This window comes from Solanum dulcamara, chromosome 1 (genome assembly GCF_947179165.1).
Source record: "Solanum dulcamara chromosome 1, daSolDulc1.2, whole genome shotgun sequence".
Lineage (NCBI taxonomy): Eukaryota > Viridiplantae > Streptophyta > Magnoliopsida > Solanales > Solanaceae > Solanum > Solanum dulcamara.
The window spans coordinates 63,655,410-63,799,588 of NC_077237.1; the positions used below are offsets into that span (position 1 = coordinate 63,655,410).

The window sequence follows — 144,179 nt, forward strand, 5'->3', positions numbered from 1 at the left end:
GACATAAACCATGTGAGCTATAACATGGAGTCCTGATGTTACCCCTACATCGGAGGAAAAGAGGGATACTACTTGTCAAGGTAGAATACGTCATGCCTAAGTGGATCCACTAAGCTATTGTGAGAACTGGATACTCACCCCTAGTTCTTAGACTCGAGTACTCACCTCCAAGCCTTGATATTTCGGGTACTCACCTCTTTGAGATTTGGGTATTCGCCTCTATCTCTTTTATACCTACGATGACACGTAGTTCCGGGATATAGGTATTCACCCCTAGTCCAACTCGGTGCTAGGTAAACTTTCAAAAGAATAACATTTAAATATCACAATAATATAAGCATTTATTTAATTTTAACAAAAAATTATCATTCGGTGGAATAGCTCATTAAAAGCTTCTATTTGATTCAATGCAAGAATTTTCCTTTCACATTGAAACCTTACTTTGGTTAAGAAGCCCTTTCATCATTCAATCATTCATAAGACTCCCACTTCATAAATACATGCTTCATATCATTTATTTTGGAGTCTAATCTTTCATTTCAAACTTCATCCAAACATAGTAAAACTAGGTGGGGACACTTTTCACAACCATTCATTCTTTCATTGAAAAGACTCCCATGACCATAGTCATCATCTTTCTTAAATATTTAATTGGAGTCCATAAACTTCAAGTCATGCTTTAGTGAAAATAGAGTCAAAACTAGGTGGGTTCCAAAAAATCAACTTTCAAGTTATTTAAATCACTTCTAGAATGCATGAGAGTAAAGGAATACATCATCTAAACATCTTAAAACAACCCACCAATATACTTTTAAAAAAACTCTTTTCATACCTTCATATAAGTACCTTTAATAACACCATTACTTCATGAAATCAAGATTCAATATCCATCAATATATCTAAATAAACTTAAAATATATCAAAATCTATGCATTTAGAGTCATCATGTAAAAACCTATAAGATTTCATCATCAAAGATTGAAATGCTAGGTTGAGAAAATATATGGTATCCATGGGTGAAATGACCCATGTATGAAAACCCACATACCTTGGGAGAAAAAAAATCCCTAATGAAAGCTTGAGAAGGAGAGAAGACTTGAAGATGCCTTGAGATGAACTCTCGCTTGGCTTAAAACTCTCGGGAGAGTTTGAGAAGAGAGAATTTGTGTTTGGAAAGTTGGAGTGAAAGAAAAAAAGGGCTTTGAAGGGTCTAGGGTCTTTAGATAGGTGAATATTTCCCTCAAAATGACACCACTTTGGGTTAAAATAAAGTAAAAGAATAAACTGTCCCTTTAAAGATCTGACTGGAAAAGACTACACGGGGACCCTTCACTGTCCGTGGTGCTTATCACGGTCTGTTGTGGGGTCCCATGATAAGGGACTTAGAGAAATTCAGAAAAGGGATTTGCAGGGTAGTATCTGAAGTTTCTTCATGGACACCTTGATAGTTCGTGAAACCCACCATGGCTTGTAGTGGTCGTCCGTGGACCCTGCCTTTGGGGAAATTCCTAAGGACTTTGGGGAGGTCTCACTATGGAGGGATTCACAGCCTGTGGTGCTCATCATAGTTCGTGGTACTCTATCATGGTACATCCTCTATATATTGAGCCTTTGAATCTCTACCATGGTTGCACACCATGGTCTGTGGTGCTTACCACGGTCCGTGAAGGCTTCCATGGTCAGCTTTTGGGGCTAGTTTTCTACAACTTCTGAGAATTCATCCTTGATTCCATGGTTTAGGACCTTTCACATATCTGGGGTCTTATAGTTTCATGGTTGTAAGGTGTATGAGGATCTATAAAAGTTCATGAAGGGTATTGATGAGTAAGAAATTTGGACTCATTTATTGCTCAAAATGCAAGAAATTAGTGCCCTCTTTTTCTTTGTTATGTCCAAAACTAACTTTAAAGTGATCATTTGCAGATGCAAGGAGTTGAGGATCAATCGTGAGCTAAACATTGAAGAAAAAAGCTAAAAAGGACAAAATTAAGCAAAATGGAAGCTGAAGCTTGCAAAGCGCTATTTACGAGATGCCAAAGGCGTCAATATCTCGCCAATCAAATCAGAACTCAAGGACAACAACTTGAGCAGTTTGGCGAGGCAAACAAAATTCGATGATTTGTCAAGTTGATATGGATGAGTTGCACCGTGATCGCCTAAATACCATTGGAAGAAAAGCATCTAAGGAACACCAGAAAAGTGAGCAGATGATACACTCAGTGATTCATGGAAAAGTAAGGCGAGCTTGTCTGGGCTCGCCTAAAAGATCAGAACTTCAGGGAAAGAAAGTGACTGAAGAACCATGCAAAAGGCAAAAAGGGAGACTCATCAAACCTATTGGTGAGAGGGATCTAGCTCGCCAAATTAGTGATCATGAACTGAAGGAGAAATGTTCCAGAAGGCAAAAAAAAGAGCAGAATGGCGATTCTCCGACCACTTCGGTGGGCGCGACTAACATCGTCGATATGTCCCAGGTAGAAATTTTGCCTAAAGTTGTGCACATGTATAAATTGATTTTTCAATGGAAAATAAGAAACATTTTTCATTTCTAAGACTCAGAGACAAGAACCTTGAAGCTACCTTGGGGTTTTCATTTTGTTTTTGATATTTTGGCTTTGGGCTTTGGATTTTGGATTTCAAACTTTTCTGAATCAAATGGAGGATAATTACTTTGGTATAATTCCTTTAATTTCTATAATGTATGGCTAAACCCCCTACTTTTAGAGGGGGGTGCTATTGAGTTAAATTGTTGTTCTAGATTTGGGTTTTTGTGACAACTCATAAATTGTTAATTTGAATGGGTTTTGTTAATTTGGTGTGGAATCAATTATGAATTATGATCGCAAATATATTTTCATGTTAGATATTCATTATTAGTTTGAAATGGTGATGTGAAGTGACCAAATTATCAAATAGCCGTTGATTCTTGTTTATCAATTGTAATCTCTCTCGTGAGAGGAGGTTTTGCTAAAGATCAGGTTAGTTTTGTTAGATCGCATGTTTAGGTTCGAAAGTGCTTATATGTAGAGATGAATAGAAATCCATAGATGCTATCTTATACGATTGATTAGCCTTTTCCTATCCATTGAGGATTAATGATGTTGAGCTGCACATTTACCCTTATTAGAACATTGATTTTAACTTGCACCTCCCTTAGAAGCCTTTTTTATCTTTTTACAACTCAAATTTGTGTAATCGTATTAGTATCGAATCTTTCTAACTCTCAAAACTTTGATAATAAAATTTATATATTTAATTTATGTTACAATTTTCTTGTTTTTATACTATAAAAGTCTAGAACACGTTCTTACTTCGTAATTGAAGTCTATTGTTAACCGTTCCTTGTGGGATTCAACCCCGACTTAGCACATTGGGTTTATATTTCTAACGACTGCCTATACTTTGAATCGTAAGAAGTGTACTTTGAGCGTTATCAGGTATTCATAAGATTGTTGACATCATGGTTATTAGCTAGTGGAAAAAACTAGACTTGGCTGCATATCAACTAAAATGGGTTCTCAAGTATTGTATGATCAATTAAAAAGTGAGAGGGGTGGAGACGATGGCCCCGTTGATTGGGAGGAATTCAAGGATGCTTTTCTTGATCAGTTATTTCCTTTGGAGTTGAGGGAGGTTATGGTGCAACAGTTCATCAATTTTCGCCAAGGTAACATGAGTTTGAGGGAGTATGCCCTTAAGTTCACTAAGTTGTCATAATATTCTCCTTTCATAATCGTCGATCCTAGGGATTGTATGAGCAAGTTTGTTTTGGGTGTATCCGATTTGGTGGTCAAAGCGCGTAAAACGTTGATGCTTATAAAGAAATGGATATTTCGAGACTTATGAACATGTCGAGCAAATTGAGGAGGTAAAGGTGAAGGAGAGATCTAGAATGGAGTCCAAGATGGCTCAAACTGATATATAGTGGTAATTTCTCTTATGATAATTCCGGAAATGGTGGTCGTTCTAAGTTTTGTCAAAGGTATTCTTTCCAATCTTCCTCAAACACACCGGCTCCAAAGTTTGATAAAGATAAGGTGACTAATCCTAAGAAACAAGGAGGAGCTCCGAGTGGCTAATTCATCCCTCCATGCAAGAAGTGTGAGAGAAATCCCAAGGGTGAATGCTTAGTAGGATCGGATGTATGCTAATGGTGCCGAAAGCCAAGTCATCAGGCAAATGAGTGTAGGAATGGCACTAGACCTTACCCTCAGACTCAGGATATAGGTCATTTGGATATTTGTGGTATTACTTCTAGTAGAGGTTAGTACCAAAATAGATTTTATGCCCTCCAAACTCGTCAGAAGTTATAGGATTCCCCCAATGTGGTGATTGGTATGTTGAAAGTCTTTAACTTTGATGTTTATTAATTTTTAGATTTGGGGGCTATCTTATTATTTGCTACCCCTTATCTTGCTATGAAATTCATCATTAGCCCCGAGATCTTGTTATAACCTTTTTTGATCTATACTCCTGCTGGTGATTCAGTTGTGGATAAAAACGACTACCGAAATTATCCAATCTTAGTCTTCCATAAAGTCACATCATTTGATCTTGTAAAGATTGATATGATCGATTTTGATGTTATTCTCCGTATTGTTGACACCCAATTTTGACCGACCGATAATTACTTTTCGGATTGCTATCTTAATAAATAAATATTTTTCAAAATTATTTCTTTATCAAATAAATAAATTTATATTTAGTTTTGTCCAATAAATTATATGTTCTGACATTCATAACTTATAATATATATATATATATATATATTTTGATATTTATTAATATTATTACTTTTATCTTTATCAGTTTTATTCTTAATTTAAAAAAAATGAGTTTCGTACGTTCGAATATTTTTACATATATTTTATATGTGTGCATTTTCTTTATATTAAAAAAAAGTTATATATTACTTAACTAAATTTATTTTACGATTTACTTATTCATATTAATGTGTACATATTTCATATCTATTTTAATATATCTTATATACATGTGTTTAAAAGTTATTACTTAATTAAATTTATTATATATTTTAGTTAACTATATTAATTATACGTCTATTTAGTACGTATTATATACATACATACGTCATATATGAATATGCATATATTTACATAGTATATACATAAGTAGCTACTTTAATGTTAATTAATTTAGATGAAATTTTACTTGACAATTAATTGTAATTATTGCTTAATTAAATTTAATGTAGTCTATTTTTGATCTCAATTTCTTCAATCTCAACCGTAGATTGCATTTGATCGGACGGCTCCCATTCGTTCTTATCTCTTCCACACCCCAAAAACCCTAAACTATCTTATCATTCTTCTTTCTAAAAAAAAAGATTCTCTCTCTCTAACTCTCAACCTAACTCTTTCTCTCCACCCTTCATCTTCTCCAAAGAGACGAGAAGACAACAACAACGCCGCACCTCCACCCTCATCACCACCGCGCCTTCTCTCCTCCTCACTGAGCCACCATCGCACCTCACCATTAACGCCGCCAGCTGCTCAACGCAGCAGCCATGACGTCGCTATTTTTCCTCCTACATCTTCGATGAGCTGCTGTCTTCACCTCCACGCACGGAGGCTCTTCAACACCAACAGCTGCAGCAGCCCGCAACAGCTTCTCCAGCAGCCGCAGCAGCCTCCGGCAGCAACAACGACGGACAACAGCAGCAGTAGCAACCAACTGCACCACCTGAAACAACACGAACAACCAGCACCTCCAGCGGCGGCTCCAACGGCTGCATCAGCTCCTCGATCTTCCGACGAAACCAGCAGCAACAGCTGCAACAGCCTCTCCATCGCTGCAACAGCAACTTGAAGGAGACAGCAGCCACGTCGGTGAGCAACAACCAACGCCGCCGTCTCCCTCGCTGGCCAGCAGTCAAAAGACCCTTCCAAACTCGAGATTTCGGTGATTTAAGAGGCGGATTTGCAAGATCCGTCTCAGGTATGTTCCGATTTCATTTTTTTCTTTAGTTCTTTGTGATTTGTTAAATTTGAGATTCATGGATGTCTAGTTCATTTAAAAGTACAGATTATTAAGCTTGTTTATGTCGTTGTCTCTGTTTGTATTCATGTTTACGTGCTCGACTTACATACATGTATAATATGGGGTCTGGCAATAACTTTATTATCAATTGCTAGATTTATGATTTCCAGGTTTGTTCAATCACTCATAGCTTAACATTTCATATTTTATTATATGTCTGGGCTGCTACTTTTGTATATATTTTATTTGACCATATATATGTTGATTTTGACATATGATCTCTTTCCACTTTAAATTAGATCAGATAGAATATTGTTCTCCAATTTAATGTGTTAATCATGTTATTGTAAAATCTTCATGTCTGTCTAAATTAGCTTTAAATCAACATGTTAGTATTTGATCGTTTTATTAATTTTGGTAGGCAATTCATCATTTCTAGCACATGTCATTTTTTTAACTGATTTTTGCAGCTCATTGAAATCAGAATAATTTGTGCATCTTGCTTAGTCTAATTTGTTAATTAATTGTTGATTCTAGAATTAATTATGGTAAAGTGTAATCTTGCACTTTTGATATCTAAATATGTACTCTTTCATTTTGGCTAACGTTTGTTACTTGTTACTATATATACAGTAAGGTATAATTCCTTTTTGCTTTCCTCCCTTATTAAAATAGATCTTTATATTATCTTGTCATTGTAAGCTTTACTGAATTGATTTAGTTGTCATTCCTAATTGATTTTCCTACCTTATTTAGTACAAACAATTTTTTATTTTTTATTTTTTATATCTGTTAATATGATTTTGTAATCAAGGAGGTTCATACTCTTAAAGAAATGTCTCTTGATTTATTCTGACTTTCTTCCTTGATTTGTGGGTTTGAATATTGGTCTACCATGTGATATTAATATTTAGTCCAGATTCCTGTATTACATGGATACATTTTTCTCACTTTTTGAATAATTTTTACACTCTATAGGCCCTAAACACTAGGAAAATAAAAACTTACATTTTTATTACTTGAATACTTTTCATGCATTTGAACATCAATATCTAGAACACCTTGACTTACTTTAAGTTCTTCCTATTATTTTCTCTAAATTGAATTACGTAATTTTTCTACAATTTATTGATAGTGGACCCCTCTAAGTATGAGTTTTGGACTTTTAGGATCTTTTAAGCTTGACTTTTTTCATCAGTGATTTGAATTGATTTGGTGTTTGAAAAATTTAATTGATAGTGCTGTCAAGAATCTTGGTTGATTTTGTTGTTGAAAAGTTGGTCATTTTGTTTTGAAATATGCATTTCTTCCTATGACTTATTGGAAAAAAGTTGGACTAAATTGGGCTGAGATTTCTTTCTTGATTGTCTTCTGATCACTATAAAAAGAGACTTCATATTTATCTAAGAAGGAAGACAAAAAGGGACACGAACAGAGAGAAAGAGAACAACACAAAAACAAAAAACACAAAGAGTAGAGAAAGGAAAAGAACAAAAAATATATTCTACTTTATATTTCTTACACACCTAAAACGAAAACAAAAGATAATAAGAAAATTTCTTACATACTTTATTATTGTTTTGCTTGTTCTCAACATCACAAGTTAGATTCTATTTGCCTATTCTTCCTAACTAAAGTATCCAGGTTAGTTCCAATCTTTCTTTATATGTTAGTTTATTATTTTAAAAATGATCTTGCTTTGTTTGTTTACTTTATCGGAGTAAAATCATATGATCATGTTATACCTCTATATTATTTGTATATTGCTTGTATTTTCTTTATGGTTTAGAAGGATTTGAATTTCAAAGTTCAATACATGAAGAGTTCATTTGGAACAGGATTCAAATAGTTTTAGTTCCCTGTTTTATTATTTCTATTTGAAAATTATTTCTCTCTTAATTATTTTGGCAAGTAATAATAAACTCTGTATATAATAAAAAGGGAAAAATATATGGGGAGGGGATATACTTGCTACTTGCTTTATTTATTTATTTTTTAGTTTATCATAAATTTATGTGTGCTTGAATGCATGTGATCTAGTTATACTGCTCATTTCCACATGCTTAGGTCCATTTACTCAATATATAAAATTTTTATATTTTTTACAAGATGTTTACTTTATATATTAAATGATAATAATAAAAAAATGATCTAAGAATAGTTCGTTAAATATCGTTTATCATATACATTTAAAAAAATAATTTGTTTATTTTATGTCTTATCTTTGTTTATGACAAATCTCATTAAATAATTACTTTTGATGATATTTCTACATTATAACTTGTATTTTAAGCCTAAAACCATGAATATAGTTTCAAATGATAGCTTTATAATATTAACTATTTAGACATTATATATGTAGGATCTACTAAATAATTTTGAATGTGGTGATAATCATATTTAGATTTAAATGCCATTTTGTGTAGACATCATGTTCATATGATTTACAATTTTAACTATATCATGTCTATATATATTTTAATTAATATTTTAACATGCTTCATTTAGAAATCATGTGCATATGATTTTATGTCAAACATCATATGGCAAATCATGTATGTAGGACTTAATGAACATTTAAGTATTTGTAGTGTTATGGGCCTTATTGAATATTTTTAAAACTCATTATGTAGATATGATAAATATTGGCAAAATATTATTAGGTAGTTTCAATATAAAATAACTCCTAGCTTGAAAGCATGCCATTGGGGTATAGAAATTGTAAGTAGGTTTTTTTTTTTAATAAATATTTTGGTATGTCATATAGAAATCATGTCTATAGGGTTAAAAGATCTCTCTTTGATATTTTATTTAAAAATTACACCAACATAATTCTAATGATTATTTATCATATTTTTTTATATCGAAACATAATAGAATTTTAATAAATATTTATTATATAGAAACCATGCCGATAAGATTCTAACAAATATTTATTGTATTATTCCATTTTGAAATCATGTCTATATTTTAATAAATTTTTATTTAGAAACCATATATATAGTATTTTAATAAATCTTTAGCATGTTATTAACTAAAATCATATTAATAGGATTTATAAACATTATTAGTTAATCACTAAATTATCAAGCATGTCTTCTTTTATTACAATCGCCTTTGTAATTAACATTGTTGGCGATGTATTTAATTAGGATGACTATATTTTCTTTAGTCTAAAACCTACCCTAATAGCACGTCCAATGCCTCTTGGATATTAAGTTGGGACGTTAGACACCTTTTAGGACGTTAGTTTTTTATTATTTCTTTTAGATAGCTTTAGGATTATAATAATAAATAAATTTAGGAAGGGTAGGGGTAGATAGGCCCTTCGGAAATGATGGAAATCGACCCGAGCAGAAAAATGACAAACTTTTTATGTTTTTGTCTTTCGATTAATAAGCCGGCGCTGATCCGAAGATGATAAGAATGTAGATATTTTTATGTCCTTTCAACTTTTAAATATTTTTGTTTGTATATATTTGGGGGGTAGTTTAATATTTTTAAAATTTTAATGATTTTTTAGGCATCACCAAGCTTATTAGAAGTTTTCACCCAAATTATATTTATGACACATTACTTATTCATACATCTACACTTATTTATTATCTTATTTATTTTTTATTTATTATCTTCTTATCGTGTCTACAAATAAAGTAACTAGTTCTAATACTCGACATTCATATTAGTTACCACAAATTCAGGTAAGCTTATTCATCCATATGATTTTAAACATACATCTATATTTCAATACATAAAATTTTCATACGTTCAAGTGTATTATTTTTACCATATAAATAAATATATATTATTATTAAATTTTCTCCTTTCATATTATAGACATATATATAACATACCTTCTATTTGCACGATTTTCTCAAAATTAAATAAAACTCTTCTGTTTAATATTTTCTAAAGTGAACAAATGAATAAAAATCCCTAATCATTTTTTTAAAACTAAGTTTAAGGACTATCTTCAGATAGGCTCTGAGGGATGTCTAATACATTTCCTTCGGAATAACTTGAACCCCCTTAATTAAGATTTATTGGTTTTGTAAATATTTTTTAATAATTAATTGTTTTCTAATAATTCTAAAATTATGGTGACTCCTTAAATTAAACTATTTTCTTTTAAAATCTCTTTTGAACAATTGAATTGATTTTTTTTATGAATCACCATGACGTTCTAATAGGAATGTAACACTTATTACAGTTACGCCTCTGAGCTTACTATAAAATAGAATTCTATTTTTTGTAGTATATAAAAACATGCCGTATAAGCACAGTCGAAACAAACTTATAAACAACCCATATATATATATATCTACTAACCTCTAAGAATAGTAACAACAACATATGGCAGGACACGGCCCCTACCGTACCCCTGGACAATTAAATACATATATATTACATGACTAGTATCAATAAGTAGGCTCTGGAATAGTGGAGCACTTCCAACATCGCTGAGTGGAAACCCTAAGCTGACGGATCTCCAAAATGAACATTTGTACCTGCAGGCATGAAATGCAGCCCCTTGGAGAATGGGGGGTCAATACGATATATGTACTGAGTATATAAAGCATAACAACACATAATTGAGCTAACAACTGAAGTAGGGATGCAGGAAATAAATATAACAGTTAACGAATTTCTCTACCTGCATCTTATGAAATGAGGGCATGTATACGTTCCTTACATACCATACCTGGCCCGCTACGGGACTTGGTACTACAAGTGTGTCACTATATTTCCACATGTATGCCTACAGACTGTATATGGCCCTTCAGTGAGGGACTCAGTGAAGCTGTCATTTCATTTTGTATCATGCCCGACCCTTCATGGGATGCGGTTAATAATCATTTCATCATATATCATGCCCGGCCTTTCATGGGACGTGGTGAATAATCATTTCATCATATATTATTCCCGACCCTTCAAGGGATGTAGTGAACCAGCATTTTATCATTTATCATGCCCGGCCCTTCATGGGATGCAGTGAATTTATCATGCCCGACCCTTTATGAGATGCGGTGAATTTATTATGCTCGACCCTTCATGGGACGCGGTGAGTTTATCATGCCCGACCCTTCATGGGATGCAGTGAGTTTATCCTGCCCGGCCCTTTATGGGACACGGTGAGTTTATCCTGCCCGACCTTTCATGGGATGTGGTGAGTGACATATTAACAGCCTACACGAGTAGAGTAACGAGGAACCATATGCAATTATCTCATCATCTGAGACTCGGTATAACAATCATCATGGACTATCATTTTTGGATCAAAATTATCATCATCTCAAGTATCCTCTAAATGCCATTAGGGGCCATATCGACGAAGTCTAGAGAGTCCTAGCCTTTTATTGAGGTAATGCCAAAAGGCTTATGCAATAAGAGACACTTTTCATTAGAGAGTCCTTAGGCATGGGATCTCATACATTCAATTAGTATTCATCATATAGGGACTCGAGGGTAGCAGTTCAACTACTTCAAGAACTTTGATATTAAGAAATAAATAAGAGTTATAGTTCATGCTTCCCATGCATCTGGTTACTATTTCATGTATAGAAGGCTCAGGGATGAAAACTCATCTACCTTAAGAGCCTTAGCATTTAGAAGTGAACACGAGTCAATAGGCTCTACATATATTACCTTTTATCCTATAGAAGCCTTAAAAAGGCAATAGCTCAACTATTACAGGAGTTCTACCATCACGAAGTGGATAAGAATTATGAACTGTACTCGGAGCTTTACGAATGGAATTATTCCCATGTTTCATATACAAACCATTCATAACGTATTTCTAAGACATGCCAGAACAAAAGAGAGACAGGCTTTACATACTTATGCCATGAACATGCCAATAGAAAGCTTCACATACCTCTTACGGGTTACTCTTTATCTCATTCGTCTCGTCGTCCTCTGAACCTAAGTAATATAAAAGAAACACGAATATTAATAACCCTTGGCTTTCCATCATCTTAGGTTACAAATGATTATTCATAGAACTCAACCCCTCGCTCGTCTTCCCGACTAGTTCTTTAGCTAGTTAAGGCGTTAATAAAAATCGGGCAGCACCTCCTCTATAATGTTTCCTATCCGAATTCCCAATTACATCCATAATACCTAAATCCAACCAAAAACATAAACATCAACTCATATATATATAAAACATGGCAACATTATACATTACAACCTCCGAACGACTCGCTTGAAATTACGATATCCAAAATAGGGTTTCTAGTTTTTATTTTGCGAAACCTTTAACCGTATGAAGCAGGGGGGTCATGTGGCTACAAACAGAAACTCATCCACCTATTTTAGGACACATTTAGGCCCTGAAACACACACCACACAACCACCATCAGCCTCCACACACACAATGCCTCATTTCGACTACAATTTAACTATGACTACTTCAATTTCGATTGTTTCTATCATTGAGCATTCCCACGACTTTATTTATACTTACAGCAGTATAAAAGGTATATAATACACTACATAACAGACCCATAAACTTCAAATGATAAGGGAAGACCTTACCTTTCCCGAAATTGGCCAAAACTCGCCAAAATTGCGCTTCGGAACTTCTTTAGTCGCGCTGAGCTGCGTGGACTGCTTGCTGTCCGTTTTGGCTGCCCCAAGCCATGATTTTATACTTATAATACCTCCATACCATCTTGGTGTATTCTATATAATTAATTTACAGAACGAAATTGGGACTTACCTTATTTTTTCTCCTAGGCCTTCACCCTTTTCTCTCTTAGGTTAGGGTTTTCTTTTCTTTGTGTTGCTGAAGTTTTTGGTGTTTTGCTGCAGGTTTTGGATAATTTAACTGAATCTAAGATTCATTTTAACATGTATATATGGGCTTCCTTGGAGGTGACATGTGTCAAGCCATGATTGGCCACTGTATCATGCTGCCAACTAGGGGCTGCCACATGGCAGTGGGGTCCACCCCCAAGCAGGTGGGTCACCTACTTGACCCCAAGTAGGTGGATCACCTGCTGCCATGTGTCATCTCCCTATGTTGCCATGTGTAATTCTCCCCTTTACCTCGTGGATTCGTAATCTCATTTTATTTTATTTACCTATATAATCTATGCTACGTAAGCTTGGTACGTACTCACATAACTTAAGTATGTAAGGCTTCTAAATTACTAGCTTACGTAGGTAAATTGTGTCCTATGACTCTTTACTTGGCCTCCAACTCCTTCCGACTTCTCATGACCTTATTTCCAACCTTCCCTCCTTTGGGGTATCGTATCACATTCTCTCTTCCTTAGAGTCATTTGATAGTGTCGTAGCTTATCCGGATCACATGATAATGTCTAAGGAACTTAAGAAGACATTCCGAGCTCAAGAGTTTGGGGTGTAACATCCTTCCCCCTTTAGAACATTCATCCCCGAATGTTGAATAAAACTTCCCTTAAGACTTTATACAAACTGTAGGGAGATTCCTTTCTATTGTGATAACATACATTTTCATCCAAGTAATTAATACACGAATTCCAGGATTGGGGGTTACCTGTAGACATCGAGAATAGGTACGGATACCTATTTTTCTTGTCCTTTTCAGCTTCCCAGGTCATTTCTTCACGATTCTTATTCCACCACAACACCTTGACAGAAGCTACGTCCTTTGTTCGCAACCTTTTAATCTGCTGATCCAAGATAGCAATAGGTTTCCCTTCGTAGGATAACTTTCCTTTCATGTGGACCTCACCCACAAAGAATATTCTGGGAGGGTTGCTTATATATTCACGGAGCATTGATCTGTGAAAACTGAATATATTACTTCAAATCGGATGGTAGGTCCAACTCATAGGCATCTTTATCTATTCTACAAATGACCTGAGAAGGACCAATGTATCCCCTTCTTGCCGACTCTAGGCTACTAATCGATATCTTGTCCCTGAATAAGCTTTACTTCATCAATAATTTCCTGGATCCCCTCTGGGCCTATCCATTAATCGAAGGGCGAAGTGTCGTACTAAGATTCACCTGTGTTCCCAATCCCTACCGGAATGATCTCCAGCGGTTAGCTGTAAATTGAGCTTCCCTATCAGAAATAATAGATGTGGGAATCCCATGAAATCTTATTCTTTCCTTGCTATGTCATCTCGCATAACCCTTAGTTGAATATACCTTCCAAACTGGATGAAAATGGGTTGATTCTGTCAGCTTATCTACCATAACCCATATGAACTTATACTTTCGTAGAGTGCAAAGTCAGCCTACACTATAACCTATATTAATTGCCTTCCATTTCTGAGTCGGGATTCCCATCCCTTGTAATAGGCTATCAAGCCTCTGATGCTCCACTTCGTTTAAGCTATTATACAACTCCTCTTAATCCAATTTGTAACACTTTAGGTATGTTATCCTGCGCTTTTACTCAAATCTTCTTTCCAGTTTTATTACCATACATTATCTTATAATTCTTACATAAACATGTGTAGGTACTTAGAGCAATTCAGAAAATACCATAGCATCTCTATACTAGCGGCTTACCTCCTTCAGTCGAGGTCAGGGCTCTGCTATGGCTGTTTTCCTTAATACCAATTATATCTTAATAGTTCTGCCTCGAACCATCTTACACTTTTCTTTAATAGATTCTAAATATGGCAATCACATTGCTATTACTGATTTCTTTTTATCGAGTAATCACTTGCTCTTACTCTGAGTATGCCAATGCTCGTAGGATGCACAATTTTTTTGTGCCATTTGCACGAGGTGCGTTCTAATTTAGTCATAATATTTTCTGCTCTTGACTTACTCTTTCCTAGATGTGTCATTGTACTAACACGCATTTACAATATCTTTTGTCATACTTGTTTCGTTTCCTTTTTCAGTTCCTTGGGGGTCATCCATCTCAGTGCTACTCTCACCCAAGCACACTTAACTTAGAAGTTTTGATGGAATCCGGTGCATTAGTGTGGGTATGATCACGTCCATCTCTTATGGGGTCTCGTTTGAAGTTTAAGAATTCTCATTTACATACGATAGCGTTAGTTGATTTTTTCCTACGCTTGTACTTCTCTTGTCTACTTCCCCCCTTTTAGGGTGTACCCATGTCATCCTCTATTTATTTTCAGCTATTCACATGCGAATAATTCTACTCCAACATATTTAACGTACTGCACCATATCTACATTTTTTGTTAAATCATCCATATGTTAGGTTGCCTTTATAGGAAACCCTAGCACAACCATAGGGTGCTTTAGTATTCACAATATATCGTATAAAATCTCATCTAATGGTTGATACTCGAGTAATATCTGTAATGTAGCATGCATTCAAAGCCACATTCCATTCATCCCAATAGAAATTAGCTCATGCTCATAATTGATTCCAATTCTCCACTCGGGAGTACTTATACTTTGATGATTCGTGTTTCAAGCTCTATCATTATACTAACCTTATTCCAGTGGATACCACTTATTCTTCTAATAACCTCGTAATACAGCAGTTGTTCTATATATGGACATTTCCTCTCCTTGCAGGATTTCACTAATCATCAAGGTGAAGTCACATATACATAATATTTCTTTATGCCTCCTGAGCTTTCACCTTTGTCGTGTGCTTAAGGCTCACTTCTAATCCTGTATAAAACCATATCAACTTCGTTATAGTAGTGCCTTGTCTTATCACCTTTTTATCATACTATACCTTCAGTTCACAACCGTCTATTTCCCTTTTTATTCGATACTCATACTTAATTAATCACAGCTATCTTGAGTGCCTCTATTAGAACTTCTCTATTATTCCTCCAGCTCATATCCATTTTTGATTGTGCGCAAGGAATTCCATATTACTCTTTATTTCCTTGCACTAGCTATCCTTTTCATCATCACATAACCTTTATTCGAAACCGTTTTCATGATTCTTACTATGGGATACTTATCCTTCCTAGTTAGTCTTATCCTTAGTGTCTCATAAGCTATCTTATTACTACTTTATATCCGTCACAATTCTCTTCCCTTTGTACTCTTATCTTAACCATACTGTTACTTCTTTCAACTATAACTCGTTATAGTTTATTCCTGTGTATCAATTTAGTCGGTGCCTTAATATATCATTCTATCCAGACCTATCTGTTTTCTCTGAATCATCTTCCTTGGATTATAAGTCTTTACGAACTTCGTTCTACCATACCCGTATCGACCTCCTAGTCTTTATTGCCATAAATTCAACCATTAATTCATTTCTTGAGGTCAGCCATACTCCTAGTTTAATCGAATCTTATTATTATTGTGGAAACAACCTTTCAAGACATACTACATCCCTATATCTCATTCTCTTCTTATTTTTAAGAAAATTTGGATAGAGTTTCCTTTTTATTTCTTACTATCTCAACACCTGCACACAGAAAATACCAACAATTCCCCACAGGGAACACATATATATTCATATCATATCATATCGCAGCCACACAGGGTGCCCATAATTAACAGTATGGAAAGAGACTTACCTCGTATGTCCACTCGAACTGCACCTATTACACTTTTCTGTATACTTTTCCTTTCACTCTTCAACTTTATATGTCAATCGCATTTCAATACCTTACCTGATATTTGTCTTTTGTGCCTTTGCTTACCTGCGTGCTTTGTAACTTCTAGTATTGTCAGTTACTTTCTTCTATCGATATTGTCCTTCTACTGAAATCACAAGTTAGTATGAGGGATTTCATTCCTTATGACTCAGCTCTATCGCACGATCTTACATATGAAAGAAAGTAACATCCTAAATGTCCTGTAGCCTCCTATCTATAGATATGGTGCACAATACACCGATAAACAAGACTCTACTAGACATAGTTTGTAGACATTCCAAGGACAAACTGCTCTGATACTACTTTTGTCACGACCCAACCCTGTAGGCCGCAACTAGGGTTCGACCTGGACCCCCTTATGCGTATCTACCAGCTACACTTAATTTGAACCGTGTGTGATGTGATACTATACATAAAGACCTTAATAGCTTAAAACTTGTTCATGTACATATAGCCTCTTTCATTCGTATCATATCATGAAAGGACACGCAAGCCGACGAGGCTGCCATAACATAAAAATAGTTACAACATGCCATTAGGCACAGTCGAAACAAACTTATAAATAACCCACATAGACATATGTCTACAGACCTCTAAGAATAGTAATAATAACATATGGCGGGACAGGGCCCCCGCCGTACCCTTGTATAATTAAATACATACATATTACATGACTAGTATCAAAAGGTAGGATCCAGAATAGTGAAGCGCTTCCAATATCGCTGAGTGGAAACCCTAAGCTGGCGGATCTCCAAAATGAACATCTGTACCTGTGGGTATGAAACGCAGTCCCCTAGAGAACGGGGGGTCAGTACGATATATGTACTGAGTATATAAAGCATAACAACACATAACTAAGCTAACAACTGAAGTAGGGATGCCCGAAACAAATATAATAGTTAATGAATTTCTCTACCTGCATCTTATGACATGAGGGCATGTATACCTTCCTTACATACCATACCTGGCCCGCTATAGGACTTGGTACTACAAGTGTGTCACTATAATTCCTCATGTATGCCTACAGACTGTATCCGGCCCTTCAGTGAGGGACTCAGTAAAGCTGTCATTTCATTGTGTATCATGCCCGACCCTTCATGGGACGCAGTGAATAATCATTTCATCACATATCATGCCCGGCCCTTCATGGGACACGATGAATAATCATTTCATCATATATCATGCCCGACCCTTCAGGGGACACGGTGAACTAACATTTTATCATTTATCATGCCCGGCCCTTAATGAGACGCGGTGAATTTATCATGCCCGGCCCTTCATGGGACACGGTGAATTTATAATGCTTGGCCCTTCATGGGACGCGGTGAGTTTATCATGCCCGGCCCTTTATAAGACGCGGTGAGTTTATCCTGCCTGGACCTTCATAGGATGCGGTGAGTTTATCCTGCCCGACCCTTTATGAGACGCGGTGAGTGACATATTAACAGCCTGCATGAGTAGAGTAACGGGGAACCATATGCAATTATCTATTCATCTGAGACTCGGTATAACAATCGTCATGGACTATCATTTGAGGATCAAAATGATCATCATCTTAAGTATACTCTAAATGCCATTAGGGGCCATATCGACGGAGTCTCGAGAGTCCTAGACTTTTATTGAGATAATACCAAATGACTTTGCAATAAAAGACACTTGTCATTATAGAGTCCTTAGGCACGGGAGCTCATACATTCAATTAGTATTCATCATATAGGGACTCGAGGGTAGCAGTTCAACTACTTCAATAACTTTGATATTAAGAAATGAATAGGAGTTATAGTTCATGCTTCCCATTCATCCGGTTACTATTTCATGTATAGAAGGCTCGGGGCTGATAGCTCAGCTACCTTAAGAGCCTTAGCATTTAAAAGTGAACACGAGTCAATAGGCTCTACAGATATCACCTTTTATCCTATAGAAGTCTTAAAAAGGTAATAGCTCAACTATTACAGGAGTTCTACCATCACGAAGTGGATAAGAATTATGAACTGTACTCGGAGCTTTACGAATGGAATTATTCCCATGTTTCATATACAAACCATTCATAACGTATTTCTAAGACATGCCAGAACAAAAGAGAGACAAGCTTTACATACTTATGCCATGAACATGCCAATAGAAAGCTTCACATACCTCTTATAGGTTACTCTTTATCTCATTCGTCTCGTCGTCCTCTGAACCTAAGTAATATAAAAGAAACACGAATATTAATAACCCTTAGCTTTCCAGCATCTTAGGTTACATATGAGTATTCATAGAACTCAACCCTTCGCTCGTCTTCCTGACTAGTTCTTTAGCTAGTTAAGACGGGCAGCACCTCCTCTATAATATGCCCTATCCAAATACCCAATTATGTCCCTAATACCTACAGTCAAACAACAACATAACCAGAAGCTCATATATATATAAAACATGGCAACATTATACATTACAACCTCCGAACGACTCGATTGAAATTATGATATCCAAAATAGGATTTCTAGTTTCTATTTTGCGAAACTTTTAACCGTACGAAGAAGGGGGGGTCAGGTGGATACAACCAGAAGCTCCCCCACATATTTTAGGACATATTTAGGACCTGAAACACACACCATACCACCAGCAGCAGCCTCAACATATACAACGCCTCATTTCGACTATAATTTAACTACGGCGACTTCAATTTCGATTATTTCTATCATCGAGCATTCCCACAACTTTATTTATAGTTATAGAAGTATACAAGGTATATAATAAACTATATAAAAACCCCATAAAATTCAAATTAGAAGGGAAGATCTTACCTTTACCGAAATTGGCCAAAACTCGCCAAAATTGCGCCTCGGAACTTCTTTAGTCGCGCTGAACTGCGTGGACTGCTTGCTGTCCATTTTGGCTGCACCAAGCCATGATTTTATACTTATAATACCTCCATACCATCTTGGTATATGATAGATAATTAATTTACAGAATGGAATCGAGACTTACCTTATTTTTCCTCCTAGGCCGTCACCCTTTTCTCTCTTAGCTTAGGGTTTTCTTTTCTTTGTGTTGCTGAAGATTTTGGTGTTTTGCTTCAGGTTTTGGATAATTTAACTGAAGCTAAGATTCATTTTAACATGTATACATGGGCTTCCTTGGAGGTGACACGTGTCATCCCTTTAGGGTGACACATGTCAAGCCATGATTGGCCACCGTAACATTCTGCCAACTAGGGGATGCCATGTGGCAGTGGGGTCCACCCCCCTAAGTAGTTGGGTCACCTACTTGACCCCAAGTAGGTCGGTCACCTGCTGCCACATGTCATCTCCCTATGCTTCTATGTGTCATTCTCCCCTTTATCCTCGTAGGTTCGTAATCTCATCTTATTTTATGTACCTATGTAATCTGTTCTACGTAAGCTTGGTACGTACTCACATAACTTAAGTATGTAAGGCTTCCAAATTGCTAGCTTACATAGGTAAATTGAGTCCTACGACTCTTTAGTTGGCCTCCAACTCCTTCCGACTTCTCATGACCTCATTTCCAACCTTTCCTCCTTTGGGGTATCGTATCACATTCTCCCTTCCTTAGAGTCATTTAATAGTGTCATAGCTTATACGGCTCACATGATAATGTCTAAGGAACTTAAGAAGACATTCCAAGCTCGAGAGTGTGGGATGTAACAAGGATTCCATATGGGTTATTGTGGATAGGTTGACAAAATCAGCCCACTTCCTCCCAGTCAAGACCACATACTCGGCTGAGGACTATGCAAAATTATACATCAAAGAGATAGTACGACTTCACGGAGTTCCCACATTTATTATTTGTAACAGGGGAGCCCAGTTCACAACCTACTTTTGGCGGTCATTCCAAGAAGGCTTAGGAATACAGGTAAGCCTTAGTATGTCATTTCATCCCCAGACTGATGGACAGGCCAAGCGCACTATTCAAATGCTAGAGGACATGCTATGGGCCTGCATAATTGACTTTAAAGGTAGCTGGGATAATCACGTACCACTTATTGAGTTTTCCTATAATAACCGCCATCACTCCAGCATCTAGATGGCACCGTATGAGGCTTTATATGGAAGAAAGTGCAGGTCACCTATTGGTTGGTTTGATGTTGGAAAAATGCAACTAATAGGACCATATATGGTCCAACAGGTGGTGGAAAAGGTAAAGCTTATTCGGGAAAGATTATTAGCTACCTAGAGTCAACAGAAGTCATACACAGACAATCGACGTCGACCTTTGGAATTCCAAATGGGCGAATGGGTGTTCTTAAAAGTGTCTTCTATGAAAGTAGTAATGAGGTTTGATAAGGAAGGGAAGCTGAGTTCGAGATATATTGGTCCTTACTTGATCCTTCGCTGAATAGGCAAGGTTGCCTACGAACTAGACTTACCAACAGACCTGGAAGCAGTATATCCAGTCTTCCATGACTCTAAGAAAAGAAGAATGTGATACCCCATAGCAGGGAAGGTTGGAAATAGAGTCATGAGAAGTTAGAAGGAGTTGGAGGCCAAATAATGAGTCGTAGGACTCAACTTACCTACGGAAGCTATTAATTTAGAAGTCTTACATACTTAAGCCACTTGAGTACATACTAAGCTTACATAGCACGGATTATATAGGTTCTTAAAATAAGATGATATTACGAACCCATGAGGAGGAGGAGAGAATGACATATGGAAGAATAGGGAGGTGACACATGGCAGAAGGTGACCCACCTGCTTGGAGGGGACCCTACTTCCACGTGGCAGTTCATAATTGGCAGCATGTACGTGTTGGCCCAATGGGGGCTAGAAACATATCGCCCTTAGGGGATGACACATGTCGCCCTTAGGGGATGACACATGTCACCCCATAAGGTAACATATATCTACATGGTAAATGACTCTTAGTATCATTTGTATCCAAAAACTTCATCCTAGAAAGAAATAAAAAACCCTAAACTAAGAGAGGAAAAGGTGACGGCATAGGGGAGAAAAAGAGGTAAGTCCCGATTTTATTCCATAAATTAATTATATAGGGTATACCACGATGATATGGAGGTATTAATAGTATAAAATCATGGTTTAGAGCATCACCAAATGGATAGCAAGCAGCCATGACATTTTAAGCGCGTTTAGAGAAGTTCCGAGGTGCAATTTGGCAAGTTTAGGCCAATTTCGGGTAAGGTAAGGTTTAGCCCTTCAATTTAGACTTTATGGGGTGGTTATGGAGTGTATTATGTGCCTTTAAGTATAAAAAATTCATAGGAATGCTTAACGTTTGAAACAAACTAAATTGGAGTCGCTATAGTTAAATTGTAGTCGAAGCAAGGTGTTGTGCTTGTGGTGTGCGGCTGCAGGTGTGTGGTGGTGTGTTGAAGGGATGGAACATGGTATAAATGGGGCGTGTGTGCTTCTGGTTTCAGCCACATGAACCCCCGTCTTCGTGTAGTTAAAGGTTTTATGAAATAAAAATTACAAACCCTCTTTTGGTATAGTAGTTTTGGGTGAATTGTTTGGAACTTATATTGCATCATATTGTGGTATTATTGTGTTGTATAGCCTATGGTTTTTGTGGTTGTTGTGGCTGCTAAGGTTTGGGGGTAAAATGGAATTGTTGATAGGGCAAGTTATAGGGGAGGTGCTGTCCGATTTCCGTTAATCCCTTAACTAATTAAGGAACTAGTCGAGAAGGCGAGTGAGGAAATGAGTTCTATGAATACTCGTAGGTAGTCTAAGATGCTAAAAAGTCTAAGGTTGTTGATACTTGCATTTCTTCCATGTTCAATAGGTTTGGAGGACGACGACGTGAACATGATTAAGAGAAGTCTATAGGAGGTATGTAAAGCCTATTCTTTCTCTTTATTTGGCATGTCTTAGAGTTAAGTAAGGAATGATACCATATTTAAAGTAATTCCATTCCTAAGTGTCTCTTATTCACTTCTGGAGGTTGAACTTTTATAATAGTTGAACTACTTTCATTGAACCATTTATATGCCAAGAACTTAATGAATATACGGGCTCCTAGTTGTAGGACTATATGAAAGAAAGTGCTCTGGAGTCCTTAAGTGGTTAGCATTACTTTAGTACATGTCTAGGGACCCCTGGATTCTAAGTAATATAGCCCCTAATGGCATTTAGAGGGAAGCTAAGATGACTACACTACTACTGGAGTCCTCAGACGATAGCTTAATCCTCTTATACTATCGGGTCTCTGATAATGTTTAAAATTGCATATGGTTACTCACTACTCTATTCATGCATACTGTAATCCTTCTATCATTGAGTCCTAATTCGGGGTATGTAAACGTGTGCAGTTCACTGCATTATCCACTGAGTCCCTCACTAAAGGGCCGGGTACACTATACGAAGACATGACAATGCAGTGACATGAAAAACTCATCGAGTCCCTCACTAAAGGGACGAGTAGGTATGTATATATATGATAATGTGATGTAATAAGGTGGTGATGGCGCCGAGCCTATGATGGTCCTACAGGTATAATTCACTGTATCCCTGAAAAGGCCGGCTATATTGTATAATTTGAGCATGCATGTTTTGACAACTCACAGGTTACATGTACAAGTTTTTTATATGATGTTTTATCTCCTACTACTATTTCAGATATGCTTCTAGTTATGCTATGTTATATTTTACATAGTACATATGTCGTACTGACCTCCTTTTTTGGGGGGGGGGGGGTGGGGACTACATTCATGTTCGCAGGTATAGATACATAATTTGGGGATCCGCCAACGTAGGAGTCCCACTCAGCGGTCCAGAAGTTCTCCCTTGTGCTGGAGCCTAGATTTTGGTACTAAACCCTGATGTATATATTTCTTAGAGGTCTGTGAATATGTACGTGGGTTGTATATGAGTTGTATATATATGTCTGTACAATTGTTCTTATCTGACTTATGATTGGGACATTCTCGGTATCATAACAGCCTTGTCAGCTCATGTGTATACGTATTATGGAACGACCCTAGATGTTACGACAGCCTTATCGGTTGATATATTTTCTTATCTGGTGGTACACTATGAATCAAATAGGAAATGGATTTACTTATAGTTGGCAGGGTTACATTCGTGTGTCCAGCTCGGGCATACCATCAAGGCCTATATGGTTGGGTCATGATAGTATAAATTAAAGGTTGTTTGTCAAGTTTAGTTTGATCAATAAAAAATCGAGAGGCCTAGAGTGGCGACTGAGACTTGGGAGGAGTTCAAAAGAGTGTTTCTTGATTGTTTTTTTCCCATTGGAGTTGAGGGAGGCCAAGATACAAGAATTCATCAACCTTCAACAAGGTGGTATGAGTGTGAGGGAGTATTCCCTCAAGTTCACCCAATTATCAAAATATGCTCCATTCATGGTTGCTCACCCAAAAGCTTGTACGAGCAAGTTTGTTTGAGGTGTGTCAAATATTGTCTCAAAAGAGTGTAAGACATCTATGTTAATCTAAGAAATGGACATCTTTAGACTTATGAACTATACGGAGAAAATAGACAGTGAGAAAATAAGGGAGAAAAATAGGGAGTCCAAGAGGCCAAGGACCGATGGTGGTGATTTTTCTCATGCTAAGTCCAAAGGTGGTGGACATCCTCATTTTCTCCAAAGTTACTCCGATCAAGGTTCTTCAAATGTGACTACTCCAAGATTTGACAAGGATGGGGTGCCCAACCCTAAGCCTCAAGGAGGTTCTCCTATTGGTCAAGTTACCCCCTCATGCAAGACGTGTGGCAAGAACCACAAGGGTGAGTGTTTGAAGGGCTTGAATATGTGCTACATATATGGTAATATAGGTCATCAATATAAAGAATGTAAGGTCAAAGACGGTCGTCCTCATGGCTAAGTTTCATAAGGTGCCCAAGTACAACCAAAGGGTGGTCTACGCAATAATAGGTTTTATGCTCTTCATGGTAGGCAAGAGGTGAAGGAGACTTCTAATGTTGTTACTGATATGTTATGGGTCTTTCAATATGATGTTTATGCCTTACTTGATCCGGGTGCAAATTTATCTTTTCTTACTCCTTTTGTGGCCATGAGATTTGATGTTATCTTTGAAATATTGTTTGAGTCTTTTTTGGTTTATACTCTTGTAGGTGAGTCGATTATGGCTAAAAGAGTCTATAGAAGTTGTTAGTTTTCGATTTACTATAAAGTTATTCTATGTGATCTAGTTAAGCTTAGGATGACCAATTTTGATGTTATCCTTGGTATGTATTGACTATTTTCATGTTATTCTTTTACCAATTAAAGAACCCAAGTGGTTAAGTTTCAATTTCCTAATGAGGTGGTCCTAGAATGGAGGGTGTTAATTTCATATTTAAAGGTCAATTCATTTCATGCCTTAAAGCTTGGAAAATGATTTTCAAGGGTTGTATCTACCATCTTGTAAGGGTTAGGGATGAAAATTCTGAAGCCCCTACTCTAGAGTTAGTGCCCATTGTTAATGAGGTTTCGGATGTGTTTTTTGATGATCTACCCAGTGTTCCTCTCGAAAGGGAAATTGACTTTGGTATAGACCTTCTTCCAGGTACCCAACCTATTTATATCCATCCTTATCAAATGGCTCAGGTGGAATTAAAAGAGTTAAAAGATCAATTGAAAGATTTGTTAGACAAAGATTTCATTAAACCAAGTATATCCCCATAGGGCGCTCCTATTTTATTTGCTATAAAGAAGGATGGTTCGCTTCGTATGTGCATTAACTACCGAAAATTGAACAAAGTAAGCATCAAGAATAAATACCCAATACTGAGGTTAGATGATTTGTTTGACCAATTGCAAGGAGCAAGTTACTTCTCTAAGATTGATCTCTATTCTGGTTATCACCAATTAAGGGTGAGGAAGTGTAATATCCCCAACACAACATTTCAAATAAGGTATGGTCATTTTGAGTTCCTAGTTATGTCGTTTGGTTTGACCAATGCCTCTACGACATTCATGGACTTGATAAATAGAGTGTTCAAACAATATTTGGGCATGTTTGTAATTGTGTGTATTGACGACATATTGCTTTACTCTCAGAATGAAGAGCATGCTAATCACTTGAGAATTGTGTTGCAAACTCTAAGGGATACGCAATTATTTCCCAAGTTTAATAAATTCATGTTTTGGCTAAGGAAAGTGGCTTTTCTTGGTCACATTATGTCCGGTGAAAGGATTATGGTTGATCCTAAGAAAATAGAGGTAGTTAAGAATTAGCCTAGACCATTGTCCCGTTTGGATATTAGAAGTTTTTTTAGCCTAGCCAGATACTATAGGAGATTCATGGAAGGGTTTTCATTGATCTCATCACCTTTGACTAAGTTGACTCAAAAGAAAGTTAAGTTCCAGTGGTAAGAAGCTTGCTAAAAGAGTTTCCAAGAGTTGATGGATCGTCTCACTACCGCTCCTATTTTGACCTTATAGAAAGGATCCGATGGTTTTGTTGTATTTTGTAATGCTTCAAGAGTTGGTATTCGTTGCATTTTGATGCAATATGGTAAGGTGATAGCCTATGATTTTAGGCATCTTAAGCTGCAAGAAAGAAACTATCCAACTCATGACTTGGAGCTAGCAACGGTTGTGTCTGCTTTGAAGATTTGGAGATACTATCTCTATTGTGTCCATATGGATGTGTTCACCGATCATAGAAGTTTACAATATGTGTTTAATCAAAAGGATTTGAACCTTCGGCAAATGAGATGGCTTGAATTGTTGCAAATTATGATATAAGTGTATTGTACCATTCGGTCAAATCTAATGTGGTTGCTAATGCACTAAGTAGATTGTCTATGAGTAGTGTTGCACATGTTGAAGAAGGTAAGAAGGAATTGGTTAAGAATGTTCATATGTTGGCACGTTTAGGTGTGTAGTTGGTTGACTTTGAGAAGGAGGTATTCTTGTTCATAATGGTTCGAAATTGTCTCTTATGTCAGATATGAAGGCCAAACAAGACCATGATCCAATATTAGTTGAATTAAAGAAGTTGGTTTCCAAAAAAGTCATTCAGGCTTTCTCCTAAGGGGGAGATGGTGTACTCCATTATCAAGGTCAGTTGTGTGTGCCTAATGTTTATGGTTTAAGAGAGTTTATATTGAATGAGACTCATAGCACTCTGTATTTGATTCATCCGTGTTCCACCATGATGTATCAAGATTTGAGATAATTGTATTGGTGGAATTACATGAAGAAGGACATAGCAGAGTTTGTGGCTGTGTGTCCAAATCGCCAACAAGTTAAAGTTGAGCATAAAAAATTGGGAGGTCTAGCCCAAGTTATTAAAATTCCTACTTGGAAATGGGAAGATGTAAATATGGACTTTGTAATGCGTTTGCCTTGTACTAAGAAGAAATATGATTCCATTTGGGTTTTTGTGGATCGAATGACTAAGTTGGCTCATTTTCTACCTGTGTAGACTTTTTATGGTGCAGAAGATTATGCTACCTTGTATTTTCGTGAATTGGTAAGACTTTATGGTGTTCCCTTGTCTATTATATTAGATCGAGGTATTCAATTTACTTCACAATTTTGGAAGTCATTTCAAAAGGGTCTTGGTAAAAAGGTTAAGTTAATTACCGCTTTCCATCCTCAAACCGATGGTCAAGTTGAAAGAATAATCCAAAATTTAGAGCACATGTTGAGGGCATGCATCATTTATTTTAAAGGGAGTTGGGATGAGAATTTTCCATTAATCAAATTTGCCTACCATAAAAGTTATCACTCTATCATCTTAATGGCTCATTTTGAAGCATTGTATGGGAGAAGATATAGGTCTCCGGTGGGATAGTTTGAAGTAGGTGAGATAGCATTGATTGGTCCAGATATGGTAATATATGCTATGGAAAAGGTGAGACTCATAAGGGAGAGGTTGAAGGCGGCTCAAAGTCTTCAAAAGTCCTATTCAGATGTTAAGAAGAGAAAGCTTGAATTTGAGGTAGATGACTGAGTCTATTTGAAGGTTTCACCCATGAAGGGTGTAATACAATTTGGTACGAAAGGGAAATTGAGCCCTAGATATATTGGCCTTATAAAATATTGAGACGTGCTGGTAAAGTGGCTTATGAGTGAGAGTTTCCATTTCAATTTGCTATGGTTCATCTAGTATTTTATATGTCAATGTTGAGAAAGTTTGTGGGTTATACGAATTCCATTGTACCATTGTATCATGTAAGTGTTGAAGAGAATTTGACTTATGAGGAGGTTTCGGTGTAAATCTTAGACCGGTAAGTTAAGAAGTTAACAAACAATGATGTTGTGTCCGTCAAATTGTGGACAAATCAACAAGTAGAAAGTGCTACTTGGGAAGCGGAGGCGGATATGATGAAACAATACCCGTACCTTTTTCCCTCTACTCAAGCCTAATGTAGTAAGTTATTCTTATTCAAGTTAGTTGAACTCATATGTATTCAGTTCCTCCTATGTCATTCGTATGCATGCATATTCATGAAAGTTGATTTTAAGCCATGTTTTATATTAAAGTTTGAAGTTTTCATGATCTATACATTTTAAGGTGTCATTATATTCATGTTGGGTTTCTAGTTCTCTTTCCGTGTCTTTCCTATGATAAGTTAATCTCATTAGAGGATGAATGTTCCCAAGGGGGAGATATTGTAAGACTCCAAAATTCAAAAAGTTGGAACCAAAGATAAATTTCAATTTTTGGGATTGAACTCATGTTTACGAGTCACTCTAAGACTCGTAGAGATTTCTAAAATTCGTAAGAGTGAGTCCCAAGAGTTTACCCAGAACTACCCTCAAGAGTGGTTTTACAACTCAACATGATTAGTCGTCATCCTGTTGACGAGTCATAAGAATGACTCGTTTCAAAACTTTTGAGCCCAAACTTGCAAGTGTCTCAGACCTGCAAAATGAGTCCAAAAGATGAATCTAATTTTGGGCTTTCACAGACCTGCAGGATGAGTCTTGTTGATATTTCTTACACTTTTTGGTGAGTCATTAACCTGCCTCATACAAAAACTCCTAAGGCTTGATTTTTAGGTATTCCTTAGGACCTGCACTACAATTCAAGTCTACGAATCGTAGACTTGAGGACGAATCATAAGGATGGATTCATAGGTCCCTAATTCAGTTTTAATGACCGGTAATTATGTCATTTCCCAAGTTTGTTTCAATGAACTTAGACATAATTATGGCTAAGTTCAAGCATATATCTACCCAATCCTTTGAAATTTCTCTCATTCGAAATTATTCCTCTAAATTCTCCTAAGGAAAGAACTCAATTCTTTCAAGGTTTCTCGCCAACTCCAAGCTAGGGATTTCCAGATTTTACCAAGGTTTCTTCTCAATTCTAAGTGATTTCAATCAAGCTATGTGGGGATTAATCCATGGGTTCCTTTCACCCATGGAGTTCCAATGTTTTCTCAAAGTTTCTTTCAAATTTCAATAGTTTATGAACCCTAGTTTTGATGAATTGGATTGGGCTATTTCAATTTTGATTTGAATTCTTATGAATGATTATTCTAAGCATGTGTTTACATGATCTGCATGATTTTTAAGTTGAATTATGAATGAACATGCATAAATCTAATTTCAAGTTATGATTATGAAGTTAAAGACGAGTTTCATGAGTTGATTATGAGTAAAATGATGTTTGAAAAGAAATTTTTATGATTTAAAGTTGAGATTATGATTTAATGATGAAAGTTATGAAGATGATCAATTAATGATCAAGAAAGTTATTGTGGTCTAATAAGTACTATTCTCACATAATCATGTTTAAATATGGTGATAATGACAATTCTTACCAAAGCTATGGATTCTTATGAATCACTAAAGTTAATTAGCTACACTTAATATGTTTTATAAAGATCGATTCATAGATAGTTACTATCTTTCCCTATAATTTTTATGATCATGTTTTAATGAATTCTATTGGGAGCACTGAGAGGACCTATATGTGGGGTTTAGTCTGGTAATATAGTTAGTTACCCAAGAGAATCCTAGTAGAAACCTAAAGTCAAAAACTGCGTTGCCCACGTAGGATTGCCTTTATGGCCTAGCTAGTAGAACCACCTATAGCCCAGTTTAGTTGAGTTGAGTACCATAATGGAGTATACCCTGGCAAGGTACCCTCCTCCTTCTCGATGAGTGTTACATCAGATTCCTATTATAGCTCACATGGTCTTAAGATGTCGGTTAAAGGTCTTATCCCACACAAGTTGAATGTTAAGCTATGAGGCTTACTATGATGTTTTATGATATGCATTGACCATGAATTTTCATATGTTTTCAAATTCTTTTAAGCTTTTCTCATGTTCATTATGTTGGTCATGAATCTTATGTTATATTGCTCATGTTCCATTACTTTTTCATGCATAGCCCACATAGTTAGTACCTTCTATGTACTAACTCATATTTTGCCTACATTGTCTCATAGTGTAGGGGCGGACATCGACAATCCGATTTGTGGCTAGAGTGCTTTAGATATCAAGAAGTTGGTGAGTCCTCATTCTATCTAGGACATGACTTTTATTTCTCATTGTTTTTCCTCATTCTATCTAGGACATGACTTTTCTTTCTTATTGTTTACTTGACTTTCTTCATACAATGAATATAATCACAAACATATCCAAGTATTACTTTAACATCCTGTTCATTAAATCCATAAAAGCATTAGGGGTATCCGTCAGTACAAAAGACATAACCAACAATTCAAAATGACCATATCGAGTTCTAAAGTCCATCTTCGGAATGTCACATTCCCTTACTTGGAATTGATGATAACCCGATCGGAGATCAATCTTTGAGAAGTGGCTTGCTCTTTGAAGTTGATCGAACAAGTCATCAATCTTAGGAATGGGATACTTATTCTTAATTATGACATTGTTCAATTGACGATAGTCAATACATATTTGGAGAGAACTATTCTTCTTTCTGACAAAGTGAACAAGAGCACCCCATGGAGAGATAATAGGTCTAATGAAACCCTTATCTAGAAAATCCTTCAACTGTTCCTTTAACTCTTTCAATTTTGTTAGAGCCATTCGGTAAGGAGGAATAGAGACAGGCTGAGTATCAGAGAGGAGATCAATACCGAAATCTATTTCCCTTTAGGGAGGAATACTTGGAAGGTCATTGGGGAAAAAATTGCAGAAACTCATTAACAAATGGAACTGACTCAAGAGTAGGAGTTTCAGAGTTAGTATCTCTAACCCGAAGTTGATGATAAATGTAACCTTTAGAAATCATTTTCTGAACTTTAAGGCATGAAATGAATTTACCCTTAAACATGTATTTACTACCTTACCACTCTAGGACTGGCTCATTAGGAAATTGAAACTTAATCGCGTGGGTTCTACAATATATAGAGGCATAACATGCATGAACCCCATCCATACCAAGAATAAAATCAAAATTGGTCATATCAAGTTCTATAAGATCGGCTGAGGCGAATTTATGAGAAATTGAAATTAGACTATTTCTATAGAATCTTTTAACCAAAACTGAATCACAAATGGGGGTATAGACCGAAAAAGGCTCTAGCAAGATATCAAGACTAAAAAATAATCTTAAAGCATGATAAGGGGTAATAAATGATAAAGTATCACCCAGATCTAACAATGCATAAATATCAAAGTCAAAGACCTTCAACATAACGGTCACAATATCGGGGGAATCCTCTAACTCTTGGAGAGTCTAAATGGCATAATTTTTTTTTGGCACTGACCGCCACCTGAAGTAGTAGCACACTGATCCAGGCAATCGGTAGCCTAAGTCGGAACTTGGGGCCAACCCCACTCCTACAATCCATTGCATAATGACCGGGCTTTCCACACTTGAAACACATATCGAATTCCGGTAAGCACTCTCCTTTCTATTTTTTCCCACACTTCTTAACATGGAGGGATAACTTGACCACCTGAAAATCCACCTTGTGCCTTCGGAGTTTGCACCTTTTCCTTGTCAAACTTTAGAGTAGGAGAGTCTGAAGAACCTTTGAATTGAAACTTTTAGCCTTTTCAGAAATGACCATTACCACCATCAGATTTGTTGTGAGAAAACCCACCTTCATACCAACCCCTCTTGAACTCCCTTGCATTCCTCTCCTTGAGCTTCTCCCCTTCAATTTTCTCGAAATAAGTCATGAGTCTAGAGATGTACATATCTTTGATAAGCATGGAAGTTTGGCACTCCCTCATAATCATGTCCAACTCTCCTAAAATAAACTTGTTCATTAGGAAACGGAGTCGGTAACCAAAGATGGAGCATATTTAGACAAATTTGTGAACTTGAGGGCATACTCCCTCACACTTATGATTCCTTGTTTAAGATTAATTAGCTCCAACACTTTTGCCTCCCTTCACTCAAGTAGGAAGAAATGATTAAGAAAGGCAACTTTGAAATCTTCCTAACCTATGGGACACTCTTCAATCCTTTCTGTTTTCCATTAATCATACCAAACTTGAGAGATGCCTTTGAGTTGATAGGAAGCCAATTCTGCCTTATCCTACGAATACACTCTCATGATATTAACTATATTGTATAACTCTTCCACAAAGTCTTGGGGATCCTCATCTACCTTAGATCCATGGAACTCAGGAGGGTTCATCCTCATGAATTCTCTCACTCTTGAAGCTGCAGTAATCATATTTTGAGGAGTTACCACCCCTCGATTCACTTGAGTAGTCACAACTTGGGCTATTATCTAAAAAGGCTCTCAAAACTCTGCATTCGACACTTGATCCTTCACGGGGTCTTTTGGAGCATATTTCTCCTCATCAACAATATTTCTTCGAATGGGGGTATCGTCGTGGAGGCATGATTCTGTAATCGCAAAGAGAAAGCATTAGAGGAGGAAATCTTAGAGTTCAACTCTATCGCACGATAAGATCATGAAAGAATTGAAGTGTTTCCTAAGATACCTCATAGCCTCCTATTCATAGATGTGGCTTGCTTTACACTGATGAACAAGACTCTACTTGATGTGGTATATTATACTCCCTAAGACACTTGAACCTTATGCTTTGATACCAAGTTTGTCACGACCCAATCTAGGGCCTAATCATAACATGACAATTAGAATTCTGAAGGACTCCAACCAAGCCTCTCAGTATAACATACATGAGAAAACATAAGGTAAATGAAAATAAAGACTGAATCATAATACAGAAGCAACATCTAAAATAGATAATAAGTCACAAAGGAGAATAAACAACAACATAGACTCTTTTCTATCTAACATGACTCTACTACTAGATGGCGGCGTGATACAGTATCCCAGCTAACCCAATAAACTCATAGAAGTAATATCTCATCCTCGGAACATGAGGACTCACCAACAGTAAAAGCTACTAGCAAGTACTAGCCATGAGCAAAAGAAGGGTGAATGTGATCGTCGGTCCCTACATTATGATACAATATAGGCAAAAGGTATGTATTAGTACATGGAATGCAGTAAGTATGTGAGAAGATGCATTAACAATAAAAATAGGACATAACCGATATGCATCATAGATGCAAGACCAATATATTTAAATCATGAATAAAGTCATAAAAATATTAAAATATTTATCTCATTGGTCAATGCATCAAGGAATCTGATAATCATTATAAGAACTCATAACTCAACTGAAATTATGTGGGATATTACCTTTAATCGACATATAGGACCATGCGAGTTAATACATAGAATTCGATGACTCCTTTATTAAGATAGAGGAAGCTACCTTCTCAGGGTATACTCCATAAGTAACTCTTTTAACTGGGCGATGTGGATCCACTATATTTGTCCTAAAGGCATCTATAAACCTATATGGGTAACGTAGTTTGAGACTAAAGGTTTCTATTAGGATTCTATTAGGTAAGTAACTGCGTTACCCGACGAAACCCCACCTAAAAGTCCTCTTGGTGCTTAGTCAATATCCCAACAGAACTCATTAAAATATGATCATAAACGTCAAAGGGAAATATAATAACTAATATTAATCCATATTTATAAAATATCATAAGAATAGCTCATCTAGCATCATCATAGAAAATTATAGGATTAGCTCATCTATCATATAACTCATATAATATAGTTGTAGGCCTTCCATCATTACATATCTTTGATTATAAACATCTTTAGGGACTTAACTTTCCCTATCATTAACTTTGCTTGAAACATCATAAAATCGCCATTCATAAACTTCTTTGCATAAAGCATATTTAGTTCATTCATAAAGTTTTCATAAATTATAACTTGAAAATCATGATCATATCTCATAAATCATACTTGAAATTAGCATATAGCCTGGTCATTGAAATTCAACTTGAAAGCATGCAACATGATGTGAATTATGCATAAATCAGCTAATAACAGTCTGTGGTTGTAAAAGGACGATGATAGGAGGCCTGCAGGGTTGTTCACCATGGGAGCCATAACAGTCTGTGGTCCGCACCATGACTCATGGTGGCCCCCTCGTGGTCCTCATCTCTGAAATCCAATATATTGGGCATGGACCAAGGTGGACCTTCACAGTCCATAGTCCTATTCACAACCTTTAGTGGGTCTCGTGAAAGCCACTCGGTGCCCAAAAGCTATATTTTCTGGAATTCAGTCTTTAGTTCCTCATTTTTCGTCTTTCCAACTTTCGGGACTTACACCCCTAACCTACGCATGGAGATTCAACAAGTCGGGGTATTCATTTGTCCCCCTTTATCAATTGAAATCCAACATAACTATGATTTTCCCTTAGGAAAGATGTCATATAATCCATCATTGGAAAAATTCAAGTTATTTTCTCAAATTCAGGTTATTCTGCTTCACCCATTCACAACCCAAACATTCAAACCCACAATTTTCAATAGTTTACAAGCATTGACTATGGCTCACTCACTCACCAATCCCAAATATCAGAAACCCAAGAAGTGAATTAATACTCTAAATAAAGATTATCAATATCAAGATTCACGATCATTCACAATGGTAACAACTCTAAGAAAGAATGGAAAGAGCCACTACAATTAGCATTTCAATTTTAAAAAACTTCGAAAGATGTAACCAAATTTTATGAAAACCAACCTCAATTAAAGAGAACTAAGCATAAATGAGTTTCCATAGATTAGGTTTTAATCCCAACAAGATTAGAGAAGATGGAAAAAAATTCAAACAAAAGAGGGAGGTTGAATTTAAAAGGTCAAAAGACTATTGAATTTTTTTAACAAATGAGCAAATCGACGAGAATGAATAATGTCACTGAGTCAGCTCGATTATAAGTTGAGTGGTCCTTAGCTCACTAAATATGATAGGGTTACCATCCCATCAGTGTGCTCAAAAGGTGAGCTCAATCGAGATCGTCAATAAGACTAGGCGATTCGCCGAACAGTACTTTAGCTCAGCAAAAGTTAAGGTTGATTAGATCATCTGTGGCTTCAAAAGGGAAGAGATCGGTCATGCTCACTGATCAGAATAGGTGACACAAAGAGTTTGATTTGAGATTGTAAAAAATTCCAAGACCTTCCTCTATTGTGAACTTCAATGGATGATCCATTTAGGAGATCCTAGAGGCACTTTGGCGACTTGCCGAATAGGATAGTACCACTGTTATTTGGTCCTTCCTCAAAAAGTCAACTCTAATCTACACATACAACAAACGTTATTTAAAACAACACAAAGTAAAGAATGGGTTGTGTCCCAAGAAGCGCCTTAGTTAACGTCGTGGTACTACGTGGATATCCATTCAAGCATCATCCAGATACACTACATAGATCATGTTCACACTTGGCCTCTTCCTTAATTACAACTTAAGTCATTGAACATTCACTTTGAACTTGACTCTCTTTTCATTTTCAACTTCAATAAAACCATTTGGGAAAACATGAACCACTTGAAATGGTCCATACCATTTGTATTTAAGCTTTCCCAAAAACAACTTCAACTTTGAGTTGTAGAGTCACACCGAGTCCCCCACTCTAAACTCCCTTTGCAAGATCATGACATCATTCCACTTCTTCATTCTCTCTTTATATAAATATGAGCTTTCATAATCGCACAAGAAAAATTACTCCATTTCACGCAATTTATTCACCCTCTTATTCAAAGATTTAGCCAAATCAAAATTTAGCTTATTTAATGCCCATAATATTTTGTATTCTAATTATACTGGTAAGTTACAGGCTTTACCAAATAAAAAAATAATATGGGGACATACCAATAGGAGTTTTTAATACGATCTGATAAACCAAAAGAGCATCATCCAACTTATGTGATCAATCCATCTGATTTTCATTCACCATTTTGTACACAATTTTGTTGATCTCCATGTTGGACACTTCGACTTGCCTGCTTGTTTGGGGATGATAGGAGGTAGAAACCTTATTCTTGACTCCATACGCTCAAAAATTATGTGAACATTCGTTTAAAAAAATAAGATCCCCATCATTAATGATTGCACGTGGAGTGACAAAACATTGTGAAAATATACCGCTTGAGGAATCGAACCACGCTTTTCCTTTATTGTTAGACAAGACCACCGCCTCTACCATTTGGATACATAATCAAAAGCAAGTAAGATGTATTTTTCCCCGTAGGAACTCAGAAACAATCCCATGAAATCAACCCCTCATACATCAAACAATTTTACCTGTAGAATAAGAGTTAGAGGTAATTCATGATGTCGAGAAACCCCTCCTTGCCTTTTACATTGAATACACTTTTTGACAAGGGAATTTGAAACTTGATTTATTGATGGCCAATAATAACTGCTTTGGAGAACCTTTGCGGTTGTACACACCCTAATATGATGTCCAAAAATTAACGATACATGACAAACTTCAAGAATAGCACTTCTTCAACTTCAAGAACACAACTTCGAATCATATGATCAACACATTCTTGGAATAAATCCGGTTCATCCCAATAATACCTTTTTACTTCAAAGAGAATTTTTTTTTCTTTGGTATGGATTTAAGCCTTCGGGCATAATCCCACAAATATAAGATAATTTGTATAATCAGCATACTGATAAGAGTCATTAGAAGTCATCATCACACATTCATTGGGAAAGGATTCCTCAATGTCCCTTTCACAAGAAACAATCACATTTGACTTAAGTCTTGACAAATGGTTTGCTACTTGAATCTCACAACCCTTGAATTTTATGTTAAATTCCGGCAATAACAATACCCATTGGATCAACCTCGCCTTTGCATCCTTTTTATCCATCAAATAACAAATTGTAGCATGATCAGTATGCACTACCAACTCAGTGCCCAAAAGGTACGCTTAGAATTTCTCAAACGCATACATAATTATTAAGAGCATTCATTTAGTGATGGTGTAGTTCTTTTGGGTTACATTCAATATCTTTCTTGCATAATAAACTAGGTAAAACAAGTTTTCTTTAGTTAGCCAAGTATAACCTCTAATGATACACCACTTGCATCGCACATTAGTTTAAATGGGAGGCTCCAATCTGGAGCAACAATGATCGAGGTTGAAATGATCTTCTCCTTAAGACACAAAAATGCCTTCAAGCAAGCCTCATCAAAATCGAAAACACTATTTTTCTCAAGTAGCTTGCAAAGGAGATATACTAATTTGCAAAAATCTTTTATGAACCACCGTTAATAATCGCATGACCCAAGAAACTTCTAACACCTTTAATTGAAATAAGGGAGGCAACTTTGTAATTACCTCCATTTTGGCTTGAGCAATTTGTATACCATCTCCCAAAATATTGTGTCCCAAAATATTACCTTATTTCACCATAACATGATAGTTTTCCCAACTGAGAACAAAGTTTGTTTTGATACATATTTACAATACTCTACTAAGGTGCTCAATACATGCTTTAAATGTATCTTCAATAACAGAGAAGTCATCCATAAAGACTTCCATCCTATTCTCCACCATATCAGCAAAAATAGAGAGAATGCATCTTTGAAACATCGATGGTGCATTACACAATCCAAATGACATTCTTTTGAAGGGGAATGTGACATAAGAACATATGAACTTTGTCTTTTCTGGATTCTTTAGTGCTATGGAAATTTGATTATATCCGATGTAACCATCCAAGAAACAATACTGTCTCCAACCTGCAAAACGGTTTAACATCTGATTCATGAAAGGCATGGGGAAATGGTTCTTCTTGGTTCATGAATTAAGTTTGCAGTAATCCATGTAAAACTCTTCAACTGTAACCGGTCGCACTGGCACAAGCTCACACTCTTTATTTGGAACCACAGTAATTCCACCCTTCTTAGGCACATATTAGATGGGGCTCATCCATTTACTATCTTCAATCGGGTAGACCAATTCAGCATCAAGCCACTTAATTATTTATTTCTTGACAACTTTTCGCATCGAAGGGTTCAACCACCTTCGATGCCTAATTCTTATTTTACAATCACTAGACAATTGAATTTTGTGAGTACATATACCTGGAAGAATCCCAACAATATCAAAAATAGTCTAACCAATGCTTTTATGAACTTCTTTAACACACTCAAAAGAGCCTCTACTTTCCATGCCAGAAAATATGTGGCAATGATCACGGGTAAAGTGTTATTATCCCCTAAGAAAGTATAACGAATATGTGAGGAGCACTTTCAATTGAAGCTTCGATGGCTCTTCAATTGGCGGGTTTGCAGAAGAACTTTTTATATTCTTCAAATCGATGTCAAGTTTCATGGGGTTCTTGTGATGAGAACCCAACCCCGTAATAGAAGCTACCACTTTATCATAATCGTATATCTCCTCCCTATCATAATTCAATAGCACCATTGCCAAAGATTCACCAGTACATGAGATTTTGCCAACACTTACAACTGCTTCATCCATCAAATCATGCACCGATACCACTTGAAGATCATTTGGTTTCTTTATTGACTTATATACATTGAAATTCACCTCTTCATTATTCACTCAGAACTTTAATTTTCTGCTTTCCATATCTAGTAATGCTCTCCAAGTAGTAAAGAATGATATACTTAGGATGATTGGAGCCTCACATCGATCTCACAATAAAGAATAACAAAATCAAATAGAAAAAAGAACTTATCTAGATCTACCAAGATATCATAGAGGATGTCGATGGGTCTTTTGATGGAAAATTTAACCATTAGAAGGCTCATAGTAGTTGGTTGAGGAATACCTAACCCAAGTTCTTTAAAGATGGCATAAGGCATCAATTTAATACTTTCTCCCAAGTCACTCACACCTTTGCAAATTTATATATCCCTATAGTGAAAAGGATAGTGAATGCTCCCAAATCATCCTTAATGACAACCATATTGCTAGACATGATTGCACTACAACTATGAGAGATATCCACCATTTCAAATTTCATGCTCCTCTTTTTGGTTACCAACTCCTTCATGAATTTGGCATAGCTCGACATCTCTAGTAATGCTTCTACCAAGGGTATGTTAATTGAGAGAGTTTAAAACATTGATAGGAACTTCTTGAACCTAATATCTCCTCCTTCTTCTTTAGCATTTGAGTAAACAGTGGAGGTATCTTTATCATTCGCTTTGTAGTTGACGGAGTAGGCACGTCCCTTAAGTTTGAATCCTCAGCACTCCTGAAAATAACATTCTCCCATTATCCCTCAACCTTATACGAAGCATCATTATTCATTTATTCGGCAATCTCTTCATCTTGAAATACAATTGCCTTACTTTTTCTTGAACTTGAAAAATCACATTTTGGCACTTCATCACTCCCTACCATTATTCCACTCTGATTTAAGATTTCCATACACTACGTGTTGTCATTCTTTGGGTTGGCCATGGTATCTCTAGGAAGACCTCCTTTAGGTCTAGATTCAAGTGGGATAAGATTTTCCCTATTTGTGCTTCAAGTTGTTTGATAGAAATCAAGTGTGAGGTTACCGTTTGGTTCAAGGATGAAAAGTAAACTTTGATTTCTTTAGGCACCTTATCTGAACCTTTCACTTTTTTAAGGATGTAGACAAGTATGTCTTTCATATGAAAGCTTTCAGGGTCAACATTTTGTTTGATAGGTTTTGGACAGTCACGTGGAGGCACATACCGATCCCTATCAGTACCACGTTCTCCCTAATTTGTACACCTATCATGCAAATTCCAATCTCTCTAATTCCTATCATGATATTTGTTCACATCTTGATTTCCTCCCGGCCTTTGATAGGTTGGACAAGAACCCCCTGCTTGATTTGACAAAACAATGAACTTCTTCATTATACATAGAAGAAAAATTCTCTTGGTTTGACAAGAATTGCACTTCTTCATTATACATAGAATCAAATTTTGCATCATTCAGGCTCAACTCACTACTAGAAGCAACTACATTCACTTTATTTTAAACACCCACATGACATGCTTTGAGAACAAGTGAAGTTGGGTCATTATTTTTTCCATGTTCTCATCACGCTCATGATCTTTTCTATCTTTTCTTTGGTCAAATCCCCATTAAAAGGAGACACTTTATCTTTCCTTGTATGCCATACATGATTAATCTTGGTCATCTCATAAAGAAAACCCACCATAACTCTAAACGGCTGTCGCATGATCCTACCTCCTATAAGTTGGTCTGTTTCCCCCTTGTTCACGGTGTCAATACTCATGTAAAAATAACTTTTGGAACCTCAACCATGTCTCATGGATTGGTTCACCATCAACCCACTTGAAATTTTGAATACTATCTTGCAGCTTTAGCATCTTTGAAGAAGGAAAAAATCTCTCATAAAATGCTTCTGCTAGTTCTTCCCATGAAGTAATAGAGTCCTTTAGTAACCCCTGCCAGCCATTTTGTTTCTTCCCTCGTTAGAGAAAAGGAAAATAATCTCAATTGAATGGACTCTTGAGAGATGTTCTTGAAATTGAATGGACAACATACATCCAAGAAGTTGTGAATATGGTAAAGGGGATCTTCATGAGATAGACCCCTAAGGAATCCTTCATTTGGAGAAGTTAGAGCATGGTCCCAGTCACATTAAAGATAACATTGCATATGGTTGGGGGAAAATGGATAACACCCAAACTACCTAGTTATTCCACATTCATATTGTTCAAGTCTTCTACATCATCATTCTGCCCATGATTACTAGCGGCATTACTCCCAATGAGGCTCATATCATCACCTATTAAGACCAAAACAAAGAAATTAATGGTAAGTGTATTCCACTACAAATAAATTAGTTCACAAAATTACTTTACTAAAGGAATTCTAAGCACCACTCCCTGACAACGACACCATTTTTGATAAATCTCAACTACACATAAAACAATTTGACGTTTAGGAAGTTTCTAGCAACATAAACCCAATGTATGTCGAGGACAAATCCTACAGGAAGCGATCTAGTCAAGAATTCAATTAAGAAGTGAATCATGAGTTAATTTCTTGTAGAGAATTAGTGATCAATGCTTAACATAATATAAAATCAAAACTTTTTAGATTAGCAATATAAGATGATTTAATGACCAATTGTTTATCAAATGCAATGTTCCATGGGGTTTCACAAATAAAAATTTTATCAAGTAATGGAAAAGCCTTAGGAGTGTGAGTAATTGAATGCAACTTTTACGATATGGGTAGTATAGATTTCTAATAATAGTTGATTATCAATAAGTAGGCTAGAAAAATGGTAATGATGAATATCTAAAAATTACCCATCGTATTTCACACGTTTTTTCTCAAGCCTCAATATGTAAAGTAATATAATCAAGGACTGCTAACATACGCTGACGGTTACTTTACTATGCACCAACGACAACACTTTGTTCAGGCAAAATCAATGGCAACAATGATGCCATTAGATATACTGGAGGAAGGGATTAACTGGAAACTACAACTTGTTTAGTTTGAAAGTTTTGACCCAAATCGATTTAGCACAATTGTAGAAGATAAGGAAATGTCTTCCAGCTCAACTTCAATAAAGCTGAAGCCATTTGGGGATAAGGACACTAATACCAGCTAGAAGCTATGCCTTTAATTCTTCGATGCAAAATCACCAATACACCCAATGCTAGTAAAAAGAATAGAGTATGCAAGAAATTGAGATAAAAAAATGGGTACGATACTAGATTATGTTCCTTGTAGCTCAAAAGATGGGATGATAATTATTAATATTAGAAAGGAGGATCTCTTAGAGTAGGAAAAGTATCGGGAGAATTCACTCATAGGCTATGTGATTGCGGATACACCGTATGTAAAAACATTGGAGAATTTTATACAAAATGCTTGGAGATATGTCAAAATGCCCCAAATTCTAATGTATGATGATGGTTACTTTATTTTCAGATTTGAAACAATTGAAGATAGAGATAATGTACAGAAAAACTAAGACTAACATAGGCGGAGGCATAGAACAAGCTACTAGCTTACCTGAAAAAGAAAAGAAATATCTTAAAATACAAAACATTCTAGTGATAGCAAAAAAATATAAGCTTAATTGATAGTCCTCAGAGTATTAGGACATACCAAATCAAGTGAAAAAGTATTCTATCTAGCCATGAGAGTATGTTGGGTGATCTCAAGTCCTACATTATAATACAATGTAGGTAACAAAAAAAGAATGTGCTAGTACTTGGAATGTACAAAGTATGTGAGCATGCAATGCAATATGCCATGATACAATGGAAAATGCTAAAACCATGAAATCATTCAAAGTACCATTTGGAGTCATGAAACTTGGCCAATGCAATATAGAAACTATCATAAAAAATAAAAGAAACTTAAACATTATAATGCAAATCATGCGTCATCATAGAAAACCATATGATTTGAAAGTACAATGAATCATAATGAAACATATTTAAGCAGAGAATCATGTAATAAAACTTAATTCATGAACTTGAAAGAAAAATCATGGAATTCCATAAAATCCTCATACTTGAATTTAATAGAAAAACTTGATAATTGATTGAGCTTCATGGATGAAAGAATCCATCAATCAAACCACACATACCTTGGTAAACAAAGTCTAATGCATCTTATCAGTAGATACTTGATGGACTTGGAAGCTTGAAACCCTAACCTTGCCTCGGAAAAGAAGAAGAATCATTGAGAGAAATTCTAAAGAGAGAATTATTGCTTGGGAGTAAATTAAGAGTAAGGAATTCAACCTTGAAGGGTTGGTATATTTATAGTCTTAGGAAATAGGATCAAAACGATGTAGTTTAGGAGTTAGGAGAATAGGAGACGTCCAAAATTCCCCTTATTAACTCAGGCTGAAACACCCTACGATTGACTTCTATGAATCATTAAAAATATTATGGATCATAGAATTAACTCGTAAATTACAGATACACAACACAATAGCTACTGGAAACTAGCATGGATTCTATGAATCATGTTTATGAGACGTACAAACAACTCGTCATCTTTCACTGGTACTTGGCCCAAAAATCAGGCCTCAGGACTTCTCTTACGAGTCCACTTTATGATTTATCAAAGTCTCTAATGGTCGTAAGACCCATTCGTCTGGCCTATTAGTCATATAAATGACTTTTCAAACCACCTCTGAGACTTGCATAAAAATCAATCCACATTACTTTTCTTATGAGTCTAAATTACAATTTGTTGAAGCTTTCACGGGTCATAAGACCCATTGGTCCTTCATCTCTGAAAACCTGCAAAATCTTGAGTCTTTGAACCTTTCTCTATGATTCCATATATGAAGGATCAAAGAGTTTGTGATTCGTGAGGTAGACTCATAACTCCATCCATACTTAGTCAAATTTCATATCTTAGGGCCTCTTTTACGAATTCGTATTACGAAGAGTCATTCACTCTATGACTCATCTTGTTGAGTCGTAGCAAAGGTTTTGAGGCTCAACACTTTACCAACTTATACAATGCTTCAATGATTCACTCCCATGAATCGTAGGTCGAGTCGTAAACTCTAGGACAGTCCATACACTTAGAATTTTCTTTCGTTTCAACCTTCTAACTTTCAGGGTGTTAAAATATCCCTCCCTTAGGAACATTTGTCCTTAAATGAGATTTAACTAAAATAGAACGGATATGGAAAGGGGATTAGAAACCCAATGTGAATGCAATAACACATCAAAATGCACAGAACTTGGGATTTTCAAACTAGTATAAAATATGACTTTAGGATCAATATCGTGAACATGCATGCATATGAAAAGACATGAGAATAGCTAGAACTCGAGAATTCATAAGGATGGATATGAGAAGCTAACACTTCAACTTGCATGAAAACTTAAACACTCGTATTATCAAGTCAATCATGGTACATTGTATACAAAAAAAATCCATACAAATTATTATTATGACCAAGGGAAACCCATAACATACCATATGAAATAGACCGAGCCACTCCTTTCCTCTTTTAGTAGCCAATGGACAATCCCTCATCTTATGTCCCATATCACCACACTTGTAGCAACCCTACAGACCATTTATGCATTAAGCCTAGATATCGAGGCATTAGAAAATGATGAGCCACTATGGGTTCTAGCCCTCTTGGAGTCCCTAGATTTCTCCCATAGCTTTTTATCTTCTATTTGTTCTGCATATGTCATGAGTAGGAAGATGTCCATATCCTTGACCAACTTGTCCATATTGCATTCTTTGGACACCAAGTACAAAACTCCCAAAATAAACTTACTCATCCGGGCACGGGAGTTGACTACCAAAGAAGAACCATACTCAAAAAACTTTGTGAACTTGAGGGAGTATTCCACACATTCATATTACCTTTATTGAGATTGATGAACTCCAACAACTTTGCCTTCCTCAACTCAAGTAGAAAGAAACGGTCAAGAAAAGCAACTTTAAAATTCTCCTAATTTATTGGACCTTCTCCAACCCTTTTGATCTTCCATTGATTGTATCATACTTGAGCGACACCTTTGATTTGGTAGGCTACCAAATCCTTCTTCTCCTCTGAAGACACCCCCATGATATCAAAAATATTATACATTTCATCAATGAATTCTTAGGGATCTTAATTTACTTTTGAAACATGGAATTTTGGAGGATTCTTCCTTACAAAATCCCTCATTCTAGAAGCCGGAGTTGGAGCATTAGGAAGAGAAACAACTTATTGGTTGGCCACAAATTGGGCTAGTAAGGTGATCGCGGTATGAAACTTAGAATTAATCGCTTGGTTGGGTAGAGGATCATTTGCTTAAGGGACTTTTGTTCTTGGAGGCATCTTCTTAAAAATCGCAGAATAATTATTAGGGAGAGGAAGTCTTAGAGTACACTCTATTACAGGACATAAATCACGAAAGAAGTAAGTATTTCTTAAAATGACTTATAGCCTCCTATTAATAGATGCGGGAAGCATCACACTGATGAAAAAGATTCTACTCGACGCGGCATGTTAGACTCTCTAGAATACTTTAAACCTTGTGCTCTGATACAAAATTTATCATGACTCGTACTACCGCCTAGCAGTGACACGGCGATCAGGAACCCAAAATATCCAAACAAAGACTCTTAGCGTACATATCATTCATAATTTCAAGTAAGACATAAGGAAAAGCAAGAAAAAGAACAATCTCAATCATGAAAGTCTAGGAATGAAAACAAAATCTCAAGTCATATGTCCTAAATGGACTACATCAACTCTATGTCTAAACATGCCTCTATCAAACTAATATAGGTGGGGGTATATAACAATCCACTAGCTCACCCAAATAAGAAATTAAATGTCTCACAATAATAACATAGTATAGACATAGCAAGAAAATATAAGCTCGATAGGTAGTCTCCGAAACATGAGGACTTACCAAATCAAGTGAACCAGTCTTGTATCTAGTCATGAGAGTGTGTAGGGTTATTGTCGAACCCTATATTATAACACAATATAGGAAAACAAAAGAAGTATGCGTTAGTACTTGGAATGTACTAAGTATGTGAGCATGCAATGCAATATGCCATGATACAATAGAGTGATACAATGGACCATGCTAAAACTATAAAATCATTTGAGTACCATTTGGAGTCATGAAACTTGGCTAGTGCAATATAGAAACTATCATAAATTATAAAAAAAACTTAAAAACATTATAATGGAAATCATGAGTCATCATAGGAAACCTTATGCTTTGAAAATAGCATGAATCATAATGAACTATACTTTAAATCTTTTGATAGAAACCTTTAACCTTGTGAGAAATCATACTTTACTTTGTGAGAGATACCGCCAACCGACATAAACTATGTGAGCAATAACATAGAGTACCAATGTTACCCCTACACTGGAAAAAAAGAAGGAGACTACTTGCCAAGGTAGACTTCATTATCCAAAGTTGATCCACTGAGCTACATGAACAATCGAGCCTCAAATATGGGTGACCCTCAAAGGAATCAAGCCTCTTCTATGAGTGATCCTTTATCCTATGGTGGTGCATAGTTATGGTACAATAGGATCTTACTATGAGTCTCTTGCCTAAACTACGAGAGAGAGTGCCTAGCCCAAGGTCCACTCGGTTCTAGGTAAGCTCTCAATGGAATAGACAACTCATAAGTCATAAAGTCAACATCATGTGGGAGGGGCCATATCTACTCTCCGTCCGCCATTCATAAAAACAGAATCATAGAAGAGCTCCTTAGTCTTATCTCATGTAATGTGAGTGTAGTCCTTTCATCATTACATATCTTTATTCATAAAATATATTTAGGGCCTTAACTCACCCTATCATTTATTTTGCTTGAAACATTATAGTATCATCATTCATAAACTACTTTGCATTAAGCATGTTTAAACTCATTCATAAATCTTGTCAAACATTCATAAAGCTTTCATTGAAATAACTTGAAATCCATGATCATCGATTATGCTTGAAATATGTACATGATCATATTACTTGGAAATCATGAGATTGACTTAAAAATATGCATGATCATATACTTTATATAAACCCATATATAATTCATGAAAATAACACCAATAGGAGTATAATTGAAGATACCCTTAATTCACATCATAAATCCTAAAGGTCAATGTAGTAAATTTATATAAAACTCTTCATTTTAATATCATAGCAATCAACTTGTATTAAAAGAGATTCATAAACATGAGTAAATTCCTAACCAATACAATTTAATAATAATTAAACAAGACCCATAGTGAGATCATGAAGCCTAGATATCATGTAAGAATATTTATTGAAAAATAATTGAAATCATGCAACATCTTAGAATTCAAGCATATTTAAGCAGAGAATCATGTAATAAAACTTAATTCATGAACTTGAAAGAAAAATCATGGAATTCTATAAAATCCCCATATTTGAATTTAATAGAAAAACTTGATAATTGATTGGGCTTCATGGATGAAAAAATTCATGAATCAAACACCACATACCATGGTAAACAAATCCTAATACAGCTTATCAATGGAGACTTGGTAGACTTGGAAGCTTTAAACCCTAATCTTGCCTTAGAGAAGAAGAATAGTCATTGAGAGAAATTCTAGAGAGAGAATTATTTCTTGGGAGTAAATTGAGAGTAATGAATTCAACCTTTAAGGGTTGGGAGATTTATAGGCTTAGGAAATAGGATCAAAATGATGAGTTAGGAGAATTGGATATGTCCAAAATTCCCCTCATTAACTTAGGCTGAAAGACCCTACAACAGACTTCTACGAATCATCAACAATATTATGGGTCATAGACCTTGCTCGTAAACCCCAAGTACACAACACAGTAGCTACTGGAAATTGGCTTGGTTTCTATGAATCATATGTACGAGTCATCAACCCTTCTATGTGTTGTAAAAACAACTTGGCATCTTTCACTAGTACTTGGCCTAAAAATTAGGCCTCAGGACTTCTCTTACGAGTCCACTTTATGATTTGTTGTCAACCCACCTCTGAGACTTGCACAAAAATCAGTCCTTAGTAATTTTCTTACGAGTCCGTTCTATCATTCGTTGAAGTTTCCACAGGTCATAAGACCCATTCATCCTACAACTATGAAACCCTATAAAATCCTGAGTCTTTGGACGTTTTTCTATGAGTCCTTCTATGAATCATCAAAGAGTCTATGAGTCATAAAGTCGACTCATCAAGTCCATCCATACTTAGTCAAACTTCATATCTTAGGGCCTCTTCTATGAGTCCTTATTACAAATCGTCATTCACTCTATGACTCGTCTTGTTGAGTCGCAACAAAGGTTCTGAGGCTCATCACTTTACTAATTCAGAAACTACTTCTATGATTCACCCGTACAACTCGTAGGTCAAGTCGTAAACTCTAAGACAATCCATCTTCTTGGTATTTTCTTTTGTTTCAACCCTCCAATTTTTATGGTGTTACAATATCCCTTCCTTGGAAACATTCATCCTCAAATGAGATTCAACAAGAATTAAATGGATATGGAAAGGGGATTAGAATCCCAACTTGAATGCAATAACACATCAAAATGCATACAACTTGGGATTTTCAAACTAGCATATAATATGACTTTAGGATCAACATCGTGAACATGCATGCATATAAAAAGACATGAGAATAAGTAGAAATCGAGAATTTATAAGTATAGACATGAGAATCTAACACTTCAACTAGCACAAAAACTTAAACACTCGGATTATCAAGCTAATCATGCCATCATGAATACAAAAAATATCTGTACAAATTACTATCATGACCAAAGGAAACCCATAACATACCAGATGAAGCAGCTTGAGCCACTCCCTTCCTCTTCTAGTAGCCACCGGACAATCCTTCATCTTATGCCCTATATATCACCACACTTGTAGGAACCCTCCTTACCGGCCATGTGTTCTCCTTGGTGAGTCCTACCACACCTTTCACAAGGGGGAAAGAGACGTCCTTCCTTGTTAAGCCTACACACTGGGGCATTAGCAAATGACAAACCACTATCGGTTCGAGCCTCCTTGGACTCCCTAGATTTGTCCCATAACTTTTCATCTTCTATTTGTTTCGCATACGTCATGAGTAGGGAGATGTCCATCTCTTTGAAAAACTTGTCTATATTGCATTCTTTGGACACCAAGTCCGGAAACTCCAAAATAAACTTACTCATCTGGGCACGGGAGTCGACTACCAAAGAAGGAGAATACTTGGAAAACTTTGTGAACTTGAGAGAGTATTCCACACACTCATATTACCTTGATTGAGATTGATGAACTCCAACACCTTTGCCTCCCTCAACTCAAGTGGAAAGAATCATTCAAGAAAACCAACTTTAAAATTCTACCAATTTATTGGACCTTCTCCAACCCTTTCGACCTTCTATTGATTGTATCATACTTGAGTGATACCTTTGAGTTGGTAGGCTGCCAATTCCGCCTTCTCCTTTGGACACACCCCCATGATATCAACAATCTTCTACACTTCATCAATGAATTCTTAGGGATCTTCATCTACCTTTAAACCATGGAATTTGGGAGGATTCTTTCTTGCAAAATCCCTCACTCTAGAAGCCGAAGTGGGAGCATTAGGAAGAGAAACAATGCGTTAGTTATCCACAACTTGGGCTAACATGGTGATCACAGTCTGGAACTCTAAATTAGTCACTTCATTGGGTAGGGGACCATTTTCTTGAGGGACTTGTGTTTTTGGAGGCATCTTCTTAAAATTTTCAAAGAATAATCATTCTTAAAAATCGCAAAGAACAAATATTAAGGAGAGAAAGTCTTAGAGTACACTCTATCATAGAACTATCATGAAAGAAGTGAGGATTTCTTAAAATGCCTTATAGCCTCCTATTCATAGATGTGGCAAGCTTGACACCGATGAAAAAGACTCTACTTGATGCAGCATGTTAGACACCAAGTTTGTCATGACTAGGAATAGGGCCTAGCCGTGACACGGTGATCAGGAACCCAAAGGATCCAAATAAAGCCTCTTAGCATACATATCATTCTTAAGGTCAAGTAAGACATAAGGAAAATTAAGCAAAAGAACAATCTCGACCATGGAAGTCTGGGAATGAAAACGAAATCTCAAGTCATATGTCCTAAATGGACTACAGCAACTCTATGTCTAAATATGCCTCTATCATACTAAAATAGGTAGGGGTATAGAACAATCCCCTAGCTCACCCGAATAAGAAAATAAATGTCTCAAAATAACAACATAGTCTAGAGGTAGCAAGAAAATATAAGCTCGATAGGTAGTCCCCGAAGCATGAGGACTTACCACATCAAGTGAGCAAGTCTTCTATCTAACCACGAGAGTGTGTAGGGTGATTTTCGAGGCCTATATTATAACACAATGTAGAAAAACAAAAGAAGTATGCGTTAGTACTTGGAATGTACTAAGTATGTGAGCATGCAGTTCAATATGCCATGATACAATAAAGTGATACCATGGACCATGCTAAAACCATAGTTTTATGGGATAATGGGATCATACTACGGGTCTCCTACCTCAACTACGGGAGAAAGTACCTATCTCAAGGTCCACTCGGTAAGAGGTAAGCTCTCAATAGAATAGACAACTGATAAGTCATAAAGTCAACATCATGTAGGAGGAGCCATATATACTAACCTTCCACCATTCATAAAAATAGAATCATAGAATAGCTTCTTAATCTTAACTCATGTAACGTGAGTGTAGGACTTTCATCATTATATATCTTTATTCATAAAACATCTTTAGGGCGTTAACTCACCCTATCATTTATCTTGCTTGAAACATCAGGGTATCAACATTCATAAATTTTTTTGCATAAATCATCTTTAAACTCATTCATAAACCTTGTCAAACATTCATAAATCTTTCATTGAAATCACTTGAAATCCATGATCATAGATTATGCTTGAAATTTGGTGAAAACTTGAATACATGATCAATTGACTTGTAAATCATGAGATTGATTTGAAAACATGCGTGATCATATACTTTATATCAACTCATACATAATTCATGAAAATAACACCAATAGGAGTATAATTGAAGATACCCATAATCCACATCATAAATCCTAACGATTAATGTAGGAAATTTATAGAAAATTCTTTATTTCAATTCCATAGTCATCAAATTATACTAAAATAGATTCATAAAAATGTGTAAAATCATAACCCTTATAATTTAATAAGAATTAAACAAGACCCATAATGAGATCATGAATCCTAGATATCATGTAAGAGGATTTATTAAAAAATTATTGAAATTATGCAAAATCCTAGAATTCATGCATGTTTAATTAGAGAATCATGTAATAAAACTTAATTCATGAATTTGAAAGAAAAATCAAGGAATTCCATAAAATCCCCATACTTTAATTTAATAGAAAAACATGAGAATTGATTGGGATTCATAGATGAAAGACTCTATGAGTCAATAGCCACATACCTTTGTAAATAAAGCCTAATGCAGCTTATCAATAGAGACTTGAAGGACTTGGAAGCTTAAAACCCTAACCTTGCCTTGAAGAAGAAGAAAAATTCATGAGAGAAATTCTAGAGAGAGAATTATTGCTTGGGAGTAAATTGAGAGTAATGAATTTAACCTTGAAGGGTTGGGATATTTATAGGCTTAGGAAATAGGATCAAAATGACGTAGTTTGGGAGTTAGGTGCATAGGAGATGTCCAAAATACCCCTTATTAACTCAGGCTAGAAGACCCATGACTAGGACCCTACCCGTCGTCATCCGGCCCACGAGTCATAAAAATGACTCGTCTACCCACCTCTTATACCATAGAAAATCAGGCCTCAATACTTTTCTTACAAGTCTATCTTACGATTTGTCGAATCTTCTATGGGTCCTAAGACCCATTCGTCCTACAACTCTGAAACTCTGTAGAAATCTTAAGTGTTTAAACCTTTCTCTGCGAGTCCATCTACGACTTGTCAAACAATCTACAAGCCTTAAAGTCGACTTGTCAACTCCATCCATAATTAGTCAATTTTCATATCTCAGGGCTTCTTTTACAAGTCTTTTTTATGAATCATGATTTATTCTACGATTCATCATGTTGAGTTATTGCAAAGGTTCTGAGGATCATCACCTTACCAACACATACACTGCTTCTATAATTCACTCCTACGACTTGTAGGAGTCCCTACGACTCTTAGGTTGAGTCAAAAAATCTAGGATAATCCATCTGCTTGAAATTTTCTTTCGTTTCAACTTTCCAACTTTTGGGGTGATATAAAATTAAGGAAAATATGCCAGCTAATATTTTATAGAAAATTGTGCCTATGTGGATGTATTGTATGAATTATCCTATGGATTATAATGATTGGGTGTGGATGATGTGGTATACTTATATACAAGTGCAGTTCTTTGTTATTCAGGAACAATTTCTTTGCCTATCTTATTGTAGTCTATGCCAGTAATGAAAGTCAACAAAGGAAGATGTTATGGAAGGAGATACTACAACTAGCTAATGGTATCCAAGATGCTTGGATCCTTTGTGCAAACGTCAATAATGTTCTTAATTGTAAGGACATAATTGGATCCCCTGTGTTGTTAAATGAGACTCTGCCATTCAGAGAGTGCATAAAAGAACTACAATTGAGTCTAGTAAAGCAAACATGATGACTACCTTCTACAACAAGCATCAAGATGGTAGTAGAGTGTATTGAAAAATTGACTTGCCTTTTGGTAATCTAAGGTGGATACAAGACTATGGGCATAAAGAGGCAAATTATCTGAATCATGGAATATCTAATCACTCTCAAATACTTATCCAAGTATGTTGCTAAAAGCTACGTAGACCAAGCCCTTTTAGACTCTTTTATACTGTGCTAAACCATCTTGAATTTGAAGGCATTTTGACTACAATGTAGGGTAGGAGTTTTAAAGGGACAAGGATATAACAACTCTAGCTAAATTGAAAGTTTCTAGAGTTGGTTTAAAGGAACTGAATGCTTATATGGCCTCATATAATAAGAATCTACAAAGTGCTAGAGACCACTTAGAAATTGTCCAGCAACAATTGATGTCCAAACCCCAAAATATGGCTCTACTAGCAGAAGAACAACATTAGTTAGTAGAAATTAGAAAATCGAATGAAATTGAGGAGCAAATATTGAAGCAAAAATCTAGAGTTATCTGGATAATAAGAAGTGGATATGCAAACATAAAATACTTTTATGTTTAAATGAAGTTGAGAAGGACCTGAAATGCCATCACATCAATTCAGGATGCAAATAGAAATAAAATTCAAGACCCTGTAATGGTAGACATGGAGTTTATAGCTTTCTTTACTTAGTTAATGGGGACAAAAACTGAACAACTACCCTATCCAAATGAAGAGCTTATCAGGAAAGGACCATGCGTATCTTATGAATACAAGCGCAATATTATTGCACTTATTACTGAGCAAGAAAATAGTTGATGCTTTGACAGGGATGGCTAAAGATAAACCACCTGGTATAGATGGGTTTCCTATAGAGTTCTTTGTGAAATACTAGGACAAAGTCAAAGGGGATGTACCGAATGCTTTTATGGAGCTTTTTTTAACAATGACAAGATGTTTAAGGATGTAAGTTGTACAACTATTACTTTAGTACCTAAAGTAGCCATACCAAATTAGGTAAAGGATTATAGACCTATCACTTGTTGCTCCACACTCTATAAGCTTACTACAAAGGTAATCACTAATAGAATTAACTACTGATCACCAAATCAGGTAAAGAATTATATACCCATTTCTTATTGATCTACCATTTATAAGATTATAATAAAGGTACTCACAAAAAGAATTAAACCAGTGATTGGTGATCTAGTCAGCTCTTTTCAAATTGCTTTTATTGAAGGAAAGAGTATTGTTGATAATATTTTATTCACTCATGAATTGTTGAAATGGTATAATAGGAAAGGTTTATCAGCTAGATATACTATGAGAGTGGATCTAAGGAAGCATATGATTCCGTTGAGTGGGAATTCCTAAGGAAACTACTTGTAGGACTTGGTTTCCTCTTGAAATTTGTGAATTTGATAATAGAATGCATCTCTTCTGTATCATATTCTCTAATTATAAATGGAGGACTAACATAACAGTTTTAGGGTAAAAGTGGGATAAGGCAAGGGAATCCAATGTCTCTATATCTGTTTATCCCATAAATGGAGTACCTTCAAAGAGAACTAGATGTCCTAAAATATGTGGCCCAGTTTCGGTTCCATCCTAGGTCTAAGCAATTTGGTTTGATGCACATATGCTTTGTACATCACCTCTTAATATTCTATAAAGCTGATCTTACCTCTATAAAGTTGCTGCAAGGTGCTTTTTATAAGTTTTTTATGCTATTTGGTTTGCAGGAAAATACTGAGAAAAGTTCCATCCATATTACTGGAGTGAAACATGCTGTGAAAAACATAATAATAACCATAATGGGTTATTCTGTATGTGAGATACCATTCAAATATCTAGTAGTGCCTATATCTTTAAGAGACTCACTATAACTCAATATATGCCTTTGATGGAAAAGATCACTAATAAAATAAGATGTTGGATAGCTAGGCTACTCTCTTATGCAGGGAGGGTGCAATTGATAAAGTTAATAATCCTTTGAATGCAAACTTACTGGGGTACAAATCTTTATACTACAAAGGAGAATACTGAAACTAATTGAAAGGGTCTGCAAATCTCATCTATGGACTAGTTCAACACTTACTCTAGGAAGGCATGGTTTCTTGGGAAAAACTTTGTCTTCTAAAGATAGTGGGAGGCCATAAAATAATTAATCTCAGAGTGTGGAACAGTTCTGCCATTCTGAAACTATTATGGGTAGTATATGAGAAGAAGGACTCTCTATGGATCAAATAGATACATACATACTATACAAAGAGTAAAAATGTCGAATAATGTGCTATCCCAGTTAATGCCACTTGGGTGATAAGGAAGATCCTAGAGACTAGGAAGGTGCTAAGGCAAATTATGGGCATAAGTTACTTTGGAACAAAGTTAAAGGAAGTGGCGGTAGCTGAAAAATTCTCCATTCACCATATGTACATCAATATTCTATCAGTTGATCAAAAAGTGTGTTGGAAGAGCATTGCTTTGCAGCCTAACATCCTTTGAAGAAACTAGTTTATTCTATGGCTGGCAGTATGGAAGAGACTAGCTACAGCTGAAAGACTCCTAAATTTTGGTATACATGTGCCCCCTGAGTGTCGCTACTGTGCAAGTGGCATGAAAACTTTAGATCACCTTTATTTTGGTTGTCCTATAACGAATGCCTTGTGGGATAGATTGCTAGCATGCATGGGCATCAATAGGCATATTGGAAGCTGGCAGGATGATCCTAATAGGCTAACAAATGGGCAAGTAAAAGCAATGGTATTGGAGCAATAATTAGTTATCTTTGCAATGGTGATTTATATTATATGGAGAGAAAGGAATACATATACATCCTACTAATATGAAAAAGTTTGCAAGGAGATTGGCATATACATTCATTTTCAAGGGAGAGACCTGAAAAAGTTAGAGAAGACACTGAAACAACTGAATCGGCTCCCATGAAAAATGCTAAATTTTCTATTTTTAAGTAGTCGAATATAGTTGTTTCATTTTGCTTTGTTTGCTGATGTTGTGTATGTATGAAATCAATTGTTTTGATTAGGGAGATATGGTAGAATTATGAGAAGTAGATGGTGAACACTCACTTGGTTATGTAATTACACCTTTTTATTAATAAAATTGCTATTTCGACCAAAAAAATATTTAACTCAAAACCTTAAATCATCCAAACTCTATCGAGCATTAGCTAGCAAGCACAAAGAAGCTAAGAATTATCAACTATATTTTCCACCCTAAAGATATTTCACAAGCAGCACTAGATCTCAAAATTAAATCATTGTTTGCAAACTCAAATTATGATTAATAAATGAAAATACAACTTAACTCATACCAAATCAACGTTTTATATATAAATCAAGCAATACCCATGTGCTAACTATGCATTCACTTACATTGCACACCCCCTAGAATAGGGGTTTTACCTACTTATACTAAAAACAACATAAAAATTACCATAATTAGCATCCATTGTAGCTAAACATTTGATTTCAACTGAAAATATAATGCCCAAGTCTTCTAAATCTCCACAACCCTAAGTTCCATACAAAGTCACCAAGGTTCCAAGGTTCTTTTGCTCTAGGGAATATTAAGAAAAAGTAGAATATCTTTTATTTCTCTAAAATGACCTATTTATATGGTTCCAAACTTCTTCACAAAAGTGCCCCTCGAAAGTATTTTGTCAAGCTCTATCAAACTCATCGATAGGATCGGGGATGCACTGACGTGACTATTTAATTGCCCAATTAACCTTTATAGTTGAATTATATCCTTGAACTCATGTGACTTTTGGTGAGCTTAGTCGTGCTTTCCTAGTCGATTCAATGTTTTGTTGAATGCTCTTGTAATTATTGAATTCTTTCTCTTAAAATTGATGGTAGTTCCCAGGTGTTCTATGACTTTCGAAAAGCTCCATGTGGCTTGCCAATTGAATTCGGCAATGCAAAGAATGTCCAATATGTCAGTGACGCCTGACACTTGGAGTCAAATTTTTGGTTCAATTCGGCAGGTTGGAGGGTAGTGTGGTGAGATGCCTGAGTTGCATCGATGAACTTTAGTGTCACTATTTCAGTAGTTTTATGCTTTTTGACTTGGTTTTCTTTCTTTTGTCCTTGTTTTATCCTTAAGTTCTATCAACTGCACATCAAACTCATTTTTATTAGAAAATATGACATAAACATGCATTAAGGACATACTTTGATGAACTATAAGCTCATAAAATTCATAGAATAATTTCACTAAGTCTGCACTATTAAGTTTTTCCCATTTATATTTTTATTTCTCATGACAAAATGATATTAGAGAGCTTAATCAATATTTGCAACCACTGATTTTAGATTAAAATTTCAAGAGAACAATATATCCATTTCATACAATCAATCTTGTAACCGATTAATCAATACCCATTGAGATTTTCAACCACATCTTGCACACACACCCCTAACTAAGGATTTAGCTGCTTATCATAGAAGAAACAAAGATAATAGCCATATAGAAAATCTCCATTTCAAGTTAATCTGATTAATAAAATTTGAATTCCAAGCTTAGAGTGATGCAAATATGCGGTTTCTTCCTCTACAAGCAAAAGAAGTTCTTAGCTAATTTATATCATTCTTCAAAAGTGTGTTCTTTTCCTATTTATATTCCCAATTAGAAAGAATATAAATGTATATAATTGCACAAATCCCTATTCTATCATTAGAACTTTCTAAATAAAGCACCTTATTTCCCAAGTACATTTTTGCCTTGTAGGTTCTATTCTTTGTCATGCTCTGGACCGGTGAAACACTGATCTGGAATTGTATCATGCCAATAAGTCAGTAGTACTTAGGCAGGTTTGTTTCACTCAAGCTAGTGTTTAGTCGGTGAGATAACTATTGGTTCTTGTAGGACGTCTGTTCCTTTGCTGGTGTGCTTTAAATCCATCAAACTTAATTTTACAAAGGAATGTCTGCATAAAAGAGAACTAGGGCGTAAAATCCAATTAATTAGATGCTTGGCTGATTTTTGAGATTGGATCCTCTAAGGTTTTTAGGGGTTATAGGTGAGGATGTGCATAAGTTCTTAACCATCTATTATGAGAGGTATTGTATGATGGGTCTAGTTGAGTCCATAGAAATAGACTATGGATATCAGCTAGACAAGCCATCCAGCTAATAGTGGAATTCGTATATAGTTGTAGACTTACTAGGTCACCTCCCCTAACTTGGAAAATATTCTTAGAGTCCTTTTTGGTCATGTTCATCCACCGCAATATCAGAGGCAAAATAAGGGATAAGTTCTCTAGGTTGGAGGAGTACTTATCATTGGTACCGCAGTATGCAACCCATTTCTACAATTTTTCTAGGCATGGCATTATAATTCATTCCCTAAAGAAGAAGAGAGTTTGATGTCTTGTCCGAGGATTGAGACTTCTGTTATGGATTGCTAAAGAGTCCTTGGCATGAATGGATAGGTTCTTTCTTAATGTTGCTAACTATGACTGTACCATAGAGGTGCTTTATCATGTGGCCTATGGGGGCAGAGATAAGAAGCCTCACTTTTAGGGTAGCTACAATAGATCTTAGTCCCATGATAAGGGGTTTTCAGGAAGAGTTCAGCATGGTTATCATCCCTAGGGGTAGCCTACTCAATCAGAGTCCTTGCTTCAGAATTTAGGCCATGGAAACTAGGGTGGATTAGATAGCCTTCCTTCTATACTGGTTGGTGCTTGTGGTTGAGGTTGGTCATTATGTCAGAGATTACCCTTGGTACAGAGCTATGGCACCTCTAAGTAGAGGTATTGCTCAAGGTCATAGAGGTAATACCTAAAGGTGCTCGAGGTGGGGAATAGGTAGGTAGAGTAGGTAGTAGGGATGGAGCCTAGTATAGGGGAGGACAGGGGCATTTCTATGTAATTCCTGCTAAGCCAGAGGTTGAGGCTATAGATTTACTGATTGTAAGTACGATCTCAGCTTGCCATCAGTAGACCTTTGCTTTATTTGATCCAAGCTTTATTTATTCATATGTATCTATTTATTTTGCCTCTCAGTTAGAGTTAAATTTTTAGCTTTTTTGAATATCATTCATGTATCGACTCTGATGGGTAAGTCTTTAGTAGTGGATTAGGTCTGTAAAGACTGTATACTGACTATTTGAGAGTGCGAAAAGCAAGTTGATATTATTTTCTTTAGATATGCTTGATTTTGAAGTTATTCTTGACATGGATAGGTTATCCCCATATCATTCATCCTTGATTGCTTTTCCAAGACCATTACCTTATCTATTCTTAGTATTCCCTGATTATGTGGTAGGGCTCTAGTAGATACACACCGACTGAATGATTTATGTTTAGGCCCAGATATTTAATATGCAGCAAGTTGTTTTGCCTATTTGGATTATGTTTATAATCTTAGTAAGAAGGGTCCTATAGTTGATTTGGTTCCCATCATGCTTTATTTTGCATATGCTTTTCCTACCAACCTACCCGGCTTTCTTTTTGAGCATGATATTGACTTTTCTATTGACCTTGATCGAGGAACTCACCCTATTTCTATTGCACCCAATTATATGGAACCTATTAAGTTTAAAGAGCTGAATGTTTAGATTTAGGATCTTTTAGGTAAGGTCTTTATTAGATCGTGTGTCTTACTTTAGGGTGCCCCTATTTTGTTTGTGAAAAAGAATTATGTGTCTATGCATATCTCTATCAATTATAGGTAACTGAATAAGGATACAATGAGGAATAAGTAACCTATGGCTCATAATGATGATATATTTAATCAGCTTCAGGGTGCCATAGTGTTTTTTAGATCAACTTGAGATCTGGTTACCGTTAGGTGAGGATTAGGGTGGAGGACATCCCTAAGATAACCATTAGGACTCGTTACGACCATTTTGAGTTCCTAGTATGTCTTTTTTTGTTGAAAATTGCCCTGTGACATCCATTGACTTGATGATGCATGGGTTCAAGCTCTATATAGACTCCTTCTTCATCTTGTTAATTAACAATATTATTGTGTATTCGCGGAATAGGGAGGAGCACGAACAATATTTCAAGATTGTACTCTAAACTTTGAGGGATCAGCGGCCTTATACCATATTCTTAAAGTGTGAATTTTGGCATGATTTTATAGCATTCTTGAGGAAGATGGTGTCTAAGGACACAATTATGGTAGATCTAGTGAAGATTGAGGTGGTTTTTGATTGGGCTAGGTCTACCTCAGTGACATATATTTTGAGATTTATTGGGTTGGCTGGCTACTATAGACAGTTTTCAAGGGCTTCTCTTTAATAGCAACTCCTTTTACTAGGCTGGCTATTTTATATGTTCCCTTTGAGTAGTATGATGAGTGTGAGACAAGCTTTCTAAATCTCAAGAAGTTACTTACTATCGCTCATATTCTAACTCTTCCAGTTGAGGGTGAGGGACTTATGGTTTATTGTGATGCATCTGTCATTAGTTTGTGTTTTGTTTTGATGCAGTAGGGTCATGTTATAGCATATAAATTGAGGTAGCTCAAGGTGCACGAGTGTAACTACCTCTCATGATTTGGAGTTTGTAGTGGTAGTTATTGCGCTTAAGATTTAGAAGCATTACTTATATGGAATTCATTTTAATATATTCACTGATCACAAGAGTTTTCAGTATATTTTGAGCTAGAAAGACCTAAATTTGAGGAAGCTTAGGTGGATTGATCTCCTGAAGGAGTATGACTTATTTATTCTATACAATCCATGCCAGGAAAATATGGTGGTGGACGCCTTGAGATGGAAGGCAGTATGTATAGGGAGACTAGCCTTCTTTTTAGTTTTGGAGAGACCTTTGGCCTTAGACATCCGGTCCTTATCCGACAAGCTAGTTAGACTTGACATCTCTGATCCTTGTTGATTTTTGGCTTATGTTGAGTCTTACTCTACCTTATTTAAGCAGATTCACAGTCGGTAAGTCGGGGATGTGAGTTTGGTGTCCATCCATAATTAAGTTCTAAGAGGTGATGTTGGTGAGGCGATCTTAGAATTTAAGGATGTTTTGAGATTTTTCACCCATATTTGTGTTTCTAGAGATGGGGATTTGATTTATATGGTATTTCAGGAGGCTCAAAACTCCATGTATTCTATTCACTTAGGCACAACTAAGATGTACAGAGACTTGAGGCAACATTATTGGTGGAGCAGTATTAAGAGAGATATAGTAGACTATGTATATTGGTGCATATGTTTCCATTAGGTGAAGGTCGAGCACTTAAGGTTGCTTGGTGATTATTAGAGGTTACACATTCCCGAGTAAAAGTGGGTACGGATCATTATAAACTTGATTGTGGGGGTTTTCATAGACTTATTGGGGGTGTTGATAGCATTTGTGTAATCGTTGATCGATTGACCAAGTTAGCTCATTTATTGCCCATTCAATCTTACTTCATTGTCGATATGTTATCCTATATCTATGTTTGAGTGATGGATTGTCTTCATGGGGTATTGGTGTCTATTATCTCCAATAGAGGCTCTTAATTTAGTTCTACCTTCTGGAGTGCATTCCAAGAGGAGTTGGATACTCAGGTTGATCTTAGCATGACATTTCACCCATAGAAAGGTGGTCAATTACAGTGGACAGTTCAGGTTTTGAAAGATATGCTTTGAACCTATATATTGGATTGTGGAGGTTAGTAGGATCAGTTTCTAGCCTGGGTAGGGTTTGCTTATAACAATAACTACTATTCAAGTATTAAGATGGCCCTATTTGAGGAATTGTACAATAGGCATTGTCGATGTCTTAGTGGTTGGTTTGAGGCTTCAGATCCTTGAGTTACTTTAAGATCTTTGGCTTGATTTTGTGTGATCCAGGAAAGGCTATGAGAGGCTCAGAGCGGGAAGAAGAGCTATGCGGAACATAGGAATTTTCCTTTTATTTTTCCTATTGCTGATAGGGTTTTCCTCTGAGTGTCACCCTTTGAATGGTGTGATGAGATTTGGGAGGTAGGACAAGCTTAGCCCTAGGTATATTGGCACTTTTGAAATTCTTCGAGTAGTTTGAGTTGTTGCCTATGAGTTGTCCCTGCAACCTTCCTATTAGGTTGTTCATCCTTTTGTGATGTATTCATGCTTTGTCTTTATGCCATTAACAAGTCACACGTGCTTTGGTATGACTCTGCTTAGTTTGATGACCATTTGACCTTTATGGAGAAGCCAATTTCTATTTTGGCTAGGAATGTTAGACGATTGCATACAAAAGAGATTCTGATGGTTAAGGTTTAGTGGAGACACCATCTAATTGAGGAGGCTACCTAGGAGACCGTGCATGACTTGCAAGCCTAGTATCCCCACTCTTTTGAAACTCCATGTACTTTTTAACTCTTTAATTTTGAGGATGAAAGTTCTTTTAGTAGTGGATGTTGCAATAACCCTCTAGGTTATTTTCTCTATCTTGTGATAATTTTGAAATTTATACTTTACTATAACTAACCTAATTCATTTATGACTTATTGGGACTGACAGTATGGTCACCTGATCGTTTGTTTGGATTTTATACAAGTTTCTGTGTTTGAAAGCTTTTAAAGTTTGAGTTGTTTACTTGGGTCAACACTTTAGGTAAATGACCTTAGAATAATATTTTGATGGCTCTGTTAGCTCTAGAACATTGATTTTGTTTTGGAAGAATATTTGGTTTGTTTCCCAAGGCTTCCGAACTTATTTTGTACAAGATTGTGGCTTATGGATAAAATTGAACCTTGGGTTTTTCACTACTACTTTTTAGTAGCCTTTCGAATACTTTTACTACTATTAAATTGGTTTTACTGGGAGTCACACCACTTGGATCATTTGGACACTTGTTTTGAGATTTATAAGTCATTGATGACGTACTCCTTTTATACTTGTAGTTTCAGAGGCATCGATGATGCAATGAGTGTTATTGATACTAGGCACGTCATTACTCTTTTTCTTCTTTGGTTACATCTGAGATGCCTTTAGCTTGTACTTGACTATCTGGTGTAGTGTCGCCCTTTTCTACATCAGCTTGGCCGCTCTCTCTCTTTTGTACCATTACAGAGATACTATATTTATATAAGACCTGGTTTGGGCCTAGGAAGTGTATATAGAATTCCTACATCCCCTATGGTCCCCTCTAGATGGTACACCACTAATATGGATGAGGGAGATGCATGGGTCACACCTAGAAGACCAAAGGTCGGGGTGGGTCTATACACTTGTGATGATCTCTGAGAGCCACTAATGATGTTACTGGTTTTACTATAAACTTGCATTCATTAGCATTGCCTATCACCACTATACTTGTTTATTATATAGCCTATATGTTTTATTGGGGGCGGGGGTATGTTTGTCATTGTTTGTACCTTCCGAGGGTATGGGCGTCTGGTCGGTTATTATTTGATCATACTTGTTCTTATCCCTTGTTGAATTTGTATTTGGTCTGTAGGGTGTCTTAGTCTGGAGTTATGGTTGATATTTTTCTGTTAGTTTCAGTTGGATTAGTTCTTAGGTGGTTATGTAATTAGCGGTGACACTTAGTCTTCTATTCTTGATTAGTTGACTCCTATGGTACCTTCTCATTGTAAATAGATTGTTGGATTGCGATTTTAGGTGTGTTTCTTGACTCTGCTTTTCCATCTGTGTTTCCTATCTCTTTGCTTTATTTCCTGTACTATCTTATACTAGCTCATGATTAGTTACTTGTGTTGTATTTATATGGTTATATCTTATTTAATCTTGCTTTATCTGTGGAGTTTAGTCGGCCTATGCCTACTGAATACCATTCGTTTGGTACTCATACTACACTTATTCCCCCTGCAGATTATTAGTACGGGGTATCACCATTGATTTGAACTTGTGTAGAGCAGCTTTTGATTCAGAGATTTGGTAAGATCATGGTGTTCAGAGTTGTTGATTTTCATCTATGTTAGATTAGGACTAGTCTTTACTTTGTTTTAAAAACTATCTGTACTTACATTTGTATTTTAAAAGTCTTGTACTTCTATTTTATTTAGACAGTCGATTACTGACTAATGTGAGTTCTTGGGGTGGTTCCTTGTGTTTTGTTTCAGTTGTTCTTATTCTTCTTATTGCAATTTAACTTTTGATTTATTTATTCATCTTCCACTTGATAGCCCGTTGCCTCTGATTCCTGGCTAAAGGTTAAGGGTTAGGCTTACCTGTTGGTGGGTGTTAACAGGTGTCGTTATGACTTGAGAAATCGGGTCGTTAAAAGATTGTAGTTGTATTTGGTTATAGTTTTTTCATATAATATTTGGTTGATTGAATGTCGTTTCCTAAATAACATGAGATATTATTTAAATAGGATATACATTAAATTGAGTAATTTTATAAAATAAAAGTTTTAGGGTAAGATTTGGAAAAAACAAATATAGTGAAAGTTAAAATAATATTTGATGTTTCTCAAATTCTAAATAAAACTTCAATTTGTATTTGAAATTCTCATGATCAAATGTTGTTTTTAAAATAAAGTGAAATCAGAATCATAAAAAGTTGTATAATTTTCATGGCCAAATGATTCTTAGTGGTTCGAAGTTTTTGAATATATAGTGCATGCATCATTTTGTTTATTGACTTTTCAAAATATATTATATTTTAAATTTTTTATTGAAATATATGTTTGTGTATATGGTAACTGATCTTAGGCACATTTATGTACCTATGTGTCTTGTTTTGCACATATTCAGTAGTTGTTTTGAGAATATTTAGGAAGCATAATTGTGTGTTTTAGATGGTATGAAGAATAATTGTGCATTAAGGTGTGTGTTGAGTCAATATAGGGAATTTCGAGAAAAGCCAGTGCTAAAAAAAACAACGGACAGTAGTACAAGCTGAATGGGAGTGGAAGAAAGCAAAATTCGATAATCTGGGCCGGGGGCGCGCCACCCAGTTCTTGAATTATAGAAGCCAGACACTGGCACTATGTAGGCATGAAGAACCAAAGAAAAAGCAACTGAATACCATTCTAGGCGCACTACTGGCGCACCACGCCAGGGGTGGAACTACTGAGGGTGAACCCTAACGCAATTCTGGCATGCCGCGCCACTGAAGCCTCATTTGTTTTGACTTTTCTATTAAGTTTGGGTCCAAATAGGAAAAAGGGTATTTTTCCCAAACCCTATAAATAGACCCCTAGGAATTTTGAGACGGAGTTCACGCAAGTTTTGAAGGAATTGAGAAACAAGAATACACGCACTTTCGGTTTCCTTTTCTTCTTCTTTCTCTTGAATATTAAAGTGTATGAGCTTATATACTCGGTTTTTTCATTGAACATGAGTAGCTAAGTGCCCAAATTCTAGGGCTGTAGCTAGGAAGTTTTGGCTTAATATTATCTGAGTTTGGTTAACGATAGCTTGTTATTTCTTATTACTCCTGCATTTTTGTTTTTACTATTTTAATGTTTGGCCAACATTAGACTATATGTGTTGTCTACCTTGAATTTGGAAGATGACAAGGAGATAGAACAAAGAATATAGGGAACGTGTTCATGTTATAATAACTTAGGGTGATTCATAAACAGGATGCCAGTGACACATACCTGTATACCGTGTTTGGTTAAGAAATAGGAAGATAGCTTACTGTATTTTTATTGATTCATGCCTATCCCAACTCAATGATATAGTTAGGCTATCGATAAAGATATGCAACTAGAGGTTGGAAGACCATGATTATATCAGCAACTCTATAAATCAATAATTATATAACCCATCAGAGACTAAAAGCGGAGAATATTATACTTGACTTCCCATGATGCTATAGCCCTAGAATTTTTAGTAATCTGATTAGCCTATGTAACCATTGCATTGTTTTTACTAGTATTAATTTTTCTTATATCTAAAGTCAGTAGTAGAATTATCTCAATCTCTTACAATACACACAATTGTTGTAGTGCATTGAAAAGGAATAAGTAGTCTTCTTAAAGTCACTGTGGGTTGGATATCCATCTCGAAAGAGACACTTTACTACTTTCACGGTCGCATACCCTTGCATGTGCATTTGGACGCAACAAGTTTTGGTGCTGTTGCCAGAGATTTTACATTAGGCTATTTGTTCTTTTCGAAGTTTCTATATTGGTTTTCCTAGTGTTGAGAACTTGATCTTAGCTGTGAATTCTTGCAAGAAACTCATGTAATATCCTAGGCAGAAGTAGGGAGATTGAAGAGCCATTAGTTGAGCTTAAAAGATTCTTCCACCAACAAAGGAAAAAAGAGGCTTCTCAGTACCCAGTACAAAAACACAATCTGGAGAATAACTAAGAAGTGACAAAGTTTGTACCTGTAGCGATGTCATCTAGGATAGTACGTGGTATGGCACTCTCACTTATAGCAAATGCCACTTCTAACATTTCAAAACCGTCGGCTAGAGTAGATTTGAGCTGAAACAAAATATGGTGCAACTTTTGGACACTAACGTGTTGTTTACTGGGTTGCCTTATGAAGATCCCCAAGAACACATCTAGAGATTTTTTAAGATCAGCGAGACTTACACACCAACTGGGTATCTCCTAACTATGTGTGGTTGACATTGTTCTCCTTTTCTCTATTGGGGGAGGTAAAGAAATGGTTGAATTCGGAACCACCAAATTCCATTACTGCATGGAACGACTTATCTCTCCAATTTGTAATCAGGTTCTTTCCTTCGGGGAAGACATCAAAACTTAGAAGTGAAATCCTGAGTTTTAAATAGAAATCTAGAGAGAATTTATACCAATCTTGGGAAAGGTTTAAATCTCTACTCATTTGTTGTTTGCACCATCATCAAGCTAATGAGGTGTTGGTCCATACCTTCAGTGAGGGATTGGAACCCACACCAAAATTCTTCTTGACTCTACTGCAGATGGACAGGCACTGAATAAAACCTATGATAAGTTGTACACATTGTTTAATCACATATCTTAGGGAAATATTGAGTGGAATGGAGGGAACTCTAGGCCTATTGTGCAGAAACAAGAAGGAATGTTAGAAGTGGATGGTATGACAGCCTTGACTGACAGATTGCATCAATGCAGAATATGATGTCCACACATTTTAACAATTTGAAATTGGGATAGCAGCATGCTTCAGTAAATATGTTTCGACAGCAACCAATGTGGTGTGAGGTATGTGGAAGTAGTGAACATGCAGCATAATACTGTGGAGCTTATCCTGAGTCTGTGAACTGTATGGGTAATGCACCAAGGGGTTGGGGTAACCAGAATTATGGAAATACTTACAACCTAAGTTGGATAAACCTCCCAAATTTCTCATGGGGTGGAAATCAACATCAAGGGCAGAATCGATTCAGACCATAAAGAGGTAGGAAGAAGTACAATAATCAAGGCCAGGGTAACTAGAATATAGGCAAATCATGAAAATCAGTGTTGAGGTCATGCTGAAATAGATTATGACTGACCAATCTAAGTTAGCTGCAGATGTTTGTCAAAATCTGTTAGCCACTCAGAATTTAGAAAAATAGCTGGAACAGTTGGCAAGTGCCCAGAACTCACGCCAATAAGGTTGTTTACCAGGTAACACTGACCTAAACCCCAAACAAGTTAATGTAGTAAGTACCTGTAAAGGTCGCCCACTAGCTGAATTAGCTCCTCAAATTGAACTAGCCAAGATGAAAGGCAAAGAAATATTTGGAAAAAATAGTGAATCTAGTAGGATACAAGTAGAAGAAGGAGGAGTGCTTTGAGAAGTTCATCGACTTACTGAAATAGGTACAAAATAACTTACCTTTGATTGATATTTTGCAGGGTATCTCAAAGTATACCAAATATGTCAAGGACATTGTAGCCAATAAGAGAAAGTTGGATGAGTATGACAGTGACATTCACTGAGGAGTGCAGTTGTAGAATTCTAAATAAAGTCAAGCTCGCAATCGAGCAGAAAGATCCAGGAGTTTCACAGTACTGGTAACTATTGGTAGGTGCAACAATGTGAGAGGTCTATGTGATTTAGGTAAAAACATAAACTTGATTTCTAGATCTATCCCTAAGAAATTAGGCTTGGGAGAACCCAAACCAACTACCATCCTATTGTAATTAGCTGACCGTTTGGTAGCTAGGCCGACTAGGATCATAGAGGATATTTTGGTCCAAGTGGGGTTCCTCATCTTCCCTGTGGATTTTGTGGTATTAGAGTTGAGCCTGACCTTGATGTCCCTTTCGTCTTGGGATGGTCGTTCCGCAATGGGGTGCGTATTGATTTATGTAGCCATAGGTAGACTAACTATAAAGGCACATGACAAAGTAGATGTGTTTGATGTATACCAAGCACTGAAATTGCCCATAGTTTACGAATAGTTGTCACCAATAATTGTAATTGATGAAGCAGTGGCAGAAAAATATATGGAATCAAGGAACCTAATAGAGAAAGTGTTGATGGGTCAGGACATAAAGGGTGATGTGGTAGCACAAGAAATTGCTGGTGTGTTAAATGCTCATAATGTGAGCATGTGGAAAAATCAGGTGGAGCCATTGGATAAAGTGTTGGGTCCTTCACCCAAACCATCAACTAAGGAAGCTCCTGAATGGGAGATGAAACTATTTCCATATCATCTCAGGTATACATTCTTTGGTCCCAATGATACTTTACTGGTAATCCTTTCTTCTTCTTTATCTGAAGTGCAGGTTACAACAACTTAGGAGGTGCTTAGATGGAGAAAGAAAGCCATTGGCTTTCAAATGGCTGATTTATATGAGATTAGTCCAGCCTTGTGCATGTACAAGATCTTCATGGAAGAAGGACATAAGACAGTTGCACAACCTCAAAGAAGATTAAATTTGATAATGAAGGATGTGGTAAGAAAAGAGGTTATCAAGTGGCTGAATGCAGGCATCATATAACCCATTTCAGATAGTCATAGGTGAGTCTAGTCTAGTGCGTGCCTAAAACTAGGGTGATGACTGTGATCACAAATGAGAAAAATGAGCTAATCCCTACTAGAACAGTCACAGGATGGAGAATTTATATGGACTACCACAGACTAAATAAGGCAACAAGGTAGAATTATTTCCTACTTCCTTTCATCGATCAAATACTGGATAGGTTGGCTAGGCAAGAGTATTATTGTTTCCTGGATGGGTATTCAGGGTATAACTAGATCTCAATTGCCTCTGAAGACCAGGAAAAGACTAAGTTCACTTGTCCCTATGGAACATATGCCTTTAAGCATATGCCATTAGGACTATGCAATGCTTTTACAATTTTTCAAAGGTATATGATGGCAACCTTTCATGAAATGGTTAAGGATTTTGTGGAGATTTTTATGCATGACTTCTCAGTCTTTGGGGCATCTTTTGATTTGTGCTTGATAAATCTAGACAGGGTGTTAGCAAGGTGCGAAGAGACTAATCTTGTCCTAAACTGAGAAAAATGACATTTTCTAGTAAAGAAGGGGGTTGTCTTGGGTCACAAAGTATCAAAAAAGGGGATGTAAGTAGACAAAGCTAAGATACAGGTGATTGAGAAGCTACCTCCCCCAATTTTAGAAAAAGGAGTCCGCAGCTTCTTAGGTCATGTTGGGTTCTATAGAAGGTTAATTCAAGAATTTTCAAAAATATCCAGGCCCATGCATAGTCTTCTAGAGAAGGAAGTAAAGTTCACATTCGATGAGAAGTGTGTGCGGGCCTTCGAGTTATTGAAAAAGAGGCTCACAGAAGCTCCAATCTTGATTGCTCCCAAATGGGATCTATCTTTTGAGCTTATGTGCAACGCCAGTGTTGTGGCATAGGGTCAGTCCTTGGATAGAGAAAAGAGAAGATCTTCCACTCTTTTTATTATGCAAGAAAGTCTCTTGATTCATCTCAAGGTAACGACACAGCCATATAGAAAAAGAAGCTGACACTGGTTTATACATTAGACAAGTTCAGATCCTATCTGGTAGGTACTAAAGTGATTGCTTATACTGACCATACAACTCTTAGGTACTTATTTAATGAAAAAGATGCAAAGCCATGACTGATAAGATGGATCTTATTGTTACAAGCATTCGATATTGAAATCAAGGATCGCAAGGGCTATGAAAATCAAGTTGTCGATCACCTTTCCAAGTTAGAGAGTTTGAAATATGTTGGGGAACAAATACAGATCAAAGAGAAATTTCCAAATGAGCAGTTGTTAGCACTAGAGGTGACCTAATTGTCGTGGTATACCGATGTCATCAATTACTTGGTTAATGGAGTGTTCCCACCAGATGCAACCTCACAATAGAGGAAAAGGTTGATATATGAGACCAAGAACTACATATGGGATGATCTATACTTATTCAAGTAGGGTGTTAAATGAATGATAAGGAGGTGTGTGCCATAAATAGAGGTGCACCAAGTGTTGGATAGTTGCCACTCGTCACCGTATGGTGGCCATCATAGAGGGTAGAGCACTGCACATAGGGTATTGCAATCTGGTTTCTTTTGGCCTAAATTGTTTAAAGATGTTGCAGGGTATGTGAAGAACTGTGATCAATGCCAAAGGATAGGCACAATATCAAGGAAACACGAAAGTAGTTGAATATAGTTGTTTTATTTTGCTTTGTTTGCTGGTGTTGTGTATTTATGACATCGGTTATTTTAGTTAGGGAGATATGGTAGAATTCTAAGAAGTAGGTGGTCAGAACTCACGTGGTTATGCAATTACACGTTTTTATAAATAAAATTTCTATTCCAACCAAAAACATAATTAACTAAAAACCTTAATTCATCCAAACTCTATCAAGGTTTAGCTAGCACGCACAAAGAAGCTAAGAATTATCAGCTCTATTTTCTACCCTCAAGATCTTTCACAAGCAGTAGTAGATTTCAAAACTAAATCATAGTTTGTAAACTCAAATTATAGATTAAAAATGAAAATACAACTTAACTCATACCAGATCAACATTTTATATATAAATCAAGCAATACCCATATGATAACTATGCATGCACTTACATTGCACACCCTCTAGAATAGGAGTTTTACCTACTTATACTAAAAACAATATAAAATTACCATAATTAGCATCTATTGTAGCTAAACACTTGATTTCAATTGAAAATATAATGAACAAGTCTTCTAAATCTCCACAACCGTAAGTACCATACAAAGTCACCAAGGTTCCATGGTTCTGTTGCTCCAGGGAATATTAAGAAAAAGTAGAATATCTTTTATCTCTCTAAAAATGACATATTTATATGTTTCCAAACTTTTTCACAAAAGTACCCTAGGAAGCATTTTGGCAAGTTCTGTCAAACTCACTGGCTAGATCGGCGACACGCTGACGTGGCTATTTAATTATGAAATTAACCTTTATATCTGAATTATATACTTGAACTACTGTGACTTTTTGTGAGCTTAGTTGAGCTTGCCTAGTCGATTCAATGATTTGTTAAATTCTCTTGTAATCATTGAATTTTTCTCTTAAAATTGATGGTAGTTCCCAGGTGTTCTATGACTTTTGGAGAGCTCTATGGGGCTTGCCAAGTGAATTCAGCAATGCAACGAATGTCCAATATGTCACCGACCTAGCCTGACACTTGGAGTCAAATTTTTTGTTCAATTCAGCAAGTTGGAGAGTAGTGTGGTGAGATGCCTAAGTTGCCTCGATGAACTTCAGCCTCACTGTTTCATCAGTTTTATGCTTTCTAACTTGGTTTTCTTTATTTTTTCCTTATTTTATCCTTAAGCTCTTTCAACTACACATCAAACACATTTTATCAATAAATAAGACATAAACATGCATTAAGGACATACTTTGATGAACTATAAGCTCATAAAATTCATAGAATAATTTCACTAAGTCCGCACTATTGAGTTTTATCTAATAATATTTTTATTTCCCAAGACAAAATGGTATTATAGAGCTTAATCAATATTTTCAACCACTGATTTTAGATTAAAACTTCAAGCGAACAATATATCCATGTCATAAAATTAATTTTAGAATAGATTAATCAATACCCATTGGGATTTATACCCACATTTTGCGCACACACTCCGAACTAAGGATTTAGCTGCTCATAATAGAAGAAATACAGATAATACCCATATAGAAAATCTCCATTTTAAGCTAATTTGATTAATAAAATTTTAATTCCAAGTTTAGAGTGATCAAAATCTGAGGTTTCTTCCTCTACAAGCAAAAGAAGTTCCTAGCCAATTTATATCATTCTTCAAAAGTGTGTAATTCCCCTAACTATATTCCCTATTAGAAAGAATATAAAGGTACATAATTACACAAATCCCTCTACTCTCATTAGAACTTTCTAAATAAAGCACTTTATTTCCCAAGTACATTTTTGCCTATCAAGTTTTGTTCTTTGACATGTGCTGGACTGATGAAACACTAATCCGGAATTGTATCATGCCTATGAGTCAGTAGTACTTAGGAAGGTTTGTTCCACTCAAGTCAGTGTTTAGTCGGTGACACAACTATTAGTTCTTGTAGGATGTTTGTTCCTTTTGCCAGTGTACTTCAAATCCATCAAACTTGACTTTTCAAAGGAATGTCTGCATCCAAGAGAACTAGGTCCTAAAATCCAATTAATTAGCATAACAAATAGTAATAATTCATTAATTTGAGTCTAATGAGTTGGTAAAATACCAACTCATCAAGGTGTATAACCTGCCGTTATGGTTCCCTAGAGAAAGAAGTTGCTTAAACTTGTGGTTCTCAACCTATGGTAGTTAAGGTCATCATGTCAATGGTAGATCAAAAGATTCTTGGCCGATTTGTGAGATTGTATCCTCCAAGGTTTTCAAGGGTTATAGGTGAGGATGTGTAAGAGTTCTTGACCAGCTGCTGTGAGAGGTAGTGTACGATGGGTCTAGTTGAGTCCATAGGAGTAGACTATAGTTATCAGCTAGACAGGCCATCTAGCTAGTGGTGGAATTCGTATATAGTTGTAAACTTTCTTGGTCACCTCCCCTAACTTTGAAAATATTCTAGGAGTCCTTTTTTGTCAAGTTCATCCACCGCAATATCTGGGGGAAAATGAGGGATAAGTTCTCTACATTAGAGTAGTAATTAATGTCGGTACTGGAGTATGAGACCCATTTCCACAATCTCTCCCCAGAATGGTACTATAATTCTTTCCCCAAAGAAGAAAAGAGTTTGATGTCTTGTCCGAGGATTGATACTTCTGTTATGGATTGCTAAAGTATCCTTGGCATCAGCAGGCACATTCTTTCTTGATGTTTTTGATCATGCCTATACCATAAAGGAACTTTATCATATGGCCCGTGGGGGAAGCAAAAAGAAGCCTCACTTTTAAAGTAGCTACAATAGATCTTAGTCCCACGATAAAGGGTTTTTAGGTAGAGTTCAACATGGTTATCAGACTTAGGGTAAGCCTAGTCAACCATAGGCCTTGCTTTAGACTTTAGGCCATTGAAACTAGGATGGATTAGATAGTCTTCCTTTTATACGTTGGGGTGCTTGTGGTTGAGGTTGGTCATTATGTCAGAGATTGCCCTAGGTACAAAGTTGTGTCACCTCCAATTAGAGATGGTTCTCAGGGTCATAGAGTTGGTCCCCAAGGTGCTCTAGATAGGGCACAGGCAGGTAGAGAATGTGCTAGGGATAGAGCCTAGTATGGGGGAGGAAAAGGTATACTCTATGCAATTCCTTCTAAGTCAGAGGTTGAGGCTATAGATTTACTGATTGCGAGTATGATCTCAGTTTGCCGTCAGTGGACCTTTGCTTTATTTGATCCAGTCTTTACTTATTCTTATGTATCTATTTATTTCCTCCTCTGTTAGAGTTAAATTTTGAGCTTTTTTGAATATTGTTACGTGTATCGCTTCTGATGGGTTAGTCGATAGTAGTAGATCAAGTCTATGGAGACTATTTACTGACTATTAGAGAGTGCGACAAGCAAGTTGACCTTATTTTCTTTAAATATGCTCAATTTTGATGTTATTCTTTACTTGCACTAGTTATCCCCCTATCGTGCATCCTTGGTTGCTTTTCCAAGACCATTCCTAGTATTCCCTGATTGTGTGGTGGGTTTCTGGTAGCCGCACACCATCTGGGATAATTTCTTATGTTTAGGCCCAGAGATTTAATATCCAGCAGGTTTTTTGCCTATTTGGATTATGTTCATAATCTTAATACGGAGGGTTCTACAATTGATTTTGTTTCCATCATTTTTTACTTCGTAGATACTTTTCCTACTGACCTACTTGGCCTTCCTTCTAAGCATGATATTGACTTGGCTATTGAACTTGACCCAGGAACTCATCCTATTTCTATTCCATCCTATTATGTGGAACCTATTGAGCTTAAAGAGCCCAGTGTTTAACTTTAGGATCTTTTAGGAAAAGGGCTTTATTACATTGAGTGTCTCACCTTAAGGTGCCCCTATTTTTTTTTTGTGAAGAAGAATTATGTGTCTATGCATATCTGTATCAATTATAGGTAACTAAATAAGGTTACAATGAACAATAAGTACCTTATGCCTCATATTGATAATTTATTTAATCAGCTTAAAGGTGCCATAGTTTTTTCTTAGATCAACTTTAGATCAGGTTACCATTAGATGAGGATTAGGCTAGAGGATATCCCTAAGATAACCATTAAGACTCATTATGACCATTATGAGATCCTAGTATCTCTTTTGTGTAGAAAATTGCCCCTGTGACATCTATGAAGTTGATTATACATGGGTTCATGCTCTATATAGACTCCTTCTTCATCTTTTTCATTGATGATATTCTTGTGTATTCGTGGAGTAGGAAGGAGCATGAGCAGCATTTTAGGATTGTACTCTAAAATTTAAGGGATCAGCAACCTTATACCAAGTTCTTGAAGTGTAAATTTTGGCATTAATCTATAGCATTCTTATGGCACGTAATGTCTAAGGAAATGATTAAGGTAGATCTAGCGAAGATTGAGGTGGTTCTTTATTTGGCTAGGCACACATCAGTAACACATATTTTGAGATTTGTTGGGTTGGCCAGCTACTATAGATGGTTTTCAAGGGTTTCTCTTCTATAGCAGCTCCTTTTACTAGGCTGACTATATTGGATGTTCCCTTTGCGTGGTCTGATGAGTGTGAGACAATTTTTCTAAATCTCAAGTACTTACTTAATATCACTCATATTCTGACTCTTCCAGTTGAGGGTGAGGGGTTTATGGTTTATTATGACACATCTATCATTAGTTTGTGTTGTGTTTTGATGCAGTAGGGTTGTGTTATATCATATAAATTGAGGCAGCTCAAGGTGCATGAGTGCAACTACCTCACTCATGATTTGGAGTTGGTGGAGGTATTTATTGTGCTTAACATTTAGAAGAATTATTTGTATGGAGTTCATTTTAACATCTTCACTGATCACAAGAGTCTTCGGTATATTTTGAGCAAGAAAGACCTCAATTTGAGGAAGCTTAGGTATATTGAGCTCCTAAAGGACTATGACAAATTTATTCTATACTATTCATGCAAGGCAATTATGGTGGTGGATGCCTTGAGATGGAAAGCAGTGAGTATGGGGAGACTAGCCTTCTTTTTAGTTTTGGAGAGACCTTTGGCCTTAGACATCCGGTTTTTACCCAATAGGCTAGTTCGACTTGTTATCTCTGATCCTAGTTAAGTTTTAGCTTGTGTTGAGGCTTACTCTACCTTATTTAAAAAGATTCATAGTCGGTAATTCAAGGATGTGAGTTTGGTGGCCATCCATAATAGAGTGCTGAGAGATGATATTGGTGAGGAGATCTTAGATTCTGAGGATGTTTTAAGATTTGGCACCCATATTTATGTTCCTAGAGTTGGGGATTTGATTCATATGGTATTTCAGGAGGCTCAAAAATCCAGGTATTCTATTCACTCGGGCACGGCTAAGATCTGCAGACACCTGAGGTAGCATTATTGGCGGAGCAGTATGAAGAGAGATATAGTAGACTATGTATATTATTGCGTGTGCTTCCAACAGGTAAAGGTCAAGCACTTAAGGTTGCTTGGTGAGTGTTAGAGGTTACACATTCTTGAGTAGAAGTTGGAATGGATCATTATAAACCTGATTATGGGGTTGTCATAGACTTATTGAGGTGTAGATAGTATTTTTGTAATTGTTGATCGATTGACCAAGTCGACTCATATATTGCCCGTTCAATCTTACTTCATTATCAATAGGTTATCCTGTATCTATATTCGATAAATGGATTGTCTTCATGGGGTATCGATGTCTATTATCTCCAATAGAGGCTTTTAATTTACTTCTACCTTCTAGAGGGAATTCTAAGAAGAATTAGATAATCAGGTTGATCTTAGCATGACATTTCACCCATAGAAAGATAGTCAATCAGAGTGGACAATTCAGGTTTTGAAGGATATGATTTGAGCCTATGTGTTGGATTGTGGAGGTTAGTAGGATCAGTTTCTATCCTGGGTAGGGTTTTCTTATAACAACAACTACCATTCTAGTATTAAGATGGCCTAATTTGAGAAATTGTACAATAGGCATCGTCTGTCTCTTATTTGTTGGTTTGATGCTTCAGAGCCCTGATATGCTTTAAGATATTTTTCTTGAGTTTGTATTATCTAGGATAGACTACGGGAGGCTCAGAGTGGGAAGAAGAGCTACCATGCTTTAAGATCTTTGTCTTGGTGATAGTATTTTCCTCCAAGTGTCACCCTTTGAAGGGTTTGATGTGATTTAGGAGGTAGGAAAAGCTTATCCCTAGGTATATTGGCCCTTTTAAGATTCTTTAAGTAGTTGGAGATGTTTCCTATGAGTTGTCCCTACAACCTTCCTATTAGGTTGTTCATCCATTTTTCATGTATTCATCCTTTTTCTTTATGTCCCTAACAAGTCACACGTGCTTTGGTATGATTCTGTTTAGTTGGATGACTATTTGACCTTTGTAGAGGAGCAAGTTACTTTTTTGGCTAGAAATGTCAAAAGATTGCATACGAGAAAGATTCTGATGGTTAAGGTTCAGTGGAGATACCATCCAATTGAGAAGGATAACTAGGAGACCGTACATGACTTGCAAGCCTAGTATCCCCACCTTTTCAAAATTCCAGGTACTTTTTCACTCTTTACTTTTGAGGATGAAAGTTCTTTTAGTAGTAGTTGTTGTAATGACCCTCTAGGCCATTTTCTCTATCTTGTGATAATTTTGGAATTTAGAATTTTACTATAGCTAACCCAATTCATTTATGACATATTTGGACAGACAGTATGATCACCTAGTCGTTTATTTGGATTTTATACTAGTTTCTGTGTTTTGAAACTTTTGAAGTTTGAATGGTTGACTTTGATAAATAGTTTAGGTAAACGAACTTAGAATAAGATTTTGATGGCTCTATTAGCTATGGAATGCTGAATTTTGTTGGGAAGAATCCTTGGTTTGGGTCCCAAGGCTTCCAAACTTATTTCGTACAACATTGTGGCTTATGAATAAAATGGAACCTTGTGTATTGGACCTACTTTTTGTCGAGACGACCTCCAATGAAATTTTCTCCATTTAATTAAAAATATCTAATTTTGTAGGGTAGCATAGTGCATTAGCGATGAGTTTCTAAACAAATCCCGAGCACTAGATTAGAGTTTGTTGGACTTAGCATAGTTGGCTGGTGACTAAGCTTGTGTAGCCGCCTAAGCATACAGGGACCACTTTAGCGGCCTTACCTAATATAATAGAGGTCTCTTAAGCGGCTACGGAGACGCATAGCGATACCTACCATCGAGTGGTCTATCCTCTTTAGTATCTTAACACCGCTTTAGCGATGGCTGCTTAACCGGGCAAGTGTCTGCTTCTGCGGTCATCTCTAGTAGTTAAAATTCATGCTTGAGGTATTATATCTCATTCTTTTCCTCTATTGAATAGTTTTGTAAGCATAAATTAGAGTGGGAATTATTGGGAATTGTAGGGATTAGATGTTGGGTTCCATTAGGATGTTGTTAGACTAGTTAATGTGTTAAACTCATAAGTTCCTTTCATTTCTCTCTGTTTTAATTCCTTGGTTGTGAATTATCCATCTTGGGTACATGATCCGTTTTGAGGCATTTTGAAGCTTAGATCGTGCTTAATTTTGGGGCAAAGGTTCTTTAAGGCAATTATTTGGTGTGTTTTTGGATTTCCTTAGACGAATATGGTGTTTTTGGTATAGTTTGGGTTAATTGAGCGAGAGTTGGAGCAAAAAATTGAATTGGAGGAGTTTTATGAGTTGGAAGTGAATTTCAGAATTTTTCATCTCAGCCTGAGTTCTGTGATGGCATCATTCGACCTGCGAGGGTGTCTGAGGGTCGGCTGAGCATGCGGACCCGGTACCCTCGTCTTTTTGTGCTTTTAGGATGTAACTGTAGTTCAACTTTTGCGGGCAAAAAATATTTTTAGTAGTGAATGTTGTAATAACCCTTTAGTTCATTTCCTCAATTTTCAGTCTTTTTAGCATTTATAGATTTCCTATAGCGACCCCAAGTCATTTATGACTTACTGGAACTGACAGGTTGGTCACCTGGTCGTTCGCCTGGGTTTTATGTTTGTTTCCCTATTTAGGAGTTCTTGGAGTTTGAATAGGTGACTTCGGTCAAAATACTAGTAAAATGACCTCAAAATAGATTTTTGACGGTTTCATCTGCTTTAGAATGGCCAAATGAGGCTAGTAGCATGGTCTTCATGAGTATCAATGCATTCTTTACGTATTTGGGGCCATTTGGTGCTTTACTCTTTGAAATTTGACATACGATTGACTTTGGTCAACACTCTTAGAAAATGCGCTCGGATTAAAATTTCGCCATCACGGTTAGCTCTGAAATGTTGAGTTTCATCTAGGATGACCTTTTGTGCGGTTCCCGAGGCTTTGAGTCTCATTCCAAGCCACATGGATTTTGTCTTAAAATAGCACTTGGGTGTAGGACCCATTTTTTGTCAAGATGACCTCTGATGGAAAATATGAGTGCATCATTGAGTCGAAACAATAAATTTGGTGGCGTATCATAGTTCATTTGCATGCAAGGGGTTCCGAATGAATCTTGAGCACTCTGTCAGAGATTTTGTACTTTACCAAAAACACATGTTGTAGAAAAATCTGGTACAGGGCAATTTTCCCTTTGCATTCGTAGGCAAGAGGCCACATTCGTGGATGGAAAGTGTAATGGCCTTTACATTCACAGAGGCTTAGCATCTTCTCCTCCATGTTCAAAATATGTTAAGGCCGCGTGCGGAGCTGTGGTGGTTTGTCTTATGCATCCATGGGAGACCCTCTGTATTCGCGAAGGCTAGCGGACCTGGTCTCTGCATTCACACAGTACTTCTATCGTGTTCGCGAAGAACAATTTCACTGGTCTTTTAATTTAGACCAGTGATACGAACTCAGCTCATTCTCTTGTGTTCATTTCATAATTTTGAGAGCTATAAACCTCCATTTTGGGTGACTCAAGTTTCATTGGGTGCGGAGTCAGTGTGGGTTCGTAGTGGAGTGTTGGGGAACTTCAAAAAAGTGTCATTTTGAGGTAATTTCTTTCTGAAAGGGGCTGCCTAAGCTTGAATTAAATCTTTAGTGGTGAATTATTTTGCATGGACTAATTTCCATATTTTTGGGCATCGAATTGTGTTTTATTTTTGAAAACAAGCTCCTTAAGCTCAAATGATCCTTTTCACAAATTCGTCCCACAATCCCCTTTTGCACTCGATTGCATCTCCGAAAATGTGATTTTGGTGTCAAAATTTTTGTATTTATGGCGTGATCGATATTTTTTAGCTTGGCAGAAAATGGTGGTGATTCGGAGGTGGATAGCATTGATATGGTGTATTCATAGAACGCGTGGTTGGTTTTGAAATAGCTTACGGTCTCCCACTTTGACTGAGCTTTAGTAGATATTATTGAATATATTTTTCATGAAGTCATAGAATCGGGGAAGAGTAGAGTCAAAAGTTCATCAAAGCATAGGTATCACCTATATAAAGCCCAAACTATTAGACTTAGGTCTGCTACACCAGTCTACAAGGATCTAGGTCGACCGAATGACGTCGGGGCAAAACAAAGGCCTATTGGGTCTGAATCATACATTTGTAAGGCAATCAATAGTCACACCTAGTCTAAGGCTGGACATGCTTCAAAATAATCAACAAAATAGGTATACATATATGCCACAAGGCATGGATAAACAACAAAGCAAGTAGCATGCTCACTAGTACTCGACAAAACTCTGAAAAGGCCAAAAACATAATTTCTAAACATATAAGCATGATTCGATACTACCCAATCCCAAATTTCAACTAATCAACATGAAATCACATTCTCAATCTCAATCCAAATAGGGGTAAACCATAGCCTACATGTAGGAGGATCACGAGTGCTCCAAAATCATGAAACCGGAGCCTTTCCTTTTCGACCAGCCTCATATTGCTGCCACACTATCAAATATATGTACACAATTTTATTATGGTCTTTTTGAAATTAAAATTACCAAGTTCGGAGACGCACTAATTTTGAATTCAAACACGGGAATGTGGGACCTGCTCCATAAATTTTAAAATTGACTCTGTGAAAAGGTCTCAAATCACATTTTAGCTAAAATATTCAACTACAGCAGCAACTCCAATAGGAAATTGACCTCACACAAAGCGTAGTTGACACCTTCAGAAGTCACCCACGTGTTCTCCTTGAAAATCCCGACAATCCAGCCTTTGGATCACTCAATTTGGATATAAATTGAGAGAGTTATATAGTTTTGAAGAAGGGATGAGTCTATCTTTTAAATAAAAGACTAGACAAATTTTTCCATCATGATCGCAGGGGAAACATGTCGCAATCACGAGAAAACCTCAAAAAGACCATTGCGATCGCGAGGGCCAGATCTCGCGATCGCGGAGATATAACATCCCTCAAAAATTCTCACAAGTGCCTTAAGAATACCTTGGGATTAGGCCGCTCATGTAAAGAATTATCCTTAATCTTTTTGAAAAATGTGAGTTCGTAATATCGATCAGGAGGTCAAAACCTACAAGAAAATAGTTTCGGTGGATTTTTAGGACTCGTAGATCGAAAGATAGATTTCTCAAGAAACTTCACAAAACAGAAAGGTCCGCGACAAGTTTGCGTCTCGGACCTGGCAATGGTGGTTTTCTGGCTGAGTTGGATTATAGTAAGGGTATTTTAGACTTTTCCCAAATTCGTAGCTAATGAACCTAGATTTTTTAGGACCTAATTCAACTCTATAAATTAACCTAAACCTCTAATTCTATTCATTCTTCTACAATTCATCTACTCAAATATTATTTTCTATACAAAAGACTCTCAAGGAATCCATTGAAGACTTCAAGTAAATTCACTCAAGCTCTCCATCAAACCTTTCAAGTTCTTCCAAATTATTCGGTCTTATTACTTAAGGTATGTGGGTGTTGATTCATGGATCCTTTCATCCATGAAGCCCACTCAAATCCTCAAGATTTTCTATAAAATTAAAGTATGATATTTTATGGGTTTTATGATCTCTATTCCTATTGCATAAATTATGATTCAAAGTATAATTATGAGTCTATTTTAATATAAATTGATCGTTATTGCATTAAATTAAAGAGTTTTTTCATGAATTCTCTTATTTTAATTTCTAGGGTTCATAATGTAAAATATAAGTATTTTCAATTATACTTCCTAATGATATTAACTATATGAATTATGTATGGGCTGATATAAAATTTATGATCATGCATGTTTTCAAGTCAATTACATGATTTTCAAATCAATTGATCATGCATTCATGTCTTACCCTAATTTCAAGTACAACCTATGGTCATGATTTTCTAAGTATGAATTATGTCTATGTATGTATGATTGTAATGATGAAAGAACAATTCTCACATTACAACTATGTTATGAAAATGAACTACTCTATAATTTCAAACCTATGATCATGACTATAATATATGTAATCATGATTTTTATGCTAGGTATGTATTCCATGGGATTTGACTTAGCACCGAATGTGGACTTGAGGTGGGGCATCGAAATATGGTTTTCTTATATAAAGTCTCTTGTCTCATAACTACGTGCCACCATAGAATTGTCTTCATGTCCTAGTTAGTGGATCCACATATAGCGTATGCATGACCCGCCTAGCGGGGTAGAGTTTACCTTGGCAAGTAGATTCCCTTTTCCTCTGATGTAAGGGAAACATTAAGATTCCATGTTATAACCCGCATGGTCTTATTGTCGGTTATGCTTCCTATCCCACATATGTATGGTCCCTTTCATGTTCTAAATGACTAATCCTATCTTTTACTTTATATGATACTCTTATGGTTTATTATGCGTTGATCCTTCTTAAAGATATTATTTTTACTACTTCTCCTATCATGCTACTTAAAATGATCATTTGTACAAACATGGTTTTCTATGCATTGCATTGCCTACATACTTAGTACATTCTAACGTACCAATGCATACTTTTTCCTACATTGTCTCATAATATAGCGGTTGAGGTTGAAGATCATATTCGTTCACGTGGTTAGTTATGATTTTATATCCGGCGGTGTTTGTGGTGAGTCCTCATTTATTGGGGACTAATCATCGAGTTGGTTATTGTTTCAAAGTCTTTTTGTTATGTTTCATATTGAGGGTGAGCTAGGGACATATCTTAGCCCCTGCCCATACTCATGTGTAGAGGCATCTAGTTGGATAAATATTTCGAGTCTATGTTGTCATGTGACATTCTTCATTTACTATTCATGGTTTAGACACTTTTATGATGTTTCCTCTTTTGCTTTAGCTTATAAATGCTTATGATATGTACAAGAGGCTTGGTTGGAGCCCTCCGGGTTTTCGATGGATGTGTTACGACTAGGATCTATGTCGGGTTGTGACAAAAGACCAACTGGGTTAACTCCTAGTCAAATCTTCATCGCAATCACAGCCAGGGGTCGCGCAATTGCGATGCTTAGCATAGTGACCCTCTACGATCGATATGGCCTCATCACGATTGGGAAGAAGGATGTCTCCTGTACTATTAACTTCTGCAACACAACCTTTTTGGCAAAGTCCAAATCTTTGATGGGGTGGTTGGGATTCATTCAGAATCCCATGCGCGCAAATGAGATATGTTACCATAACAAATTCGATGTCTAGACTCAATGGAGCATTCAAACTTACCATACGAGGTCATTTTAATTAAAAGTGAGTCCTACACTTAAATGTCATATTTAGCGCATTTCTATAAAGGGCCTTGAGATTAGATCGGAAGCCTCAAGAATTGAATGAAGGGTCATTCTACACCAAACTCGATATTCTAGAACTAACCATGCTGACGGAATTTTCATCCAAATGTATTTTCCAAGAATTTTGACCAAAGTCAACCTTTGGCCAAATTTTAGAGGCTAAAGCACCAAATGGCCTTAAACCCGCACTAATTGCCTCGATATTCGTGCGACTATGCTACTAGTTATATTAGAGCATTTCAGAAATGATGGAACTATAAGAATTTCATTATGAGGTTGTTTACTTAAAGTAATGACTAAAGTTAACTTTTCAAGTTATAAAAACTCCAAAATAGGGAAACGTGACTAAAACCCAAACGAACAACCACACGGTCAAATAGTTAGTTCCAGCAAGTCATAATGACTTGAGGTCGCTACTTGAATTCCCTAAAAGACAAAAAAGAGGCACTAACGCAAAAATGACATGGACGGTCATTACAACATCCACTATTAAAAAGATCTCCTGTCCGCGAAAGTAAGAGTCAAGAAGATGCCTAAAGACTCATATGAGCTGGGGAATTACTCCTGTATCTCCTACTCGGTATCCTAGGTAGCCTCCTAGACTGGAAGGTGCCTCCAATAGAACTTAACAACAGGAATGGCTCTTCATACAGCTGTCTGACATCTCTGGCTAGAATGGACTCTTGCTCCTCCACAAAGGTCAAGCAATTATCCAACTCAACTTTATCATACTAGAGCATATGCAATTCATCTGGAACATACCGTCGCAACATCAATACATGAAAACTGGATGGATAGTTAATAGTGTTGAAGGAAAAGCTAACTTATAAGCAACCTTACCGATTGTCCTCAATATCTCAAAAGGCCCTACACTTGGGGCCCCCCAAATCTTATCAAGCTCTTCATGGGCGATACTTAGAGAAATACTCGATCACCAACTGAACGCCTCAACACTCGACACCTTTGATCCACATAACTCTGATGTTTACTCTGAACTGCCCTAGGCCTATCTTGAATCACCCTCACCTGATCCAAGGCCTCCTAAAGCAGGTATGTACCACGCAGCCTAGGATCCATAGACTCAAGCCAATAAATAGGAGAGTGTTAATGCCAACTATATAAAGACTCGAATAGGGCCTTCTAAATGCTGGAGTGGTAGCTATTTATGTGCGAACACTTCGCCAAAGGCAATAACTGGTCCTATTGGCCCGTAAAATCCAAAACACAGGTTGCAACATGTCCCTAAGGACATAAATAGTACGCTCTAACTGGCCATGGGCCATCATTCTGTAGGTGAAATACTGTGCTAAGGTGAATACGAGTGCCCCATTTCTCATAGAAGGCCCTCTTAAAATTTGAAGTGAATTATGAACCTCGATTGGATTTAATAGAAACAGGCACACCATGAAGATGAACCACCTCCCTAATGTAGCTTCGGGTTAATTTCTCGGCACAAATGAAAGTATGAACTGGAGGAAGTGTGCCGATTTGGTCTATCGATCCATGATAACCCAAATTCTATAATTGCCTCTAGAGGTCAGAGGAAACCAACCACGAAGTCCATGGTGATGCACTCCCACTTCCACTTTGGAATGAGTAATCTCTGGAACTTACCGCCAGGCCTCATATGCTCAATCTTCACCTGCTGGCAACTCAACTACCGTGACACATAGTCTGAAATATCTTTCCTCATACTGCTCCACTAGTAGTAATGCCTTAAATCAAGATACATCTTTGTGGTGCCTAGATGGATGGAGTATCGGGAATCATAGGGCTTATTAAGGATATGATGAATTAAACCCCCAACTATTGGAACACACAATCGGCAATCAAACCTCAGAACCCTATATGAATCTAAGGTATCCTGAATAGCATCACCTGCCAACACCCTATCTATTGCCACCAAAGACTCATCCTCAAACTGATGAGCCAGGATCCGATCTAGAAAAGATGACTGAACCCTCACATGGGCAAATACTCATCCAGAATCTGAGATATCAAGTAGAATCACCTAGTTAGCTAAGGACTGGATATCCAAAGTCAATGGTCACTTTGAAATCGAAAGGAAGGCTAGACTACCCATATTTTCCATCTTCCTACTCAAGGCATCTGCTACTATAATTGCCTTTCCCAAATGGTAGAGAATCGAGAGGTCATAGTCGTTGAGCTCAATCCACTAACACTGCCTCAAATTAAGGTCCATGTTGCTCATAATGTACTAGAGACTCCTGTGATGAGTGTAGATCTCACAAATAACTCCATAGAGGTAGTACCTCCAGATCTTAAGCACGAAAACTACTACTGTAAGCTCTAAGTCATAAGTGGGATAGTTTCGCGCATAAAGCTTAAGCTTCCTTGATGCATAAGCAATACTCGGCCCTACTACATTAATACACAACCCAACTAATGCCAGATGTGTCATAATAAACTGTGAAGCCCTCACCCCCAACTAGAGGAGTTAATACATAAATGGTGGTAAGTAACTCCTTGATCCTCCGGAAGATTGCCTCACACTCCTCCTACCATACAAAAGGAACATCCTGGTGAGTCAATGGGGCTGCAATAGTAGAAAATCCCTCAAAAAAGCATTTATAGTAACTCGCTAGTCCAACGAAGCTACGAATCTTAGTAACAGGAGTAGGCATGCCTAATAACGAATAGCCTGAATCTTCGACAAATATACAATAATGTCCTCTTTGGACACCATATGCCCTAATAATGGTATAGACTTAAGCAACAACTAGCACTTTGAGAATTTGGCATAAATTTGTTGATCTCTCAAAGTCTGGAGCACCGTCCTTAGATGCTGCTCATGCTCACTCTGACTCCATAAGTATACCAATATGTCATCAATGAAGACAATGATAAAAGAATCAAGGTTTGTCCTGAACACTTAATTCATCAAGTCCATGAAGGCTACATGGCCATTATTCAACCAAAAAGACATCATAAGGAACTCATAGTGGCCATAGAAAGTCTACAAGGCGCGATGCCCTAATCCTAAGTTGATTGTAATCGGATCTCAAGTCTATCTTAAAAAATAATGCATCACCCTGAAATTGATCGAACAGGTCATCAATGTATGGCATGGGGTAACAGTTCTTTAGTATCACCTTGTTCAGCTGCTGGTAGTCGATGCACATCCTTATAGTCCCGTCCTTCTTCTTCACAAAAAAATAGGAGAACCACATGGAGACACACTTAGATGGATGAACCCCTTACCTAAAAGGTCCTCAAGTTCAACACTAAGATCTTTGAGCTCTGCAGGTGCCATCCAATAAGGTAGAATAGTAATAGGTTAGGTATCTGGCTCCAAGTCTATGGAAAAGTCAATATCACGCTCTAGGGAAGGTTAGTTTGGTCCATAGGGAACACATCCACAATGTCTCTAACCACAGAAACTGAGTCAACTGAAGGTGTATCTCTACTAACATCATGCACATAGGCCAAAAAGGCTAGACATCCCAAAGAAACAAATGCTGAGTGCACATAAAACAGATAATCCCTATTGGTGTGTGACTATAGGCACTCTGCCACAACATCAGAGGAATGCCAGTCATGGCTAAGGAAACAGTCTTGGCGTAGTAATCCAAGACCACGTGTTAAGAAGATAACCATTCCATTCCCAGAATCTCATCACAAACTAGCATATCTAGGAGAATAATATCAACTTTAGTATCATAACCCTGGATGGTCACTAAGCAAGAACGAAACACCTAATCCACTATTAAAGACTCACCTATTGGAGTCAAAACATGAACGGGCTATCAAGGACTCAAACCTCTGATGCAATTGGGGAGCGTAATATATAGACACATATGAATACATGGATCTTGGATGGAATAAACTTGTGGTAGGCTGGTGGCATAGTAGAAGTGTACATGGAATGACATTGTCGGATGCCTCAGCCTCTGCCCTTGCTAAACTATACAAAAATGGCCATGTTTACCTCTCCCTGGTGCATTTGACCAACCTATTGACCTGCATACCCGTCCTCCACCGTTAGCACCGTGTTGTCAACCTCAACAATCCAGATCTTGAGCTTTACCTTCAATTGGAGAAGGCACTGCTGCCACTTGTTTAACTACTAGAAAAGCTAGTATAATCTCCCCTCACCCATGCAGGGGGCATTTTAGGGAAACTGATCAAGTGAACCACAGTAATAACACCCCAAAGATGAATAACCCATAATAACTCGACCATAGTAGGAAGGGAAAAAATTTGATCCGCTCGACCTCTGACATGTGGTAGGACCACCCTATTGATGCTGGTTGCTCTTAAAAACAAGTAAAGTCGGTTGGAATGAACCTACTAAAATATTTTGTGGGACCTATCATTTGAGTCTCTTCTTCTAGTTTTGGACCCGCTACAGCTGCCCTTATAGCGAGGCCGCTTATCGCTTCCCCCTTGGGCCTCATAATGAATATGCTCTATGGACCAAGCATGGTCAACTACATCTCAAAATGAATAGCCCAATGAAGCCAGATGCTCTATGTCAACCCTCAATCTATACCTCATCCTACACACAAAGCAACAAATACTCTCCTCTTTCGTGAGTAGAATCATGGTGGCATAACACGACAGCTTATGGAACCTCACCTCATACTCTGAGACGGCCAGGGAGCTCCTCTGTAAACTAGATAAATGATCACAAAGCTTTTCCCTAACCTCTATCGTATTTAATGGGCAAAGAAATCCTCTAAAAACTAATTCCAAGATATAAGAGGTGACTCAGTTGGCTGAGATAGTAAGTATGAGCGCTACCACTATCTAGCAGGCCCACAAAACTGATGTGTGGTTAAGTCAGTTCCTCTCGACTCCAGGATGCCTAAGGACTAAAGGTTCTCATGGGAACTAGAAAGAACTCATGGGCATCCTACCCAGTTGCTCTGGTAAAAATTCAGGGTTAAAGTCTCTAAAATACCCTAAACATATTCTATTCACGTAATGATACGTCCTCGTCATTTATAACTGGATATGAGGCCATGTGAGCTGGTACTGGTTGTCCCTCTAGGGCTACTATGATAGGCTAACCTTATGGTGCATAGCTGGAGGTGGTGTTGGCGCCAATATCATCTCAGCTATAGCTACCAAAATCTGGGTGAGTATAATATGCACATCTAGTCCTACAGCTAGTGCAGGTGGTGGCTGGGATAGTATCTCCCCCACCGACTATGGAGGTACATATCCAACCTATGGCTCCTTTTTAGGCTCAGGAGCCTCCTCTCTATAATGGGCCAATGATGTACCCCTAACACTCGACCATTACCTTTAGCTAGGGCTATATTTATAGGCTTGGGTGCATCATCATTATCCACTGTGCCTTGTATGCAAGCAATCTTGCGAAAGAGTGAAACAAGTGAGATTTCAAGAAACCAATAAGACACATGCTCCATGAAAGAAAAAAAATGATAATTTTTCCTAACGATATCCTCTAGCCTCCCGAAGATAAGTCACGGACGTCTCTACACCGATTCGCAGGACTCTACTAGATGTTAGCTTTATATAACTGAGATCGATGAACCTAGGGTTCTGATACCCACTTGTCACGACCTGATTTCTTAGGTCATGATCACACGTACTATAATTCTAGTATGTATGTCAACCCATAACCCAAAACAGCAAGAAGTAGGTTTAAGGGTAGAAACTAAACAAGAATAAACAACTCTAATATAAATAGGATAATACAGTGGAAGATAGAGCTAAAATGAATATATATATATACAACGATCCCTCCTAGAACTTAGAAGTCAATAGTATAGACTTTTAAAATAAATGAGTAAGATTCCCAAAAGTGGACCAACTAAAACACGACCGTCTCAAAAAGCAAAAGATTGAGAAAATATATGTACAGAAAGAGATGGGTAAATCCAGAATGTTATGTGCTCACGCTCGCCTCCGATCAAGATTTCTTATCGCTCGAGTCAACATTGGCCACTACTGCTTAGATCTGCATCACAAAAACAGATGCAGAGTGTAGTATGAGTACTAAAATAATAGGCACCTAGTAAGCATCATGAGCCGACTGATCTTGAAAAGTAAAGGTAATATAAAAAGACGTAATAGACAGACAGAGGTCAAATGTAGAAGTCTAAACCAAAGAATAGACTATAATACACACGAGTGTAAAAGGAACTAACTAAGTAAACTACAGGTAAACTACACTTAACTGAACCCCAAGCCCAGAAGGTACACTCATGCACAAGTTTAAATAATTATCTGACCGGACCCCCATAAGCCCGACGAGTACACATAATAACTATAACTACTGAGATCTGAAACTAAGAACCAAAGGCCGGAGATTATAGACCCAGAACCACAACCCAACCTAATAAAATATGACAATACGAAGGCCGGACCTAGTCTACGGGATGCTTCCTAGAAGTACCCACGACTGATCAAATACAAAGGCTAGAATTGGTCTACTGGGTGCTCCCCAAAAGTACCTAAGACTGATCAAATGCAGAGGCAAGACCTGGTCTACCGGATGCTCCCCATAATTACCTAAGAAGGATCAAATATCAAGTAGCTGAGGCTGGAACTCTAACCAGATGCTTGCTAAGGTGCCAAATATAGTTACTACAAGTGCTCCCATTTATCTATAGATGCAAAAACTTCATGGATGACTGTCCACACATTACTCACCCATAATTACCCAAGACTAATCAAATACAAAGGCAAGACCTAGTCTACCGGATGCTCCCCATAATTACCCAAGAAGGATCAAATATCAAGTAGCTGAGGCTAGAACTCTAACCAGATGCTTGCTAAGGTGCCAAATATAGTTACTACAAGTCCTCCCATTGATCTATAGATGCAAAATATTCGTGGATCACTGTCCACACATTACTCACACAATAAGACCATCGAAACTAAAACTTAAACCATTCTTGAACTGCTGAACGGTAATTTGATGCCGCCAGTGAAACTCGTGAAGTTGCATAATCGAGAAAGTGTAGAGTCATAAGGTCATCAAAGCAAAGGTATTGCCTAGCTAAGGTCCAAACTATCAGAATCAAGTCTTCTACATCAGTCTACAAGGATCTAAGCTAACCAAATGTCGTTAGAGCAAAACTATGGCCTATCGGATCCAAACCATGCATTTCTAAGGCAAGCACTAGTCACATCGAGGCTAAGCTCGAACATGATTCAAAAGAATCAATAAAATAGGTATGAAAATATGCTACAAGTCATGGATTAACAACAAAGCAAGTAGCATGCTCAAAAGTACCCAACAAAACCCCGAAAAGGCCTAAAACATGATTTCTAAACATATAAGCATGATTTGATACTACCCAATCTCAAATTTCAACTAATCAAGATTTAATCACATTATCAAGCTCAATCTAAATAGGGGTAAACCATATCCTACCTGTTGGCTAATCATGAGCACTTCAAAATCATGGAACTAGAGCCTTCTGTTTCTAAGTAAGTCTATTAATTTTGGAATTGACTATGTGAAAAAGGTCTTAAAACACATTTTTAGCTCAAATAATCAACCATGGAAGCAGATCCAATAGCAAAGTTACCTCACACAAAACTTAGTGGACATCTTTAAAAGTTACCCATATGTTCTCCTCACAAATCCCCATAACCCAGCCTTCGAATCACTCAATTTAGACGGGAATTGAGAGAGTTATGCAACTTTGAAGTTTTGAAGAAGGGTTGGTTCACGTCTATCTTTTAAATAAAAGAGTAGAAAAATTTGTCTATTGTGATCTTGGGGGACATGTGTTGCGATCATGACAAACCCACAAAAAGACAATCGCAATCGTGAGGGCCAATCTCGCAATCGCAAAAACCAACTGGGTCAACTCTTCATCATGATCGCCACCAGAGGGTCGCGATCGCGATGCTTAGCATAATGACCCTCTGCTATCGAGGAGGCCTCATCGCGATTAAGATGAAGGATATCACCTACACCAGCAACTTTTGTAACACAACCTTTTTGGCAAAGTCCAAATCTCTAATGGGGTGATTAGGATTCATTTGGAATCCTATGCATGAAAAGAGATATGGTATCCTACCTAATTCAGCATTTCAGACTAAATGGAGAATTCAAAATACCATACAATGTCATTTTAATGGAAAGTAAGTCGCACACCTAAGTGCCATATTTAGCTCATTTCCACAACGGGCCTCGGGATTAGACCGGAAGCCTCGGGAAGCAAATAGGTCATTGTAGACCACACTTGACAATCTAGAACTAATCGTGCTGACAAAATTTTCATCTGAATGCATTTTTCAAGAATGTTGACAAAATTCAATCTTAGGCAAAATTTCAAATGCTAAAGTGTCAAAATGCCTCAAACCAGCACTAATTGCCTTGATATTTGTACTGATCATGGTACTAGCCTAATTTTACCATTGCGGAGCTGATAGAACCGTCATAAATCTATTCTGAGGTCATTTACCTGAAGTAATGACCGAAGTCAACCTTTAAAGTTATAAAAACTTCAAAACAGGAAAATGGGCCTAAAACACAAAAGAATGACCAGGCGATCAAAAAGTCAGTGCGAGCAAGTCATAAATGACTTGGGGTCGCTACATAAATACTCTAAATGATAAAAAGGAGGCACTACATCAAAAATGACTTAGACAATACTAAAAAAGGTGAAAAAACGACGTAAAAAATGACGGACTGCGTCCCTATTTTATTCAAACTCGATAGAAAAGCGATGCAGTCACTTCCGTCGCTTTTTTGCTCGGTGCTTTTAAAGGAGCGACGGACAGGGCCGTAAAAAGCGACGGACTGCATTGCTCCTGGTTTATTTTAATTAAAAAATATATATTTAAAAAACGACGGACTCCATCTTTTTATTTTTTTTTAAAAAATAATTATTTAATAAAAAGAGATGGACTATTAGTCTCCGTCCGTCGCTTTTATTATATTGGCTTCTTAAAATTATCAAAAAAGCGACGGAATTTGAGTTTCTGTCCGTCGCTTTTCTAGAAATATATAAAAATAAAAATCCAGAAAAGTGGCGGACTAAAGGACCCTACCCGTCACTTTTCTGGAAAAATGTAAAAATAAAAATTCAGAAAAGCAACGGACTAAAGGACCCTGTCCGTTGCTTTTCTACAACATTTTTTACAGCAAAAACCTGCAGTTTCTGTTGCCCACCTGCAATCAAAATTCAGTTCACTTGTATACAATTCAGCCCATTCAAACACAAATAACAACAAATAAAATACGCAAAATACATAATAATAAACATAATTAAACACTTAAAACAAATAAAATCATAATTTAGAATGATTTAAAGTCTTTCAAAGTTAAACAAATAATTTAGAACCCTAAAGACTATTTGCTATATATTCATCAATATCGTCGGAATCATCCGGAGTGGACCCTCTTAAATAACGAGACGGAGGATGATGCACAAGGTTGAGTACTTGTTCTTTAATTTGCTCAACTTGTTCATTCATACTTTTTTGATCCGCAACCCATCTTTTCTCTGATTCTTCCAATACGCGTGTAAGTTCTGTAATTTGCTAAGACATTGCAGGTATCTGAACCCCGTCAATGGCCACGTCTTGACGTGATGATCCAATACCTTCTAAACCTGATTGGAGTCGTCGTACATTATTCCTAGAGCCCATTCTATATATTCGGCTCTTGTGGCTGCCTCTAACCACTTTTTCTATCCAAATTTGAGTGGATTGTTCAGGCGTTAGCTGAACCGAATCTCCCATCTCACGTATGTACCACTCATAATCTTGCTGCACATTAGAAAATAAAAGTTATAATCAATATATATATATATATATATATATATATAATAAAAATAAAACTTAGAATCAAAATATATTATACATTATATCTTAAATAACTTACATAGGCTCGTTCGTCCCTTTCCTCCACCAACTCATCCGGATCTGACTCATTAGTTTTTTTCTTCACATGAGTCTTTTTAAAGACTTCATTACGATAGGGAGTGCATCCCAATTCTTTTTTCTATAAATAAAAATACAATTAATGAAATAATATTTTGTCAAATAATTTATTTTAGAAAATAAATTTAAACTTAAAATTTAGAAATCTTACCATCTCCCTCTGAATCGTACCAACATTCTTTGCACCTCCGATGTACAATGAGCCATCCTTTAGGCTGGCTCTTGCTTTTTTTCCTTGATCGGACAAAGCCTTGAATTCTTCGGTATTCCAATACTGGTATAATTCTTCAAATATATGAGGCAGCATCCAACTCAAAGGTGCTCGATCATCCCTAGGTTTTTTTAGCCAGCTAGACAGTTTGGCTCTCCCTTTTCTTTCAAAAGGGGTCGCAATGACCATATTGTACCTTGCCTCCCAGGTACATAAAGTATGAAAAAAATGAATAACGTTAAATAATTAGTTAATTAAAGTATAGTAAAAATTTTAAAACTAACATAAAAAATAGATTTAAACATATATATACCTTGAATTCATTAAACATTGCCTGAAGGATACTGTTTGGAATCTCCTGCCAAGACTGATAGGGCTCATTATATAGGCTCCTAACACTCTCTTGAAGAGCCCTAGAAGCCTCCTTCGAAGGATTCCAACTGCAAGACACATAATAAACATGTAATTATATCATCAATAAGTTATTAATGTAGCAAAAATAAATAAATAAAACATTCCTCTGTCCAGGAGCTAACCAAGACACATTATGTACTGCCTCTGGTTTAGCAGTAGAAGAAGGTGTAGGTGATGTTGTAGGAGTGTCAGTCTCAACACTAGAATATCTAAGTCTCAGCGTAGATATGTGAGGAGACTGAGATCTGGGAGATGGAATTATGAGAGATGGAGTAGAAGAAGATAATACTCTCGGGGTCCGAGCATGTCACGCCCCGGGAGGGTACCCTAGACGTAACCGGCACCCGAAGGACATTTCTGACCTCCGAGCGAACCACTTGGGATAGTCACTCATTCATTCAAGCACATTCTCTTAGCGGAAAACTCAATTAAAGAAATACTTTTCATAATATAAGGGCCGAAGGCCAAGCAATTACAATCAAAAGAAGACAATAGCATAAGACCCCTCAAAATCACAACTCGACCTCTCCACACTCCAGTCTATGAAGCCTCTATTCAAGTCTAAGAGGTGCCAATGACAAGCCCATGGCTATCGACAATCCAAATAAAGAAAAGACAATAAAAAAAACTGTACAAGAGGGCCCAATATCCTCTGGGAACTAGGAGGACTCACCGACTGGCTGAGAGTGAAAGTGGATCTTCAACGGAGCGCCGGTTGATGATCTCTAGTACCTGTCTCTGTATCATGAAATGATTCAGGCCAAATGGCATCAGTACATGGAATGTACGAGTATGTAAAATGGCCGAATACAACGAACATCAAGGAAGAATCAATCAACTCGGGAACTCAACTCTAAAGGGATGAAAACTCAATCAAATGTCCTAAGTCTAAAGAAGGATATAATTTAGACGGGACCAATCATATACAAATCAACTCAATTCGACTCAGAGTACTATCAACACCTATTTGGGAGTTTCTCTTAACCGACAGCCATCACTTATGAGCCAGTGAAAGTACAACAAACCGACGTTGTTTCCGCGTCCGTTCATACCTTGCCAGGGCATGAACGAATCAACAAATCATGGATCCAATCCAACCAGGTCCTATAATGTCAGGACAAACCTCTCAGGGAAGCATCAACTTTAATGGTCCCATCCTCCCCTACGTTTGGCGACGCAGTTATTGGGTTCGAGAATGGACTATACTCTTGCCCAATTCGGTGCTCGATACTTCTCCCAAGACTCAATGCTCAAAACTCCATCCAATCAACTCAATTAAATCACATCGACAAGTCTCATTACAACCTTGTCAACTCATCAACTCTATCATAATCAAATCCCTTTCAAGCATATTATTTGCTCAATCTCAATCATATTTTCAAAACTTTAAATCGACATTCTTATAATAGGCAACATTTTTAAGAAGTAATATACTTTGTCAAATCTACATAATTAAGAAGATCAATAAAACATATTTAGCAACTCATTTCTTCATCATCTCATACTCTCATAAGGGCTCATTTTAGGAACCTCTTAGCTCAGCAACATTGGCACATAAATAATTAAATAAAATGGAGACAAAACTCATTCAAACATGTACCATACCAAGAAACTCCATTTTCATGAATATCTAACCTCAAAACAAGAATAGGGAACATGGGTGGACTCAACCCATGTTTTGGATAGCCTTACATACCTTAAAGGAGACTTGAAGAAAACCTTGTAGTTGGGTCTTCAATGGAGGACTCAAATCTTGAAGTTCTTGGACTCCTTTTTGTTGGAAATGGAGAAGAAGAGAAGAGAGAGGAGCTAGGGCTTTTAGAGAGAGAGTGAGGGCTGAAGAAAATGGTCCCAAAATATACAAGGCTTGGGTATATATAATTTGGGACAATTCCCAAATTTCCCTTCCTCCAAAATTCTGAAAAATTAGGCCAAAACGCCCTTGGCGCGATACTGGCACGTCGCGCCCTTACAGCGCCAAGGCTGATTACGCCTAAAACCTGCACAACTTTTAGTGGCGCATCACGCCAAGGACCAAACTACTGAGGCATGTTTCTAGCGCGATAGTGGCGCGTCGCGCCCTTACAGCTCCAAGGCCATTTCCCCAGCACTTGTAACCCAGGCCAAAATGAAATCCCTGTCGTGCTAGTTCGTCTTCGGATCATCATATCTTTTGAGTCCGAACTCCAAAATTTACGTTCTTGGTGGCGTTGGAAAGAAGACTCGATGACCTTTAATTTGATAGGTCGTGGGCCATCTAGATTGATGTCTTTCAAACGATAGGGTCATTAAAAGTCGACCCTTACATGAACTCATCCTAGACTTAGCCACGACGGATCTTTTGGACTTAGCTCGGTCCTAGGGGTCCCCAATGACCCCACATCACCTCCAACGCTCTTAAATTTCTCAGGGACTCATCTTAACTCAGGCACATACTTCGAAATAAATACGATGGGCCCCACACGTGTACAAAGAAGGCCTAAATCTTAGGAAAAATTTTGAGGGGTGTTACAGAGCAATAACCTCTATGGGTAGCTGGTAGGTCTGATCATATGAAGTATATCTGACCTGTGAAGAAGAAGAAGTGTCGCGTGGTCAGCGAAACTGACTATGGTAAACTAAAGGATCTATAGTCCCAAAAGGCACAACATGAATATGTGTGGGACTAGCTCGACGGTGTTTCATCTCCGACGCTGAAGAAATATGTCTTGGGATATTTAGATTTCATGGCTTCCTCCGCTTCCCATGTGTCTTTCTCAACAAATTGATTCCTCCATAGGACTTTGACTGAGGCGACTTCTTTGTTCCTCAATTTGCGGATTTGACGATCAAGAATTTGGATTGGAACCTCCTCATAGGATAAGCTATCCTTAATTCCAATGCTTTCAATAGGGACTACCAACGAGGGATCGCCCAAGCACTTTTTCAACATTGAAATGTGGAACACCGGATGAATAGAAGCTAGCTCTGAGGGTAGGTCCAACTCATAAGCAACACTCCTGATCCGCCTCAAAATTTGGTATGGGCCAATATATCGAGGACTAAGTTTCCCCTTCTTTCCAAACCACATGACGCCCTTCATGGGTGACACTTTTAAATACACCCAATCATCCACCTCAAACTCTAAGTCTCTCCTCCTCACATCAGTGTAAGATTTTTGATGACTTTAGGCTGTCTTTAGCCTCTCTCGGATAACTAGTACCTTCTCCATGGCTTGATGAATGAGGTCAGGCCCAATCAACTCGGCTTCACCAACTTCAAACCACCCAATGGGCGATCTACACCTCCTCCTATACAAGGCTTCATAAGGAGCCATTTGAATGCTTGCATGATAGCTATTATTATATGCAAACTCTATGAGAGGCAAGTGATCATCCCAATTCCCCTTGAAGTCAAGCACACACGCCCTCAACATATCTTCCAATGTCTGAATGGTGCGCTCTACTTGTCCATCTGTCTGGGGATTGAATGCTGTACTCAAGTTCACCCTCGAACCTAATCCCTTCTGAAAGGATTTCCAAAATTGGGAAATGAATTGAGCTCCTCTATCTGAAATGATAGACAAAGGGATCCCATGCAATCTGACGATCTCCTGTATATATAACTTTGAATAATCTTCTGCGGTGTCAGTAGTCTTAACCGCCAAGAAGTGAGTTGATTTCGTCATTCTATCCACAATCACCCAAATGGAATCATGTTGCTTTCGGGACTTTGGCAAGCCTGTAATAAAGTCCATGTTGATCATCTCCCACTTCCATTCTGGAATTTCTATGTTTTGGGCTAGACCATATGGTCTTTGATGCTCAACCTTCACTTGTTGACAATTCGGGCATTTAGAAACGAATTCCGCAATATCCCTCTTCATCCCACTCCATCAATAGATCTCCCTCAAGTCATGGTACATTTTTGTGGAACCCGGATGAATAGAGTATCTAGAACTATGCGCTTCGGCCATAATCCTCTCTCGAACATCATCGACATCCAGCACACACAATCTATTTTGGTACCGCAATAAACCATCTCCCCCTTGGGTAAAAACCATTACCTCTTATTTGTGCACTACTCCCTTCAATTGGAGAAGGACGGGATCTTGGTCTTGCTTCTCCTTCACTTCTGCCACAAGTGAGGATGTAGACCCATCCTGAACTGTAACTCCGCCTTCATTATTCTCTTCCAGATGAACTCCCAATCGGGCTAATTTGTGTACCTCCTTTGCCAATTCCCTCCTTCCTTCCTCCACGTGGCTAGTGCTATCCATGGACAACCTGCTAAGAGCATCAGCAACAACATTAGCTTTACCTGGATGGTAGAGGATGCTCATATCATAGTCCTTGAGTAGCTCAAGCCATCTTCTTTGCCTCAGGTTAAGTTCCTTCTGGCCAAAGATGTATTGTAAGCTCTTGTGATCGGTGAATACATCGATATGCACTCCATATAGGTAGTGGCGCCAGATTTTAAGTGCAAACACCACAGCTGCCAACTCAAGGTCATGAGTTGGGTAATTCCTCTCATGAAGCTTAAGCTGTCTTGAAGCATAGGCTATCACCTTCCCCCTTTGCATCAACACATAACCCAAATGAATTCTGGAGGCATCACAATAAATCACAAAACCTTCTGTTCCATCGGGCAAAGTTAGAACAGGAGCAGTGGTTAGCTTGGTCTTCAATTTCTGGAAACTCTCCTCACAAGCATTAGACCATTAGAACTTAGCCTTCTTTTGGGTCAGCTTAGTCAATAGTTATGATATGGATGAGAATCCCTCTACAAACCTTCGATAGTACCCGGCCAAACCCAGGAAGCTCCTTATCTTTGTTGGGGATGTGGGTCTGGGCCAATTCTTCATAGCTTCAATTTTCCGAGCATTAACCTGAATACCATCTCCAGATATAATGTGGCCTAACAAGGCCACTGATGCAAGCCAAAATTCACATCTAGAGAACTTTGCATACAATACCTGGTCCCTCAAAGTTTGTAGAACGACTCTAAGATGATAGGCGTGCTCCTCTTCATTCTTGGAGTAAACTAGAATATCATCTATGAATACAATCACAAACATATCAAGGTACGGTTTGAATACTCGGTTCATGAGATCCATAAAAGCGGTGGGGGCATTAGTCAACCCAAAGGACATGACCAAAAATTTAAAGTGGCCATAACGAGTCCGGAAGGTAGTCTTCGGAACATCGCATTCTCTCACCTTCAACTGGTGGTAGCCGGATCTCAAGTCTATCTTTGAGAAACAAGTGGCATCTTGAAGTTGATCGAATAAGTCATCTATTCTGGGGAGAGGGTATTTGTTCTTTACGGTGACCTTATTCAACTGCCTGTAGTCGATACACATTCTAAGGGATCCATCCTTCTTCCGCACAAATATGACCGGAGCACCCCATGGCGAGACACTCGGCCTAATGAATCCCTTATCTAACAAGTCCTTCAGCTGCTCCTTCAACTCCTTCAACTCAGCTAGAGCCATTCTATATGGAGGAATCGAGATAGGCTGGGTATCAGGAAGAACATCAATCCCGAAGTCGATCTCCCTATCAGGAGGGACTCCAGGTAGATCTTCAGGAAAGACATCCAGAAACTCATTGACAATCGGAACCGACTCAAGGGATGGAGACTCAATGCTGTCATCTTTCACTCGGACAAGGTGATAAATACACCCTTTTGAGATTAGCTTCCTGGCCCTAAGGTATGAAATAAACTTACCCTTAGGCGCAATAGGACTACCCCTCCACTCTATGACAGCCTCATTCGGGAATTTGAATGCGACAATTTGAGTTCTATAATCAATAGAGGCATAACAGACATAAAGCCAGTCCATGCCAAGGATCACGTCGAAATCAACCATGTCTAACTCAACCAAATCAGCCAAGGTGTCCCTGTGATGAATTGACATATTGCAATCTCTATAGACTCTCTCAGCTAAGACAGAATCACCGATAGGAGTGGCCACACAAAAGGGCTCAAGAAGACGTTCAGGGATTTTATTGAACTTACTAGCCACATAGGGAGTCACAAAATATAAGGTGGCACCTGGATCCATCAATACATAACAATCAACGGAAGAGACTCGAATCATACCCGTTATAACGTTTGGAGAGTTCTCCTGATCTTGGCGACTACCCATGCCATATAGGCGGTTTGTACCTCCACTCGTACCTGGAGTAGTGCCCCTCTGATTACCTCTAGCTGGTGGTGCAGTGGCAGAGGACCAGGCTCTATTCCCCCATGCTGGGCACTCTTTCTGAAAATGGTCTATTTGGCCGCATTTATAACAACCCATCCTTCCCACCCGGCACTCTCCCAAGTGAAGCTTACCACACTTGACACATGGTAGTTTCCTCTGCGCACCCTGACCCATGCTAGCTTGGGGTTGAGAACTTTGTGGCCTGAAATCCTGGCGACTTTGTCCCTGCCGATCATACCTGTTCTGCGGCACTGGTGCACTGGCGGTAGATGAGGCATAGGTGGAAGGCCTCTTCTGGAAGAAGGACCTGTTCCCTTGCTTTGCCTCTGCTCATTCTCCTGCCCAGACGATCTTGCCTTTTTGCTCAGGTGCTCTTCTATGTCTTTTCTTTTCTCCTCCTCTACCTGTTGAGCATACACCATTAATCTGGAAAGATCCATATCCGAGATCAACAATGCTGCCTTGCATTCCTTCTTCACATGTCTCCCTAATCTGGAGACGAACTTCATCATCTTTGACCTCACATCAGGAATCATTTCTGGAGCATACCTGGACAGCTGGATGAACTTTAGGACATACTCCTTAACCGACATACCTTCCTATTTTAGGTTTACAAATTCCTCCACTTTTGCTTCCCTCAATTCTCGGGGAAAGAAGTGGTCAAGGAAGGCTCCCTCAAACTCATCCCACCTAGCAGGCTCAGCATCTTCACCCCTACCCTGTTCCCATTGGTTATACAAAATGTTTGCCACATCTTTTAGTTGATAAGACACCAACTCGACCCCCTCAATTTCCGTAGCATGCATAGCTTTCAGAATCTTCCACATTTCATCAATAAAGTTCTGGGGATCTTCATCAACCTTAGAACCCGTAAATGCCAGTGGGTTCATCCTCAGAAAGTCTCTAATTCTAATGGCAGCAGATGGCTCCTGAGAACTAGAGCTGAGAGTCGGCGAACTCTGATTACCGGTTTGGGCAGCCATTAGTTGAGTGAGCATTGCAATTGCCCCTCAAAATTCAGCCTCTGATGTGGGTGTAGGTGGGGTAGATGGCACTTGAGGTGCCTCCGCATATCTCGCAGGTCGGCCTCTAGCCCTTGCTGGGCGTGCCTCTGACTATGGCATCCCTGCATTATCAACATTCCTCTGGCCAGCGGTATGTTTAGGAGGCATTATTTGTAACGTATAAACGCACGAATTAGAAAGGAAGTTTCATGGAGTTAAACTCCATCGCACGAATTCAGAGTATGAAAGAAGTGAAACAATTCCTAATGTCCTATAGCCTCCTGCTTATAAATGTGGTGCACAACACACCCATAAGCAAGACTCTACTAGACATGGCTTCATAGACTCCGTAGGACACTTGAACTCTGTGCTCTGATACCATGTTTGTCACGCCCCGGGAGGGTACCCTAGACGTAACCGGCACCCGAAGGCCATTTCTAACCTCCGAGCGAACCACTTGGGACAGTCACTCATTCATTCAAGCACATTCTCTTAGCGGAAAACTCAATTAAAGAAATACTTTTCATAATATAAGGGCCGAAGGCCAAGCAATTACAATCAAAAGAAGACAATAGCATAAGACCCCTCAAAATCACAACTCGACCTCTCCACACTCCTGTCTATGAAGCCTCTATTCAATTCTAAGAGGTGCCACTGACAAGCCCATGGCTACCGACAATCCAAATAAAGAAAAGACAATAAAAAAACTGTACAAGAGGGCCCAATATCCTCCGAGAACTAGGAGGACTCACCGACTGGCTGAGAGTGAAAGTGGATCTTCAACGGAGCGCCGGTTGATGATCTCTAGTACCTGTCTCTGCATCATGAAACGATGCAGGCCAAATGGCGTCAGTACATGGAATGTACGAGTATGTAAAATGGCCGAATACAACGAACATCAAGAAAGAATCAATCAACTCGGGAACTCAACTCAAAAGGGATGACAACTCAATCAAATGTCCTAAGTCTAAAGAAGGATATAATTTAGACGGGACCAATCATATACAAATCAACTCAATTCGACTCAGAGTACTATCAACACCTATTTGGGAGTTTCTCTTAACCGACAACCATCACTTATGAGCCAATAAAAGTACAACAAAACGACGTTGTTGCCGCATCCGTTCATACCTTGCCAGGGCATGAACGAATCAACAAATCATGGATCCAATCCAACCAGGTCCTATAATGTCAGGACAAACCTCTCGGGGAAGCATCCGACTTTAACGGTTCCATCCCCCCTATGTTTGGCGACGCAGTTATTGGGTTTGAGTATGGACTATACTCTTGCCCAATTCGGTGCTCGATACTTCTCCCAAGACTCAATGCTCATAAAACTCCATCTAATCAACTCAATCAAATCACATCGACGAGTCTCATTACAACCTTGTCAACTCATCAACTCTATCACAATCAAATCCCTTTCAAGCATATTATTTGCTCAATCTCAATCATATCTACAAAACTTTAAATCGACATTCTTATAATATGCAACATTTTTAAGAAGTAATATACTTTATCAAATCTACATAATTAAGAAGATCAATAAAACATATTTAGCAACTCATTTCTTCATCATCTCATACTCTCATAAAGGCTCATTTTAGGAACCTCTTAGCTCAACAACATTGGCACATAAATAAATAAATAAAACGGAGACAAAACTCATTCAAATATGTACCATACCAAGAAACTCCATTTTCATGAATATCTAACCTCAAAACAAGAATAGGGAACATGGGTGGACTCAACCCATGTTTTGGATAGCCTTACATACCTTAGTGGAGACTTGAAGAAAACCTTGTAGTTGGGTCTTCAATGGAGAACTCAAATCTTAAAGTTCTTGGAGTCCTTTTTGTTGGAAATGGAGAAGAAGAGAAGAGAGAGGAGCTAGGGCTTTTAGAGAGAGAGTGAGGGCTGAAGAAAATGGTCCCAAAATATACAAGGCTTGGGTATATATAATTTGGGACAATTCCCAAATTGCCCTTCCTCCAAAATTCTGAAAAATTAGGCCAAAACGCCCTTGGCGCGATAGTGGCGCATCGCGCCCTTATAGCGCCAAGGCTGATTACGCCTAAAACCTGCACAACTTTTAGTGGTGCGTCGCGCCAAGGACTAAACTACTGAGGCATGTTTCTGGCGCGATAGTGGTGCATCGCGCCCTTACAGCGCCAAGGCCATTTCCCCAGCAGTTGTAACCCAGGCCAAAATGAAATCCCTGTCGTGCTAGTTCATCTTCGGATCGTCATATCTTTTGACTCCGAACTCCAAATTTTACGTTCTTGGTGGCGTTGGAAAGAAGACTCGACGACCTTTAATTTGATAGGTCGTGGGCCATCTAGATTGATGTCTTTCAAACGATAGGGTCGTTAAAAGTCGACCCTTACATGAACTCGTCCTAGACTTAGCCACGACGGATCTTTTGGACTTAGCTCGGTCCTAGGGGTCCCCAATGACCCCACATCACCTCCAACGCTCTTAAATTTCTCAGGGGCTCATCTTAACTCAGGCACATACTTCGAAATAAATACGATGGGGCCCACACGTGTACAAAGAAGGCCCAAATCTTAGGAAAAATTTTGAGGGGTGTTACAGAGCAATAACCTCTATGGGTAGCTGGTAGGTCTGATCATATGAAGTATATCTGACCTGTGAAGAAGAAGAAGTGTCGCGTGGTCAGCAAAACTGACTATGGTAAACTAAAGGATCTATAGTCCCAAAAGGCACAACATGAATATGTGTGGGACTAGCTCGACGGTGTTTCATCTCCGACGCTGAAGAAATATGTCTTGGGATATCCTCAGGATCAACAGGTCTCCTAGACTTCTTTTTTACTCCTACCAGAATGGCTAACACCAAGATGATCCAGGTATCTATCACCATCACCAGATGACATCTGCATGTAAAGTAACAATACAATATATAAAAAACATTAATTAAATAAATTTAGGGTTGTGAAAATAAATAACTTACATACTAGTGATAATCTACCACACTATTCCTCCTCACTTGTTTTATTTTCGTCATCTTTCCATTCTTCATCCTCAGTTGTCTCATATTCATTGTCAATCCATTACTCCCCCTCAAATGATTCATATTCCTCATTTACTTCTTCCTCAATATTTGGCATTATAAGTTCATCATCGGAAACCTCTTCTACTATATGTTGAGGATGTTGTAGTGTGGTTTCCAACTCAACATCAACTTATCGTTGAACAAGTGCAACATCCTTTTGGTACGCCATATCTAATACATTCTCAATTTCAATTATTCCCACAGGATTTGTCTTAATAACAACCCACCAATCAGTTTTATCTCTACGCAATGGATATAGAGCGTAATAGACTTGCGTAGCATTTTGGGCAATGATAAAAGGATCATAACTTTCGTATTGTCTGGTGTGCTTAACTTCAATTATATTATGTTGTTGGTCCACCCTTGTTCCTCTGTGTGATGGGTCAAACCACTTACACCGAAAAAATACTATCTTTTTTAGGCCAACCTGAATATCTTACTTCAATAATCCCTCGAATGACACCATAATATTCTACAATTTGGCCATTACCATCGACATCACCTTGAATGCACACACCACTATTATTGGTTTTCTTGTTCATACAAACTTCTTCAGTTTGAAACTTAAAACCATTCACACAATATTTATTCATTATATGAATATGAGATGCAGGCCCGAGTGCTTCTCCGCCAGATGGATGTGACAAGACACGCGGCGGCCTTCTATATTCACGATGCTATCTCATATGTAGGGCAAACCTCATCGATGCATACAACCTCTTTATTCTGGGAATAAGAGGCAAATAATGCATCGCCTTAATTGGGACCATCTTTCCAGCAGGAGTCCTCTTATAACGAGCTTGTCCACAAAACTTACAATTTTCTAATTCACTATCAATCTTGTAGAACAACATGCAGCCATTAACAAAATAATGAATTCTATCATACGACAATCCTAACTTGGAAACCAATCTCTTTGCCTGATAGAAGTTCTTAGGTATGTTAAACTTAGGATTAACTAGTTCGCCTAAAAGATCAACCATTGAGTCCATAGCTGCATGAGGAATACTCCAATCTGATTTAATATTCATTAACCTAACTGCAACTGACAAAGCAGAATGCGGAATCCCTTCACATAGTGGACAACTAGCCTCTTCTAAATGTTGATAGAAGCATCTTGCTTCTTCATTAGGAGTTTCATCAAAATATTATTCGGGTTCCATCCCACCTTGAACCTCGAACGCATCATTAATCATTCCACGAACTCTATCATGTTGAAATGTATAATGTTGAACTCTATCATGTAGAACTCTATCATGTTCAACCCTAATTTGATCATGTGGTGCAAGCATATTATATTCATCCACGAGCAGCATATTATAAAATATATTATTCAATCCATCTATTTCTCCATGATCAACTCATATAAAATATCTAGGCTTAAATCCATTACCATACAAATGAACCATAACTATATCTGGATTAAAAAAATTCAAGCACCTACATTCACGACAAGGACACTTTACTAATTCATTTCGCTTAAAAAATCAAGTGTCATGGCATGATCAATAAAACTTCTTGCACCGTCAATCAATTCAGGTTACAAACCACTACAAACTTCATAATGCATGTTATACATCCACAAACAATGATCCATCTACAAAATTACATAGATTCAAGCTTAATTAATTAGTTCATAATGACTACAATTCATCGAGACTACAAATTCTAATTAATTCAATTTATAATTAATTATTTCATATAATAATTAAGTTCAAGTTATGATTAATTCAATTTATAATTACTTAATTCATATAATAATTAAGTTCAAGTTATAATTAAGTTGAAATTCTAATTAATTCAAGTTATAATTAATTAATTCATATAATAATTAAGTTCAAGTTATGATTAATTCAAGTTATAATTATTTAATTCATATAATAATTAAGTTCAAATTATAAATATTTCAAGTTCTAATTAATTCAAGTCAGATGTTCTAAGTTAAATAAGAACAAAATTACAAGTTTCAAGTATATACAAATTAAAGTTCTAAAATATGAGTATTCAAGTATCTAATTAAACTTCAAGTTCATGACAACATAAAGTTCTAATTAATTAGTTTTAAAGTCTAAAAGTTCAAAAATTATCCAAACTAAAATAATTTATAAAGTTCTGAATTCCTAAAATTCAAGTATCTAAAGTTCAAGTTAATAACCACATGAACTTCTAAGTTCTAGTTACTTCTAAAGTTTAAAGAGTTCAAACATATACAAACCTAAAAATTTCAAAGTTCTACTTCCAAAATTCCTAAAGTTTAAGTTCATGACTTGAATATCGTCTAACTCTAATTAGCTTAATTAGTTCATGATTATACTATTGTTTGGACCATTTTCGTCATCTACTTATTTACTCTAATAATCTTGTCTGACCTTTTTCTATTCTTTTATTGAGCCGAGGGTCTTTTGGAAACAGCCGTCCTACATTGGTAGGAGTCAGGTCTGCGTACACTCTACCCCCCCAGACCCCACGATGTGAGATTTCACTGGGTTGTTGTTGTTGTTGTAGTTCATAAGTACTACATTCAACAAGATTTCTAAAGTCAACAAAATTTCAAGTTCAAAGTTCTAAGTTCAAGTTCAAAGGTCAAAATTCAAGTTCTAAGGTCAAGTTCTATATTATATTCAAGTATCCTAAAATTCAAGTATCTAAGTTCCAATTAATTCCAAAGTCTAAAGTTCACAGTTTATTCACAAAAAAATATTCTAAGTTAAAAAATTCTAAAGTCCAAGTTCATAATTTGAATATCTTCCAAACATCAAAAATCATTCAACCCAATGTATTTCTAACTTGAATATCTTCCAAACTTAAAAAATCCTAAATTCTAATTTCTAATTACTTCATGTTCTAACCGTAATTTTATCTTCAAAAACACTTCAAGTCTTACTAACACAATACCCAATTCACAATCTAATTAAAAAAACAACAATTCAAACTAAAGCCCTAAAATTTTCATTCACAATCTAACTTCAAGAACTAACCAACTTAACATTACATTTGAACATCAACAACACTTTAATTCCAACTTTAAAACATATTCAATTCACAATTTAATTAAAAAAAAACTCCAACTCAAATAATTAAAAGACCTAAAATCTAATTTCTAATATTCACCAATTCTAAATCACATATACAAATTAACTATGTTAATAACATACATTAATCAAATTAAATGAAATAAATAACTAACAAATCAATAAATTATTTTTTTTTTCAAATTTAAAACCCAAAAACTAACTAACCTTAACAACAATAAGGAGAGAGAGGCTGACGGTTGGGAGTGGCGGCGGCAACAACGGCGACAGGGGAGGGCGTGGTGGAGGCAACAACGACGAACGGCGACGAAGGGGTGGGGGGTTGGAATTTTTAGAGAGAAGGCTGAGGGTTTAGAGAGAGAGACAGAAAACGCAGAATAAGAAAAAACTGGGCTGCAGGTTTTAAATATTTCAGAAATAGCGACGGACAACATCTCTCTGTCCGTCGATTTTTTAAATAGTTGACCGCCATTTTGACCAAAAAAGCAATGGACTTGGAGACGCTGTCCGTCACTTATTTTAAAAAAATGAAAAATAAAATGTATTAAAAAATGACGGACGGAGAGGCAATTATTAAATATTATTTAATTATTTTAAATTAAAAGCGACGGACTCCGTCATTAATTTTATTTTATAATTACTTTTTAAATATATTTATATATGGCGCAAAAATCCGCCAAAAAAATTAAAAAAAATAAAAAAATAAAAAAGCAACGGACAGCGTCTCAAACTTCGTTGCATTTTTGAGCGAGCAGTCCGTCGTTGTTTTTTCCGTCGTTTTTTGGACAGTTTTTAGTAGCCGGAGGGTCATTATAGTAGTGCTTCTAAACACGAATTGTTGATCTCTTCCATCAACATATATCTTTTGTCACTAATTTAATTTACCTTTTAATAAGTTAATTTATGTTCCCTTGTTTTAAAAAGACTATCGTATTAGGTACTTTCAGATTAGTCAAGATAGTTAGCTATTTTCCTTTATAGTCCATTAATCAGATAAAATAGTAGACAACTGTCTTATTTTCATTTATAGTGTCCGAGCCTTGTAACTTTTGTACTATGCTAAGTACCAATCAATGAAAATAAAATATTATTCTGAAATTCCTTCTCCCTTATGTGAAATCAGTAACAATAGTCATCCTCTTGTTACACAATTCTCCCGTTCTTTCATATGGAAACGGCACCATCGATAAAAAAAAAGAAATATTTCCTAGGAGACGGGTATTGATAGAATAAGCTCACTTCTTGTAGACGTCCTCCACAACATAATTTCTTCGCTTTATGTATTTGATGGATTTTGACTGTGTGTCTTGTCAAAAAAATAATAATCTGGAATACAAATACTTATTTGGATTTTGGTATTGCAGGGTTTTACATAAATGCTTTAGCAACTTTTTAATATTAAAATTACAGAGACTTTATCAACTATGCTTTAATTTCTAAAAGCTCCAATGTTATTATTCAATATTTTAACTTTTTTAATAAATTATTTAATATTATAATGATATTAAGGTGGACTAGTTACCTGCATGACAACGAATCGGAAGGTTAATTAAATGGTGATACGCTTTGATTCCAATGATGCATCTGAAATGTTCTTTTCTGTTGCAACTTGTCAATGTTTGATAATTCTAAAATTTAATTTGTGTTGGTATGTATTGACACTGCCTAACAATCCATGATTTCTTTGTTTGACATACCTTCACCCTGAGGAGATTTGGTTGTCCAACCAACATTTGTCAAATGGCTTCTTCTCAAATTTTATCTAAAAATGTTGATCTTAACAAAGTATTATTTAGAACATATTAAATTGTTTCATGTTATTTTTGAATCTCTAGTTTATGTTGATGTGAAATGGTATAATGATCTCGATGACCGTTAACAATTCTCAAATACATTGTCTTTGCCCGAAACTCAAGTTTTTCAAATATAAATCTCTGATGCCAAATAACTTTAAAATCATGGAGAAGGGCTCTTCAGAAGAATCTCTTCACATCTACTTTAATAATATGCATGTGTGTAAGGTGATGGAGGAGGTTAGCTCTATCTCTAAGTTGAAGCTAATGCAAAATTTTTATTTTGGTAAGCTTTTCTTGATAGATCAAACATAAAAGTGTAAGTGAAATGATATAATCTGGAGTGGCTCAATTGAATGCGAGGCCAAAAGACAAATTTATTTTAAAAAAACATATCTTATGTTTATTTAATATTTTTTAGATATGTTTTATTCTCTTCAATTCATAAAAATACAAGAAAGTTAATTATAATTTGGAATTTTTTTTCAATTGGCAATATAATATTTCTTGAAATAATTCGTAAGACACGAATAGGTATATAAAAAATATTATACGTACATAACATCACAAATGTTTATATGTCAGGTAAGTTCTTATTGATCATAGTTTTGAAAAGTTTTTCAATTAAATCAACCGTTACAAATTATCAAAATTATTTTAGAAGTAGTAGAAATATTTTTTAAAAAAACTAGAATTACGACTTCACCCAATTGAGTATATCACTTAGAATATCATTTTTACTTGTATAATATTGTGCTACATTTAGTTATAAAAATAGGTCTAAATCGTCAATATTGTACATTTGTAGTGATTGCTACACTTTACAAGATATTTAGAGTTAGGAAAACATATTTTTAAATTTAATTATTTTGATAATCATATTACTCTGATGTTGAAATATCTAGGAATTAAGACACCTTAAATATTGAAAAAAATTTAGAAAGTTAATGCTAAAACATGATTGATTCAAATTGAAGTGATAAGACAAATTAACAAGTAGAAAGTAAATGCAAATTTAATTGCTTAAAAATTTTAATTATAATTACATCAATTGTATTTTAAAAAAATAAAATAAAATTGAAAATATGTGCATATTGGTCGGTAAAAGTTTGACAACGAACTATTAAAAAAATTTCAATTAATATTAATACTAACAATAAATACATAATTATTCAAATTTATATATGTGAACATTGAATAATTTTGAGGCTTATTTTCCGAGGCCTAAAGGCCCTTGATTCACTGGCTTTAAGGTTGAACCACACCCGGGTGTAATATACATTTTAACGACTTATATTTCTTACTTCTTAGTTAAAGAAACTTATATCAATTCTTGTTATTTGCGGTGGTAGGGTCTTGTGAGTATAGGAGGAGGAAGCCATCAAGTGTTTTTCTTTGCTGAAGTCATTAGACCTGACCGTTGTAGTTGATGGAGAGTACATGCAATTTATGATGTCATTGCTCAAGTATTCTCCTAATAAAGTGTTAGACCCCGGAAGTCAAAGAGTTGGAACCCAAAAGAAATCCTCAAAATTTTGACTAACTTCAGCCTTACGAGTCACTCTAGGACTCGTAGATAGTCCTACGACTCGTAGGTACGAGTCGTGGAGTGACCCTTAAAAGTTGATCATGACCAACCTCAAATGAAGGTCTTACGACTCATGTTTATGGCCCATAATGTTCTCGATGACCCATAGACGGAACTCGTAGATGGACTTCAGAGGGTAAGAGTTAGAAGTCCCTCAAGGTCAAGTCTACGACTTGATAGGATGGTCCGTAGAAGATGTTACGTGTGATAGGAACGACTCATAACAAACCTTCAGAGACCTATATTTTTGCAGGTTTTGGGACCTGTAGGATATATGGATTTGACGAGATGTAATGATGTTTAGGGTCATAGAAATGACCCCTTTGCAAACATTAGAGATTCAGAAATTAGGTCTTTTTTTATACCTACATGACGAGTCATTTTGATGACTCATCAATTCTTGTACGACCTGTAGGAAAGGTCTCATAGGTCAAAAATCTAAAGTTTAATGAGGGATAATTCTGTCTTTTCCCAAGTTCGGTTCAATGAACCTAGACACTTTTATGGCCAAGTTCAAAGTCTATATATATTCAATTCTTCAAATTCCCCTCTTATTCAAGTCATTGTCCCAAAATTCTCTAAGTCAAGAACAAAGTCTCTCAAGGTTTCTTCGTCAACCTCAAACTAGGTTTTCAGATTTCGACAAGGTTTCTTCTTCAATTCTTAGTGAATTCAAGCAAGGTATGTGGAGATTGATCCAAGGATTCCTTTCTCCATGGAGTCCCAATGTTTTCTCAAGTTTTCATTCACTTTTAATTGAGTTATGAACCCTAATTTTTATGAATTCCATTGGGTTGATTTAATTCCATTTTTAGATGTTATAAATGATCATTATATGCATTTTTTCATATGAATTACACAATTTTAAGTTGAATTATGAATGCCCATGCATAAAGCTACTTTCAAGTTATGATCATGAAAGTTAAAGATGATTTTATGGGTTGATCATGAGTTTAATAATTTTCAATAAAAGATTCTATGATTTAATATTAAGATTATGATTTTATATTGAAAGTTATGATGATAATCAAAGTTAAGATCAAAGATGTTATTATGGTGTGATAAATATAATTCTCACATAATCATGTTATAATAAGGAGGTAAGTAAATTCTCACCGAAGTCATAGATCCATATGAATCACTAAGTTAATGAGTTATTCCTAATATATTTTAAAGATGGATTGATACACAGTTACTATCTTTCCCTATTATGTTATAATCATATTTTACGAGTCTTTGTTGGAATATTGACTAAGCACCTAGAGGGATTCTAGGTGGGGTTCAGTACAGTAATGCAGTTAGTTACCCAAGGGAATCCTACTAGCAACCTAAAAGTACCAAACTACATTGCCCGCATAGGTTGCCTTCATGGCCTAGCTAGTGGATCCACATATAGCACAGTTGAGTTGAGTTGAGATGAGTATCATGACAGAATATACCCTGGCAAGGTATCTTCCCCTTTCTCGATGTGGGTTCCATCAGATTCCATGTAATAGCTTGCATGGTCTTAGATGTCGGTTAAAGATTTTATCTCACACAAGTTGAAGTTAAGCTAAGAGTTATATGATAAAATTTTATGATATGAAGTAACCATGAGTTCCATATGTTTTCAAATGCTTTTAAGCTCTATTTATTTTCATTATGATTGGTCATGCATCTTATGGCATATTGTTCATGTTCCTTTACTTGTTCATGCATACCTCACATACTTAGTACATTCAAATGTACTAACGCATATTTTGCCTACATTTTCTCATAATGTAGGGATGGAGGATACTCACAATCACCTTATTCGTGGCTAGAGTTGATTAGATATCAAGAGTTGGTGAGTACTCATCTTATCGAGGGAAATGAATTTGATTCTTATTTGTATTACATGACTTAGTTCTATTATTCGGGTAAGCTAGGAGCTTTTCCTAATACCCTATCAAAGACTAGATTAGAGGCATATTTATATGGCTTATGATGTAGTCTGATTTGGACATATATTTAGTTGATTTTCCTTAGTCTCATTCCCTTGTTATGATTACTTCTGTTTATCTTTATTATATTTTTTACCTTGTGAATGCAACGAATGCTAAGACAACATATGGTTGGGGTCCCTCACATCCCGATCATTGTGTCACAGCTTGGCCCTAGATTGAGTCATGACAAACTTGGTATCAGAGCACAAGGTTTAGAAGAGTCCTAGGGAGTCTAACATGCCTCATTAAGTATAGTCTTATTCATTGGTGTTAAAATTGTCACATCCATGAATAAGAGACTACGAAATATCTTAGTAAAAGTCTCACTTCTTTCATGGTCTATTTCGTTCGTAGAGTGGTTAAGTATTTTCCCTGTAATGCTTGCTCTTTGCGATTTTCAGAATATGACTCAATGAAGATACCCCACTAGAAGGAATGTTGTTGAGAAGGAGCCACAAGATCTGAATGAGCCTTTCAATAATCAAGGTTCGAATTCCAAGTTTTGTGCGTCCTTCTAAGTACTTGTATAATCCATAACGGCTCAAGCCAATCATGAAGTGGTTGCCCTTGTGAACCCGAATGTTGGTTTGGCTTCAACAAAAGTTCTTGATTTCATGAGGATGAATCCATCGCAGTTTTGGGCTTTTAAAGTTGATGAGGATCCATAAAAATTCATTGATAGTGTCCACAAGATTGTGGAGATCATGGGGATTAGCCCGGTCGATAGGGCGAAGTTAGCCACTTACCAATTGAATGGTATTGCTCAAATTTAGTTTGATCAATGAAAAGTGAGAGGCCTAGAGAGGCCAATCTCGTGACTTGGGATGAGTTCAATGGAGTATTTCTTGATCGCTTTTTCCTATTGGAATTAATGGAGGACAAAGTGCAAGAGTTCGTCAACCTGAAACAAGGTGGTATGAGTGTAAGGGAGTATGCGCTCAAGTTTACTCAATTGTTAAAATTTGCTATATTCATGGTTGCCGACTCAAGAGCTCATATGAGAAAGTTTATATCGAGTGTGTCGGATATGGTCTCAAAGGAGTGAAAAATATCTATGTTGATTCGGAAGATGGATATATCTAGACTCATGACCTATGCGGACAAAATAAAGGGTGAGAAGCTAAAGGTAAATAATAGGGATTCCAAGAGGCCAACGACCAATGGTCGTGAATTCTCTCATGCTAAGTCCAAAAATGGTGGACGTCCTCATTTTCCCCAAAAGTACTCCGGCCAAGGGTCTTCTAATGCCAATATTCCAAGGTTTGACAAGGATAGGTTGCGTAACCCTAAGCCTCAAGGAGGTGCTCCTATTGACTAAGTTACTCCCGCATGCAAAAAGTATGGTAAGAACCACAAGGGTGAATGTCTAGCTGGGTTGAATGTGTGCTACCAGTGTGGCAAGCCGGGTCATCATGCTAAGGAATGCATTGTCAAAGATGGTCGTCCTCAAGGCCAAGTTTATCAAGGTTCTCCAGTGCAACCCAAGGGTGGTCAATGAAATAATAAGCTTCATGCTCTTCATAGTAGGAAAGAGGTGGAGGAGACTCCGGATGTTGATACCGGTATGTTATAGGTCTTTCACTATGATTGTTATGCCTTACTTGATCAAGGTGTAAATTTGTCTTTTGTTTCCCCTTATGTGGCCATGAGATTTGATGTTAGCCCCAAAACGTTGTTAGAGCCTTTCTCTGTTTATACTCCCATAGGTGAGTCGTTTGTGGCTGACAGGGTATAGAAGTTGTCCAGTTATGGTCTTTCATAAAGTTACTCTATGTGATCTAGTTGAGCTTGACATGGACGATTTTAATGTTATCCTTTGTATGGATTGACTATATACATCTTATATTGATTATGGAACTTGAGTGGTTAAATTCTAATTTCCAAATAAGCCGATCTTCGAATTGAAGGGTAGTAATTTCGTGTTCGAAGGTTAATTCATTTTGTGCCTTAATGCTTGAAAAATGATTTCCAAGGGTTGCATTTACCATCTTGTGAGGGTTAGGGATGAAAATTCCGAAGCCCCTACTTTAGAGTAGGTCCCCATTGTGAAAGCTTTTTTGGATATATTTATCGATGATTTACGTGGTGTTCTTCCCGAAAGGGAAATTGACTTTGGGATAGATTTTCTTTCGAGTACTCATCTAATTTCCATTTCTCCTTACCGAATGGCCCCGACACAATTAAAGGAGTTAAATGATCAATTGAAAGACTTGTTATACAAAGGTTTCATTAGACTAAGTATATCCGCATGATGTTCTCGAATTTTGTTTGATAGAAAGAAAGATGGTTTATTACATAGTGCATTGACTATCGGCAATTGAAAAATGTAACCATTCAGAATAAATATCCAATTTTGAGGATAGATGATTATTGAGTAATTGCAAGGGGCAAGTTACTTCTCCAAGATAGATCTTCATTCCGTTTATCACCAATTGAGGGTAAGGGAGTGTGATAGTCCCAAGACGGCATTTTGAACAAGGTATGGCCATTATGAGTTCCTAGTTATGTTGTTTGGTTTGACCAATACCTCATGCAGCTTTCATGGACTTGATAAATAGGGTGTTCAAACTGTATTTGGACATGTTCATGATTGTGTTCATTGTTGACATTTTTTTTACTCTCGAAATGAGGAGGAGCACGTTAATCACTTAGGGTTATGTTGCAAACACTAAGGTACAAGTAATTATTTTCCAAGTTCAATAAATATGAGTTTTGGTTAAGGGAAGTGGATTTTCTTGGTCACATTCTGTTCGGTGAAGAAATTATGGTTGATCCTAAGAAAACCGACGCAGTTAAGAATTGGCCTAGACCATTATCTCCTTCGGCTATTAAAAGTGTTTTATGTCTAGCCGTATACTATAGATGGTTTGTGGAAGGATTTTCATCAATCACGTCACCTTTGACCAAGTTTACTCAAAAGAAGGTAAAGTTTGAATGGTCAGAAACATGTGAGAAGAGTTTCCAAGAGTTGAAAGATCGTCTCACTATCGCTCCTATCTTGACTTTACCGGAAGGTTCAGATGGTTTTGTTATGTATTGTGATGGATCAAGGGTTGGTCTTTGTTGTGTATTGATGCAACAAGGTAAGGTAATAGCCTATGCTTCTAGAAAACCTAAGGTGCATAAGCGGAATTATCCAACCCATGATAATGAACTAGCGGCGGTTGTGTTTGTTTTGAAGATTTGGAGACACTATCTATATGGTGTTCATGTGAATGTATTCACGGACCATAAGAGTTTACAATATGTGTTTAAGCAAAAATACTTGAACTTTTGGCAAAGGAGATGGCTTGAATTGTTAAAGGACTATGATATGAGTGTGTTGTACAATCCGAGAAAAGCCAATGTTGTTGCCAATGCACTAAGTAGATTGTCCATGAGTAGTGTTGCATATGTTGAAGAAAGAAAGAAAGATTGATCAAAGATGTTCATAGATTGTCACTTTTAGGGTTATATTTAGTTGATTCTAGTGATGGAGGTGTTCTTATACTTAATGGTTCGGAATCATCTCTTGTAGCTGATGTTAAGGATAAGCAAGATCATAATCCAGTGTTAGTTGAGTTGAAGAAGTCGATTTTCGAAAAAACCATTGAGGCTTTATCCCAAGGGGGAAGTGGTATGCTTCGCTATCCAGGTTGGTTGTATGTACCTATTGTTGACGATTTGAAAGAGTTAATATTGAACGAGGACTATAGTTCCCAATATTCAAATCATCCAAGTTCCACCAAGATGTATCATGACTTGAGGGAAGTGTATAGGTGGAATGGCATAAAGAATACATAGCAGAATTTGTGGCTAAGTGTCCAAATTACCAACAAGTTAAAGTTGAGCATCAAATACTGAGAGGTTTAGCCCAAGATATTGAAATTCCTACTTGGAAGTGGGAAGATGTGAATATGAACTTTATAATGGGTTTGCCTTGTACAGAGAAGCAATATGATTCCATTTGGGTTTTTGTAGATTGGATCACTAAGTCGGCTCATTTTCTACTGGTTAAGACTTCTTATGGTGCTGAACATTATATTAAGTTGTACGTTTATGAGTTGGTAAGACTTCATGGAGTGCCTTTGTCCATTATATTGAATCGAGGTACAAAATTTACTTCACTCTTTTGGAAGTCATTTCAAAAGGGTCTTGGTATAAAGGTAAAGTTAAGTACTGCTTTCCATCCTCAAATCGACGGTTAGGTCGAAAGAACAATCCAATCTTTAGAGGATATGTCAACGGTGTGTGTGATTGATTTTAAGTAAAGTTGGGATGAACATTTTCCATTAATTGTCTTTGCCTATAATAATAGTTATCACTCTCACATTGAAATGACACCTTTCGATGCATTGTATGGGGGAAGATGTAGATCCCCGGTGGGATGGTTTGAAGTAGGTGAGATGGCCTTGATTTGTCCAGATTTGGTGATAGATGCTATAGAGAGGGTAAGAATCATAAGGGAGAAGTTAACAAAGCCCCAAATTCGTCAAAAGTCCTATTCTGATGTAAAAAAAGAGACCTCAAAGTTGAGGTGGGTGATTTGGTCTATTTGAAGGTTTCACCTATGAAGGATGTAATGCATTTTGGTAAGAGATGAAAACTAAGTCCTAGATACGTTGGACCTTATATGATATTCAGACGTGTTGGAAATGAGGCTTATGAGTTAGATTTTCTACTTGACTTAGATATGGTTCACTCGGTTTTTTATGTGTCTATGTTGAGAAAGTACGTGAATGATCCAAATTCCATTTTACCTTTGGAGGATGTAAGTTTTGAAGAAAATTGGACTTATGAAGAAGTTTTGGTGGAAATCTTAGGCCAGAAACTTAAGAAGTTAAAGAACAAAGAAGTTTTATCCGTCAAGATGTTATGGAGGAATCAACAAGTACAAAGTGCTATGAGGGAAGCGGAGGTAGATACGATGAAACAATACCCGTACCTCCTTCCCTCTTCTCAAGCTTAAGGTAGTAAGTTGTTCTTATTCAAGGTTAATTGAACTCTTACGTATTCAGTTCCTCCTATGTCATTCATATGCATGCATGTTCATGAAAGTTGATTTTAAAGTTATAATTTTATGTTAAGTTGATGTTTTCATGTTCCATGCATTTTAACGTATCATCATGCACATGTTGGGTTGCTTTTCCTCTTTCCGAGTCCTACCTATTGCTCATATTAGATTGCTATTCCTCTTGCCAAGTCGTGCCTATGATAAGTTAATCTTATTCGAGGATTAATGTTCCCAAGGAGGAGATATTGTAAGACCCTACAAGTCAGAGAGTTGGAACCCAAAAGAAATCCTCAATATTTTGACTAACTTCAGCCTTACGAGTTACTCTATGAGTCGTAGATAGTCCTACGACTTATGGGAATAACTCATGGAGTGACTCTTAGCAGTTGATCATGATCAACCTCAAAGGAAGGTCTTTTGACTCATGTTTACAGCCCGTAATGTTCTCGATGACCCATAGACGCAATTCGTAGATGGACTTCAGAGGATAATTTTCAGAAGTCCCTCAGGGTCAGGTCTATGACTTGATAGGATGGTCCATAGAAGATGTTACGTGTCGTAGAAATGACTCATAACAAAACATTAAAGATCTATATTTTTGCAGGTTTTGGGACTTGCAAGAATGATGGATTTAATGAGTCCTAATGAAGTTTACAAGTCGTGCAATGACCCATTTGCAAACTTCAGAGACTCAGAAATCAAGCCTTTTCTCAAACCTGTAGGATGAGTCATTTTGATGACTCTTTAATTCTTCTACGAAGCGTAGGAAGGGTCTCGTACATCAAAAATTCTAAGTTAATAGAGGGGTAATTATGTCTTTTCCCAAGTTTTGTTCAATGAACCTAGACACTTTTATGGTGAAGTTCACAGTCTATATATAGTCAATTCTTCAAATTCCCCTCCTATTCAATTCATTCTCACAAAATTCTCTAAGGCAAGAACAAAGTATCTCAAGGTTTCTTCTTCAAGCTCAAGCTAGAGTTTCCATATTTCTAAAAGGTTTCTCCTTCAATTCATAATGAATTCAAGGTATGTATGTGGGGATTGATCCAAGGGTTTCTTTCACCCATGGAGTCCCAATGTTCTCTCAGGTTTTCATTCACTTTCAATTGAGTTATGAACCCAAGTTTTGATAAATTGCATTATGCAGATTTAATTCCTTTTTTAGATGTTATCAATGATCATTATATGCATATTTCCATATGAATTTAATGATTTTAAGTTGAATTATGAATGTCCAAGCATAAAGCTATTTTCAAGTTATGATGATTAAAGTTAAAGATAATTTTATGAGTTGCTCATGAGTTTAATAATTTTCAATGAAATTTTCTCTGATTTAAAGTTAAGATTATGATTTTATGAAAAACGTTACGATGATAATCAAAGTTAAGATCAAAGATGTTATTATGGTGTGATAAGTACAATTCTCACACAATCGTGTTATAAGATGGTGATAAGCATAATTCTCACCAAAGTTATAGATTCATATGAATTACTAAGTTAATGAGCTATTCCTAATATGTTTGAAAGATTGATTGATATGCAGTTACTATCTTTCACTATTATATTATGATCATGTTTTATGAGTCTCCATTGGGATATTGTCTAACCACCGATAGGGCTTCTAGGTGGGGTTCGTTCCAGTAAAGCAGCAGTTAATTACCCAAGTGAATCCTAGTAGCAACCTAAAAGTTTAAACTACGTTGCCCGCATAGGTTGCCTTCATGTCCTAGATAGTGGATCCACATACAATACAATTGAGTTGAGTTGAGATGAGTACCATGACGGAGTATACCCTGGCAAGGTAGCCTCCTCCTTATCGATGAGGGTTCCATTAGATTTCTTGTAATAGTTCACATGGTCTTAGATTTTGGTTAAAGATCTTATCTCACATAAGTTGAAGTTAAGGTATGGGTTATATGATGAAGTTTTATGATATGTAGTGACCATAAGTTTCATATGTTTTCAAATGCTTTTAAGCTCCATTTATGTTCATTATGATTGATCATATATCTTCTGACATCTTGTTCATGTTCCTTTACTTGTTTATGCATACCTCACATACTTAGTACATTCGAACATATTAATGCATATTTTGCCTATATTGTCTCATAATGTAGAAATAAATGACGCTCACGATCACCCTATTCGTGGCTAGAATTTATTAAATATCAAGAGTTGGTGAGCCCTCATCTTATCGAGGGAAATGACTTTGTTTCTTGTTTCTATTATTTGACTTCCTTCTATTGTTCGGGTGATCTAGGAGCTTGTCCTAAGCCCCCATCAAAGACTATATTAGAAGCACGTTTAGATGGCTTATGATGTAATACGGTTTAGACATATATTGAGTTGATTTTTCTTAGACCTATTCCCTTGTGATCATTACTTTTTCTTATCTTTATCATGTTATTTACCTTATGAATGCAAAAAATTCTAAGACGGCTTATGGTGTCCCTTGTATGTCGATCATCGTGTCACGGCTTGGGTCTAGTTCAGGTTGTGACATAGAGATTCTGAAGTTACTATGTAAAATGGTAATTTCTTCATTGTTTCACTAATATTTTTGTACAAATTCCATATCTAGATGAGTGAGAGTGTGTAACATATCTATTCTACTGCGACACTTATTTAATATCCTTTAGAATTAAATTTACTAAGAACCTTATTGCATGATGTACCAAAGAAGGAAACTATAGCTTAAATTGTAGTTCTACATTATCTTTTGAGAGGGTAAAGGGAGTTTCCGCCACTCCTCCCTTAATTATTCCCAAAGAAGGTGATTATGTTGACGACCTATATATATGAAGAAATAGGATATTCACACAAACAAGAAATCTACTTAAAAAGATATAAGGAGTGATCAAATTTAGTCTTCAGCAACGTGATTACCACTTTTGTTCTTCATTAATGGTGGTGTAGTCAAATTCATCTATAACTTATGATAATTATGTGACTTATAAGCATGAAAAAGAACTTGAATTTTGTATCGAGAAAAAACAACAAATTTGAGGGATAAAATCCTTCACAATTATATATGAGTATGACATCTCATTTAATTAGGAAGGGTGATAGAAATATATGTAAAGACTATAAAGTTATCTTGATCGAGAACCTATCAATTCAACATAAACTCTTAGTGATGGATTTGGAGTTCAAGAAAGATATAAAGAAGAGAGTTATGGAAGATGGGCAAAAGATTAAATAAGATAACTTAAATATGGCCAGTGACTTGGAGATAATGAAGAAGTTGATGGATATAGGGTATGGGGAGGTAGTCGGAAGCGAACAATATGTGGGATAAGACTGCCAGTTGCATCAGGAAATGACTAGAGAGGTGTTGGGTTTCTCAAGAGGCCGATCTAGCAAGCATCGAGGGAATTGGTTCTTAAATGGAGAATAAAAGTAAAGTTAAAGGCAAAGAACAGGGATTACACGGAGTTGGTGGAGAGTAAGGATGAGGAGGAGAAGCGGAAGAATAGTGAGTAGTATAATTTAGCTAGAAAGGAGACAAAGTGCGGTTACGCCCAAAAAAACAACAGCCTTGGAAATCTTACACGAAGAATTAAAGAAGAAAGATAGGGATAAGAAGTAATACAGGTTAGCCAAGGCTAGAGAGAGAAGGGCTCGAGCTTGGGACTGTAATGATATGCCAAGTCATTTTTGAGTTAATGCATTCATTTAATTATTTAGAGCATTCTTATAGCGACCCCAAGTCATTTATGACTTGCTGGTACTGATTGTTTGGTCACTTCATCGATCGATTAGGTTTTAGACCATTTCCCTATTTGGAGCTTTTTAATAGTTGAAATGTTGATTTTAGTCATAACTTTAAGTAAACAACCTCTAAATGGAATTTTTATTATTTCATCAGCTCCATAATGGATAAATTAGGCTAGTAGAATAGTTATCATAAGTATCGAGGTATTCAGTGCAAGTTTGGGGCCATTTGCATTTTAGCCTTTGAATTTTTGCCTAAGGTTGACTTTGGTCAACATTCATGAAAAATGCTCAGATGAAAAATCCGTCAGTTTGATTAGTTTTGAACTGTTTAAAATTGTCTAGAATGACCCTTCATGCGATTCTCGAGGATTCTGATCGAATCTTGAAGCTCGCTGTGGAATTTGGGTGTAGGACTGAGTTTTTATTAAAATGATCTCATATGGAAATCTTGAAAGCGCCATTGATTTTGGAACGTCTAATTTAGTTTGGTAGAATATCTTGTTTACAGACACAGGATTTTAAATAAATCTCAAAAACCCTATCCGAGACTTGGACAATGCCAAAACTTTTTTGCACTAGTTGTACCTGGTGTTGTCGCTAAACTGACAAGGGAGACACTAAATCAACCAAGCCCCTATGGGCGGGTGTCGCTAAAGAAATTGGTCACTTAAGAGACCTTGTGTTATGAAGACGATGTCCGCCTTTTGGTAGGGGTTGCTTAAGTGATTATCGGTGTTAGTTTTGCAACACCTTGGAGGTTATTTTAATTCCGTATTTCAATTTGTTTCTCTAAGTTCAAGGCTTCATAACTTCCTTTTTTCTTGGCATATTTGGCCGATTCAAAGGGTAATTTATAGGGAATTACTAGGAGAAGGTGATGGGTATTTCAAAAAGTGGTTAAGGACCTTCAATTGAGGTAAATTTGGGCTAGAACCTACTGTTTTTATGTGTTTTAAGCTTAATTGAGAAAAATCTTACATGTCCGTGTTCTTACTGATCCAAGCTCTGAATTGTGGTCCATTTTTTAGCAGAAGTTCAGGGAGGTAACAGAGAGATTTGTATGGATTCAATTTTGAAATTATCAAAGCGGGTCCCATATTTCTATTTTTTGACTCTGAAATTGGTCTATCTCTGACTTTAGTAATTTTAATGTCAAAATGACCATATTAACATTGTGTACTTATATTTGATAGTGTGGCAACATACAAAGGCCATTCGGAAAAGGAAAGCTTTGGTTCTATAATTTGTCCCACGCGCGATCGGCCTACAGATAGTCTACGAATTCCCATTTCCTAGAGTGATCTTGATTATGTGAATTCTAGTGGATTAGCTAGAATTTGGGGTGGATAACTATTGAACCATGTTTAGATTTTTAGAAATCATGCTTTAGGTTTATTTCGGGGAATTTTGGGGTCTTGCGAGCATGTGATTAGTTTTACTTTGATCATCCTTACCTTGTGGACTTGGTTGTGACTATTTTCTATTTATTTATAGAATGTTGTCCTTGGTCTAGCTTTACACTAGTGTTGCCTTAGACTTGCGATAATTGGAGCCGTTGGGCCTTATTTTTACTCAGACATCGATTCAAATGGCTTAGATCCCTATAGACTAGAATGACAAACTTAAGTATGATAGTTTGAGATTAGATTAGGCATTACCTCATCTTAAAGACCTTCTACCCCACTATCCCTATTTATACGACTCGTTCGTGGATGATTTGAGCTTCGAACATTGTTTGGCGATTCATGATAGAATTTGGGGAAAGTTTGCGAGTACTAAATAGATAATTCTAAGAGTAGAAGTAGATCCCCAAGGATTTTAGCATGATGAGATGACATGATACTTTTTGGTAGAAACTATCATCACAGATTTAAGGTCTAGTCATGCTGCCCATTTATCCTCTATGGAGATGACTTACCTGATCACAGACTTTTACCCCTTTGAGACAAATCCTCGATTCGAGGTTCAGGCACTTAAGTTCTTAGCTGGGTTGTCAATATTCATTATTTGGAGATTACTGCTGATTTTCCCCTTTGAGACTCATCCATGGTTTGAGGTCTGGGCACTTGAGTTCTTAGTTGGGCTGTTACTATTAGATACTATTGGTTACTTGGAAGCTAACCTGGCTCGAGGTCTGAGCTATAATTTTCCAGCTATGGACTCACCGTTTCTCATTCTTATTAGTTTTAGCATCTCTGTGTACCCATCAATCTTATAGGGGATTACTCGGATTTTTATTTAAACTTGTATACGAGTGTACCTTCTGGGCTTATGGGGTCCAGTTACGTTTAGTTAGCTATTCTCAGTTCCTTACACTCATGTGTATTTCCTTATTTTCTATCTCATTCAGTTATTTATCTCAAATTCTATCTTTTTCTTATTGCTTTTAATTTTCAAGCTTAGTCGGCCGATGATGCATACTGAGTACCTATTGTTTTGGTACTCATACTAAAATCTGCATCTATTTTCCTGATGCATATTCGAGCACTAGCCACTAGTACTAATTCGAGCCTGTTGCAGTCTGCCCTAGAGACGAGGGTGAGCACTTGGCATTTTGAGAGATTCCTTTATCCATATGTACATATTTGACTGTCTTTTGCTTTTTGAGACAATCTTTGTTTCATTGTTCCACTTTTGAGACTTGTATCATTATTTTGTAGTAGCTTTGTACTTATGACTTATAGGTTTTGAGAGGAATCTTATATTTTGTTGTATATAGTTTTTCGTTGAGATTTCACTATTCCTCTTGTTCTTGTTATTGTTTTTGTATTATTTAGTTTCTATCTTTGATCCTATTACTCACTGTTCCGGGATACGAGTTAGCTTACCAACTAGCGGCTTATAGTTGGTGACATCATTACACAGGAGGTCGGGTTGTGACAAGTTTGTATTAGATCCTGTTCACCGGTCTCACATGTACAAAGCTAATATCTAGTAGATTCATGCGTATCTGTGAGGAGAAATACGTAACCTATCTTTGGGAGGCTACAGAATGTGGTTAGGAATATTTCCTCTTTTCTATAACTTCATGTAGTGTGTGTCTTATTGGTTTCCTTAATCTTGCTTAATCCACTCTTTTTACAGGGATGACTAGCATGCATGGTACTATATCTTGGGGTAACGCACCCGAGCCCACTAATAGAGCCTGAGATGGGGGTAGAGTCCTACCTGAGGTTAGTCCAGGGCTGCAGTACCAGTCCAACAGAGAGAGAAGACTCTGGAGTATAAGGCAAAGCCTCAAATAGAGCCTGTTCATCAGCAGTCGATGGGGCACATGGCAGGACCACTCCACCGCTCTTTATCACTATAAGTAAGCTCAAAGTAGGTCATAAACAACATGATAATTATTATATTCCGTATTTTTACGCATTGGACTATTCATGAGCTAATGGACATAAATTAAAGGACATTTAATTTCAAATTTGTTATATTCCGTATTTTCATACCTTGCGTCATTCATAGGAGAATCGACTCTAGATAAAGATGGGATCATTTTTGGATATGAAGTAGAAATCTTTAATTCCTAGTTCTAATTAGAAAATATTAGTAGATATTAGAAATTAATTAACCATTATTGGATTATTAAGTGGGAATTTGGGATTAATTTAGATGAATTAAGCTAATAGTGGGATGAAAAGTGCCCCCACTACTACATGGCCAAATCTTATTGGCCCATTTTTTAGTAGAGGACATGTAGTCACCTTGGGTAGCACACATATTTCTTGTTGACCAATATTTTCAGCCCAAAAAACATTCTCAACTCTAGAACATTCAAGAGAAGAGAGAAGCTCTCATCTTTTTCAAATAGAGAAAGAGAGAGGCTCGGCCATAGATGACCATGGAGAAGCTCCAAGGTTGGTGATTATTCAAGGTCATGGAAGAAACGTGGAGTTATTAAGACAATAAAGACATTGTTGAATCAAGTCCTCAAGTTCAAGCAAATTGGGTCTTTATAGTTTAAGGTAAGATTCAATCTTTCTACACATTTTGGAGGTAATTTGAACTTATGTAAGTTGGTAAATGTGTGATGAATGTATAAAATTATGGGTGTTGATGATTGAAGCATGTGGGAGACGTTGGGATCTATTTTGGTGTAGAAAATGATGAATTAATTTTGCTTAATATTTGATTGTTATTGTTTATGGATTTTATCATGAGAATGAAGGTATTTAGTGGTTAAAGTTAAAGCTAAATTTGTTGTGGGATGTTGTAAGGATTTTAGTGATAATAATGTAGTTTACTTGCATATGAATAAGGTGATATAATGGTCTTGTGACTGCTTCTATGTCTCACAAAAATTTGATGAAAAATTAGTATGAAATAACATGTAAAAATTGTATGTGATTTCCTGGGTGTGTCCACAAGTATTCACAAGGTTTTAAGCATCATTTTGTTGTTAATTAGGGGCTATTTTGATATGTTGTTGTTGTTCTTATTGAGCGTGGAAGATTAATGATAATTAAGATTATATGTTATGTTGTATGTTGGTTGGGTTGTTGTAGAAATGTTCCGATGAAAATGTCAAGACTATGGATTATTAAAGATAACTTGAAGATGTAGTAGTTGTATATGGATTTGGATTGTTGTCAGATGTTATGAATGTGGGCTGCCTTAATCTAGAAAGGGTGTTATAATGAAGAGATTAATATGTATTAAATGGAATCAGAAGTAAGAAAACTCCATGATTAGTGTTGGTGTTGAAATAAACAATATTGGAGTTACTTGAATTAGATTGGGCTGATTGTCGTTATTGTTATTATTTTCATGGAGTATGTGTTAAAAGTGAAGGGATTATATATGTTAATTTTAAATCTCTATTTGGGACGTATTGGGGAAATTCTAATATAAAAATGGTGGATTAATATCTATTATGTGTGATTGTTGATATTTCTTGGTGGCTGTATGGATGATTTAAGACGAGGAGAGTGAGCATTATAGGGAAGGTGCTGTCCAATTTTTTCTAGAAATAACCTACCAATGATAAAGTACATTTTATGCCTTTCTATAGCTTAACCATAGTGCTTAACGTCTTAACATAGGTTAAGACACTAGGGGTCATCATATACATATTGTTTGAGGATAAAACCTAAAGGTATATAAAGCATATCCCTTCTTTCTTTTGGGCATGTCTTACATATAAGTGACGAATGATATGTATATGAAATTTGGGGTAATTCTATTCATATGCTTCGAGCACGATTCATTATTCTTATTCACTTCTTGATGTTAGAACTCTTACAATAATTGAGATATTGCTTCTCAAGTCTTCTATACATTGGGAAGTAGAAAGTATATAAAGCTAATCTTTCTTTCTTTTGGCATGATCTATATGAAACAAACGCACGACGAATGTATAAATTCCAAAGAAGCTTTTATTCCTAGATATACTAGTATGGCTAATGTTCTTGATTCCTAGAACTTATATCATTATGTCTTGATACTTCTGTATGATTCCAGCCATCTTAATTTGGTATAATTCATATTTCGGTATAATTCATGATTCTTATTCACTCCTTAATGTTGGAACTCTTGGAATAATTGAGCTACCGCCCTCAATTTTTCTATATGATTAGATAGTGATTGATACGAAAAAGCTCCTATATATTTTTTTTAAATCTGTATGATGACTAATGTCATTAACCATCATAAGTTGTCTCATATTAATTTGATATATGTCTGTGATCCCTGAGGATTCACTTACATAGTTCATGATGATAGTTAGAGAGAACTTAACATAACTATCATTTTGATATTCGAGTGTTAGCTTATGTTACTTGTTCTATTGGTTCTCAGATAAAAGTTACATATGGTTGCTAATGATACCCTATTTGTGCATAGTGTTATTGTATTATCCACTGAGTCCGACAGTAGGCCGGGTATGTTACCATGTATGGTTCCACTATATTATTCACGGAGTCCCTCGTAGAAGGGCCGGGTACTCACATTTTACTATATTATCCACTGAGTTCCTCGATAGGGCTGGGTATGCTATATGATGATGCAATGATATGATTATGACACCGAATCCTATAAAGGGCTGGGTACGGTATATGTGTACACAACTTTATTCATCGAGTCCCTTACTAGAGGGTTGGGTACAGTTTATGTATATGACGATATAATAATGTGATGATATGATAATATGATGATACGAATTTATTGATCGAGTACCATAATGGGTCAGGTATGGCATATGACAATGATAGGTATGACTTCATTATAAAATAAAGGTACAGTGATTTTTTGATTTATGTTCTAGTCTCTTGAATATCTACTTTAGATGTGATATCATTTATGATATGTTATGCTTTATATAATTACTAGATATGTCGTACTTACTCCCTCCCTTTGGAGGGTTATGTTTCATGTCCACAAGTACAGATACTCATTCGAGGATCTACCGGCTTAGGATTTTCACTCAGCTATTTTGTAGTGCTCTATTATCGTGGAGCCTAGACTTTTTCTATAGATTATTTTTATGTATATATTTGTTTATCCAGGGGTACAGCGGGGCTTTGTCCTGTCATATATTACTATTAATATTCTTAGAATATGTAGACATATATGTGGGTTGTATATAGACGTTGTCCGATTATGTTAGCATGACTTATGTTTTGGTGATGTTCTCTTTTGCAATTACAACCTTGTCGGCTTGCATGTATACATATTTTGGGATGATGTATGTAGTGGAAGACTTGTCAGCCTGCATTTGTATAGTTGGGACATTCCTATACATTAGAACAGTCTTGTTGGCTTACTTACTATGTTATCTTTTGATGTTGTAACTCTTCAGGAGACAAGTTGCGTTAATATATAAATATGGGATAGTTTCGTAATGACATTCTATTTTCTTAAGTCCTATATTATATTTAGTTGCTGATAGATCATAGATAACAAGTGTGTATATGAGTATCTAGTTCGAGCAGTAGTCACGGCACACGGAGTTGGGTTATGACAGAAGTAGTATCAGAGTAGTTCATCCTCGGAGTATCTACAGACCGTGTCTAGTAGAGTCTTGTTTATTGATGTGTTGTGCACTACATCTATACACAAGAGGATACAAGATATTTAGGATGCCACCTTTCTTTCATATCTAAGATCGTGCGATAGAGCTGAGTCATAGAAAATAAAATTCCTCATACTAACATTTGATTTCAGTAGTAGGATGACATCGACAAAAGGAAGTGACTGACGATATTGGAAGTGACAAAGAATGCAAGTAAGCAATGGCATGAAAGATATATATTGGGAAAGGTATTGAAGTATGACTAAAATATAATGTTAAAAAGATTGAAAGAAAAAGTAGACAGGAAAGTGTAACAGGCGCAGTTCGAGTTGGACATATGAGGTAAGTCCATCATTTTATATTGTTGTTGGTATTGGGCGCTCTGTGTGGTTGTGATATGATATGATATGAATATATATATATATATATATTTGTCCATATGAGGCATTGTTGGTATTTTCTGCGTGTAGGTTTTGAGATAGTAAGAAATATAGAGAAAACTTTGTCAAAATATTTCTAGAAATAAGAAGAGAAAATGAAATATAAGTTCATAATATGCCTTGGAAGTTGATACCGATAGGGTAAATTTATTATGTTTGATTAAAGCTTTAAGAAATACCCTCCATGTTATTCGTAAGGGGCACCATTCTTACTTGGAAAATTTTATTCAAGAAAAAACCTATATGAGCAGCAAAGTTTAGAATTCATTTGAATGGACCAAGATACTTTCCATCCGTATTTTTGCCTTAGGAGAAGCTTATGTTGAAGGGAAAAAACGTCTGGTAATGAAGTTTCACTTCTATTGAAATGTACAAAGAATATAGAATAAATTTTCTAGTTTGTTAACTAGATAATTTGTTCACGACTAAAGAATAAACCTGGAGGTAAACCGTGTGAATCAAGCACTAAGAAGTCTTGTGGTACTCATCGGATTCTAGTTTCCTTCTGGTGGTGGTTAGGAAATGCTTCATGATAATATTTTATTAGTTCTTAACCAACTAATTGGAGATGGAATTTATGTAAGGAAAACATAAATTGTGAGCTATTAAGGATAAGATTGATCAAAAGGGGTGAAGGGTTAAGTACTCCTAGTCCAGAGAGTGTAATTAAAACATAGTAAGAATCATGAATAAGGTTAAGATGTGTTACGATATAGGATGGATTATAAACAGGATGTAATGTGAATACCATAAGGATTTTTATAAAAATGAGTAAAGCCTAGCAAGGAAGTAACTAAAGGATATGATGTGATTAGTGTGAAATGGAAAAGCAAATGTAGAACGAATACGGATGACTTACAAAGTTCTATAGGTAGAGTTTCAAGTGGTAACAAAATTGATATGATTTTAAGTAAGAAGTTAGCATTGGGTGCCCGATATGGGTGAAAGCGCATGAGGCATAAAAGAGAATTGTGTACATGTGACTTCACCTCAGAAAATAGTGAGATCCTTAGAGGATAGGGAATGTAGATTTGCGAAATAATGGATGTATTGTGAGTTTATTAAAGAAGCAAGTTATATCTATTGGATTAAAGATAATGTTATAAAAAAGCTTGAAACACTTATCATTAGAATATAAGTGGCTTTGGATAAATTGCTACTTTAATTATACTACTCAAGTACCAATCATCAGACGAAATTTTGTACTATATATCAGGAGTTCTCAATCACCTTGTGATTATGTTAAGGTTTCGTACATGGGTAATATAAGTCACAATTGATATAAAGGAAGACATGGGTATGGTGCAGTATACCAAATGTTTTGGAAAAGAATCATATGAATTTGAAAATTTAAAATGGGGGCATAGAGCAGAATATAAATGGATAATGATGTGGGTACACCCTAAAGGGGGATCCCATGCTAGAACAAGTTAGTAAGATCTGAAAGCCAGCAATAAACGGATAAAAGCCAAGATGATATTTGAGACAGTACTGAGAATTATTGGTAAAGATCTTGGATAGTATGGCATCAAAAGATGGATGCTTCTAAAAAGGACGAATATGACAAAAGAATAATAACGAGTAACTAAAAGATATTATAAAGGATAACAAGGCTATACTGGATTAGAGGTTAAGATATTGGCATCAGATGTTATTGTCTAATGATATTGTGACATACGAGTAGCAATGGAGAAAGGATATGAAATCTCTCCCATGGTAGAATAGGAGAAAATTGAATGGAGTAAAGGGAGCGAAACAAGTATGACAAAATAGACAACAAATGAGTGTTAGTACAATAACATATGTAGAGCAGAATAAGCCAGGGAAAGAGTAAAGAGAATAATGTAAAGTTATTACCTAGGGAAGCAACAAAAAGAAGTATTGCATAAATGACTATGTAAAGATTTGGAATGTGTTATAATGAACTAAAACGAGTCGGCAAATGGAGGTATGTGAAGGGTATAATTAAATATGAGAACACTTGAGAAAATATTGAGCATTCAAAATCAATTCAAGATTCGAGGATGAATGTTCTAAAGAGGGGAAGGATGTTACACCCCATAAAATTTTGTGTTACTAAAGGCTACAGATGGCTTAATGTGAGCTCGAGGAGGAGAAAATATTACAAGTATAAAGAATGAAATTCTACTATAGTAGCATGAGGATAGAATGATTATAATATTTGGAGTTTGTACAATATGATTGGAATGATATGTTAAAAGATATATAGCCCTCGTAACTGTAAGCTGAGGTGGGGCCCACATGATGGGATATTTATAAAAGGACATATGATAAGTTATATGGACAATATATTTGAAGTTAAACACAACTCAAGAAGGACCCTTGAGTCAAATCCAAGTGTAAGCCCTCCAAAAAGATTTTTTTTTTCAAGTTACGTTTTTGGGTGATCTGACTTGGGGAGATCATAACCCCATCATTGTATGGGAATTTGGAAAAACTCCTAAATTCAAGTTGTAGATAATTGTATTATATTTCCAACCATAGATCATGGGAATTTATTCGATGTTGGGATCAACAGATATGACTGCTTTACTAATCAAAGGTATTGGCCGCAAGTAGAGAGCCTGACACGTAGTGATCACATGGCAGGACCACTCCACCGCCCTTTATCACTATAAGTAGGCTCAAAGCAGGTCATAAATAGCATGATAATTATTATATTCCGTATTTTTGTGCATTGGACTATTCGTGAACTAATGGACATAAATACAAGGACTTTTATTTCAAATTTGTTATATTTTGTATTTTCAAACGTTGAGTCATTCACAAGAGAATTGACTCAAGTTAAAGACGGGATCATTTTTAGACATGAAGTAGAAATTTTTAATTCCTAATTCTAATTAGAAAATATTAGTTGAGATTAGAAATTAATTAACCATGATTGGATTATTAAGCGGGAATTTGGAATTAATTAGTATGAATTATGCTAATAGTGGGATGAAAAGTGCCCCCCACTACCATATGGACAAATCTGATTGGCCCATTCTTTAGTAGGGGACATGTAGTCACATTGGGCAGCACACATCTTTCTTTTTGACCAATATTTTCAGTCCAAACGACGTTCTCAACTCTAAACATTCAAGAGAACAGAGAAGATCTCATATTTTCCAAATAGAGAAAGAGAGAGGCTCAACCATGGATGACCATGGAGAAGCTCCAAACTTGGTGATTATTCAAGGCCATGGAAGAAAGGTGGAGTTATTAAGACAAAAAAAAATTGTTGAATCTATTCCTCAAATTCAAGCAATTTGTGTCCTTATAACTTAAGGTAAGATTCAATCTTTCAACATATTTTGAAGGTAATTTGAACTTGTATAAGTTGGTAAATGTGTGATGAATGTATGAAATTATGGGTGTTGATGATTGATACATGTGGGAGATGTTGAGGGATGTTTTTGTGTAGAAAATAATTAATTATTTTTTCTTAGTATTTGATTGTTATTGTTATGGATTTTATGATGAGAATGAAGGTATTTAGTAGTTAAAGTTGAAGCTAAATTTGCCGTGGGTTGTTGTAAGGATTTTAGTGATAATAATGTAGTTTACTTGCATATGAATAAGGTGATATAATGGTCTTATGACTGCTTCTATGTCTCACGAAAATTTGATGAAAAATTAGTATGAAATAACGTGTAAAAATTGTATGTGGTTTCCTGGGTGTGTCCACAAGTATTCACAAGGTTTTAAGCATCATTTTGTTGTTAATTAGGGGCTATTTTGATATGTTGTTGTTGTTATTGTTGAGCGTGGAAGATTAATGATAATTAAGATTATATGTTATGTTGTATGTTGGTTGGGTTGTTGTAGAAATGTTCCGATGAAAATGTCAAGACTATGGATCATTAAAGATAACTTGAAGATGTAGTAGTTGTATATGGATTTGGATTGTTGTCAGATGTTATGAATGTGGGCTGCCTTAATCTAGAAAGGGTGTTATAATGAAGAGATTAATATGTATTAAATGGAATCAGAAGTAAGAAAACTCCATGATTAGTGTTGGTGTTGAAATAAACAATATTGGAGTTACTTGAATTAGATTGGGCTGATTGTCGTTATTGTTATTATTTTCATGGAGTATGTGTTAAAAGTGAAGGGATTATATATGTTAATTTTAAATCTCTATTTGGGACGTATTGGGGAAATTCTAATATAAAAATGGTGGATTAATATCTATTAATGTTGTGGTTATTATTGTGGCTGATTACATGATGAAAATGAAAGCATTCGACATGACAAGTTGGAGTTTTAATTGATTTAACGGTTGCTTGTAGTGTGTGGCTACTTGTGTAGAATTGAAGGATTAAGTGTAGTTATGATTATGTATTGTATGGTAAATATTTGGGCTATTATAAATAATTTAGATAAGGTATGGTGGATGCAACCTATTAGGAATAATTTGATAGTATCGTAGTCATCATGTTGATAATTAATGATAGTCGAATGTTATGTGGGTTGTTCGGAGTATTCTTGAATCTCATTTTGGCTAGTTTTAACATGGTATTTTAACGTGTGATTATTGATGTTGCTTGGTAGTTGTATGGATGATTTGGAGACGAGGAGAATGAGTATTATAGGGGAGGTGCTATTCAATTTTTTCTAGAAGTAACCTAATAACGATAAAGTACGTTTTATTCCTTTCCATAACTTAACAATTGTTCTTAACGTCTTAATGTAGGTTGAGACACTATGGGGAAGCATGTACATGTTGTTTGTGGATTAACGCTAAAGGTAGGTAAAACCTATCCCTTCTTTCTTTTCGGCATGTCTTAGATATAAGTGATGAATGATATGTATATGAAATTTGGGGTAATTCTTTTCATAAGCTTCGAGCACGATTCATGATTCTTATTCACTTCTTGATATTAGAACTCTTACAATAATTGAACTTTTGCTTCTCAAGCCTTCTATACGTTGGGAAGTAGTACGTATGTAATTCTAACCTTTCTTTCTTTTGGCATGATCTATATGAAACAAACAGACGACGAATATATAAATTCCAAAGAAGCTTTTTTTCATGACCCAACCCCAAGGCCGCGACTGGGGTCCCACCTGGACCCCCATATACGTATCTATCAACTATAGTTAAGTTGAACTGTGTGTGATGTGATACTATACACAACAACCCTAATGGGTCAAAACGTTTTTTATATACTTTTAGCCTCTTCCACCTGTAGCATAACATAAAAGGGCACGTAAGCCGATGAGGCTGCCATAACACGATAACATTTATAACACAACATATAGGCATAACTGAAACAAACTCATCAACAATCCACATATACATTTCTACAGACCTCTAAGAGTATTAATTGTATCATATGGTGGGACAGTGCCCCCGCCGTACCCCTGAATAAATAAATATATACATAAGAGGTTTGCTAGCAAAGTCGGCTCCGAATTAATGGAGTTCTTCCAAACTTGCTGAATGGAATCCTAAGCTTGTGGACTTCCAAAACCTGTATCTGTACCTGCGGGCATGAAACGCAGCTCCTCGTAGAATGGGGAGTCAGTTTGCTATATGTACTACATATATAAGCATAACATAACTGAGATAACAGCTGAAATAGGGATGTAGAAAACCAAGTATAACATTTAATAGGGTATTGCACCTGCACCTCACAAAATAAAGTCATGTATACCATCATTACGTACTGTATCCAGCCTGTTCGAGGACTCAGTGTTACAAATACATCATCTATCATGATAGGCATATGCATATTATTAGCGTTGTAGAACGTACAACCCGATCCATATATATAGCAAGCACATGCCGAGGAACGACGGCCCGATCCATATATCATGTAATAATGTCGAGGAACAATGGCCCGATCCATATATCACATGATAATGCCGAGGTACAATGGCCCAATCCGTATATCGTATGATAATGCCGAGGTAAGATAGACCAATCCGTATCTCATATATTAGTGCCGAGGAATGACGGCCCGATCCACATATCACATAACAATGCATATACGTGCATGTAAGACTTGGTAATATGTCAAACATCCCTCAGGTATCACCATAAAGTATGTTCAAGAGCCCCTAGGTATAGGAGCTTACACATTCCATCACTATTCAGCCTATAGAAGGCTCGAGGGTCGTAGTTCAACTACTTTAAGACCCTTATCATTCAAGAGTGATAACAAGTCATGAGTCACATCCAGAACCTGTAAATGGAACTGTCTCTAACTCATATCATACATTGTTTCACTTACATTAAGCCATTTTAAGAAAGGGAAGAGATAGGCTTCCCTTGTATTACTTTTTATCACGTAGAAGGCTTACAAGACCATAACTTAACCATCGTAGGAGTTCTAACATCAAGAAGTGAATAAGATTAACGAGTCATGATCGGGGTTCTAAGAATGGAACTACCTCCACACTACACATACCAACCACTTATGACTAATACATGCCACAAGAAAATAAGAGTTAAGCTTTACATACACTACTTTTCAGCATATAGAAGACTTGAGGAATAGGAGCTTCACTACATTAAGAGTCTTAACATTTAGAAGTGAACACGAATTATGAATCATGAATCATGTTCAGAGCTCATGAATAGAGTTACCCCAAGCTTCATACACATATCATTTGTCACTTAAATCTAAGACATGCCCAAAAGAAAGAAAAGATAGGCTTTACATACTTATGCCAAACACATGCCAAAAGAAGGCAACGTTAGGTTTACATACCTCTTACGGCTTACTCTTTATCACGTTCGCCTTCATCCTTTACTCTATTTAACATGAAAACAATAGGAGTATCAACAACCCTTGAACTTTCAGCATCTTAAGTTGCACACGAGTATTTATAGAACTTATTTCCTCGCTTGTCTTCTCGACTAGCTCTTTAGTTAGTTAAGGCATTACCGAAAATCGGGCAGCACCTCCTCTATAGCATGCCCTATCTGAATTTCCAATAATATCCCTAATAAATACATCCAACCAACAACAACAACCTATAGCATATATATAAGCAATTCACATCAACATTGCACAATACAAACTCCAAATGACTCGCTCAAAGTTACGATATCCAAAATAGGGTTTCTAGTTCCTATTTTGTAAAACCTTTAACCATACGAAGTAGAGGGTCATGTGTCTGCAACCAGCAACTCCCAAACCTCTTTTATAATACTTTTAGTCCCTGCAACAAACCACCACACACCTGCAGCAGCACCCCACACGCACAATGCCTCATTTCGACTACAATTTAACTATAACGACTTCAATTTTAGATTGTTTCCAACATCAAGTATTTCTATGATATTTTCACATTTACAGCAACTTACACAACATATAATACACTTCATACCAACATCATAACCTCAAAATTGAAAGTAAAGACCTTACCTTACCCGAAATTGGCCAAAACTGACCAAAACTATCGAAACGTGAAATCTGGACAACCTACTGTCTTGTATTGTCGCTTAGTTTTGAAGGGGTAATTGAGGGAAACAGGATTTGTAGACTCAATTAAAGTTATATACATGTGTATTAGGGTCTAATACAATTTCTAATCACCTCTACAACATTTGTTTATAAAACGATATGTCAAAAATACCAACAGCAGTCCGTGTAGGATTTCGAAAACAAAATCTGGGCAGCACCTGCCCTATACTTCATCACCATTTTTCGAGAAGCTAAAAGAAAAAATGGGTTTTAGAGGCTAAATAAAAGTTATAGACCTATGAAATATCTTTCCAAAACATCTTGAATCACTCTAAACGAATCTTTACATAAGGAGTTATACTAGTATTACTAACAACAGTCCCATTTAAAAACGGGTTTGTTAACAAGAACAAAAACCTCCTAGCTGCACCAATGATAAATTTTATGTTGTTAAACACCATTAATTAACTAAAGAATACTTATACACTTAACTTACAGAATGAAATTGGAGGACTTACCTCTTCTTGGCAAAATCTGTGGCTACCTCTAGCCTTCCCTCTAGTTTCTCTAAGTTTTCCAAAGTGAAAGGATGAAGAAATGAAACATTTTCAGCATATTACACATGTATATATCCCCCCTTTAGAAGGTGATACGTGTCATCCCCCTAGGGTGCTACCTCATCCGTGCCTCCAACCCAAAGCTGCCATGTGGCAGTGTGGGGTCCACCCCAAGTAGGTGAGTCACCTACTTGCTTCAAGTAGGTGTGTCGTCTCCTTATTTCTCTTCTGTGATTTCATAATCTCGTCTCACTTTAAGAGCCTATGTATTCCTTGCTACTTAAGCTCGACGTGTACTCAAGTAACTTAGTTATATAAGACATCCAAGCAGGTAGCTTACACAAGCAAGTCGAGTTCCATGATTTGTTAGTTGTCCTCCAACTCCATTCAAATACTTATAGCTCTATTTCCAACCTTCACTATCACGGGCTATCATATCCTCCCTTCCTTAGAGTTATTTGGTAATGTGATAGATAATAGAGATTACATGGCGATTTTCAAGAAGCTTAAGAACACGTCTCAAGGTACAAAAGTACAGGATATAACACTTTTATTCCTAGATATGCTAGGATGGCTAATGTTCTTGATTCCTAGAACTTATATCATTATGTCTTGATGTATGTGTATTATTCCAGCCATCCTAATTTAGTATAATTCATATTTTGGTATAATTCATGATTCTTATTCACTCCTTACTATTGGAACTCTTGGAATAATTGAGCTACCACCGTCAAGTCTTCTATATGATTGGATAGTGATTGATATAAAAAAGCTCCTATATTTTGTTTAAAAACCTTTATGATGACTAATGTCCTTAACTATCATAATTTGTCTCATATTAATTTGATATATGTCTATAATCCCTGAGGATTCACTTACATAGTTCATGATGATAGTTAGAGAGAACTTAACATAACTATCATTTTGATATTCTAGTGTTAGCTTATGTTACTTGTTCTATTGAGTCTCAGATGATATTTACACATGGTTTCTAATGATACCATATTCGTGCATATTTTTATTATATTATCCACCAAGTCCTACGCTAGGTCGGGTATGTTATCATGTATTGTTCCACTATATTATTCATCGAGTCCCTCGTGGGAGGGCTGGGTATGTACATTTTACTATATTATCCACCGAGTCCTTCGCTAGGGCCGGGTACGCTCTATAATAATGCAATGATATGATTGCGACACTGAGTCCCACGATGGGCCGGGTATGGTATATGTGTACATAATTGTATTCACCAAGTCCCTTACTAGAGGGCCGGGTATGGTTTATATATATGGAAATATGATGATATGATAATATGATGATATGACTTTATTCACCGAGTCCCATAATGGGTCGGGTACAACATATGATAATGATACGTATGGCTTCATTATAAAATATAGGTACAATGATTTCTTAATTTACGTGCTTGTCTCTTAAATCTCTACTTCAGATATGATATCATTTATGGTATGTTATGATTTATATAATCAGTACATATGTCATACTGACCTCCTCTTTTTTGGGGGCTGCATTCCATTCCCATAGGTACAGATACTCCTTCGGGGATCCACCGGCTTAGAATTTTCACTTAGCTATTTTGGAGTGCTCCATTATCCTTGAGCCTAGACTTTTGGTATAGATTATTTTGATGTATATATTTGATTATCTAGGGATTCGGTGGGGCCCTGTCCCATCATATGTTACTGTCCATATTCTTAGAGGTTTGTATATATATATGTGGATTGTATATAGACGTTGTATGACTATGTTAGCATGACTTATGTTATGGTGACTTTTCCTGTTGTAGTGGAAGCCTTGTCGGCTTGCATTTATGAATATTTTGGGATGATGTATGTAGTGGCAACCTTATCGGCATGCATTTGTATAGTTGGGATGTTTCTATACGTTATGACAGCCTTGTTGGCTTACATACTATGTTATCGTTTGATGTTGTAACTCCTCAGGAGACAGATTGCATTGATATATAAATATGGGATAGTTTCATGATGACATTTTATTTCTTTAAGTCCTATATTATGTTTAGTTGCTGATTGATTATAGATAACAATTGTGTATATGAGTTTCCAGTTCGGACACTAGTCACGGCCCACGGGATTATATCGTGATAATATGATAAGCCAGACGGACCTTAATTTGAGGGAGCCCCGTAGGATTAAGCTCCTGAAGGACTATGACCTCTCTATTCTCTATCATCTGGGCAAGGCGAATGTAGTAGTGAATGCCTTGAGTCAGAAGGCAGTGAGTATAGGTAGTCTAGCCTTTCTTTCTACTATGGATCATAATTTAGATGTAGACATCCAGTCCTTAGCCAACAGTATGATTCGACTTGATATTTCAAACTCTAGGCGTGTGTTAGCTTTGGTGGGAGTTCATTCCTCTCTATTAGATAGGATTCGTAGTCAATAGTTTGAGGATGAGGATTTAGAAGCACTCCAGGATGGTGTTTTGGGTGCTGATGCTGGTCAGGCTATCTTGGATACAGATGGAGTTTTGAGGTTTGATGGTCTCTTATGTGTTCCAAGAGTTGGGGGTTTTATTCAGTTGATCCTTAGTGAGGACCATAATTCCAGATACTCTATTCATCAAGACACAACTAAGATGTATCATGACTTGAGGTAGAATTACTGGTGGAGCGGTATGAGGAAAGACATTGCAGACTATGTGTCTCGTTACTTGAGTTGTCAACAGGTGAAGGGTGAATATTTGAGGCTTGGTGGTGAGTTTCAGAGATTACCCATTCCTAAGTGGAAATGAGAGAATATCACCATGGTCTTCATTGTGGGATTGCCTCACACTTCTAGGGGTATTGATAGTATTTGGGTCATCATTGATTGGTTGACCAAGTAAGCACACTTTCTTCCAATTCACACTTTCTTCAGTGCCAAGATATTGGCTTGTATGTATATCTGGGAGGTTGTTCGTGTTCATGGTTTGCTTGTTTGTATTATGTCAAATTGGGTCTCATAGTTAACATCTAGCTTTTGGAGGACGTTTTAGGAGGCATTGAGCACCATGTCGATCTTAGCACATCCTTCCACCCGCAGACTGATGGTTAGGTGAAGCATACAATTTAGGTTGTAAAGGCCTTATATGGTAGGCATTGTTGCTCTATGGTTGGTTGATTTGAGTCTATAGAATTGAGGCCACGTGGTACAAATTTAATTCAGATGGCCTTAGATCATGTGAGGGTTATTCAGGATAGACTCAGGACAAATCAGAGTAAACACTAGAGTTATGTGGATACCAGGCATCAACTGTTGAGATTTGCCGCTGGTGGTCGAGTGTTCCTTCGGGTATCACCCATGGAGGGCGTAATTAGATTTGGAAGGTGAGTCAAGCTTAGCCCCAGGTAGATTAACCCTTTTGAGATATTGAGGATAGTTGGTGAGGTTGGATATGAGTCAGTTTTGCCTCCAACAATCTGAACTATTCATCTAGTTTTCTATGAATCGATGTTCCACCAATATGTTCCTGATGAGTTGCATGTGCTCTAGTATGATACAATTGAGTTAGATGATCGTTTGAACTTTATTGAGGAGCCAGTTGCCATTCTAGATAGAGATGTATGGAAGTATCAATCCAGAGCCATTCATGTGGTTAAGCTCCATTTGAGACATCACCCAGTCGAGGAAGATACATGGGAAACTGAGCAGGAGATACCGGAAATGTTCCTCTGCCTATTTGAGCCTTTAGGCACTTCTTCACTTTTACTATTGCGGATGAAAGTTCTTTTAGTAGTAGATGTTGTAATGACCCTCCAAGTCATTTTTGATTTAATGAATTCATTTTGTCATTTAAATCATTCCATAGTAACTTCAAGTGATTTATGACTTACTGGCACTGACTGTTCGATCGTCTAGTCGTTCATCTGTGTTTTGTCCTGTTTCCTTGTTTAGAGTTTTTTCAAATGTGAAAAGTCTATTTCGGTCATTAATTCTAGTTAACAACCTAAAAACAGAATTCTAATAGTTCCATCAGCTCCAAAATTACTAAATTAAGCTAGTAGCATGTTCAACATGAGTATCAACGCATTCGATGCGAGTTTGAGGCCATTTGGTGTTTTAGCGGTTGAAATTTTGCCTAAGTTTGAATTTGGTCAACATTCTTGGAAAATGTGCTCGAATGAAAATTTTGCCATTGCAGCTAGTTCTAAAATGTCAAGTTTTGTCTAAGACGGCCCTTCGTGTGCTTCTCGAGGCTGTTGGTCGAATCCCAAGGCCCGTTGTCACAACCCAAGCCTAGGGCCTAGATGTGACATGGTGAATGAGGAATCCGAAAGTACCTCAAACAAGCCTCTAAGCATTCTTGTAGTCTTTCATAGGTAATGATGATAAATAAACAAGCGGAAATCATAATAGTAAATCTTCAACTTACATATATCCAACAATACCTCCAACTTTTATATTTAACGGGGCTAAGAAAAGTCCTTAGCTCACCCTCAATCATAATAAAAGAAATGCCATAGTAAAATATCTCAACATATCATAAGCTAGAAAGATAAAGGAGTATTATTCCCGGAACATGGGAACTCACCAAAAATAGTCTTCAACGGAATCTCAACTAGCCACGTGGAGGAGAACGAGGAGGAGCACTGGTCCTACATGGTGATATCATGAACATTGAGGACATATTATAACATTTATGTAATATGGAACACAATGTAATGCATGCATAATAAATCATATAGATATCCTTTAAAACATTCATTTTGTGAGAAAATGACCATAACCGACATTTAAGACCATGCGAGCTATTATATGGAATCCAACATAAACCCCTACATTGGTCGGGGAGACTTCTTGCAAGGTAGAACTTCGTAAACTTCATTCATTTCTTTAACTACAACTTTAAGGGCTTTCATGGATCCATTAGCCTAAGCTTACAAGGGCTCCTATGTTGGCACATAGTTAATGAGACAAGGGTTTTTTATTAGGATTCCCTTACTGAATCCCACCTCAATGCCCCATTTGGTGCTAAGTCAATCCCACAGAATAGTTTAATACTTCAAAATATTCATAGCACATATCTTGATAATTCAAACATCATATTCGGTAGAATAGCTCATTAAAACATTTGATAATTCAAATATGCAAGAATTGTCCTTATTGCATAAAGAATACATCATTCATATCATTTCATCATTCTTTCATTTCATAAGACTCCCTTTTGATCATAGATATTATTTTCATAAACATTCATTTGGAGTCAAAGCTTTTAAGTCAAACTTTATTAAAAACATAGTAAAACTAGGTGGGTTCAAATCACTTCAACTTGCAAATATATATGTAAATAAATATACATAAATACTTTGAAATCCATTAATTAAAAATCATGCTTTAAACAACCCACCATGAATGTCAAGAACCTTTAAATAGATAAATAGAGGAATTACTTGCAAACCATCAATTCATACATATGAAATTATATTGCATCGAAATAGATCAATAATCATTAGTTTAACCATGATTCATACTATTAAGTAAAAATAAGAATTAATATAAGAAAATATTACTTGAAATCAAGAGACTTAATTAAAAGAGTTTTTGGACTATATGGGTGGAAGAACCCATGGATAAACACCCACATAACTTAGATTAAAGCTTAAAGAAAATAAATATAATTTATCATATAATCAAAATGATTTATACATGAGAGTGGAAGGAATACTTTCATTGAATCCTTACATACCTGGAATCTGAAGCTTTAGTCAGAATGGAAGGACTTAATGAACACTCTTAAGTCCTAGCTTTTCTTCTCGCCGGAACGTTTTGTGTACTACCCAGATATATGAATCAATGGAATAGTATTTTTTCACTACTAAGAACTAAAACTATATTTGAGAATGAGTAAAGAAGTGTATAGAGAGAAAAGTTGCTTGAGAAATCTTGATGAATAAAATGAAGAAATAAGTTGGGTATTTATAGGTGTTGAAGAGGGGCCTAAAAATAAATAAAAATAAATACAAAGGATGATCTTGAAAATTCAATTGAGGATTTTGACGTCATAGATGAAGTCAAAGGGTTCTAGATCTTTCCATGGTAGGTGAGATGAGTTCTCTTTAACAGAATACTCTTTTTCGAAGCTGTGTTTGAACAAGATAAATTCCTTATTAAGATTCTGTGTCTTCATAAGAATTGTAGATATGGAATTCTAGTTTTATGTCATTCATGAATCAACTAATTTGGAGAATTCTATAGTGAGATATGATTTTTCTTCTATAGACAATCCATTCCATCACAGTATCATGTCTTACAATAATTAACCTTCGCTAAAGTGACAAGGGAGTCGCTAAAGCGACCAGGCCCTTATGGGTGGGTGTCGCTAAAGCGATTAGCCTGTCGCTAAAGCGACTGGTCACTTAAGCAACCTGGTGGGGTTCGCTTAAGCGATCTTCAGGGCCGCTTTTGCTACACCTGGGAGGTTATATTAATTACGAATTTCAGTTTATTTTTCTAAGTTCAAGCCTTCATAACTCCCTCATTTCTTAGAGGATTTGGGTGATTCAAAGGGCAATGTGTGGGGAATTACTAGGAGAAGGTGTTGGGTAGTTTGGAAAGTTGGTAAGGACCTACGATTGAAGTAAATTTTAGCCTGAACCTGCTGCCTTATGTGTTTTTAAGCTTAATTGAGAAAAATCTTACATTTCCTTATTCTTTCTTATCGGAGCCTCTATTTGTGTTCCATTTTGGAACACAAGTTAGGGGAGGAAATTAGGACCTTTTTATGGAATCAATTCTAAAATTATCAGAGTGAGTCCCATATTTTCATTTTTTACTCCAAAATTGGTTCATCTTTGATTTTAGTAATTTTAATGTCAAAAAGATCATACTAGTGTTGAGTACCTATATTTGGTGGTGTGGTAGCATTCAGAGGCTATTCGAAAGGGGAAATCTCTGGTTTTTTGATTTGGAGGACACGCGTGATTGCCTGCCGGTAGGCTACGAATTCCCATTCCTTAGAGTAAGATCGATTATGTGAATACTTGTGGATTAGTTGGAATTTAGGGTGGATAGCTATTGAACCATACATAGATATTTAGAAATTGTTCCTTAGGTTTATTTTGGGGAATTTCGAGGTCATGCAAGCATGTGATTAGTTTTAGGTTGATCATTCATACCTTGTGGCCTTATTTGTGACTGTATTCTATTGATTTGAAGCATGTTGGCCTTAGTCTAGGTATAGACTAGTATTGTCTTAGACTTGAGATGATTGGAGCCGTTAGGCCTTATTTTTATTCGGACATCAATTCGAATGGCTTAGATCCCAGTAGACTAGAATAGAAGACTGGGGTTTAGTAGTTTTAGCCATAGATTAGGCATTACCTCTGCTTGACAAATTTTTGCCTCCTCTACCTCTTTTTACGGCTCATTCATGGATGATTTGATCTTCGTGCACCATTTGTTTATTCAGGATCGGGTTTGGTCAAGCTTAGGAGTACTAAATGGATTATACTGAAAGTGGAAGTAGATTCACGATGATTTCACCATAACTATATGACCTTGTACTTTTTGGTAGCCACTATCATCGCAAATTTAAGGTCTGATCATGCTGCCTGCTTATCCTCTTCGGAGAGGACTTACTAATACGCCCAAACTTATACTTTAATAAAAAAGAATAAAACACTCATTGTAAAATATAGAACTTAATTAGTTTTGGGTCAAAAAAACATGGAATGCAGAGAAAAATAAGTCTACTGGCACCTAACCTCGGTTGTAGTCAATATTTCCAAATAATAAAAATACATAAAGTAAATAGGGGTATTTTTTGTTCCAGTAAGTAAATGTTTTGAGTAACAGAATAAAACAAACTTAATATTGTAAGCAATATGAGATGGTAACTGGGACAGTGTTCCCCATGACAGGTAACTCAGTAGTTGCTATATCTTGGTGATATCATACTAGTTCTTCGCATCCAAACTCTAGCAATTTATGTACATCTAAACACCTCTATGTCCTACTAAATGTAATTCAGTCATTACCTCTCGGTCGCAGAGTGTATCACCAACTAACGCTTACCTTTGATCTCAGAAACTATCCCCTCCCGGGCTCAAGTTCTTAGATAAAGAATTAGACTTTGAATCTCTGTTGTAGTTTTCTTTTTCTAATCACTACCGATCTCCCGATCAAGTAATGAATACAAGCGAGTTTTATCGCGTGCACTCATTAAAAGGAAAATAAGATGAAGAAAACTACAATGCAATGCTAAACACTTAACGCCAATCACTTATAAGTTTGCCTACTTTATTATTGTGTCATGGTTCCCACAACCCTAGTTATGGGTTTTAGCTACTCCTATTCACAAGGAATTAATCAAGAATCAATATAGAATAAATAAAACAATACTCACATTTATATAAAAGTAAACCTCAAATCATAAGACGAAGAACGAATCAAGAATGAAAAAAAGATTAGATTGCACGCTTGAATTTTGTGAAGTGTTCGAAGTATGCTCTCACAGTATTCACAATATTCTAGAAATTAGAAAAAATGGGTAACCCATAAAATAAAAAGATCTTGGGTATTTATAGAAATACAAAAACCAATCCTAAACCAACAAAAAAACTTAAGTCAGCAGAGTTCACGCCAAGGCATCACAGTCTGTATTGGCCTTCACGCCCCATGGTCATGCCCTATGGTATTTGTCTTGGCTCCACCACTGTGTGGGCCTTTGCTTCTTTATGGGCAGTCATGACATCATGGTCACTACGCCCCGTGCTGGGGTTAATGGTGCTTCTCTTGAAAAATTTAGTTTTCTATTGTGCAAGTCCTTCATGAGCTCTGATCGTGGCCCATGATGGACTCCACGGCCTGTGAAGGTTTTTGTGGAGTTCCACTTAGCCGAAATT

The 144,179-nt window shown here is 36.6% G+C and overlaps 1 long non-coding RNA gene across 1 annotated transcript; it reads left to right on the forward strand.

The window, feature by feature from the left end:
• The first annotated feature begins 5,227 nt into the window (after positions 1-5,227).
• On the forward strand, positions 5,228-62,942 carry LOC129888428 (uncharacterized). Its single transcript, XR_008766661.1, has 3 exons — positions 5,228-5,958; positions 29,895-29,955; positions 62,693-62,942. It is a non-coding gene; the product is annotated as an uncharacterized LOC129888428 (long non-coding RNA).
• Positions 62,943-144,179: the final 81,237 nt, after the last annotated feature.